The sequence below is a fragment of the Pelodiscus sinensis genome, chromosome 10 (assembly GCF_049634645.1).
Source record: "Pelodiscus sinensis isolate JC-2024 chromosome 10, ASM4963464v1, whole genome shotgun sequence".
Lineage (NCBI taxonomy): Eukaryota > Metazoa > Chordata > Testudines > Trionychidae > Pelodiscus > Pelodiscus sinensis.
In genome coordinates, this window is record NC_134720.1 from 51208312 (window position 1) to 51345804 (window position 137493).

Consider the following 137493-nt stretch of genomic DNA (forward strand, 5'->3'; position numbering starts at 1 on the left):
TCACTGGAAAGAATTTGTTCCCCTTCTTCAGCAGAAAAGTTACCTGTTCTATGAAATTCATAGGCGACTCCCAGGGTTTTGCATAAGCATTTCATTGACTGTGTTTCTCCAATCTTCCACCGACTTTCCCCAGTTCCTATATGTCTAGAAAGAGTTTACTGTGGGCTTCCTTTGTTTTATTTCTTGCCGTAGGAATCAAACACAAATTCTGAAGCATTCTGGTGTAAGAACCAGTCTATCACAAGCAAAATCATTTGCTTCATTTGGTTTTACACTAAAAAAAGTGGGTTTATTCAGCGCTAAGCTGCTAAATCAGAGCTTAATACTAAAAGGCCTCCCACAGCACCAGAAAGCTTGCTGATGTTTCAACATTTTATGTTTTACATTTCTGTAATGCTAAGTTCGTTTTTCCCTCAACAAAAAAACAAACTAGCGGCGGAGAAACCTCAATTCGTGTCTTACATTCCCTCTAGGGCTTAGTGAAGGAGAACGTGAAAGTCCGGTGCTGTAGCATGTGATTGTAAAGAGGATTAAGTTTTATAGAAAGGCATACATTCCTGCATTGGTAAAGGAGGAATTAAATAGATCTGAAGCTTGACATGTTACTCTTGAGCCAGTTTTTCTAAGCACACCCATAAAATGTACACATGAGCCTGTTAAAGACGGCTTAATTCAGCCTCCAGTTTGGTGGGAATTATTTGTCAGCGAAAAAAATAAGGCAGCATATGAAAATCAGGGCAACTGCATTTATTCATCCCAAATTAGCAGGCACAAATGTAGATGTGCACATGCAACACGGACCGGTACCCGTGAAAAGGGCGGCGTTTGCATCCAATTGCTCATTTGTGCTCACATCATCAGGGCTTGAATGGGCTCCATTTGGACTGTGGGTCCCTGATGCGCTAGCGGTAATAATTAGTTTATGGAACCAACCGATGTGGATTAGAAGTCAGCTCTTCTGGGCACATTTACACACAGAGCGCTTCCACAGACACACTCACTGTCATTGGCAGAAGGGGTTTGCCCGCCACTGCCGTTAACCTGCTTCCTGGAGAGCGGGTAGTTGTGTCAATAGAAGAATTCTTCCAACCTCCTGCTGCTGGCTACACTGGGGCTAGGTTGGCGTAGCTACCTCTTTCGGGGATGCACAGGTGCTGGAACGACAGGGGTGTAGGTGTTGGCTTGATTTAGTTTCCGTTACATCCAGAGTTTACATTATAGTTCAGTGTATCTCAGGCCCCCCCACGATCCCTCTTGGGCCAACACCCCTGAGAATATAGTGCATTTTTCAACCCCCTGCAATACATAGCTATGTTAATGTAAGGTTTCAGTGCAGACCTTCATTCTGTGTTTGTACAGCGCCTAGCACTGGGCCTCCTAGGTGTCTGCAGTAATGCCAATAAATAATAACAACAAAGATGCAATACTGCTCTTAAAAGTGTAGACGGATCCTGAAGAACTCTGGCCTCGTTTAGATGCTAGACTGGTACCGGCGAAATCAGGGTTCAGATCCTGGTTCCATCAGAGACTTTCTGTGTGACCTCAGGCAAAGCATCTGATCGCTCAGTGCCGACCTTCCCCATCTGTTAAAGGGGATAGTTACCATTCTTCCCCCTCCCCCATCCATTTTGTCTATTTCGAGTTACGGCAGGGCCTCCTGATGCCTTTGCATGAAACCTGACACGGGACCTTGATCCGGAGCGGTTTTTGTATGCCCTACTAAAATACAAATACTAATTAATAATGAGTAACTTATTTGGGCAAAATGCAGAGGTTCGCATTGATAACAGAGCTTGGGAAGTCTGAGGTTTTTCCTGAAGACCCCACATACACAACACAAGCCAACCCAACCTGAAATTTAAAAAATAACTCACTGGAGCTGCAAATTTCATTGGGGGCAACCATGCTTTCTTGTTGGGCAGTTGAGACTCAGGGACCCCTGGATGCCAGCGGGCAGAAGGCACAGGCATTCATAAGGTGCCTGCTGGGACTGGTATCTGTATTCTAGTTCTCTCAAAAATTGCCATGAAAGTTTCCTGGTGAAAAGCTACAGCAAACTGGTCCTTGTAATCATTGCAACACAGATACAGGTTGAACCTCTTTAATCCGGCACTCTGGTCTGGCAACCTCTGTGGTCCGGCATGATTTGAGTTAGCAAGATGGCCACTTATCATGGGTGTGGCCAAGTTTCCCGTGGTCCCATAATGTTTGTTACAGCCCCCAGGCCTGGCTCTCAGTGTTCTGTGCTGTGATTTAGCTCTAATTTACCCCACAAAGCTCCTCCCGCAGCCTAGCTCCTCCTCTGCGATCCCTGTCGCCAAGGCTCAGTGCCTGTGCACTCATTCTGCAGCTCCCAAGGGCACCATCCATAGGCCATGCTCGGAGACCCACAGCGCTAGAGCCTCAGCATCCCCCTTGGATTACCCAGGGGGCTCCCCATGGGCTAGATTTGCCCAGCAATGACTCAGCTCTCAAATGGGGTTGTTGGGATGATCTGCGGTTGTGAGGTACCTCGCTGCCGCCTGTCCTTAGTGTAAAACAGCCTTTCTGTACCTGTTGTGGGTCAGATGCACCACCGGCCTCTGGCAACACAAGTGCTGCCTCCCAGTTGCAGACAACGTTCCCTCGAAATGTTTCCGTCCATGTGCAGAATAAAGTTTGTTATGTTGCACCAAGGCATGGGCAGCTGTGCACCACCAATAGATACACGTGCTGGCAGCTGTGGGCACTCTGCCAATCAGCTGGGCAGCAGCTGAATCTCTCCTGGGTGGCTGCCCAAGTGCCCAGTTTACAGGGAACACTGGTTCCAGATAAAATGAAGACACCACATCATACTAGAGCCTAAACTTAACTAAGAAGCCACTGCCATATCATCAAGAGCAAAAGCTCACCCAAGATCCTTACAGCATAAAGCAGCAAGCTTGGCTGTGAGCGTCTGTTCCTGAAACAAGCGCACCGCCCTCTTGCCTCCCCAGTGGAAAGATGCCAGGGGTGTCAGTCTCAACCGTTATAGCTCAAGAATCCATCGTCTGCACTTGCACACGGATCCTGCTCTCCTCCAACTACCCCCTGCTTGTGTTTTTTAAGGCGAGGCTTTCCCGTGGAGACCCTGATCATAAGAACATGAGAATAGCCTTGTGGGATCAGATGAATGCCCCATCTAGCTCATATCCTGTCATCCGACAGTGTCGGGGGCCAGATGCATCGGAGGGAGTGAACAGAACAGGACAATTATCGAGTGTTCTGTCCAGTCCTAGTTTCTGGCAGTGAGAGGTTTAGGGACATCCAGAGCATGGAGTTTGGGCTGGCCCTCATAACATCCCCAGGCGAGGAGTTCCACAGGTTGTCGGTGTGTTATGCAAAGTACTTCCTCATGTTTGTTTTAAACCGGACACCTGGTCATTTCATAGGATCACCCTGACTCTTGTATCATGTGAACGGGGAAATAACACTTTTCTGCTCACTTTCTCCACTCTATTCATTGTACTCACGTGATTAGCATTTTGCTCCGACTGTAAGTGGGTGCCCATGGTGAACCAGACAACACTCAGTGTACATGTGACTAGACAGACAGACAAATATCTAGGGTTGCCAGGTGTCCGGTATTGAACTGGACAGCCCCGGTATTTGCGCCTTTCATCCAGTAAAAAAATTCAGAAAATACCAGAGATGTAAAATGTCTGGTATTTTCTGTTTTTCCTAGCTCAGGCGTCTGACAGAAGGGTGCTTGGGTCACGCGGTGCAACTCGGGCTGGCTGAGACTGTGGGAGGATGGAGCGGCCTGGGAATTAAAGGGGCCGTGACTGTATTTTGGCTCCGGTCAGGTTTTTTTTTGCTCAACAACTTTTGCTGGGCTTTTTATTTTTTGCTCATGTCACGTTACTGGATTTTAAGGGGAGCAGCCAGGTCACTGCTGCACCCATGGGGGGTGTTTGCCCCCAAGTCTGTACAAACGGGGCCAGGTGAGGTGTCAAATGAAAGCTTATGTTCTACTGAGTCTCTGTATGCTATTCATGTACTTGTGTGATGTCTGTGTGTGGAGTTATGAATATGGACTCCAGGCTTGTACTGGGAGGCTACGTCTACACTGGCATGATTTTCCGAAAATGCTTTTAACGGAAAACTTTTCCGTTAAAAGCATTTTCGGAAAAGCGCGTCTAGATTGGCAGGATGCTTTTCCGCAAAAGCACTTTTTGCGGAAAAGCGTCCATGGCCAATCTAGACGCGCTTTTCCGCAAGAAAGCCCCAATCACCATTTTCGTGATCGGGGCTTTTTTGCGGAAAACAAATCTCTGCTGTCTACACTGGCCCTTTTGCGCAAAAGTCTTTCGGAAAAAGACTTTTGCCCGAACGGGAGCAGCATAGTATTTCCGGAAAAGCACTGATGATTTTACAGGAGATCGTCAGTGCTTTTGCAGAAATTCAAGCGGCCAGTGTAGACAGCTAGCAAGTTTTTCTGGAAAAACTGCTGATTTTCCGGAAAAACTTGCCAGTCTAGACACAGCCGGAATGTTCTCTGCCCGAGACAGAGCAATGGGTTATATGACTCCTTCCACATTTTGAACCTCTCTAGCCCAGCACCCTCAGGATCGGAGCGGTGCCGAGGTGTGCCAGTTCCCCTTAGTTGGGGCTTCTCAGTAGGTCCCCCCTTTCTCCAGGTGGGTGGGGGTGGAGGACTTACTTGCTGCTGAGCGTGCAGGCTTTGGTTCGTGTCCTTAGGCTGCTAACTCCTGCCTCCTCGCTAGCCAGCCCCAACCTGAGCCAGGCTCCTGCCTTTTCTCCCCCCTCCAGGCCTGGCACTGGCTGCAGGTAAGGAGGGTGGGGCTAGCTGGGCCCAGAGGCTTTCTTTAGCGCCAGGGGGACCGGGCCCTCCTTTCTCCGCTCCCTCTCAGGGGCTCTGTGTTGAGCCCCTCTTGGCCGGACCAGCACAAAATGGTGCTCTAAGGGCAGGGGCAGCGTGGCGGGTCAAACCGGGGCACTTACCGGCACGCTGAAGAGCTGGCTGCAGCTAGAGTCTTTGCATGTCTCTGCCCCATATCAGCCCCTCTCAGGGACCTTCCCAGGCCTGTCTGTGCTATTAGAGAGACTGACCTTTGGCTCTAAGACGGTCCTTGGCTGGGAAGAGACATGGCCGGAGGGCGGGAGGGGGGGGGGGGCGCCCAGGAAAAGGAAACAGGCAGCAGCAAGTAAAGACTTTCTTGTTAAGCTAGGGAGGAATTGCAACGGCTCTCCCACTACCTTGAAGGAGGAGTTCCCAGGATGGGGCCCTGCAGTTCTGTGCGCTTACCAGGTTTCCAGAGCAGCCCTGTCTCCAGGCACATGAAATTAGAGTGGTTTGGAGGAAGAGCTGCTGTGGCGACCGACCCCGAGTAGGAGCCCTAATTCAGAGCCTGCATTCTGGGGTGCCCACTCTCAGCCCTGGCACGGTAAAGCAGAGATCAGACCTCCTGCAGGAGAGCGAAGGGAGGTCGGCTGCTTTAACTGGATTTCTGTACTTGCAAAGTCTGGGCTCTTGCACGTTTAACCTTAACTCTGCCCTCAGGCCCCTGCCAGGTTCGGGATCCCACTGTGTGAGGCTGGGCGCCGTGCAGACACATAGCAAGAGCTGTGTGTTTATCTCAGTTTGACCCGCATGGGACTGCGGCATGGAGCGGTTAAGTGACTTTTCCCAGGCTACACTAGAAATCGAGGATGGAGCTGGCTACGGTGCTCAGGTTTCCTTGCGCCCAGTCCAGTGACTGACCCACAGGTCTGTCCTTCCCCCCTGACGTTCTTGAACAGCTGTGATATGCTCAGCTCCCTGATCGACAGCACCCCCTTCACTCGAGTGCCCTTTGCCGCACGTGCCATAGCCCTGTGCGCACGCCTGCAAGAGGCAAGCTGGGGCCATTGGCCCGACTCATTTCTGTGCATTGATCTTCCATTCTGCCAAGGTAACACATGAATTCGTGGCCGGGCAGCGGGCGGGCCTGTGGAGGACGAGATTGCCACGCGTGTTAGCCTCTTGCCTCTGTCTTGCTGGGCAGCATCGCGTTATCTGATCGAGCGGGCTGCCGTTTTGTGCTGCTTGCATTTGTCCTGATAAAAAGGGAGCAGGGGGAATGCCTGCCTGCTGTTATCTGACAGGTCACAGTGCCGTATCTGGCTGGAGCTCTCCCGCTCATGGTGGGGGAGGGAGGCAAACTCTGTAGGACTGTAGCAGGGTTCAGAAAAGGACTAGATCCATTCATGGAGGATAGATCCGTCAATGGCTTTTAGCCAGGAGGGGAAGGAAGCGCGTCCCTAGACCACGGGTGGCCAACTCGTTAAACGAAGAGAGTCGAAACAGCAGCGGAAAAAATACGAAGAGCCGCACCAGAATTGTCGAGCAAAGAAAAAAAAAGCGACCTAACCATGGTTAGGCTTTTTTTTTTTTGCCACGCTGGATGACTCCCCTGCACCCAGTGAGCACAGGGAGCCGGGGCCTGGGGACCATTTGTACAGGCACATGGCGCAGCTTCGTGAGCTGCACTTCCAGGGCTGAGGAGCCGCATGTCACCCCAGCCCTAGCCTCTGTATGTCAGGAGATGGGAATGGGTGACGGGAGGGATCACTGGATGATTCCCAGTTCTGTTCACTCCCTCTGGGGCATTTGGCATCAACCACTGTGGGCAGACGGGACACGGGGCCACATGGACCTTTGGTCTGACCCAGTGTGGCCGTTCCGATGTTCTGTTTACAAATCTCCCTGATCATTCTGTGAAGTCAGCAAAGCAAATCGAACATCCTGGCGTCTGGAAAGGAAATAGAATCCTTGAACACTAGGACTGGAAGGGGCCGTAAGTCCAGTCCCCTGCCCTCCCGGCAGGACCAAGCCCCACCAAGACCATCCCTGACAGGTGTCTGTCCAACCTGCTCTGAAATATCTCCAGGGATGGAGATTCCACAACCCCCCTAAGCAATTTATTCCAGTGTTTCACCACCCTGACACTGAGGAAGTGTTTCCTACTGCCCAACTTACCTTGCTGCAATTGAAGCCCATTGCGTCTTGTCCTGTCCTCAGAGCTCAAGGAGAACAATTTTTCTCCCTCCTCCTTCTGACACCCTTTTAGATACTTGAAAGCTGCTCTCCTGTCCCCTCTTTTCCAAACTAATCAAACCCCGTGCTTTCAATCTTCCCTCCGAGCTCTGTGCTTTGGTGCTCATGTCTAGCTCCCCCGCCCAGATGTCTGAGTGGGTCTGAAACCAAGACAAAACAAAGATGACAGGTTCTACGGGACAGGCTGTCACGTTACTGGATTTTAAGGGGAGCAGCCAAGATCACTGCTGCACCCATGGGGGGGTGTGTGCCCCAAAAGTGTATACAAAGGGGGCCATGTGCGGTGTCGAACAAAAGCTCACCTTCTACTGATTCTGTATATGCTATTCATGTAATTGTATAATGTCTGCATGTGGAGTTATACACATGTACTCTGTATGGATGCTGGAAACTTCCCTGTCTGTGGTTGAGCAATGAGCGAGGAATGTTCAGCCAATAGATATGCTAATGAGCGCAGCTCCAAGGACAATAGATCTCTAAGTGCCAGAGACACACCCGAAGGAATGCCTGGCCACTCACCATGTGACTCTCTCCAGCTTGGAGGAGACCAGGGATGGGTATAAAATGCCATGTGGCAGCCTCCATTTTGGTCTTCAGCTCAGCTCTTGATCCCAGAGGCAGCCTTGCAGGGAATCACGAGCCGGAGAGAACCGTGGACCTATCCTGATATAGGATGTACACCAGAGACTTTTAAGATAGCAGTTTATAACATCTCTGCTAAGAGCCTGATCGAGAACTGGGAGAGTCGATGCATGTAATGGATTATCCTTCAACAGCCTTACTCTCGTGCTTTTCTTTCTTTTAGTAATAAACCTTTAGATGTTAGATGCTAAAGGATTGGCTCAGCGTGGTCTTGTGGGTAAGATCCAGAGAGTAAATTGACCTGGGAACTGTGGCTGGTTTCTTGGGACCAGGAAGAACCCGTTTGGGGTAGGTGAAATTGGGTTCTATAACCCCTCACTGGTGTGCAGGCCTGGGACTGATTGGGGTACAGGGAGAGCTGGGGTGTCTGAGGGGTTTTGCTCGTGAGGCTTCTGGCTGGCCAGGCTGGCAGCTGAAGTGTTCTGTGCGACTGGTGTGTGGCCTGTTTGGGAAGGGCCTCCAGTCCGGGGCTGTAAGGAGCCCCGAGTTTGAGCAATTTGCCCTGAGCGGACGCCTTCAGCTGTGCCCAGACCCGGCCTGGTCCGTCACACAGGCCTACCTAGGAGGCTGAGGCACGGGCGTGGCTGTGCAACAAAAGGGTTTCAAGCCTCCGAGACACTTCTCCAGCCAAGCAGGGGACTAAACGGCTTGGGATATCACTACAGAGAGGCAAGCGAGATTTTTGTCTCTGCTTCTCCGGGCCAAATCCGGCGAGGGCTCGCTGGGGCAGGTTAGTGGGTCGTGTGAAATGAAGGTGCGGTCTCAATCCGGCCCCTAGTGCAGACATCCGCCTCCCTGCCACCCACCGAGGCTTCGTCGACACGGCGATGTTTACAGCGCAGCTGCGGCAGGAGCGCCGGGAGAGAGGGAGTCGCTCCCCGCGCTGCGGCCCGGTTTACCCGGGTGCGTGACAGGCCTGGAACTCGCTGCCCTCCGGGAGGGTGTTCTTTCACACCCCTAAGCCAGAGAGCTGCAGCGCAGCCAAGCGCCCGTGTAGACGCGGCCTCCATCTCAAAGGCGCCCGACCGGCCGGACTCCGCTCTCACTCCAGAAGTGACAGAACGGGGAAGTGTGTTGCTGCAGCCCGGGCTGTAGGTGAACAGAGGGTTTCACTTTCCAGGGCTCTGCGTGCTTCAGACAGCCCCAAATCCCCGCCCTTTCCTTGCGGCCAGCTGCAGGTGCTCTTCCAGCGAGCCGGTTTCACTCCGGTTGGAACAGCCCCTTCCGCTAAGGCCTCTGCAGATGTTTAGCTCTCAGAAAGCCCCAAGCGTGTGTACATTCACTGAAAAGGAAATGAAGCTCTAGGACAGGGGTGGGCAATCATTTTTGCGGGGAGGGGGACACTGAATGAATTTTGCTAGGCAGTCACAATCCAGCTCCACCTACCGAGAAGGGGCGGAGCCTGGGCTGGAAGGGGCGGAGCCTGGGCTGGAAGGGGCGGAGCCTGGGGTTTGCCTTCCTCCAGAGGTGTCTGGAGCCGGAGGCTTGGAAGTAAAGGGCGAGCAGCTCCCATCCCCGCTTCTATTGCGTTGCCTGGCAGCCATGCGGGGTTGCTGTGGTGCTTTAAAGGGCTCACGGCTCCGGCCCCTGTCAGGGTAGTGCCACGACTGGCAGCCATGAGCCATTTAAATACGAACCTGCTGCCCGAGCCACGGCCTGGAAATTCGGTGGCCCGTAGGGTTGCCAGATAGTTTCAACAAAAATACCGGACACACGTGACATGACATCACAATCGACATTCCATCTGATTTAGAAAATACCCGACAGTTCTATTTTCTCCATTTGTTTCCCGAACAGAAAGCTCCGGCCAGATGCAGTCTGCGGGCTGGATCCCAGTGTCAGGTGAGCCGGCTCCGGCTCCCTGGATGCATCTTGCCCAGCCCTGCTCTAGGAAAACAGTCTCTGGAGGGCACGTTATAGCTCACAAGTTCCTTACGGTCACAGTGAGAAGCTGCCAATTCTCCTCTGATAATCGCAGTCCTTTGGTCCCAAGGGGAAAATTTCCGAGCAGCCCTGACATGAGTAATTTATTGATTACTGTGGTGGGAATTTTTCTTCCGATCCGGAGTGGGCCGAAGCCCAACTCGTTCACTGTGTGAACACAGCCCTTAGTGTCATTTCTGCTTGAGCTGAAGCACTGGGGAAGCCCCACCACGTTCTGGGGTGGAGGAGGCATGGAAGCGAGCTTGGGAAACGAAAAGGAAAGAAGGGGCGGCGAGCCATCATAAGCAGCACTGGGAGAGGGAGTCTTTGTGCAAAGTCACGCACTTGGGAAAACATAATCCCGGCTATCCAGATGAAATAATCCCGGCTATCCAGATGAAATAATCCCGGCTATCCAGGGGTCTAAACTAGCTGTTCCCGCTCAAGAGAGATCTTGGAGTCACTGTGCATGGTTCTCTGAACACATCCACTCAATGTGCAATGGCCATCGAAAACGTGAACAACTGTTGCATAAAAAAGCCCCCGCCTGAGCTTACTTGATTTATCTACATGGGTTTTCTAAAGCTACACCAAACTGTGAGGTCTAAGGTTTTAAACTGCAACTCATTGTGATCTTTGTCAAACTTTGTAATCTGTGTAACTCTCAGCCACCTTGCTCGTTGCTTTCTCTAAACTGCATTCTCCACTGAGTGAATGGAGAAAGAGTGGGAGAATGTGTTTGAAGAAGGCTTGGAACAATGGACCACATGGCAATGAGTCATCACAGTCTGGGCACGCTCCCTGCTGGATAAAGGGAAGTCTGGGCATGCTCCCTGATGATGAGGTGACAATCACAGGAGCCAGTCAGACACAATATAAGGAGAGGGCGCACATGTGAGACTCTCTCTTTTTGTTCTTCCCCTTGCTCCTGAGAAGTTCCTCTCCAGTGTTTCTCCTCCTGACCAGCTTCCCCAGCCATGATGAGCAGACAGACCCTCCAGGATCCACATGCCTTGGCTCCTTCTGCAACCCATGTGCATGTGTGAGAGTGTGAGTGCCTGAGGGCAGGAATGAATGGGTGTAAATGAGTGAATGAATGGAGGGGTGTGTGCTTGCCTGCTTGTGTGTGTGTGAGAGAGATAGCTATGTATCTTTACTTTCAATCTTTGGTGGCTGTTCTTCCCTCTTTAGTTTTACTTCGTGGAAATAAACTCATACTAGTGTAACCCTGGGTGGTCTCCAGTGAGAATATTTTTGGGGTAATAACAACATGTTGGGAGTGATTAAGAAAGGGACATAGATAATATCATATAGCTCCATGTAAATCCATGACATGCCCACCTTTTGAATACTCCTTGCAGATATGGCCGCTCCATTACAAAAAGATATCGTAGAACTGGAAGGTTCAGAAAAAGGCAGCAGAAATGATTCAGGCTCACATATGAGGAGAGATTAATAAAATGAACTATTCAGCTTGAATAAAAAGTGACTAAAGGGGGAGATGATAGAAAAATCTTGACTGACGTGGAGAAAGGAAGGAAGGAAGGAAGGAAGGAAGGAAGGAAGTGTTCTTGGCTCTTTCTTATAACGCAAGAACTAGGTGTCACCCAATGAAATGAATAGGCAGAAGGTTTAAAACAAAGCAAAGGAAGTTTTTCTTCACACAGTGCACAGTCAACCTGTGGAACTCCTTGCCAGAGGATGTTGTGAAGGCCAGGATTTTAACAGGTTCAAAAAAGAACTAGAACAGGAATCTTGCCTTGATCCAGCTCATGAGGTTCCCACTCCCTGCAGCAGAAAGAACCAGCGCTGGTGCTCTAGCCACATGCGAGGTGCCATGGCTGGGGTGATAGTGCCAGCTCCCTACTCTGTGTGTGGGGGAGCCTCGCGGGCCCATCCAAGGCAAGCCAGGGCTGGATCTGGCCCGTGGGCTCTGCCTGGCGTGTGGGAGGAAGCAGATTTGCACGCGGCAGTGAAGCGCTCCCTGCAGGCATTGCCCCGGCACTCCCATTGGCCAAATTGCAGCCAATAGGAGCAGCAGGGGGTGGTGCCTGCAGAGAGTGCTTCCTTGTAGCTCACGGAGCCACACAGAGCCACCTGCGCCGCCCCCACCCCCGAGCTGCACCAGCTAGGTGCCCCAATCCCTTGTCCTCTCCCGCTCAGACACCCCCATCCCCAGCCCACTGCTGCACCCTAATTCCTGCCCATCCTCTGCCCCCAGCCCATTCCTGCAACCTCACTCCCACCCAGGCCACACCCCAGCCCACTCCTGCACCCTCCCTCCCTCGCACACCCACATCCCCACCCTGCTTCTCAGCTGGGGGTCACATCTGTGAGGGCTTTTTTCCCTCCCTCCCTTGGGGGCCAGGTTAGTGAGGTGGGTTTTTTTTGTTGCTTCTCACTTGTGTGCAGCCCCCGACCCAGAAAAGGAGACTGAGGGGGGATAGGATAGAGGTCTGTAAAATTGCGACAGGTATGGAGAAAGTGATTAAGGAAAGGTTATTTACTTGCTCCCATAATGTAAGAACTAGGGGTCACCAAATGAAATTAATAGATAGCAGGGTTTAAAGAAACAAAAGGAAGTACTACGTCACACGGCGCACAGTTAACCTGTGGAACTCCTTGCCAGAGGATGGTGTGATGAATTGGATTTTAACGGGGTTCAAAGAAGAGCTAGATACATTCATGGAGGACAGGTCCATCAATGGCCATTCGCCAGGACGGGTAGGAATGGGGTCCCTAGCTTCTCTTTGTCAGAGGTTAGGAATGGGTCACAGAGATGGGATCATTTTATAAGTCCCTGTTCTGTTCACTCCCTCTGGGGCACCTGGTATTGGCAACTTTCAGCAGGCAGGATACGAGGCTGGATGGGCCTTTGGTCTGACCCACTCTGGCCGTTCTTATGTTCTCATTCCCAGAACAACTTGCTGAGGTTTGCAGCATTTCCCATGAATCTTAGGGCCTGGGCCTGCCCGACGCTGGGCTGGTTCAGGTCAGCTGAGGGCCTGGGAATCTGAACTGATTCGAGTCGTTCCGATGGGAACCCCAGTGGGGCAGTGATCCCATGGGGCCGAAATGCATGGAAATGGCCCCAGACAGCCCTGCACAGAGACAGTGGTGGTCCAGGAGCGGCTCTGCTCGGCACAACTACAACAAAAGAGCTTCATGCTGGTCAGGAAAATTCAAAAGTGAGTTTGTGTATGTGTGTGTGTGTGTGATTGTGTGTGTTTGTGTGTGTGCGCGTGCATGTATGTGTGTGCATGTGTTTGTGCATGTGCGCGTGCATGCATGTGTGTGCATGTGTGTGCATGCGTGTGCATGTGTTTGTGCATGCGTGTGCGTCTGTGTATTTGTGTGCATGCATGTGCGTGTGTTTGTGTGCGCGCGCGTGCATGTATGTGTGTGCATGTGTTTGTGCATGTGCGCGTGCATGCATGCGTGTGCATGCGTGTGCATGTGTTTGTGCATGCGTGTGCGTGTGTTTGTGTATTTGTGTTCATGTGTGTGCGTGTGTTTGTGTGTGTGCGCTTGCGTGTGTGTGCATGCATGTGTGATTGTGTGTGTTTGTGTGCGCGCGCGTGTATGTATGTGGTGCATGCATGTGTGATTGTGTGTGTTTGTGTGCATGTATGCATGTGTGCATATGTGTGCATGTGTGTGTGTGTGTGCATGCATGTGTGTGTGCAGGAGCATGTGTATTTGTGTGTGTGCATACAAGTGTGCCCACGGGTGTGTGTGCTAGGGGTATGTATATGGCCTATATTACTTGTGCCTCAGTGGTCGTGTATTTGTGAACGACGTGGTGCCTGGATTTTCGGAGGTTATCAGTGCTGGATGCAGGGCTCCTCTTGGCACAGCCCTCTGAAGACGTGGACGGGAGAGGTTCTGAGCACGCCCGGCTCCCCTGGCGTCCCCCCGGGCACTCGGCAGCTCCCACCAGCTAGCTGAGCTCCAGCCCGGGGTGGTGCAGAGGGGGCAGTGCAATGCTCCAGGGCACGCTGGGTGGCATGCACGCCGTGCCCTGCCACCTCTGCTATGGCGCCATGTGCAGCTTCTTCCCTGTCAGAGAGCTCAGAGCCAGTGCCTGCCGCGCGGGTGGGGGATGGGGTCCTGGCCTTAGCCCTTCCCTGCCAGTTTCAGGACGGTTTCTGTCTGGGGATGCATGGAAGAACAACGGCCATGGGGGGCGGAAGGGACACCTAGAGCCCACATAACTATAGGGGGCTTCAATGTTCCCTCTAATTGTTTCCATCCTTGTGCAGAATTGTTTTCCATCCACATGCGGAATAAATTTTGTGATGTGCACCCAGAGATGTGAATGTGCACCACCCACAGAAACACAAACCTAGCAGTGGGCGCTTGGCTAATCAACTGGGGGCACTGGACTCTCTCCTGAGCAGCCCCCCAATGCCTAGCTTAGAGGGAACCCTGCGGGGCTTGAGTCTGCCTCAGTGACACGCATGCCACCCCTAGGAGCCCCGGCCGGGCCTGGGTTCTCCATACCTGTGTCCACATAACCGATGCACGCAGACATGCTCGCAGGCCACCCTGGCAGGGAGCTGCCCCGTGTGAGAAGGGATCAATATGTTCAGCCAGGCTTTGGCTGGCTCGGGGGATTCTGGCGAGAGGCTGTTGGGGGAGGCTGCTCCTGGCAGGCGGCCGTCCCACGCGGACGCCAGCCCTGAGCGGCAGCTTTCATCCGCCGGAGGGTGACGGGATGCAGGTGAGCGCTGGCGTGGCGGCTTTGGATTGCACAGGCGTGGTCTCGGCGGCGGCATTACTCCCTTGACAGCACCAGCTGGGCGAATGCAGGGCAGCTGCTGGAGAGGAGGGAGAGGCACCTTGGGGGGGAGGAGGAGGGAGGTTTGTCGCTTGCTGCAGCCTCTGAGAGAGAAAACTGGAGTGACCCTTCCGGCTACGGGCCTGGCCTTGGGACCCCTTAGCAACCACCACTAGACCAGGGAACCCCAGACTTGCCTGGATCCGGACCCGAGGTGTGGGGTTCCCCCTCAGCATTGGGGAGCCCGCGCTGGTGCTCCAGCCCTCCCCCCCCCCCCACTGTTCCCCTGCAGGGCTGGGGCCCACAAAATCGACTAGCCCGGCCCCCCCAGGCTCTGGTGTGGGAGAGGAATGTGGGGAGGGTCTGTCTCCTCAGTCGGGGGCCACCTCCGTGAGGGGTTGGCTGGGTTGGGTTTTTTTTGCTTCTCACTTGTGTGTGGCCCCGACTGATTTTTCTGTGGGCCGGCGGCCCCGACCCAAAACCGGCTCCCCAGCCCTGCCCTGCACCGAAAATGTTGGGCACGTCTATGCAGCGATGAAAACCCCGGGGCCAGCTCAGTTGGGATTCAGGGCCCGGCTCTAGCACTCCACAAAGCGGGAGAGTCCCGGGGCGCAGGCTGCAGCCCGACACCACAAATACACCCCCCTTCGGCAGAGCCCCGCCGGCCCCCATCAGGCCCAAGCCAGCCGCGGGGTCATGCAGGGGAGACACACCCACTCCGCAAGCGAATGTGCCTTCATGGCCTGCTCCTTCCTACTCCTTCCTGGTGTCCTCAGCGCCATGCTTACCAGAGGGTTTTAAAAAAATACCAGACACACTTGATCTCAGATGGGGGGGAGAAGGGGGGCTGGCCGGGAGAGGGTCAGGAGGAGCGGGGCTGGCTAGGGGAGATCAGGGGAGAGCGGAGACCGGCTGGTGGGAAGCAGGGCTGGCCAGGAGGGGGTTGGGGGGAGCAAGGCTGGCCGGGGGGGAAGGAGGGGAGGGACCAGCTGCCGGGGAGCAGGGCTGGCCCGGGTGCACACAGATCCCGGCGTGCTGCCCGTCCCACGCACGGTCCCGGTGTGGCGGCCCTGGGGATTCCATCGCCCCCGCCGCCCCACGGCATAGTTGCATACTGCCTGGCTGGTAGACACTCTCGCACAGTGTGACTTGCGCAGGGTGAGCGTGTCTACCAGCCAGGCAGTACGCAACTACCCACTGATACCCCTGATAAGAATAAAACGTACTTCATGAGAAAATACCCGACATTTCTATGTCTGGGATTTTCTCCATTTGTTTCCCGGACAGAAAGCTGAAATACCGGACTGGCCAGTTCAAAACCGGACACCTGGCAACCCTTGGAAGGAAGTGGAAAGGAAAATCTACTCTGGCCCCGACCCCAGCGAATCCGTATTCGTGAGCGTAGCTTTCTGCCACCAGAAAGACCCCCCTGACTGCTCCCTTCCTCCCGAGAATCAAGTCACCGGCAAAGAGGAATGTTTGCAGGAGGGAAACACAGAGCTCGCCCCGGCCTGTCCTTCAGCTGTGTTTGTGGGGGTGAGGGGAGGATGTGACCCCCGGGCCAGCCCCGGGTGGCCAGTCGCTGCTGCCGCTTCGGTGCGAACTCCCAGAGTGGACGGAATGCAGTGTAAACGCAGAGTAAACTGCATCCGTGCAAACCACAGTGGTTTGCCCCAGGGCAGCTCCTCAGAGGGCTGAAATCCGGGCACCCCCTAGGGGGGCCCAGGCCTTAAAAGGAGCTTAAGGAATTGAAAGAAAAGGGGGGGGGGGGGTTAAAACCAGCGGCAGAGGCGGTCAGAGCAGGACAGCTGGGCATGGCCGAGATTCCTGGCAAACTTCTGCGCACAGCTGGAGACCCAGGCTCACCAGCCCAGGAGTGGGAGAAACCCTCCTGCCAGAGCAGGATAATTCAGTCAGGTGGCCCTGCAGCGAGTCACACGGAAAGTCTCCTCTTCGGGGCCGTGCCAGGCCTGGAGGGCGGCATCTCAAGGACAGGCTCCCTTGCGCTCGCGAGGGAGGGGGGCAGAGCGCCTGGAGAGATAAACGGCATTGCTCACAGCCAAGCTGCTGTCACAGAGCTGGTCTTCCAGGGCCCGAGATTCTGCCCTGCAACAGCCCATCGGTGCCAGCCCTGTCCAGCACCTGCCAGTTGTGCTGATCTGCCAAGGGAAGGCGGGTGAGGTCAGATACCCACTTGGGACTAGCCAGAGTCCTCCAAACTCGCTTTGCTTGTCACCTAGATCAAGTGTCACAGGCTCCCGGGCGGCTCTGGCAGAGCAGGGATCAGATCCCAGGTGCCCGGAGTCCCAAAATCTGCATCTTCACCCTGCAGAAGCTGTAGAAACCATTTCATATGTAGCTAGAAGCCATCTTGTGTAACAGAAACCATTCCAGCTTTTCTCTCAAGCACGTAGACCAGAGTGAACTTTCTGTCACCCCGTGAGAAGAGGCCTACAGGATGGGCTATTGGTATGTGTTAATTGGGCTGGTTGGGACAGGAGATGCACTCCCTCGTACCTGTCCGCCATCTTGTTGATAAGGCTTTGTTTTTCCACGTTTAATTGAGGATTTCTGTAATTGGATGCTCTGACGTCAGACTGTTTGGTGCAGTGGTCTCCAACCTTTTTACACCCAAGATCACTTTTTAAATGACTGACCAAGCCAAGATCTACCGCCCCACCCCTTCCTTGAAGCCTCGCCCTCTCTATTCTCCTCCTCTCCATCACTTGCTATCCCTAATCCTTATACTGCTACGTTAAAAAAAAAATCCCACCATTCCTCGCAGCTACTCATCTGTGCTGTTGCTCGGTGAGTAGCTGCTCCTCAAATGAGGAAATCTAATGTAAATGTACTGCGCAGGTGCGCAGTTCAGAGAGGGCTCAAGAGCTACTCTTAGAGCCTCCGAGATCTACCGGTAGCTCGCAATCTACTGGTTGGTGACCATGGGGTTAAGGGTATAAAGATACTAGGATTGATTGTATTAGCAGCCTTACTGGGCCTGGCTCTGCTGGGACCACGTTTGGCTCATGCTGTGCTTTATTAATTAATAAAGCTGTTTGTTAGCTGCCTAAACAGAGAGGAGCGTTTTTTTGCTTCAACAATTTGGAGGTTCCACCGAGATTCCTAACACGCCACTTGCCCATATGGACAGACCGGCACTCCACTTCCAAACCTCTCAGAGCGCTCAATAGAAGGTAAGGAGATACCTGTTATAAAATCTCCTGGCGAGGGCTTAGGATTTGGAGTGACGGCCGGCCATTGGGGTAAGGGGAGCTATGGAATTCAATTTTGTGGAGCGGCTAACATTTTTGTCTGTCTGTGTCTGTCTTTGTCTATTAGGCCTGTCTTATGTGTCACAGTTCCAAAAGGGCACACCGGTGTCTCTAGTGAGGCAGCCATGCGCTGGACCCTCTGTGTTCGGATGCTAAAAGCTGGTGTGGTGCCATTATACTTTCTCGGCACACGGAACTGTGGGAAAGCTTTGGTGCCTCTCTCTGTTATTTGTGGATGTAGTACTGACCTCTGAGGCTAACCCCAGGCCATAGTATTTCTCTTCCGCCAGGCTGTCTCCAGGCGCCAGGACGTGGTGTTCTGCCGGGCTGGGACAGGTGCCGGAAACCCCTGTGAGCCAGGTGGACTTTGAGTCCAGTGCAAACAAAAAGGGGGGGGATTAGTGTGAGCAGGTGAATTCTTAATTCGGTGACTTGCAGAAGAGAATAGTGTAAGCAGGAGGACTTTTGGTTCGGTGCCTTACAGAATCTGTTTAAGCGCGTGCAGAAAATGGGGGTAGGTCAGTCTACAGGAATTCCAGTGCCTTTATGATAAGTGCCTTCTGGTATAGGATCCTAATCAAGTTTGATATTAAGTGCCGAGTGTCTTAGGGCAGCGCCACTTAATAGAAACCCCTGCGAACTGGACTATAAATAAAGATGCATCTAAATGTGGAAACTAGGAAAAATGTGAAAAGGAGAAAAAAAAATGTGTGTGGAAAATGATGAGTATGAATGTAATGAGTGAAGAATGAATGCTGCCGCATAGGTCTGAGACTTGAGCTAATCCCAGCTGCACCAGGGCTCTCCCACGAGGGAGCTCTGAACGCAAGGGGGGAGGGGTCAGCTGAACCTCGAAACTCAGAGGATATGTGAGGGAGTGACGACTCCCCTTATTTCATGAGCTGCTAAGGTCTGACACTCTAGACCCGGCAGACTCTTTCTTTGGCGTGTGTAAAGTTAGTTTAGGTGGGGGTTAGTCTAAACACCCCCCACTCTGCCGAAAGGCACCCCTGTGTACTACATGTACGTGCATAATGGTCCAAGGACTTGTAAGCATTTAACAAATTTGAAAAGAGGAAAAATTAAAGCCCTGAGGGATAAAGTGAAGCTCAGAAAAGCAAAAATCCTTCCCGAAGGAGGATATGTAACTTAAAACTTGCTGCAGTGCCTCTGTGCCAAAACAATGCACAAGAAGTGGGGGGAAAAAAAGAGAGATTTCTCAGTTGGTACACCCGGATCAACCAAGCTTGGGGGCGAAATGTGGCCCAACATCACCCCTCTATCCCTCTTGATAACGCATACACAGATAGAGAGGAAACATGAAAAATAACTGAAAGGAATTAGCTCTTCCCTTTGAAAACACGGGCTTTTGTAACAAACTTGCCCGATCCAAAGCAAAACACAAAGTTTAAAATAAGTTTAACAGTTTAAGGAAAGTGTTCCTCCAAATCCTAAGGAAAAAACCCCACTGCTTTAAGAAATGACTCCTTGTTTCTTGTAGTCTCTTTTAATCATCTAAGCAAAGAAACAATCAAGTTAATCATTTGGCTACAGACACTTTGTTAAATCTATTAAAGGGAAAATAAGGAATTCTACTGAAACTTAATTGGTTAACCGCATAAAATAATAGAATCTATTCATTGTAAATTTGTAAAACCTGCACCCTAAGGGTTAAATGTGTCTTCCAAGGAAACTAATTATTGTTTTAAAAAATCCAAGCCCAGAAACTTCATGGTGTTTCTGTTCAAGGCTGAGTTGATAGCACTTTTGGCTTGCTTTCAGATCCAAGGTTGTGTGTGTCTGCAAACTGCCTGTCTGTTGTGGAAGGGGGGGGGGGGGGAGCACTGTCCCCCATAAGTAAGCCTGTAACATTGCATGTGATTCTTTTAAGGAAAAGAAAACCTTTTTGCTTGCTGGAATAGTAACTAGCAAGCACCTTGTTCTAAGAAAGAGTTTCTGTGGCAGTAAATCATTTGAAGCTTCACATTAAAAAAAAAAAAAGCCTGGTCTGCAGTACAAGAGGGAAACTGAGGCATGCCACTGTTGGGGAGGGCTAGCAGCTCAGAGGTAATTCAAGGGAGTGGAAGGTCACGAGTACTGATGAAGCACCCTTGTTCTCGGAAAGTTGCAGCTCACTCGCCCATGGAAGTGGTTAGGAACTAGCAGTAACCAGTTCCCCTAACAGATCTTAGGCAGTATTTTAAGTTATGATGGGCCATCCCAATGGGGGTACAAGTGTTTTCTTTGTCTTTCAGATCATCAAAAAGCGCTAATATCAGCTGAAAATTGAAAAAAAAAAAGCATGGTTCTGTGTCATGACATCATACGTTTGTGTTCTGTGTTCTGTCCAGATTTGTCTTGTGGGTCTTGATTGTGATATACGTATTTCAAACACTGGTGTGTGTACAATATTGTTGTTTTAATGAAAGAATCATTTAAGTCCCTTGAATAATCTTGACTTTGTGCTTTACACAGACGGTTCTTGCTTTTATAATTCTAGTGGAGTTTTAGTAGCAGGCTTTGCAGGTTGCACTGTCTGGCTGTGTCCAGACTCAGGGGTTTTTTCGGGAAAAGTAGCCTTTTTCCGAAAAAACTTCCCCTGCGTCCAGACTCAAGCCGCGTTCTTTCAAAATTATTTCGAAAGAACGCGGCTTTTCTTTCGATGGCGGTAAACCTCAATTTACGAGGAAGAACGCCTTCTTTCGAAAGTTCCTCTTTCGAAAGAAGGCGTTCTTCAATGTAAATAGGGCGTCTTCGAAAGAGAGCATCCAGACTCACTGGATGCTTTCTTTCGAAAAAGCAAGCCGCTTTTTCGAAATTTCTCCGTGCAGTCTAGACGCTCTCTTTCGAAAGAGGCTTGCAGTCTAGACATAGCCTCTGGGATGTAGTTGAATCTGCCCCTTTACCTGCTGTTTCTTCCGCACAGGTAGCGGAATCAATGGCTCTCACAAGAGCTTGTCACATGGCCGCAGGAGCGTCTGCTACTATCTACACTGACTCCCGGTATGCTTTTGGCGTAGTTCATGATTTTAGTATGCTCTCCCACCACCGCCAGCTCCTTTGCCATCTCTGTCAGGACTGGCCCTCCTGCAGGACCAAGCCCCAGAATCGGAAAAGCAGGAGTGGAGACTGGCAGGGTGCACCTTGCACCCAGACCACATGTGGTGCAGCTCTGATGGCCACATTGCTGCCCCAGTGGTCTTGCTACCTCACCTTGCCTCCGTGCTCCCTGAATTGTCGCACGTTGGCAAAGGGGGGATGGTAGCAATCCTTAAAACAAAATTGGTTTGCTCCCAAATTCTCCCAAGCAGCCAAAGATTACTGTCTGGCTTGCCCTGTCTGCCAAGCCCTCAACGTGGGTAAACCTGTAAAGACAGTTCCGGCAACCAGACCTCCGCCTTTGGGACCATTTCTGAGTTTACAAATGGACTTTATTCAATTGCTTAAATGTCAATCTTTTGAATAATGTGCTGGTTATTGTTTGCTTGTTTTTGAGATGAGTAGAAGCTTATCCCTGCAGGAAAGCTGATGCCATCACAGTGGCAAAGAAACTTCTAAATCATTACATCCCATCATGGGGAATACACCTTGTGATCTCCAGTGATAAAGGTACACACTTTACTGGACAAATTGTTCAAAAACTGGCAAAGTACTACTCTATCAGACAAGCACTGCACTGTGCGCGACACCTGGAGAGCGCAGAAGCAGTAGAAAGATAAAACAAGATTTTAGAGAACAAACTTGCTAAAATATGTGAGAACTCTGGCTTAACGTGAGTAGAAGCACTCCCGATTGCTCTAATGAGCATGAGAGCTACTCCTATTCAGAAAACTGGACTCAGTCCACTTGAAATTGCATGTGGCCGACATATGAGATTGTTAAGCAGCCCAGAAATTGACGTGGCTGATGCCACACTCATTAAAGGAAGCATAGTCAAGTATTGTCAGGAACTTATGAGGTGTGTACAGTCTTTTCATTCACAGGTTAAGGACGCCTTCCAGGAGGCCCCGATTGAGCTGTGCCTTAAACTACAACCAGGAAACTGGGCTTGTGTAAAGGTTCACCAGTGAAAGACTGCCCTGGAACCCAGGTGAAAGGGTCCCTACTAAGTCCGTCTGACCACCCATACTGCTGTAAAGTGCGAGGGATTGCCCACTTGGATTCATGCCTCTCACTGCAAACCGGTTCCAGCCCCTACAGAGGTTAGCCCCAACAAGGAGCACCGCAGACCTGGTACCAGAGACCCAGGTCCAGAAGCAGACGGGAATCACCGCAGACCTGGTACCAGAAACTCAGGTCCAGAAGTTGATGGGGATCAACGCAGGCTTGGTACCAGCAATCCAGGCCCAGAAGCAGACGATCCTAAGAGACTGAGGCTAAGGTACCAGCTGCGGCCCAGAAGAACCTGCCTCCGATAGGTGAAGCAAACTACGAAGTCCTGAAGAACAGCCAGCACGAGACGAGCCGTGCGGGATGGTAGACGGGCAGGTGAGGACACTGCCCAGGTGTGATGCCCCGCAGACGGGAAATTGCTTCATTTGTAGAGCCAAGCACCGGAGCGGCTGCAGTCCAGGATGTGGCGCTGCCTGGCATCCGGGCGGGAGGATGTGCGATGGGCAGAGGGTCTTTTCCTGGCCTCCAGGAAGCTGCCGCTCTTGTGGCCCTGGGGGCAGCGCCAGGCACCGAACAGAACAAAGCCGCAGCTCGGTGCAACGGGGGGAATTCGCCCTGCATATCTCCGGGGGGATTTTAGCTGCCAGGGTAGCGGTGGTGCAGCCGTGTAGACACAATCGACGCCGGCTTGACACAGCTCCGGTGCAAACCGCAGATGCAACTTGGGCCTGCGCCAGGGGGCTGCACGGGGGGGAGGGGGGGCGAATGCTCCGGAGCTGGAGAGCTACATTCCTGCGATGCCCCACCGGGTTCGCTGCTTCGGGCCTTTCTCCTGGCTGGTGAGGTGAAGGGTCTGAGGCCCCAGTGCTCCGCAGCATGAGCAGTGGCTGAGCCGGCTGTCCCGCGCCAGCCTCCTTGCTCAGTTCTCAGGGCCCCTTCGCTTTCAGCCTCAGTTTCCCCCTTGAGCGATCAATGTCCACTGTGGCAGAGGGTCTGTGATGGGCCTGCAGGTGCCACTGACTAGCCCTGCCGACCTGGGCAGGAGCTGAACCTGCAAGCACACAGCAAAATCTCAATCCCCAAGCCCCAAATTGGAAATAAAGGGGCGAGGGCCTGTTTCTTGGTCTTTGAGAGAACAGGCAGCATTCTGTAGCAGGTGGCCCCGGGGAGGTGGAGGGAGAAAGAAACTCTAAGGAAGGACATTGTATGAGGCCACAGGACCAATGTTCCCTCTAATTTTTCCCATCTGTGTGCAGAATAAATTTTGTCATGTGCACCGAGGCATGTGCCGATGTGCACCACCCATAGAAAGCCATGCTGGCGCCTGTGAGCCGCTGGGGGGTGCTCTGCTAATCAGAGAGCATTGAAATCTCTCGTGGGTGGCCGTTTACAGGGAACGCTGCTCCGGACGTCCCTGAATTCATTCTCATTTGAGGGAGAACAGGTCTCCTAAAACCACAGCCAGGCCTGGTTCGTAATTGTCAGTGACGGCAAATCCACCACTGCCCTGGGCCAGTTGTTCCGATGGTGAAGGAACGAAGGAAAATAGCTACTGTGCCTCTCAGGGTACACAGCCCCGTGCTCCCGCTGTGTCTTCTGTCACCGCCAGGGAAGGTGCGGACGGGACACGGGGGCACAGGAGCGGCTGCGGTGTGCCCTGCGGTGCATGGCTTTTTTGGTCTGCTGAGGATGAGCTTGTGACATTTTTCCAGATCCCTTTTTTGATCCGCCATACGGACTTCCTGGTCTGTGTTCCCTTTCCAAGGACGCGGTTGCTTTGGAAAACATTGCACATGTCTTCGGGATGGCAAACCCTACGCCAGATTTCCACAGGGGAGTCCAAGTCAAACGGTGGGGGGGGGGGGGGAGAGGGGGAATTATAAATCACCAACATTCCTCCCCCTGCCCCGTCTGCAGCTTCCACTGCCTCGGCTGAGCTGAGCAAGGCTGGGAGGGATGAGCATCCCTGGGAGGATGGCCGGGAGGGATGCGGTGACCGTCCTTAGCGCCAGCTTGCTTACCCACCCCCCTGCGTTGCGATCGTACGTTTGTAATGGTACACCTGCCCCCTGGACGCTTTGGTCCAGGTGTTACAACAATACAGAGCTGCCACGGGAAGCCAGACGCTTGTGGGGAGTCAGACGCGGAGGAGACGGTTAAGTGTCTGAGATCGGGCTCTGGAGGTAGAGAGGCCAAAGGTACAAGTCATCTCAACCCTCATGCTTCAGGGTAGGAGATCCCCAGCCGGGTCAGGAAGGAATTCATTCGCTTCTGGGTTGGATAGCATTGAACATTCCAGTGTTTTCTTCGGAGTGCTTTGTAGCCTTCCCTGCAGCGACTCAAGGGTGTGAGTACCAGTCTCCGGGCAGGCTGCCAAGACCACAGGGCACAACCCCACAACAGGATGTGAGCTCTACACTTCGATTTCCCCCCCAACTGTCAAGGGTAAACGCCTCAGGGATCAGACCCAGCATGGAGCCGCAGGGGGTCCCCTGGGGTGCTCCGATCTGTCTCACCACCCCGCCACCCCTGCCTTTGTGTTAAATGGCCCCTGACACCAAGAATCAGAGCAACATCCGAGTCCCAAAGGCCCAGCCACTGACTCCAAGTCAGTTGCTCCTTAGATCTTACGCCAAGGACAACACTTGCCGCCTGTAATAAACTATGTACATGCAGATTTATTAAGAAGGAAAATGAAACAAGAGGGTTGTTCACCAAAAGCAGGTGCACATAGATACACACGTGAATTGCAATCTTCAGTTGCAAAAAGTAAGAGAGGGCTCTCTTTGTGGCCTTTAGGGCTACCTGAGGCGACGCCCTGGGGGCCTCACGCTTGCGTCTAGAAATGGGATCTCCCAGACTCCAAGCAGCACAGAAATAATCAGCTCTTTTCTTTGGGGTTTTTAACCCCTCCTGCCATGTGTTCCGAGCTGCAAATTCGACTGATGCGAGGAATCCACTTGCATGACTCGTCTGTGCTGGGGGGCGGGAACAGGGCAGGACAACCAATGTGTTTTGGCCTCCTTACCATGCTACAATAGTCCATCTGGGGTCGATGGAGCTTTCCTGCTGGGCAGGACACCCCTCCAGTGGAATCTCCATCGGCTGTGAGCAGTACGGTGCTTATGGCACACAGTAGGAGAGTTCCCAGTCAATGAAGTGATATCCCCGACCACGTTTCCTCTTGTTGGTTCGGTGCATGATGGTCTTGAGTCGAGCTGAGTCAACAGAAGGCTTGACTGCAAGGCCAGGAATGTCCCGCTAACCTGGCCAGGCTAAGCATGGCACAGTGAACAAACGGGCTCAGGCAACGTTTGGACAACGGTAATAACTCACCTGGGTTCTCTGGTGTGTACCTTTGGAAACGCTGGCGTGAGAAAAAGGAGCTGGTTTTTTCTGGTTTCCTCTGATTCCTATTGCTGAGCTCTCACCTACTGCTTCCCCTCTTCCACTGGCTGCGGCAGGATTCACTCATGAAATCCTCGGTCCTTGGGGAACTCCGCTAGAAACCGACCGCCAGCCGGACATCTAGCTGTGGATCACTACCTGTTGGGCCCGACAGTCTATCCACCTTACAGTCCATTTATCCAATCCATGCTTTCTTAGCTTGCTGGCAGAATATTGTGGGAGACCGTGCCACAAGCTTTGCGAAAGTCAAGGTAGATCACATCCACCGACTTCCCCATGTCCACAGAGCCAGTCACCTCACCAGAGAAGGCAACCAGGTTGGTCAGGGAGGACTCGCCCTTGGTGAATCCATGTTGACTGTTCCTGATCACTTCCCCTCTTCCAAGTGCTTCAAAATGGATTCCTTGAGGATCCCCTCCGTGATTTTTCCGGGATGGAGGCGAGGCTGACTGGTCTGTAGTTCCCTGGATCGTCCTTCTTCCCTTTTTTAAAAAGGGGCACCACGTTGGCCTTTTCCCAGTCATCCGGGACCTCCCCCGATTGCCACGAGGTTTCAAAGACAATGACCAATGGCTCTGCAATCACATCAGCCAACTCTCGCAATTGCCCCGGCCTGGGGCTCTTTAAATCACCATGGGAGAGCCCCTCCGTGTGTTCTGCACAACTCAGACGGGTGGGGAAGGCCAGGCTGCCCCATATCACACCCCTTCCGCCCCAGGCCCTGCCCTTTCCAGGAGCATGGAGCCAGCCCCCCACACCTTGTCCTGGGGCCTGCAGAGGCCTTTGGCTGCCCTGTGCCCAATGGACATAGCAGAGGGGCATTGGTGGCATATGATGGCATAGATCACGTGATCAATTTCCTATGTTAGAGCCAAAGCACATCAGCCATACCATCCAGGGGTTATTCACCAGCACATCTACTTGGGGGACCTATGCCACCCTGTGCCAGCAATGCCTGTCTGCCATGGACATCGGACAAACCAGACGTCAAGAACGGCAACATACCAAAACTAAGGGGCTGGCGGCATTTTAACCTCGCCGGACACACAGTTGCAGACTTGAAAGTTGCCATTCTCGAGTAAAAATATGGTCAAAGCCAGACCGCAGCATGAAATGGCGCAGCTGGAATTCCCGTGCAGACTTGACACCCTCGCAATGGGTCTGAATCGGGACCGGGAATGGCTCTCTCATTCCAACAAGTAATTTTCCCCTTTAGGTTCTCTCACCTTCTGCTCGCTGTTGGAAGTGGGCTACCTCCCCCCGGACTGAACTAGCCTCATTAACATGGCTGTAACACTCCCATCTCTGCATCCCTGCCATCTGATTCTTTCACTTCAGGCACCCGACGAAGGGAGCTGCAGACCATGTAAGCTTATGCCCTGATAAATGTGTTAGTCTTTAAGGTGCAACAGGGCTCCTTGTTGTTTTTGCTGAAAAAGATGAAGGCTGTGCCTACATGGGGAAAGTTTGGCAAGGAAGGAAGTGCTGTCAACATGCAAAAGTCGTGACAGTGAAAAACCGGTCAAACTGGTTTTCCTGCCTTCGCTGTTGATATTTCATTGTCACGTCGCTAGCACCTTGTTGACAGATAGAGCAGAGCACTGTGGGTGAGCATCCCACAGTGCAGTGTGGTGGGAAGACAGAGCTGATCCCTGCATTTTTTGGGATTCCCTTGTAGCTCTGGGAGCTCTCCGTGCTGAGGAACGGCAAAGCAGCACGGCTGTCTTTCTAGCCCTCCCCTGGTAGCAGCAGCCTCCCTGTCGCTATGTACCTAGTAGCGTAGAACAGGAGCTTTCCAATGATTTGCTCTTTGTTCCCCAAAAGGACCAGTTCACTCAGCTGTCGGACACTTCACAGAGCTTTGAAAGGGGAGGGGGCACAGGCCTGCAGGGCAGCAGAGATCACAGAACACTGAGCAGAGCCAGCAGGGCCGGCATGGTGGGATCCTGGTGGAAGCCACGTCTCTTGACAAAACAAACCGCAGAGTCCACACTGGCTCTTTGTCATAATAAAGGGAGGGGAAAAGACAAAAGTCTCTCTGGGGCTGGAAGTTTTTTGTTGCCAAAGCCGGGTGTTTTCCCAACAAAAGTCTCACTGTAGTGCTTACGCTCTCACTGTTCTGTCACCAAAAGGCAGCATTTGGCGACAAAACGGGTCAGTGTAGACAAAGTCTAACACGACTTCCCCTCTCAAGCTTGTAACATCTTGCTGGCTGGGAAGTTCTGCGAATCACCTCTCCTCTGAGAGCCTTGTATTGCACTTAATACGTGGGTGGGGTGAATCAGACGTGGTGCACTTTTGGGAAGATTCTGCACACGCATGACTGTACACGAACATGATCTCAGATTGCAGCCATGCCCAGAGCATTGTGTGCTCTCTATAAGGGTGTGTCTAGACTACAGGGTTTTGTCGACAGAAGTGGACTTTTGTCGACAAACTACCTGCGTCCACACTGCCTTTGAGTTATGTCGACATAACGTCAACAAAACTCAGCAGTTTTGTCGACGTATGTAAACCTCATTCTACGAGGAATAACGCCATTTATCGACAGAGTTCTGTCGATAGAAGGCATTATTGCATCTACACTGTCCTTTGCGTCCACACTGTTATGTCGACAAAGCGTCTTGCTTTGTCGACAGAACTGGATGTCATCTAGACGCTCTTTGTCGACAGATGCTTTGTCACTGTCGACAAAACTTCTGTCGATGAAACCCTGTGGTCTAGACATACCCTTAGAGTGCCGATTAATCAATCGAATGATTCCATGCTATTTGAATCCCTCTCTTTTTACAGCTGATGGGCTACATAACCAGCTAGCGTAAATCGGTGTAGCCCCATTGATGTCAGTGGCACAATGCAGGTTTGCACCGGTGGACAACTGAGCCAGGTACTCAGAGGGAGCTGAATTTTTAGCTCTGCTATACATGAGCCATTGAAATTCTCTGAGTGGAAATGAGAAACCCACGTTGTGATGACTTTGGGGTACATTGGAGGGGGAACGTCATTCTTCTTTGCCGGTTCTCCCCCATGTGCCGGGAGCACTTTAAAAACTCTTCTGCATTTGGGGCTGAAGTCTCCTCAGAGACAGCCTGTAAAAACCAAGTGCGAACCAAACAAAACGCCCCAGCCCTCGTTCATTTTCCAGTTCCTTTTTTATTCTGTCACACGCCAGGCATAAACCCGTCCGCCCCTGAGGTATGAACGTTTGAGGTGGCAACGGACGAAAAAGACCCGTCTGTTTTTAAACAAGGCCCCTTTGAGACGGAGGCTGGAATTCATCCCACAAAATCCGAGGTGTTTAACTTGTACTGCCTCCGAGATAAACACCATCCATCGGGGGGGGGGGGGGATACTTCACATGAGAACGGCTCCAAGGGAAGGGTGGGGTGGTTGGTTTTTGGGTTTTTTACAAGTGTGAACGCAGGCACAGATGTGTGGATTTCAGCCATGTCCTCTCCCTCCTCTGGATCTCAGGAAAGGGCTTGCAATTAACCAGACTGTTTTAAGGACATGATGCCTTCGGGACAGATCGAAAGTGCGCGCTCCCGGTTCCATTTCGGAGGGAAGTAGCACAATACGGAGGAGGTGGAATCCCCATCTCTAGAGGGGTTTAAATCACGGCTTGACCAAGCCCTGGCTGGGTGGATTGAGTCGGGCTTGGTCCTGCTTTGGGCAGGGGGCTGGACTCTATGACTTCTGAGGTCTCTTCCCACCCGAGGATTCTGTGAATACAGGAAATGGTCCTTCGGAAGGGAAAGCAAAGAGAGATCATCAGGGAGGAAAAACCAAACTGCTCGGAGGGTGTGATACCCCCCGAGTCTTCTTGGGTTCACCTGCCCTGAGAAGGAAGAGAAAGGGTGGAGCAATTAGAGAGGGCACCTCTGTTAGGCCTGATGCTTGCAAGCCCCCAAGGGACTCAGTGGAGCTCTGTTACCTGCTACCTGTTATTCCCAAGCAGGTTTCATGGCTCTCACTGGCTCAGGCACAAGCAGTGTCCGCGGTGCTCTGGCTCCACTTGAAAAAGGCCCCATCATCCGCTTCCTTGACCTCCCTCCCTCCCTCCCTCCCTCCCCGGCGTGCGGGTCAGGGAGGATGGGCCCAGCGTGAACGCCGTGCCGGCTGTGCGGAGGGCCAAAGGTATTCGCCTCGCCTGTTGCCATGAGGCTTTGGGATCAGGCCCAGCGTGGTCAGCTGTAAGAAGAGCCATTCGAAAGCCGTTGGAGTCTGCTGCCCGGGCGGCTGTGAGCATTCGTGGTTCTGTACGTAGGATTGCCAGATGGTTTAACAAAACATCCCGAACACCCTCCCCCCCCCCAAAAAAAAAACCACAGGCAGAAAATTCTGTTGAGGAAAAAAAAGGGGGAGACCAAAGTTGTTGAGTAAAAAAAAAACCAAAAAAGGGCGCTGCACCTTTAAGTGGCCTCGTGCTCCTCACTCCCCTATCCCCTCCAGAAGCATCAAGGGGAAATTGTCCCCACCGGGTTTGCATCCGAGAGAAACAGGAAATACTGGACATTTCACACGTCTGGTATTTTCTGGTTTTTTTTACCGGATGGGGGACCCGAATAACGGACAGTCCGAGCAAAAACAGGACACCTGGCAACTCTATCCTCACAGGGTAGCTCTACATCCCCCTCCCGGTACCACTGGCGCACGGCTCGGTGGCATGCAGATGAGAACAGCCACGCAGGGACGGTCACCCCGGGACCCGGCTGCCTCTGGACTCAGCATGTGCCGACGTCTGGCCATCGCTCCATCGCTCCCAGGATTCCCCGCACCAGCTAGTGGGAAAACACCGGGCGAGGGAGACTTGCCCGCAGACAAATAAAATAGACGGGCTGGCGGCGCAGATCCCCCCTCGTGCCCGCTTTCCCCCGGGCGTAACTCGAAGGACGGGCGTTGGCCCAGGCATTTCAACGTGAGGCCTCCTCGCGGCCGGCTTCTGGGTCAATCAGAATGCGCTTGCAGGATCGGGGCCTTCGCCGAGGCGATGAGCCAAGGAAAGAGGGAGAGGAAGGGAAACAGGAAAGACCGGGGCGGGGAGAGACTTCCCACTAGCGAGGGCTTAGCCACAGCCAGGAAATGTCCCCTCTGGTTGGTCTCCGTTCGGCACTGCCCCGCTGCTGTCTGCGGACGGACCCAGATGGAGGAGAGAGGAGAAACCTTCCGGGGGTGAAAAGGTGCAACCCAGAGGCCCCGGTACTGGTGCTCTCAGATGAGCAAAGAGCTTTGTGTTGATGGGCAGTCCCGTGGGCCAGACTGTACCCCCGTCGCACGGCAGGGCCAGGGGATGAGAGACAGATCCGGGGCTGGCTCAGTGTCGGGGTTCTCCGCCTTTCCCACACGGGCTCCCCCAGCAGTGCTCAGGCAGGGACGGTGGGAGGGAGGCGGGGGCCTGGGCTGAGAAGCTGCTGTCACAAGAAGTTTTAGCAGCAGGCATCTGCTAAGACAACTCTTAGAATCCTAGAACACTCGAACTGGAAGGGCCCTCGCGAGGTCGTCGAGTCCAGTCCCCTGCCCTCATGGCAGGACCAAGCACCATCTAGTCCATCCCTGACAGGTGTCTGTCCAACCTGCTCTTACATATCTCCAGGGATGGAGATTCCACAACCTCCCTGGGCAATTTATTCCAGTGTTTCACCACCCTGACAGGTAGGAACTTTTTCCTAATGTCCAACCTAAACCTCCCTTGCTGCAATTTGAGCCCATTGTTCCTTGTCCTGTCCTCAGAGGCCAAGACAAACAATTTTTCTCCCTCCTCCTTGTCACACCCTTTTGAAACTTGAAAACTGCTCTCCTGTCCCCTCAGTCTTCTCTTTTCCAAACTGAACAAGCCCAAGTCTTTCAGTTTTCCCTCATGGCTCATGTTCTCTAGACCTTTCATCATTCTTGTTGCTCTTCTCTGGACCCTCTCCAATTTCTCCACATCTTTCTTGAAATGCGGTGCCCAGAACTGGACACAATGCTCCAGCTGAGGCCTAACCAGCGCAGAGCAGAGCGGAAGAACGACTTCTCGGGTCTTGCTCACCACACTCCTGTTAATACCTCCCAGAATCCTGTTGGCTTTTTTTGCAACAGGGTCCTCTGGTGACTCCTATTTAGCTTGTGGTCCACTCTGGCCCCTAGATCCCTTTCTGCAGGGCTCCTCCCTAGACAGCCACTTCCCATTCTGTATGTGAGAAACAGATGGCTCCTTCCTAAGGAGAGCGCTTTGCATTTGTCCTTATTAAATGTCATCCTAGTTACCTCCGACCACTTCTCCAGTTTGTCCAGATCACTTTGAATTTTGACCCTCCCCTCCAGAGCACCTGCCACCCCTCCCAGCTTGGGATCATCTGCAAAGGTTCATCGTAGAAGTTTCCTGCCGAAACCTATTTGTTGCAGTTTCACTTCTCCTTGGCACGTCCCGGGCAGGACTCCAGCATGTGCCAGCCGCAGAGCTGGGCTTGTCATAGCGCCAGGCCGCGAGGGCAAACAGAGATCTCCGGCCAGCTGCCTTGCTCCCCCCGCAGCCTTTGGGCCCTGGGCCCTGCGGGAAGAGACACAAGGGCGGTTTGCAGAAGTCAGGACTATAGACCCCGCCTGGCCTTCGTGGGGCCTCAAACCCCCCATTGTGGGGGGCGGCTGGCTGGCTCCTGGATCTGCAGCCAGCCACCCCCTACCGCTGACGTTTGGGGCCTTCCTAAGCTGGCAGGTCGGGCACCTTGGTGATGCCAGAGCTAAGCCGGAGCCAAGGACTTCTGGGCTGGCTCGGGACCTGCCCCTCCCCCAGGGTTCTGCGGTGCTCAGGGCCGGGGGTTCAGGGCCGCCCTGTCTCACCCCCCTGTGCCTGTGACGAGGGGCCGGGCTGCTGCGGGCAGCTCTTCCCCGAAGTGAAGCACTAGTTCGGTTAGCGAAAATCCCCTGCTTAGCGGGCTCCCGGCCTCTGCCCCGGGGGAGGGGGGCGCTGACTCAGCGCTGCTGGAGGGCACCACCGATCTAGACCAGAGCTTCCCCGTGTAACCCTGAGCGAAAGCCGCAGGGCTGCACCCCCGCGGCGATTTGCCCCCAGGAAGCAGCAGGCGCTGGAGCCGAGCGGAGCTGGCCCAGCAGGAAGCCTTGCTACGCGCAGGGGAAGTCCCAGCCTCTGGCAGCCCCGTTCACACTGCACCAAGACCTGAACCTAAAGCCAGGCACAGTCCCACTGGCGGCCGCCTTGGAGCTCAGAGCTGGCCCCCTCTAGCCCCTTCCAGCGGGTCGGCATTACCCCTGCGTTACCCCCGGGGAAACTGAGGCAAGGGGAGCTGGGGCGAGATGGGCCTTTGCTCTGACCCCCTGCAGCCGTGCATGCCCCGGTGGGCTGCCATGTCCTTCCCTGCGCCGGTGCTGAGGGCGGGTTAAACCCGGCACCTCTGAGCAGAAACCTGCATGCGCCGGTGGCCTGGCTCCAGGAGGGCCAGGCAGCTGCGGGGTGACGGGAACCGGGCGCTCAATGCGTCTCGGCGCACGTGGAGCCGCCCGCCCGCACTTCCTCTCCAGCGCCGTATCTGGGGGGAGCAGCTGCTCAGCCTCCCGCCCCGGTCCCGAGAAGGCCATCGGTGGGCAACACATGGGCCCCGGAGCGCTCCGCCGGGCGTGGCGCTCGGCTCGCAGCTGGGCTGGGCTCCTTATCGGCCAGAGCGCACGGCTGGATCCCGCGGGTCTAGGAAACGCACCGCTGGTCCCTGGAAGGCAGCACACGGCCCCCACCCGGCCTGCGGCTCGAGGAGGCTGGGGGGAGGAGGCCTGCAGCCACATCACACTGATCAGAGGGCGGTATGGCCCGGCAGAATTCCCTCCCCCCGTCCCAAGCAGGGAGGGGCACAGCAGGGTCTGGGTGCAGGGCTCAGACCCCAGGCTGCGGCGTTGCCAGAAAACGACCCGAGGGGCACCCAGAAGCTCCGCTTTTGGGCCAAGTGCCAGGAGTGGGAAGGGGAGGAGGGGGACAGGGCAGGAACCGTCTCGTGCTGGGGGGCTGTAACGGGGGGGCCTCACTGCCACGGGCGCCTCCTGCTGGACACGCGGGGAAGTAGCGTCTCAGCTCTGGGGCGCCCCCTTTGGGCTGGCGTCTCCCCCGCTGGTACCTCGTTTCCTCCACCTCTGTGTGAGGACCCACGTCCCTCCCGGCCCTCTGGGGACTGCCCTGCCACAGGGCCCCACACTCCGGGTCCTCCCCCTCAGGGAACCCCCAGCCCTAGGCCAGTGGTCACCCACCAGTCGATCGGGATCTACCGGTAGATCACGGAACCTCTGACAGGTGAGCCAGACTGGTTTGGCCAGGAAGCTCTCAGATACTGACACTTCAATTGCCCCCCTTCACCCCCAGTGTCCTGCTGCTACTGCCCTCCGCCTCAGAGCTGCCCCCGGGAGCCTCCGGCTTCCTGTGCAAGGTGTGGGAGGGAGAAGCGGGGGCGCTGATGTCAGGGTGTCCCTCCCCCCACTTCTGTATCCTATCTCCACAAAGAAGGGGAGGGGGTGGGAGCTTGGCAGTGCAAATCGTTGTCACTCTTACACGCTGTGTCTGTTACTCTCACCAACACACACTGGCCATCGCTCTCGTCTCAGCCCCATGCACGCGTGGGGAGCGGTTACCCCTGTCCCTGCTTGCAAAGTGGATGATTTGGGGTTTTCGAGTGTCTGTGCCTTTCATACTTGTCCTTTCTCTCTTATGCTACATGTAATTCTGTGAGCAGCGGGTGCTAAAATGCCGAACCTGTGGTGGTAATTCCCTAACCTCTGGTAATTGCTCCTCCTGGACGTGGCTGGCACGTCCCTCAGCCCCCGAGAGAGGCAGAGCGGGTTCTCCACATGCCGTCCTGGCCTGCAGACACCCTCCCGCAGCTCCCATCGATTAATAACCAGGAACCGGGGCGGTAGGAGCTGTGGGCTCAGTGCTGGTGGATATGGGGCAGCACATGGTGCCTTGAGCTACTGCTGTATGTGCCAGCTGCTTTCAGGGGTGGGGCAGCCTGCCTGAACCCTGCTGCCCCACCACCCGGAAGCTGTCTCAGTTAAAAGGTGGCCAGCCAGAGCCTGCCTCCGGAACCCGTCCCAGCTCTGAACCTCCTCCGCCTGCCCCAGATGTGAGTCCCCCTGCACCCAAACAACTCCCCAGGGCTTGCACCATGAATGCCTCCTGGACCCCAATCCCCCACCCTGGGCTAAGCCCGGAGCCCCTCCCACAGGCCAGCCCCCGCTTCCTTCCTGCCCCTTCTGCGAGGCCCGGCCCTGCCCCACCCTTTCTCCAAGGCCTCCCCTGCACCCCACCCCCTCCCCCGGCCTGTCTTAGGGTGAGGGTGTGGGAGGAAAAGGGGTGGGGTGAGCAGGGGAGGCCTTGGAGAAAGGGTGGGGCAGGGCCGGGCCTCGCAGAAGGGGCAGGAAGGAAGCAGGGGCAGGGTATTTGGGTCTGAGGTGGATCTCACATTGCACGTCCATTGAAAAGGTGACCTTGTGGTTAAAAAGGTCGGGGCCCACCGCCCCCGGCCCCCGGCCCACCTCGCCCAGCGACTCACGGCCAGTCGCCAACCAGCCCTGCCTCAGGGGCACACGCCAGCCTGACGCGGCCGCGCCCCACTGGCCAGGGGTGGGGACCTGCTGCCTTCTCCTGCCTCCCCACAGCCCCAGTCCCCTCAGGCCTTGCCTCAGGCCCTGCAGCCTGGGAGCTTGCCTGGCCAGAGCTCCCCAGCCCTGCCTGCCTGCCCCAGCCCTGCTCTAAGGCAGGAGGCCTCCAGCTCCCCTGGCAGCCAGGTCCCTCCTGATCCCCACCCAGCCCGAGAGTGAGTCAGTGACTTCGCGCCCCGCCAGGAGCCTCTATTTATACCGCCCCCGCTGGGCCCTGATTGGCTGCCACCTGCCTCCACCTCTCCAGCCCTCTCCCAGGCTGGGTTTTGACCCTTCAAGGGCCAGTGCGGGGCAGATGCCCCATCACTGCTGCCCGTCCTGCCTCCCAGCCGAAACAGGATGGTGTTAGCAGTGCCTGTCCGGCACGGAGCCCCCCGACCGGGTGTGCAGCTGGCACGGTGTTAGCAGTGCCCGTCTGGCACGGAGCCCCCCGACCGGGTGTGCAGCTGGCACGGTGTTAGCAGTGCCCGTCTGGCACGGAGCCCCCCGACCGGGTGTGCAGCTGGCACGGTGTTAGCAGTGCCCGTCCGGCACGGAGCCCCCCGACCGGGTGTGCAGCTGGCACAGTGTTAGCAGTGCCCGTCTGGCACGGAGCCCCCCGACCGGGTGTGCAGCTGGCACAGTGTTAGCAGTGCCCGTCTGCCACGGAGCCCCCCGACCGGGTGTGCAGCTGGCACGGTGTTAGCAGTGCCTGTCCGGCACGGAGCCCCCCGACCGGGTGTGCAGCTGGCACAGTGTTAGCAGTGCCCGTCTGCCACGGAGCCCCCCGACCGGGTGTGCAGCTGGCACGGTGTTAGCAGTGCCCGTCTGGCACGGAGCCCCCCGACCGGGTGTGCAGCTGGCACGGTGTTAGCAGTGCCCGTCTGGCACGGAGCCCCCCGACCGGGTGTGCAGCTGGCACGGTGTTAGCAGTGCCCGTCCGGCACGGAGCCCCCCGACCGGGTGTGCAGCTGGCACAGTGTTAGCAGTGCCCGTCTGGCACGGAGCCCCCCGACCGGGTGTGCAGCTGGCACGGTGTTAGCAGTGCCCGTCTGGCACGGAGCCCCCCGACCGGGTGTGCAGCTGGCACGGTGTTAGCAGTGCCCGTCCGGCACGGAGCCCCCCGACCGGGTGTGCAGCTGGCACGGTGTTAGCAGTGCCCGTCCGGCACGGAGCCCCCCGACCGGGTGTGCAGCTGGCACAGTGTTAGCAGTGCCCATCTGGCACGGAGCCCCCCGACCGGGTGTGCAGCTGGCACGGTGTTAGCAGTGCCCGTCTGGCACGGAGCCCCCCGACCGGGTGTGCAGCTGGCACGGTGTTAGCAGTGCCCGTCCGGCACGGAGCCCCCCGACCGGGTGTGCAGCTGGCACGGTGTTACCAGTGCCCGTCTGGCACGGAGCCCCCCGACCGGGTGTGCTGCTGGCACGGTGTTAGCAGTGCCCGTCCGGCACGGAGCCCCCTGACCGGGTGTGCAGCTGGCACGGTGTTAGCAGCGCCCGTCCGGCACGGAGCCCCCCGACCGGGTGTGCAGCTGGCACGGTGTTAGCAGTGCCTGTCCGGCACGGAGCCCCCCGACCGGGTGTGCAGCTGGCACGGTGTTAGCAGTGCCCGTCTGGCACGGAGCCCCCCGACCGGGTGTGCAGCTGGCACGGTGTTAGCAGTGCCCGTCTGGCACGGAGCCCCCCGACCGGGTGTGCAGCTGGCACGGTGTTAGCAGTGCCCGTCCGGCACGGAGCCCCCCGACCGGGTGTGCAGCTGGCACAGTGTTAGCAGTGCCCGTCTGGCACGGAGCCCCCCGACCGGGTGTGCAGCTGGCACAGTGTTAGCAGTGCCCGTCTGGCACGGAGCCCCCCGACCGGGTGTGCAGCTGGCACGGTGTTAGCAGTGCCTGTCCGGCACGGAGCCCCCCGACCGGGTGTGCAGCTGGCACAGTGTTAGCAGTGCCCGTCTGCCACGGAGCCCCCCGACCGGGTGTGCAGCTGGCACGGTGTTAGCAGTGCCCGTCTGGCACGGAGCCCCCCGACCGGGTGTGCAGCTGGCACGGTGTTAGCAGTGCCCGTCTGGCACGGAGCCCCCCGACCGGGTGTGCAGCTGGCACGGTGTTAGCAGTGCCCGTCCGGCACGGAGCCCCCCGACCGGGTGTGCAGCTGGCACGGTGTTAGCAGTGCCCGTCTGGCACGGAGCCCCCCGACCGGGTGTGCAGCTGGCACGGTGTTAGCAGTGCCCGTCTGGCACGGAGCCCCCCGACCGGGTGTGCAGCTGGCACGGTGTTAGCAGTGCCCGTCTGGCACGGAGCCCCCCGACCGGGTGTGCAGCTGGCACGGTGTTAGCAGTGCCCGTCCGGCACGGAGCCCCCCGACCGGGTGTGCAGCTGGCACAGTGTTAGCAGTGCCCATCTGGCACGGAGCCCCCCGACCGGGTGTGCAGCTGGCACGGTGTTAGCAGTGCCCGTCTGGCACGGAGCCCCCCGACCGGGTGTGCAGCTGGCACGGTGTTAGCAGTGCCCGTCCGGCACGGAGCCCCCCGACCGGGTGTGCAGCTGGCACGGTGTTAGCAGTGCCCGTCTGGCACGGAGCCCCCCGACCGGGTGTGCTGCTGGCACGGTGTTAGCAGTGCCCGTCCGGCACGGAGCCCCCTGACCGGGTGTGCAGCTGGCACGGTGTTAGCAGCGCCCGTCCGGCACGGAGCCCCCCGACCGGGTGTGCAGCTGGCACGGTGTTAGCAGTGCCTGTCCGGCACGGAGCCCCCCGACCGGGTGTGCAGCTGGCACGGTGTTAGCAGTGCCCGTCCGGCACGGAGCCCCCCGACCGGGTGTGCAGCTGGCACGGTGTTAGCATTGCCCGTCCGGCACGGAGCCTCCCGACCGGGTGTGCAGCTGGCACGGTGTTAGCAGTGCCCATCTGGCACGGAGCCCCCCGACTGGGTGTGCAGCTGGCACGGTGTTAGCAGTGCCCGTCTGGCACGGAGCCCCCCGACTGGGTGTGCAGCTGGCACGGTGTTAGCAGTGTCCATCTGGCACGGAGCCCCCCGACCGGGTGTGCAGCTGGCACGGTGTTAGCAGTGCCTGTCTGGCACAGAGTCCCTGGGCCGGGTGTGCAGTTGGCACGGTGTTAGCAGTGCCCGTCTGGCACGGAGCCCCCCGACCGGGTGTGCAGCTGGCACGGTGTTAGCAGTGCCCGTCTGGCACGGAGCCCCCCGACCGGGTGTGCAGCTGGCACGGTGTTAGCAGTGCCCATCTGGCACGGAGCCCCCCGACTGGGTGTGCAGCTGGCACGGTGTTAGCAGTGTCCGTCTGGCACGGAGCCCCCCGACCGGGTGTGCAGCTGGCACGGTGTTAGCAGTGCCTGTCTGGCACAGAGTCCCTGGGCCGGGTGTGCAGTTGGCACGGTGTTAGCAGTGCCCGTCCGGCACGGAGCCCCCCGACCGGGTGTACAGCTGGCACGGTGTTAGCAGTGCCCGTCCGGCACGGAGCCCCCCGACCGGGTGTGCAGCTGGCACGGTGTTAGCAGTGCCCGTCTGGCACGGAGCCCCCCGACCGGGTGTGCAGCTGGCACGGTGTTAGCAGTGCCCGTCTGGCACGGAGCCCCCCGACCGGGTGTGCTGCTGGCACGGTGTTAGCAGTGCCCGTCCGGCACGGAGCCCCCCGACCGGGTGTGCAGCTGGCACGGTGTTAGTGCCCGTCTGGCATGGAGCCCCTGGCCCGGGTGTGCAGGGGGTCTCTGATCTGCAATGCCAGATGGACTCCAGGGCCAAGTGCCCCCTGGTGTCACAGTGAGGTGACACTGGGCCGTGGTGGGGGGACTTTGCCATCAACCCCGTCGCTCCTGCTCTTCCCGACACTGGCGCTCACCCTGGCCGCCACCGCCTGTTTCTTCACCCCCTTCCACATGCGTGAGCCGTCTGCCAGCCTCCCCCCCAGCCTTCAACCGCACCGGCTTGTGGCTGGCACCCCGCCCTGGCGGCTGCCTGTGGCGTTGGTGCTGCCCCACACTGGGTCCCGTCGGACCGCGGGGCAGGCGCCCGTCTCCTCGGCGCGGGGGGCACCTGTCACGACTTGGGCGCCCTCGAAGACCAATTGGTTCCGCCCAAACAAGCCCCCCGGGCCTTGTGCTCGTACTCAGCCTTGGCCCCGGTGTCACCAACTCCAGGTGTTGGCTCGTGGCTGCCAGCTCTGCTCATGGCAGGGGTGCCCTGGCGCGTGGGCAAAGCCCTCGCCAGCCGGCTGCAGGGGGAGGGCCGGTGGTTTTGCCCGTTAACGTCTCTGCGTCGCTGATGGACAAGCGGGCCCCACGGTGGCCTGGTGTGAGCCGGTTCCTCTGCCCGAAGGCAGGCTCCTGGCCAGCCCATTCCCCAGCCATGGTGCAGTCTCGGGTAGGAGACTCCCACCTGCCACTGGGCAGTTCAGCCCTACGGCTAGAAGGCTCCCGGACGCCTGGCTGGCACGTAGCCGCACCGGCGAATAAGGCCCTCTGCTAGGCTAGGACACGCCGTCCCATTGGAGGGGAGAAAGACCTGGCCTTGGTTAGACACGCCTGCCTCGACTCGCAGCAGCAACGCGCTTCATCTGGGCTAGTCCCCAGTGCTGCAGGTTCACGCCTTACCAATCTTCCCTCTAATTTTTTTCATCCATGTGCAGAATAAATTTTGTTTGGTGCACCAAGGCATGGGCAGATGTGCACCACCGGTAGAAACATGCAGCTGGCTGCGGGTGGCTGTGGATGCTCTGCTAATCAGCTAGGTGGCATTTGATATTCTCCTGTGCTGCTGCCCGGGCGCTCAGCGTACAGGAATTCTGGTCTCTACTGGCGACTGAAGTTCAAGGCCTCGGTTCCTAGATTCACCGAGGCCCGGGGTGCCTAATGGAGCCACTGAAGAGTGGGGATGGCAACTTCCCGCTCTCTGGAGACATTTACCCAGCTGGGGACAGAACTTCCCAGACCCCGGCCGTGGAACGAACTCCCCCGGGAATGAAGGTCCATCACAAACCTTCTCTCCGTCAGTGCTGGGCGAGCTGGGGTGAAAATCCCCCTGGGCACAGCGACGGGGCACCCCATTCGTCCTTCCTGCACCCCACAGGCGACCGGCGAGGCTGAGGGAGCGTACGGTGGGTACGTCACTGAATTCCTTCTCACAAGCCACAACCGGGGTGCGCCGTGCCGCGCCGGAGAGGCGCACGGGTGCTAGAGGGGCCTGTTCCCCACACACCACGCCAGGCTCAGAACCGGCCAACTCACTGCAGAGGTAGGTTGCTTCCGGGGTGTTTGTCCACCAAGGCTAGGATGCGAGGTCTCCATGGGCAGTGAGCGGCTTATCCAGGTGCCGGATCCTGGGGTGATCCCGGCATGTAGGGTCAGACCAAAGGTCCATCCAGCCCAGTGTCCTGTCTGCCCACAGTGGCCAATGCCAGGTGCCCCAGAGGGAGTGAACAGAACAGGGAATCATCCAGTGATCCCTCCCCTGTCACCCATTCCCAGCCTCTGACAAACAGAGGCCAGGGACACCATTCCCACCCATCCTGGCGAATAGCCATTGATGGACCTGTACTCCATGAATGTATCTCTTTTTTGAATCCTGTTAAAGTCCTGGTCTTCACAACATCCTCTGGCAGGGAGTTCCACAGGTTAACTGTGCGCCGCATGAAGGAAAATCTCCCTTTTGGTTGTTTTAAACCTGCTACCTATTCATTTCATTTGGTGACCCCATCCCTGCCCCGCCTGGCTAAGAGCCATCGAGGGACCTGCCCTTCGGGTCAGCCCGTGAGGTAATACACAGCTCAGTTATCTCCTCGTCCCCGTCCCGGACCAGCCCAGGGCAAACCCTCGAAGCTGGCAGCCCAAGAGCCAAACCTCCCAGAGGCGGAAAGGGACCCTTGTACCCGAGGGGGGTCCCCTTGCCTGTGCGCGGAGGCAAACGCCTGTTTCCGCAGCGCTGAGGGGGCCCTGCTCATCCGCAAACAGCCCTGGGTGGGTTTCACTCCAAGGGGGGAGGGTGGGCTGAGGTATAACTGGGGCCTGCTGGGATTTCAGCGACCGGCTGGGGGCAGGGGTGGAATAGCTCAGGCCAGGGGGCTCGGGGAGTCGATTGCAGCCGTGGTTAACCTGCCGGCACAGCTGGGCTGGCCTAGCCGGGGGCTGAAAGGCGGGCGGTGTCGGGGAGCTCCGGCCGGCAAGGCGCCCTCAGGCTGAACCACGGGCCGGGGCGGGGGGGCAGGGCCACTCAGTCCTGGGTACCCCCAGCTCCCTCACACTCCCTGTGTGCTGCCCAGCGGCTCTCCGGGCTCGGGGAAGGCTGCGCACCACGGGCAGGAGCAGCCTGGTGAAACCAGCGTCACCACAGACCTACTGCTGGGAGCCAGGCCCAGCAAGCCGCCCCCCCACCCCCGGCCACGCTGTCCAGGGGCAGGGGGAGGGGTGGCTGCCTGCCCAGCACAGCGGGGCTGGAAAGCGGGGCCGGTGCCCGAGGGGCCTCTCCCCTGCCAGCCCCGCCTGCCCGCCCGCCGGCCACGGCAGATAAAGGCAGCTGCTCGCTATCGGCTCGCAGGGCGTGTGGGGAGCGCAGGGGCTGGCCTCGGTTCTGTGTGTGCACGGCCGGAGGGGGGAGGGGGTCATGCCACCGGCTGCACCCTCCTGAGCCCGCAGACCTGAATGGGAACCCGCTCCCGGCTGCCTGGCACCGGCTGGCAAAGGGCCAGGTGTGCCGAGCTCCTGTCACCACGGGCACACCCCCTTTGTGGGTCCGGCCCCACACCCCTGGCCCCCCTCCGATGGTGCCGCACTCTCTGTGCAGTGTGGCCCCGTGGAACGCGCCCGCGGTACCCAGGGATCGCCAGGGGCACGCGCAGGGTGCGGCTGGCACCCACCCCCACAATCGGGCCCCTCCTCGGCTAGCTGTCCTTCCTGTGCCGGGCGACGCGGAGGGGAGGAAGATTTGCCTCCTTCCAGCCCACGCGGGGTTAACGGGCAGCCAGGTTCTGGGTCGTTCCCATGTGGGTCCCTCCGTGGCGCAGTCTCCGCCCCTGCCTGCAGAACGGCCCCGACTCGCCGCAGGCTCGGGGGCGCGGCACCAGCTGCTGCTAGATCCGCCGCCCGGCGCTGGTGCCCCCGCTCCCGCCAACGCGGCGCCGGTTTAACGAGAACCCCGCGGGGAGGAAACGGAACCCGGAGCCGCACCGTTCTGCCAAAGGCGTGGGCGCCGCGCAAGCTGCAGCCTGCTCCCCACTGCGACTCCGCCACTGGGTCGCCCCGGGCCTCGCCGCGCCTGCTCCAGCTGCCCCGCCCCCCGCCGCCCTGCATGGTCACTGGCTCCATCTCCCCGTCGGCGCCCCAGCGACCCCACCCCCGCCCAGCCAGGGGGGCTGGATTGTGCAGCTTAAATCCGTGACATTTCAAAGGGATTCCCAGTGCAGCTTCTCCCCTCACTCCCTAGCGTCGCCCACCCCCAACCAGCGCTCCCATTCACATCAGGGGGTCCTAGGCAGGGCAGGGCACCAGCAGAGGGCAGCTGCCCCCCAGGGCGGCACAAAATGCCCGTCATTGGGGGGGTGAGCTGCCGGACACCATGGACCGAGCGCGCTTGGGGACACGCCCTTTATTGATCCGTTGGCCCAGCCTGGGTAGCTGGCATAAAGCAGGCGCTGCCGTCGGGTCCCTTTAAATATCCGACACTGAGAGGAGCGCGGCCGTGGGCGAGACCGTCCTGCCGCCGATGTGAATTTGGGATTTCCAGTGGGAGCCGCCCCCTTCTCCATTGGCCATCGCCGGCCACGCAGCCACGCCTGGGCAGGAGAAAGCGGAAAATGTCTCCTAGGGTCTGTCTACACTAGCCACTCTAGTTCGAACTAGGGTGGCTAATGTAGTCATTCGAACTTGCAAATGAAGCCTGGGATTAAAATATCCCGGGCTTTATTTGCATGTTCCCGGGCGCCGTCATTTTTAAATGCCCGGTGGTTCGAACTCCCTGCCCGGCTACACGCGGCACGGGCTGGGTAGTTCGAACTACAGCTCCTAATTCGAACTACCGTTAAACCCCCTTGCAGGAGGAGTAACAGTCGTCCGAATTAGGGGCTTTAGTTCGAGCTACCCAGCCCGTGCCGCGTGTAGCCGGGCAGGGAGTTCGAACCACCAGGCATTTAAAAATGGCGGCGCCCGGGAACATGCAAATAAAGCCCGGGATATTTTAATCCCAGGCTTCATTTGTAAGTTCGAATGACTACATTAGCCACCCTAGTTCGAACTAGAGTGGCTAGTGTAGACAGACCCCTACTGATTTGTAGCGCCCAAAGGTCCCCTGGCAAGGCTGGTTCATCAGCAGGAGGCCTGGATTCTGGTCCCTGCCCTGCCACCCGGCCCCTCTCTGGCCTTTCCAAGTTCTTTCCGGCCCGGTTTTTCCCACAGTTCGAGCAGGTTCCCAAGGGCTCAGAGCACCTTGGAAAATCAGGCCCCGTTTCCATGCTGAATTAGGAGCTAGGCCTTTGAAAACCTGCCCTGCAGGGCCTGCTTCCCAGCTCTGCTGAGGGCCAGCAGCGCTACTGGGGGCTGGGTGGCCATGGGGCGGGGGCAGCTCCGTTCACACTCCTAGCACGGCCCTTCACCAGCCGGGCCCGCAAGCCCCAGAACCCTTCAGAACTCTGGCGGGGCCAGCTGTGCTCAGCATTCCACCCGCGCCCTGTCCTGATCATCGGTCCAGGCTGTCGTTTTGGGGACTGTCAGGGCGGTTCAAGGCAACGTCGTTGTCTTTGCTTGGGGACTGGAGGAGCCCAGCGCTGGGAGAGGTTCCAGGGAAGCCTGAACTAACTAGGACCCTCGTTTGCCGTGACTCAAACAAAAACGTCTCTAATAAAAACCATACCAATCGACGTTTCCCCTGCCCTTTAGCTTCCCTAGCAATGCAGAGAGGGATCAGTAGAACACACTATTTTATTGCAATACGCTAGAACCCCGGTTAGCTGAGCCCCTATTATCGGGCTCTCTGTGTTAACCTAATCAGGACTGACGGTCCTAGTTGGGTCACTACAGAGAGATGGATGATGGAAGCATGGATACATGGGGTTTTCCTCCAGGTCTGTATTTTTTCACACAATGTACAAATTAAAGGTGCCCTGTAGGTTAAATTCGCTGCATAACTGCACAAAAATTACCTTTCCTTTTATACTTGTGGGGTAGCTACGTTATATTGTTCATTTCTGTCCATAAATATTGGGATATCTCTACTTACCTCTTTGGCCAGCCTGGTGGGCGATAGTGAAATCCATGCTATCAATGGAGCCGTATCCATTGTCCTAGGCACAAATACTTAGGGGCTCAGAGGCCATCTGGCTTCTGACATCTATTCATGTCCTTTGTTTGGCAATAAACCTGCCTTTGTATGTTATCTGAGTCTGTGATCTTTGGGGGCTCTCGTTAAGTCTGTTACGCTAGCTACCTGTGCTGAGCTGACATGAAACACTGAGGGTATGTCTACACTACCCTCCTATTTCGAAATAGGAGGGTAATGTAGGGATACCGCAATTGCAAATGAAGCCCGGGATTTGAATTTCCCGGGCTTCATTTGCATAAGCGGGGAGCCGCCATTTTTAAATCCCCGCTCGTTCGAACCCTGTGCCGCACGGCTACACGCGGCACGAACTAGGTAGTTTGAACTAGGCTTCCTAGTTGGAACTACCGTTACTCCTCATTCCACGAGGAGTAACGGTAGTTCGAACTAGGAAGCCTAGTTCGAACTACCTAGTCCGTGCCGCGTGTAGCCACGTGGCACGGGGTTCGAACGAGCGGGAATTTAAAAATGGCAGCGCCCCGCTTATGCAAATGAAGCCCGGGAAATTCAAATCCCGGGCTTCATTTGCAAGTGCGGTATGCCTACATTACCACCCTAGTTCGAACTAGCGGGGTAGTGTAGACATACCCTGAGGGAGCCTATGAACACGCCCACAGCCGAACGTTTAGCATCACTGACGGAGGAGGAGATGTGTCAGGACACCCCACCATTAAATCCTAAATAATATTGCATTGCTGTCCTGAACTATTACAATGCAGGTTCCATGTTTTTCTGCCACAAAGGGAATTGTCAGGCTTCCTGTCCATTAGGAATGTCTCCAGATGAGACATTCTCCCCAGGAATGTAATGTCAATGCAAAATGTATGTTGGTGTTTTGCCGTCTTTAAATGCTTTCCAAGTGACGTCACCTTTCAAGTGACGTCAGCTTAACAGTCACCTTTCTCTACACATTTTCCTTCTGTCCCTTGCTTCCCAGAACCCCTGCAGGTGACCAGAATTACTCTAAAGAGAACAAACTAGTTCTCGCTCTTTCCTCGGTATGTCAGTTTCACCACTTCCCTTTTCTATGGTGTATTGAGTTAGGTTTCTCTGCTGAATGTGTGAGTCTTTCGCACAGCCACAGAGGAGCAGAACCAACTAAATATAGCCCCCCTGTGATTATAACGTCCCTCTCCAAAAAGGCAGGAAACATAGGTGGGCGGGTGAGGGTCTGAATGAATTCTAAATGCGTTCTTGTTAGACTAGATTGCTGTTCTGCATTTTTCAGGCCTGGCCTATGCAGGATGTCACATTAGATGAACACAATTGTCCCTTCCGGCCTCTGAGTCGGTGTGTTGGAGCCGGTAGAAGAACCCAGCCGACATTTCTGTATGGCCTGGGATGGACTGTGTTGGCTCGTGCCAGTGGTGTGTTTACATGACATTTTTCATCTGCTTGCTGGCATTCCAACAATTACCACAAGAAATTAAAAGGAGGCAAACCAGCCCGGACGTGCACAGAGCTGACGAACCTTCCTCCAAAGCTCATGCCAGCTCCTCACACGTGCCCGGGGAAAAGAGACGCCGCGAGGCCTGCGACGCGCCTGGAGAGTCTTTTCTTTTTAAAACATGACCATTGGCCTCGGGGTGTTGGCTCCCGCCAGCCGTCCTGCCCGCGGAGGGGCCGAATGGTGGAGGAAAAGCCGCAGGCTGCAACAGGCGAGTCCCCGTGGCCTAGTAGATGGACTAGGAGACTAGGGTTCTATACCACTAGCCCGCTGGGTAACCTTGCATATGTCACGTTCCCGCTCTGTGCCTCAGTTTCCCTGCTGTGCCATGGGGATGACGATTCTGGCCTCCTCTGCTGGCAGGAAGTGCCAGACGAACACGAGGGTGAACCGGCTACCCCGGGAGCATCGCACGCGTTGTAAGATCTTGGGGACGGGGAGCTGAGGGATCACTCTGACCCCCACCGACGTCAGCAGGAGTTTTGCTGCTGATTTCATAGTGTGGGAGGGCAGGGTTTTCCCGTTGGGCTTTGGGCCCGTGTGTGACGCCCCGGCGCTAAGGCAGCAGGGCTCCGGGGAGGGGGGGAGAGGGCTGTGCTGGATGAGAACGGGGAGCGAGCGAGGGGGTGCTGCTCACCTGTGATGGCCACGTTCGCCTCCGTCTCTGGGTGCACCGGCCTGCAGGTCCCCTCGGCGCCAGCCTGCAGGGAGACGCACTGAGCCATCAAGCGCAAGGTGCAGACAGACTGGAACATGCCCAACTCCACTGGCCTTGGCACCTCCCCGTGTCCCCGCCTGCCCGGCAGCTTCAATGGGTCCTAAGGGCACCCCACCCTGGCGGAATCCCACCCTGGAGGGGACGGTCGCTGCTGATGCAGGCCCTGTGTCTGTGGGGCCGGCCAGAGAGCCAGGCGTGAGAGGATGTTCCGGGGGGGCTAAGCCAAGCCGCCCTCGCTCCGGGCAGGGAAAGGGGAAATGGAGCCATTGAAGAGAGGGTCCTGTGGTCACTGGTAACCCCAGCTGAGCCCTCCCCTCCAGAGCAGTCTGCTCTTCAGACATGGCTCCCCGAGATCCGGCCCTCAAGAAGCTTCCCACGGTGGAGAACACGTCACTATGCACCTTGGCTGCTCTCCCCTGGCCAGGCACATCTTGGTGGCAGCGGTGGGATGAGAATCCAGGAAGTGTCACGTTCCGGCGAGACAGCAGGGGAAGGAGCTGGAGCACAGACACCTTCCTGCTTCCGCAGGTCGCTGCCTTTGGTTCAGAGGCTCTGACCATATACCTGGAGGGGCAGAAGGCGGCTGCTACCACTGGGGGCGGCTCTGAGCCGAGACGCCCTGTTGCGGTTCCCCTGCTGTTCTGGGAATGGTGGCAAACTGGCTGCGCCCAGACCCAGAGCAGACCTCGCGGTTCCGACGCATGGTGCGGGCCCACCCCAGGTGTAGGGCTGCGATTTCTAGCAAGGCCAGCTGGCTGCCCTTCCCTGCAGAAATCCCCCCCTTGGAGGAGTCACCGGTCACGCTCAGTGCTCGGCGCGGCGTGGAAGATGGATCGCTGAGAAAACCCCTCAGCCCGGCTCCAGTCCAGGGACTTTCCGTGTGGCGTGCGCACCTCGATCACTCTTACGTCCTGGCCCAGAGGGGCGGGTGGGGGGGCGTTTGTCTGCTGAAGCTCTTTGGGGTGGCAGGGACCAATCGCTCACATATGTTTAGGCAGCGCCTAGCGCGACAGGGCCGCCAGCCTGATGGGGGCCCCGAGCACTAATGCCAGAGAATCCGTATCAGATTCCAGGGTTGTCCCTCGGGCTGGGTCTCTCTGAAGCCTCAAGGGTCTGCTGAGTCAGGGAGAAGCAACAGGCTGAGCAACCAACCCGGCTGGGGGTCCGGTCGGCCCTGGCCTCCCGGCCGGTTACCGTCCCGTTTTTATCTCCGCCGCCATTGACAAATGACCCCATTCGCCAGCACAGGCTGCCCTCTCCAGCGTGCCAGAGGCCCAGCCCTCTGTGACATCACTGGCAGCTCCACCAATCACCACCTTTACTCCGCAGCCAATGTGCACGCACCGTTTTCATTGGTCGCACGAGGAAGGCGGTGCCGATGGCCGATTGCTCGGCCCCGCCGCCGCCGTTCTTGGCGTGGTCTCTTCCCGTGGCTGGGCTGCCCAGGGCGGTGATGCCCGGCCATGGGCGGAGGCCGGGGAGAGCAGCCAGTCGCCTGGTGTTCCCAGCTGGCCCCGACGGCCCCAGCCAGGGGCTTGTGAAAGGGCAAGCGGGGGCTAGCACTCACTTGGGTCCCCGCGGGGCGCACAGGGCCGCGTACCAGTTCCTGGCCCATCCCAGGTCGAAGGGATTCCCTCTGCCCATCTCGCGAAGCTGGGGACAGAAGGACACACAGGCCGTGAGCTGGGGAGCTAGACCAGGGCTTCCCCCGGGGGACGGGCCTCGGGGGCAGGAGGGGGAGAGGGTGCCCTCCGCGCGCCACTTTTGCCCCCTGTGCCTGCTCTGGTTCAAAGGCAGGGGGCCTGCCTCTCCTGGGCAGGCGCCGACCCCCTTCCCCTGCCCCCCGGGGCTGGAGACTCCGCTGCTCCCAGGGCCGAGGGGGCACTGTGTGCCGGCTGCAAAACACACACCAGCTGCTTGGCGTGGCGGGGGTGCCTCTGCCCCGGCCAGACGCCCATGCCGGCAGCACGCGCCGGGCACAGCCAGGGCCAGCAGGCTGAGCCGGAGCCCCGGCCTCGGGCACACGAGCCTTTGACGCGGGCCTGAGCGGGCGAGCAGCCCCGCGATGGGTAAGGGCCGGGGCAGGGAAGGAATCAGGCCCCCTGGCAGGCATGTGCCCCCCACTTACATGTATGCAGGCATCGCCACACATGTATGTACATACACATGGGAACGCCATATATGCTGGCACCTCCACTCACATGTATGCGCACACACATGGGAAGCTCATGTATGCAGGCACATTATAGCCGTATGCACACGCACATGGGAACCCCATGTATACACAGGTACCTCCACACACATGTATGCGCACACACACGGGAAGCCCATGTGTGCAGGCACATGGACATGTGTATGCGCACACATATGAACTCTACTCATGCATGCACCTTACACCCGTATGTGCAGACACACACACAGCGTTTTCTCAGGCAGATTTCCCAGGGCGAAGGCCGGGAGCAGCCTCGCTGAGCCGCACTGCCCTCTGGTGCCGCGTGCCCGCCTGGCGGAGCGATCGACGCCCTGAGGCCAGGCTGGCGCCCTCGCCCCGTACCTTGAGCTCGTAGGTGCGCTGAGCCAGTGTGATGAAGCTGGCCTGGGATCCCACCAGGATGAGGAGGGGCAGCAGGTACAGTGCGGCCGGGATGGTCACCACGATGCTGGGGCAGGCGAGTCAGGGAAGACACAAAGCCAGGGCTGGGCAGGGTTGTGCTGCTCCCAAAGGACACGTCGGCTGCCCTGCCACGGAGTGTGGGACGCAGCCTGTGCGTGTGCGCACACGTGTGTGTGTGCATGTGTGTGTGCACGTGTGTGTGATCCTCAAGGACCACAAAGATCAGACCCAGCTCCCTGGAGCAACAGAACCCTGAGCTGTGTGGGGTGACGTTCGGTGTGTGCATCATGCCAGGGCAGGGTGCTCAGGACCAGCCACACCTGGGCCGGGTGCTCAGGACCAGCCACACCCCTGGGCCGGGTGCTCAGGACCAGCCACACCCCTGGGCCGGGTGCTCAGGACCAGCCACACCCCTGGGCCGGGTGCTCAGGAGCAGCCGCACACCTGGGCCGGGTGCTCAGGAGCAGCCGCACACCTGGGCCGGGTGCTCAGGAGCAGCCGCACACCTGGGCCGGGTGCTCAGGACCAGTCACACCCCTGGGCCGGGTGCTCAGGAGCAGCCACACACCTGGGCCAGGTGCTCAGGAGCAGCCACACACCTGGGCCGGGTGCTCAGGACCAGCCACCCCTGGGCCGGGTGCTCAGGACCAGCCATACACCTGGGCCGGGTGCTCAGGACCAGTCACACCCCTGGGCCGGGTGCTCAGGAGCAGCCACACACCTGGGCCGGGTGCTCAGGACCAGCCGCACCCCTGGGCCGGGTGCTCAGGACCAGCCGCACCCCTGGGCCGGGTGCTCAGGACCAGCCACACACCTGGGCCGGGTGCTCAGGACCAGCCACCCCTGGGCCGGGTGCTCAGGAGCAGCCACACACCTGGGCCGGGTGCTCAGGACCAGCCACCCCTGGGCCGGGTGCTCAGGACCAGCCATACACCTGGGCCGGGTGCTCAGGACCAGCCACACACCTGGGCCAGGTGCTCAGGAGCAGCCACACACCTGGGCCGGGTGCTCAGGACCAGCCACCCCTGGGCCGGGTGCTCAGGAGCAGCCACACACCTGGGCCGGGTGCTCAGGACCAGCCACCCCTGGGCCGGGTGCTCAGGACCAGCCATACACCTGGGCCGGGTGCTCAGGACCAGCCACACACCTGGGCCAGGTGCTCAGGAGCAGCCACACACCTGGGCCGGGTGCTCAGGACCAGCCACCCCTGGGCCGGGTGCTCAGGACCAGCCATACACCTGGGCCGGGTGCTCAGGACCAGTCACACCCCTGGGCCGGGTGCTCAGGAGCAGCCACACACCTGGGCCGGGTGCTCAGGACCAGCCGCACCCCTGGGCCGGGTGCTCAGGACCAGCCGCACCCCTGGGCCGGGTGCTCAGGACCAGCCACACACCTGGGCCGGGTGCTCAGGACCAGCCACCCCTGGGCCGGGTGCTCAGGACCAGCCATACACCTGGGCCGGGTGCTCAGGACCAGTCACACCCCTGGGCCGGGTGCTCAGGAGCAGCCACACACCTGGGCCGGGTGCTCAGGAGCAGCCACACACCTGGGCCGGGTGCTCAGAACCAGCCACACCTGGGCCGGGTGCTCAGCAGCAGCCACACCCCTGGGCCGGGTGCTCAGGACCAGCCACCCCTGGGCCGGGTGCTCAGGACCAGTCACACCCCTGGGCCGGGTGCTCAGGACCAGCCACCCCTGGGCCGGGTGCTCAGGACCAGCCACCCCTGGGCCGGGTGCTCAGGACCAGCCACACACCTGGGCCAGGTGCTCAGGAGCAGCCACACACCTGGGCCGGGTGCTCAGGACCAGCCACCCCTGGGCCGGGTGCTCAGGACCAGCCATACACCTGGGCCGGGTGCTCAGGACCAGTCACACCCCTGGGCCGGGTGCTCAGGAGCAGCCACACACCTGGGCCGGGTGCTCAGGACCAGCCACACCTGGGCCGGGTGCTCAGGAGCAGCCACACACCTTGGCCGGGTGCTCAGGACCAGCCGCACACCTGGGCCGGGTGCTCAGCAGCAGCCGCACCCCTGGGCCGGGTGCTCAGGACCAGCCGCACCCCTGGGCCGGGTGCTCAGGACCAGCCACACCCCTGGGCCGGGTGCTCAGGACCAGCCACACCCCTGGGCCGGGTGCTCAGGACCAGCCGCACCCCTGGGCCGGGTGCTCAGGACCAGTCACACCCCTGGGCCGGGTGCTCAGGACCAGCCGCACCCCTGGGCCGGGTGCTCAGGACCAGTCACACCCCTGGGCCGGGTGCTCAGGACCAGTCACACCCCTGGGCCGGGTGCTCAGGACCAGCCACACACCTGGGCCGGGTGCTCAGGAGCAGCCACACACCTTGGCCGGGTGCTCAGGACCAGCCGCACCTGGGCCGGGTGCTCAGGACCAGCCACACCCCTGGGCCGGGTGCTCCGTGCCGGCCGCCTGCCCAGGGCCGGTGCCAGGCCCGGTTGCGCTCCTAAGGATACGCGCAGATCTTCTCGGGGCCGTAGGCCTGGCGGGCGTTGAGCGCCAGGTACGTCAGGCAGGACGCCAGCACCAGCAGGTCGTAGGCGCACAGGAAGGCCACGAAGAGGAAGAAGAAGCGGAAGTTGCGGCAGCCGATGCAGTTGTTCAGGCACTTGCAGTGATGGTCGAACTCCTGGGGGGCAGGGAGCGCGCACAGGGGCTGGGCTGCCACGTCCCGGCCCCTCCGGGCCAACTGCAGCCGTTGGCCCAGTGCCCGAGAGCCAGCCTGGCCCAGGGCGAATGGGGAAGTGGGAACCGGAGGGGGAGGGCCCCCAGGGTGGCGTACGTGACTGTGAGGCTACGGATGAGGTACGGATCCGTGTGTGTAGGTGGTGCCAGAGTGTGCACAGGGCGTGTAGGCGGGGTGCAGAGCTGCATGGCTGGGTCTGTGCTGGCGTGTGCATACGTATGCACAGGGCGTGTGGGTGGGGTGTAGAGCTGCATGGCTGGGTCTGTGCTGGCGTGTGCATACGTGTGCTTGGGGGCGTGTGGGTGGGGTACAGATCTGCATGGCTGGGTCTGTGCTGGCGTGTGCATACGTATGCACAGGGCGTGTGGGTGGGGTGCAGATCTGCAGGGCTAAGTCTGTGCCGGCGTGTGCATACGTATGCACAGGGCGTGTGGGTGGGGTACAGATCTGCATGGCTGGGTCTGTGCCGGCGTGTGCATACGTATGCACAGGGCGTGTGGGTGGGGTGTAGAGCTGCATGGCTGGGTCTGTGCCGGCGTGTGCATACGTATGCACAGGGCGTGTGGGTGGGGTGTAGAGCTGCATGGCTGGGTCTGTGCCGGCGTGTGCATACGTATGCACAGGGCGTGTGGGTGGGGTGTAGAGCTGCATGGCTGGGTCTGTGCCGGCGTGTGCATACGTATGCACAGGGCGTGTGGGTGGGGTGTAGAGCTGCATGGCTGGGTCTGTGCCGGCGTGTGCATACGTATGCACAGGGCGTGTGGGTGGGGTGCAGATCTGCAGGGCTAAGTCTGTGCCGGCGTGTGCATACGTGTGCACAGGGCCATGTGGGTGGGGTACAGATCTGCAGGGCTAAGTCTGTGCCGGCGTGTGCACACGTGTGCACAGGGCCATGTGGACGGGCAAGCAGGCTGCTCACCTCCACGCAGACGTTGCAGCGGGCGCAGTGGACGGTCCGTGGCGGGCAGTAGTACTGGCATGTCTGGCACCAGTGCAGGTCAAAGCGTCTCTCCTTGACATGAAGTGCCTGGATCACTAACCCGGCCCGGCCCTCGGCCCCTGGCGCAGGGAGACACGGTGTGGGGCGAGCCTGGCTCTCAGCCTCAGGAGCTGGGCAGGGAGATCAGAACCCGGGAACACAATGGCCCTGCCCTCATGTCAGCTGCAAGGGCAAGGGAGGTGGCGGATTGTCCCTGGACCTGCTGCCCAGCACCCAGGAAAACAAAGCCAGCTTGGGACGAGCCATTCCAGGCCTCCCAGGCCCCAGAGCTCCCTCCCGGCCAGGATGTGTCTAGACCTGCCCGCCCTAGAGCACAGACGGGCAGCTGCGCTGGGTTGCCTGGGCTGGCTCCGTGCCTGGCGCTCCGTCCAGCTCAGAGCTGTGAGCCTCAGAGGGGACTTTACTTTGGTTCTTTCTTGCTTTGGATTTGCCCACCTGGGATGGCTCTTGGGGCTCCCTCGACCCAGAGCAGGCCACGCTGCACCACACGGTGACAGTGGCTCCTGATCCCGAAGGGAACGCTAGAACGAGCCTGTTCCCTCTGTCCTGGTAGATGCAACTGTCACAGCTCCACCGACTGTCATAGCCCCTATACTGATAACCGCTACTGAAGAGCCTCCCAGGGCCAGTGGCTGGGACTGCGCTTTGACGACTTACGGGCCTGACAGTCGTGGGGCAGGCAACAGGGACAATTTCCCAGGGGTCTGGGTGATTTTAGAAAGGCCCGGGGGTCCCCTGCTGGCGGCGCTGAGGCACTAAGGCAGCTCCTGCCTGCCCTGGCTCCACACAGCCCCGGACGCGGCTGGCACGTGCCAAGGGGCATCTCCTGGCGGCCGGCCCTCAGCGCCGACTGGCGGGCACGGTGGCCAATGGGAGCTGCGGGGGCAGGGCCTACAGGACGCGGCCTCCGGAGACCCACCTGGGGAGCTGCTGCCGGGGGTAGGGGCAGGGAGCTTTCGGGAGCTGCCCCCCTGTATCCCCCAGTGCCCCCCAGTGCCCCAGCCCAGAATCTGCACCCGATCCCTCACCCCGCCCACACCCAAACTCCCCCCCAGAGCCCTTCCCCTCCCCCATCCTGCACCCAAACTCCCCCCCAGAGCCCTTCCCCTCCCCCATCCTGCACCCAAACTGCCCCCCCGAGCCCTCCCTCTCCCCCATCCTGCACCCAAACTCCCCCCCAGAGCCCTTCCCCTCCCCCATCCTGCACCCAAACTCCCCCCCCAGAGCCCTTCCCCTCCCCCATCCTGCACCCAAACTGCCCCCCAGAGCCCTTCCCCTCCCCCATCCTGCACCCAAACTCCCCCCCAGAGCCCTCCCTTTCCCCCTCCCACAACCAAAATCCCCCCCCCCAGCCCAACTCCTCACCCCTCCCTCAGCCAAACTCCCCCAGAGCCCGGGCCCTCACCCGTCTCACACCCAATCTCCCTGCCAGAGCCCGACCCCTCCCCCCTCCCGCACCCAAACTCCCCCAGAGCCCTCCCCCTCCCCCCTCCCGCACCCAAACTCCCCCAGAGCCCTCCCCCTCCCCCCTCCCGCACCCAAACTCCCCCAGAGCCCTCCCCCTCCGCCCTCTCACACCCAAACTCCCCCAGAGCCCTCCCCCTCCGCCCTCTCACACCCAAACTCCCCCAGAGCCCGACCCCTCCCCCCTCCCGCACCCAAACTCCCCCAGAGCCCGACCCCTCCCCCCTCCCGCACCCAAACTCCCCCAGAGCCCGACCCCTCCCCCCTCTCACACCCAAACTCCCCTCAAGAGCCCGACCCCTCCCCCCCGCACCCAAACTCCCCCAGAGCCCGACCCCTCCCCCCTCTCACACCCAAACTCCCCTCGAGAGCCCGACCCCTCCCCCCCGCACCCAAACTCCCCCAGAGCCCGACCCCTCCCCCCTCTCACACCCAAACTCCCCTCGAGAGCCCGACCCCTCCCCCCCCGCACCCAAACTCCCCCAGAGCCCGACCCCTCCCCCCTCTCACACCCAAACTCCCCTCGAGAGCCCGACCCCTCCCCCCCGCACCCAAACTCCCCCAGAGCCCGACCCCTCCCCCCTCTCACACCCAAACTCCCCTCGAGAGCCCGACCCCTCCCCCCCCGCACCCAAACTCCCCCAGAGCCCGACCCCTCCCCCCCACACCCAAACTCCCCCAGAGCCCGACCCCTCCCCCCTCCTGCACCCAAACTCCCCTCGAGAGCCCGACCCCTCCCCCCTCCCGCACCCAAACTCCCCCAGAGCCCGACCCCTCCCCCCTTGCACCCAAACTCCCCCAGAGCCCGCACTGCCCAGCGGTCTGGCAGCTTGCTCGTGGGGGGGGGGAGGGGCCCTTTGACTGCTCTGCCCAGGGGCCCGGAATGGCCGTCGGGGGCTGGGATCAGAGCCCCCCCGTCCCTGACGACCAGGGATTTCCAGCAGGCCGATGGGCCGGTCGGCGTGGCCGGGTGATGGGCTGCGCTGCGGGCTCAGCCAGGTGCCCGTCCCTGCCCTGCTCCCCGGCGAGGGCCCAGGGGACGCCCGGTGACCCGCGGTGCAGCCCGGGAGCAGAGGGCTCAGGCCCGACAGTCTCCCCCTTCTCCGGGGCCCACCTGCCCGCGCGGCTCCCGGTACCTCGGTGGAGGATCCCAGGGTCCGTGAAGCTGGCCAGCAGGAGGTTGGCCACGGCCGGGATGAACAGGCCGCCGGCGAGCAGGGGGAACGCCGGGGACACGTGGACGGCCAGCCAGCTGCATCTGAAAGGGAGGGCGGGGGGGTGGGCGCCTCGCCGGGGGCACCGCTCAGGGCTCGGAGGCAGAGACAGGCCCCAGCGGGAGGGGACGGGCAGCAGACCTGGGGGCAGGGGGCAGGGGACAGAGGCCCCAGGCCCCTGCAGACCTTGAAGTTCCACACGAGGGCAAGGGGGTGGCTAAGGCTGGCGTCCCGCGTAGACGTGCCCGGTGACAACCCCCCAGGGAAAGAAGCCCGGCCGGCTCCGACCCCCCCGGGAGGGCCGGTTTGGATTTGGGCACCAGGGTGGGCGGCCTTTCTGCTGCTGTCCGTCCCTGGCAGGAGCGGGCGGCTCTGTGGGCAAGACGGGCTTTCTAACGCAGCCCTGGGTCCTGAGCCTGTGAGCCCCTGACCGCACGCTGGTCCCGTGCCTCAGTTTCCCCATCTGTGAAATCTGTGAAATGGGGCCAACCCGCCCAGCCGTGCTGGTGTCCGAGAGCTGATTCCTGGGGCACGTGATGATCAGTTGGTGAAGTCCGGTGACAGCTGACCCAGGCATGGCTCTAGGCTCAGACACTCTCCCCATGCCATGCAACCAAGGGACCCCGGCCAGTTCCTGGTCTCTTGCCACCTCGGGGGGCCCAGACCCAGGGGCTGTCTGCTAAATTCCTCAGGCCCATCCCAGCCCTCGCGCCCTGCCCGGCCTCACCCCCCTCTCTGCAGCCAGATGCTCTCTGCCCACCTGTGACTCATCTCGGAGGGGGGCACTGTCCCAGCCAGGCCGGACCACCCGCCGTCCCCTCCTATCCCGCACCCACTGAGCCCTGGGCGGAGCTGGCTTCTGCCAGGAACCGTAGGTCAAGACCTCGCAGGGGCTGGGTGGCAGGTGACTCCTGCAGCGGGGGTCCCGGCTGCCCCCGGCCAGCACTCAGGAGCAGTAACTTCTGCATGGGGCAGCCCCCGCATGCCACCCCGGCGGGGGTTCGAACCGGCGGCCCTGCTTACGGGAAGGAGAAGAACAGGCCACTCAAGGCCAGCAGGGAGCTGAAGTGAAAGGAAGCGAAGAGGCTGGGCAGGACCCAGTGCGGCGCCTCCCTGGCAGGGCTCATGGCGGGGGCCGGGTGAGCGCCCCCCGGTGCCTGCCCCGCAGAATGTCCACGCCCCGTTGCCTCGGCGACACGCGGCCCTGGCAGGGAGCTCCGCAGCGCGGCGGGACATCACAATGGTGGAGGGACATGGGGCTTAGTGGTTAGAGCAAGGGGAGCTGTGAGCCAGGATTCCTGGGTTTGCCCCCCCCGATTCACTGTGTGAGCTTGGGCAGGCCTCAGTTTCCCCCGCTGTAATAGGTGGGGTGACAGGAGCATCGGGGGATGATGGTGTGGCCTTGAGAGGAGACACACAAAGGCCCAGAGCTGCTGGCGGCTTTATTGGAACGGCGCCCCGACATTGCTGCCCCCCAGAGACACCCCCGCCCAGCGCATCGCTCCAGAAAAGAGGAGGAAGGGGCGTTATTAGGCACCCTTTGCACGGGGAAACTGAGTCACGGAGTGTGGCGTAGTGGGGGGGCTGTCTGCTCTGTAACCCGGGGTCCCCCTGCGCTGGGATGTGTGATAGCCACTGCCTCACCCAAATGTGGATTAACCCAGACACCTGGGCTCCGCCTGAGGCGATAACGGGATTCCCAGGGGGGAGACAAAGGGAGAGAGGCGGAGCCCAACACCAGATTTCAGGGAAGGGGCAGTGGCCGGCTGGGGAACATGCAGCCTTAGCTGAGGGCTGAGGGTCTAGTGATGACAACGGCCCCCCTAGCCAGCCCCGGGCACCAGCATTCGGGGCTCCGACCTAGGATCCAGCAGGGTGAGCATTCGGGGCTCACGCAGGGGCTCTGGACCGACCTAGATACAGGGGGACGGAGCGCAGCGGTGGGGGGGTTGGGCACGCATCAGCCCCCATGGGGGGGAGGGGTGCGTTCGCTTTGTGCTCTCTGAGCGGCAGGGCCCCGCGATGGCCGGGGGCTTCGCCCAGTCGTGGCAGGACTAGGGACGTAAAATGGTTTTAAATCTCCCGCTGCACGTGTAGCCGATTGAATTGCGACCGGTTACATGGTTAAATGCTCCCGGACCAGCAGGTGCCCAGGGGCTGCCGGCCCCGCGGGCTTGCTCCGATGGCCTGGAGTTTACCGGCAAGGTTAACAGACACGCTACGGCTCATCGGCTCACCGGTTCTACTCTCACCTCGGCTGACGACTGGCTCCGAGTCCCAGCCGGTGAGACCCCGGGAAGAGGGATTCCAATGGAAGGGGACATGGAGCTGCAGGGGCAGGCGGCTGGGGGCAGGGAGAGCTGGGGGCCCCAGACACAAGGGGGCTGGGAACTTGAGGAGGGCTTGGGTCAGACCTCACCCGTGTTGGGTTCCCTGTTTCTCGTGTTTGCACTGCAGAAGGCTCAAAGGACCCGCGTGGCTTCCTGGTTTGTCCCCAAGACCCCTGCGACTCCAGGGGCTTTTCCACGGTGCTGGCACCAGGGAGCCAAGCCCCGCCACTTGGTAACACGGCCGGTCGGAGGCAGAGGCGTAGCGAGGGTGTTATGCGCCCAGGGGCAAAAGCAAAATTTGCTCCTCCCATGACAGGGCCCCGCACCTGGTGCACAGCTGAGCCCGACGGGGGTGGGGGAGCTTGTACCCTGTCTTCCCTCACCCCCTCCAGTTTGGGGGGGCACTATCCCACTGTTGAAGAGGGAGGAGGCTTCAGCAGGCGGTGGAGGATGGAGGAGGGGCAGGCGAGCAGAGGTACGATGGGGGAGCAGAAGGGCAATCCCCCCCCCCCCCACACACACACCTCCTTTGCTATGTCAGTGAACGTAAGAGATTCACTTACCTGTTCAAATAACACTCCGAAAATTTTTTAAAATAAAACTAACACACAGCATGAGCCTCGCCCGCGCTTTCTTGAACCCTAAGGCTGAGGATACCCTGCGAGCGCGGCTTTCTGTCTGCCACGAGGACTTTTCCTTCCGGCTGCTGGGAGATCCTACCCTTAAGTAAAGGAGACAGGTCTCTGAGCGGCTCTTCACACAAGCCATTCGACTGACGCCATCGATACCAAGATTCAAGGCCAGCCCGGCCTTTGGCAGCCTGCCTCGCCAGGTGGTCACAATCACAACGTCCGAACATGGCTAAGACTTTTAGCTGAGAAAGTCACGTTAATCCCAAGTCTCTGCTCAGAATGGGAGAGGTGGGTGACCTATAGAAAACACCAGCATTTTCATTGGAAAATCCACAACAAAACGTGGGAGAATGGCTCACCTCGGTAACGCCAACTCCTTTAGAACTGAGGCGCTGATTATCCAGCACCAGCTGAGGCAGAAGGGCGCTGTGTACACATGTCTGATGTATTTTTACCAAAACTGCTACCTGCCCAACTTGTCAAAGGAGAAAGGAAACAGGGAGGCCAAAAGGAATGGTTTAGAGCCGTGTTTCTCAACCTTTTTTTAAATAAAGTACCCCTTTAAAAATGTATAAGTACCCCCAGTACCTACAGTTTTCAGACACACAATTTTTTTCGACCATTGCAACATATTTGTTTAAACAACTTCACGTATCCCCATCACGCCTTACAAGGTACAGGCAGTCCCCAGGTTACGTACAAGATAGGGACTGTAGGTTTGTTCTTAAGTTGAATTTGTATGTAAGTCGGAACTGGTACATATTGTAGGGGAAACTCTAGCCAAACATTTCTCCAGAGCTCAGCTTTATTCTCCCACACCTCACTTCCCTCAGTCCTTTATTCTTGAGCTGAGGTGTCTGCTGAGAAAAGCCGCTCCGCGTCTCCCTGGTCTGCTGGGAGGGGGCGCTAGCTCCGCGTCTCCCTGGTCTGCTGGGAGGGGGCGCTAGCTTCGCGTCTCCCTGGTCTGCTGGGGGGAAGCAGCTAGTGCAGGGTTGCCTCACCCCGTTTGTAAGTAGGGATCCGATGTAAGTGGGATCCATGTAACCCGGGGACTGCCTGTACATTGCCCATGGAGGTCAATGGGGCTGGGCTATTTTATATGTAAAGGTACTGAGAAATGTATATGTCAATACCAAGATGGCAATGTGTATATTATGTAAATAATACCGAATAATAATTGCCCAATGAGACCTCTTCCCAACCTGCTTACAAAGGGCCTGATACAATTTACATTTTAATCTAGGATTGAGCCCCAAACAATCTGTTGACATGACCCAAAAGATCCAGATAACAGTTAGTCGCCCTTCAAACATATAAGGGATGAATCAGTAAAAGCCGCACTGCCCGGTAGAGGTGATCTTTGAAGAAAATCGGAGAGTTTGAATTTCCTTTTTCTGACAGCAGTGTTTTCTCACTGAATGTGGGGTCTTCAGCACAGGTTTCACTTTGTGTCAGAATAACCCAGAAATGCGTCGTCACAGCGAACTCCATTCAGGTCAAAGCACCGTGCACCCCAAAGACAAAAGAGCAAATCCCTTGACGCTGGAAGTCAAAACGTCTCCCCTCTTCACAGAGCTCACAAAGGGTCTTGTTCCCCCAGGGACACACGTCATGACAACGCTCTCTGGAGAGAGACAAAACGCCCTGCCTCTCGGTGGTGGACGTAGCAAGTGTTTTCACGTGGCATCTTACCGTGCTGTTTAAATCGACTGTTTGGATGAGGGGTTCATTGTGTGTGAGAGGGCTGCCAATGAGCGGGATAGGGAGGGGGTGCAGGAGCTGGGAGGGAGGTGGGGGGCGGAAGGGGGCAAGGTCTGGGTAGTAGGTAGGGTGCAGAAGCAGACTGGGGGTAGGGTGTCTGGCCAGGGGGAGGGTGCAGAAGCAGACTGGGGGTAGGGTGTCTGGCCAGGGGGAGGGTGCAGAAGCAGACTGGGGGTAGGGTGTCTGGCCAGGGGGAGGGAGCAGAAGCAGACTGGGGGTAGGGTGTCTGGCCAGGGGGAGGGAGCAGAAGCAGGCTGGGGGGTAGGGTGTCTGGCCAGGGGGAGGGTGCAGAAGCAGACTGGGGGTAGGGTGTCTGGCCAGGGGGAGGGAGCAGAAGCAGACTGGGGGTAGGGTGTCTGGCCAGGGGGAGGGAGCAGAAGCAGACTGGGGGTAGGGTGTCTGGCCAGGGGGAGGGAGCAGAAGCAGACTGGGGGGTAGGGTGTCTGGCCAGGGGGAGGGTGCAGAAGCAGACTGGGGGTAGGGTGTCTGGCCAGGGGGAGGGAGCAGAAGCAGACTGGGGGTAGGGTGTCTGGCCAGGGGGAGGGAGCAGAAGCAGACTGGGGGTAGGGTGTCTGGCCAGGGGGAGGGAGCAGAAGCAGACTGGGGGTAGGGTGTCTGGCCAGGGGGAGGGAGCAGAAGCAGGCTGGGGGGGAGGGTGTCTGGCTAGGAGGGAGGGTGCAAGGAGGGGACTTGGGTAGCAGTTGGACCTTCCTGGTCTGGCACCCTCTGGACCTGATTGGTCCCAGATGAGGGACTTTGTGCACCAGGGGTCATGTCAGGGCTCCGGGTCCCCCCGCACTAGGCTTCTTTGCACCTCCCTCCCCTGCAACCCAACTGAGCTGCCCACCCCTGCTGGTTCCCTGCACCCCCCGAAAACCATCCCCCACAATCCAAGGGAGCACAGCACCAGTTCCCTGCAGCCCCTCTCAGCCCAGCTGAGCTGCCCGTCTGTTCCGTATGCCTCCCCCATCCACCTCAGCCCAGCTGAGCCCTGCACTGGTTCCCTGCAGGCCTCCCCACAGCCCAGCTGAGCCCCGTTTCCCTGCACCTCCCCCCCAAACCCCTCAAAACTGCTGATTTCCTGCCTCTCCCTCCCCTGGAGCCTAGCTCCGGGTTCCCGCACCTCCCCCCGCCTCCTGCCCACAGCCCAGCCCGGCGCCTGGGGGCAACTCCTGCCCCCCGCTCTCCCCTCACTACGCCTCTGGTTGGGGGGAGCAACCCCACAGCCGCAGCTGCTCTGTGCCTACCTCAGGCTTGCGGTGAGGGGTCAGGGCCTCCCCCTGCTGCAAACGTCCCATTGGCCCCCCAGTTCTGGCACCAGTGTCCCCCCAGGTTCCACAGCGGGCTCTCGGGGGCGAGGCTGCCGGGGGCTGTCGCTGCGCCGGCGGCCGGTTCCGCCCCTGTGCCCTGGCTGTCTCCACCTGCTCTCCTGCGCTGGCGCGGGGGCTGCGCGCACGCTGGGGCAGTGACCGGCTCTCTCTCTCTTCGGACAGCGCCAAGCACCACGGGGGCAACGCCCTAGGAACAGAACAGCAGCTAATTCCCGTCTCTTGTCTCCTTGCCCCCCATCACTTCCTGCCCCTGCCCTTCTCATCCAGGCTTTGCCTCTCGCCCTGTCCTGACACCCCCCCCACCCTCGGGCACCGAACATTGTGCCTTGTCAGCTCCCTTTTTCGTGGAGACGAACCTGCTGCCACCCAGGCTGTCATCTCAGCCGCCCCGCGCGGTCGATTCCAAATGTTACCCAACTCAACCTGTGGAACTCCTTGCCACAGGATGGCAGAGGATGTTGTGCACATCAGGAGTTTAACAGGGTTCAAAAAAGACCTAGATCCATTCATGGAGGTTGGGTCCTCAATACTTATCAGCCAGGCTGGGTAGGGACGGTGTCCCTGGCCTCTGTCAGAGCGGGAGACAGGGGAGGGATCGCTTGATGACTCCTGGTTCTGTTCACTCCCTCTGGGGCACCTGGCATTGGGCCCTGTGGGCAGACAGGACACAGGGCTGGATGGACCTTTGGTCTGACCCAGTGTGGCTGCTCTGATGCTCTTCTGTTCAAGTCCATGGGCTGGGGGCAGTCGGCCTTTGGGTTTCTGCCCCTGGGGCGTGTTTTCCCAACCAGGGGGAGTTAGTGGAGGCGGAATCTTGCATGGGGCTGGAAGGGGAGATGCAAGGTGGCAGGTTGCTAACAGAACCCAGGCTGGGTGTGAGGACACAGACAGCGCGGCGAGGCGGCCTGCCCTCCAGCGGGTAACTCCTGCTTCAGCAGAGCACGACTTGGAAAATTGCCAGGGCTGGCGCTTGCAGAAATGGTTACCAGGAGAAGGGGGCTGGGTGGCAGATCTTCCTGGAAAGCTTGCGCCCCCGCCCCGCGCCACCCTCCCCTGGGGTAAGCACATCCCCGCAGCTGGGACGCCGAAGGACGGCGTGTTCCCAGCGCTTCGGGCCTGATTCCCAGCCGTGCTGAGCGCTCACAACCCCCGGGGTCCGGGGAGCTGCAGCCGGCCTGGGCCGAGCACGGGGGTAACCGAGGAAGGGCCTGGCCGCGCCGGGTCTGTCTGCGCTGCACAGCCCCGCGCCTGGCCCATGCTGGCTGGCTCTGGAGCCGTGTAGACACACCGGGTGCACTGCAGCGGGTCAGCTCCGCCCCCTAGTGGTGAAGGAAAATGTGTGGCTCCGAGCCCCGGCCCCTGCCCAGTGGGTCTGGGGAGCGTCAGTCTCCCAGGGGGTCCCCAGCCGGAGGGGGGACGCCAGGTGCGATGGACACGCCGGGGCGGGGGGGAAGCCCTTTTCTCCGAAGCGCTCTGCCCCGGGGGGAAGCAAACAGCTCTGGCTGGAGAAGGCTGGTTCTGGCCAGGCCGGTCGCACGCGGGGGCCCGTCGCAGCGCGAGGGAATGGAGGGCGCAGGCCTGAGCCCCGCGGGGCGCTCAGAGGGGGCCCAGCGTGCAGCCAGCCTGCCCCCCGGCCGAGTGGCGCGAAGGACGCAGAAGGGAAGTGGCCGGTCCCGTGCCGGCATGAGTCCTGCTCTCCTCGTCATGGGAGCCAAACCAGCTTCTCCAGCCCTGCCCCGGGGCTGCGTGGGGCCGGCCCCTCTGACGGTGCATGCTGAGTATCGTTACCACAGGGCCGGGGACCTTTCCCCAGCCGGGGGCTGCTGACCCACGGGAAAATCAGCCGGGGGCTGCACACAAGGGAGTAGCAAAACCAACCCCCCCCACGGATGTGCCCCCCGACCGAGAAGGGGAAAGACCCTCCCCCGCCAGAGCCTACCCTGAGGGGAGGGCAGGCTAGTAGATTGTGTGCTCCAGCCCCGTGGGGGATACCCCGAGGGGGGGGGCTGGAGTGCCAGTGCAGGCACCCCAGTGCTGGGGAGGAACCCCAAGCCTCCGGGGCCAGATCCAAGCCAGACGGGCCCCCCCCCCCCCCCGCTTTGGCAGAACAAAAGGGCCCAGCCAGCACAGAACGAAACCATCAAAAGGCCAGTTTCCTGCGTCCCGCTTGCAGCCAAAGATTCACGCTCCGACGGGCCCCGTGTGCGACCGGCCCAGCCCGGCAGCTGCGGCTCGTCCCTCCGCGAGCTGCGCCCTGGGCTACCGCCGGCCCGAACCCGCCGGAGCTGTTTGCTTCCCCCCCGGGGCAGAGCGCTTTGGAGAAAACGACTCCCCCCCCCCCCCGGCGTGTCCGTCACACCAGGAGTCCCCCCTCACCCTCCCAGCTGGTGACCCCCCGGGAGGCTGACGCTCCCCAGACCCACTGGGCAGGGGCCGGGGCCGGGGCCGGGGCTCAGAGGCACACAAGTATCTAGCCTCCTCTCTCGGCGTGAGTGGGGGACGTGGGCCTCTCCATCCCTGCTCACTTCCAGGGGGACTGCGGGTCCCAGGGCTGAGATGTAACTCTTGGGGGAGGGGCACCCTTTCACGAGTCGGGGGAGCACGTGGGCCCCCCCCCTCGAACCCAGCTGGGCCTCAGCTCCAGCCCTGGCCTGGCGGTTGGGCCCCCTCAGGCCTGTAATCTCCCCCCCCGAGCCATGGCGCAGCTGGTTCAGCACGTGCGGCTTTTCCGTTTCCCCTTCTCAGGTGCTCGCCCCACCAGGGCTCGGGGAGCAGGGCCCCCACACGCTCCCCGCTGCACTACCCAGAGCTGAACGGGCCTCCGGCCCAATTTAAAGGGATAGGGGGCAGGACACGAACCCCCCTGCCTTACCGAACCCAGCTGGGTCCCATGGCAAACTCCTGTCTGTTTTGCCCTTCAGTCATCCCCAGCGCCCTCGGAAGGACCCCATCGCCCTCCCGCTGAGCACGGGGCCAGTCTGCCACACAAAACACATGTATGTACACACACGCCCACCCCGTGCACACCCACCCTGTGCACGCACGCCGCCCACCCATGCACACACACGCGCCCGCCTGTACACACACACACACGGCATTAACGCCACTTTCTCCTGGGCGGGGGGAAGCCGCCCCCACCGTGCTGCGGATACAGAGTCTCCTGATCCAGCCTGGGGAGCGCTGTGGGGGCCCAGGTGAATAACCGGGCAGCTAATAGCCCGCACGGCTCCTCTCTGCAGATCCAGGATGAGCCGCTTTCAGCAGATCCGGCACCAGCCGCTTTCTCCCCCGCAGCCTGAGGAGCCGGGCCGAGAAGGCAGGAGAGGCGAGTTCTTCGCAGCCTGCAAGCCGAGCTCTGCGCCAACCCTTGAATTTGATCTGTGCGCTGGAGCGCCCGGGTCCCTCGCCCGGCCACAGCCAGGGAGCTGCAGGGGCTGTCAGGGCTGATCCCCTCCCCCCGAGGGGGAGTTACAGATGCACCAGGCCCCGCAGGAGCCCCGCCAGCAGGCACTGACCTTTGGGACGCTGCCCCCGCCGGGCAGATGCTGCCGGAGCCTCTCGCCAGCGAGCAGCAGGACGTGCCGTGTGCGTGCGGAGCCAGCCCGAGCCCCGGGGAACGGCCGGAATGGAGTCCGCCCCAGAGCGCTTACCCGACCCCAGGTACGGGGCGGCCAGGCCGGGGGCAGCGCTGGTCTGGCATGGGGCGGGGGCGGGCAGAAGACTGTAGCGGATCAGGGCGAATCCCCCTTCCCCGTGTCCCAGGGCAGGGCCCGTGTGTCCGGGGAGGGCTGACTATTCCCAGAAGCAAGACGGGTCCTCCCGCGAACTTCCCCAGGACAGCCCCCCGCACAGCCCCTGGGGCGCCCCCCGCCAGGCCTCGCCAGAAACTCACCTTCAAACCAGCGATGGGCCCCCTGCTCCAGGGGAACTTGGCTGAGACCTGCCACGCTCATTTCACCGGGGTCCCTGGCCCCGGTCGGTTGCGGCTGCCCCGGGGAGGGGGGATGAATCAGGGCTGCTTGTCAGTCGCCCGGGGAGGCCGGCAGCGCTGCTGGCAGCCACAGGAGTGCTGCACCGTTAGCCCTCGTGTCCCTGGCGGGGTGAGCCTGGCCCAGGACAAGTGACGGGTTGAGAAGAGCTGGGGAAGCAACTCTCCCCTGGGATCCCTCCCCCCCGGTGTAGCCAGCCCCCAGCCCCAGTGCGGAGCTCACTGGGGCCTTGTGTTCCTGCAGGTTCCCCCCTCAGGTGATCGAGCTGCTGATTAAGAATTACAGCCTTCCCCTGGCCTGCGTCTCCAAGCCGCCCACCTCGCTGCAGCTGCTGTACCGTACGTGGGGAGCCGGGGCGGGGGGGGGGTCACAGAGCAGCCCTGCCCTCTGGCGGCGGGTCCCTGACTCTCAGCCCCTGGCTCCTGGTTGTGGGTGAGAGCAAGGAGGGGGAGGCACCCGGCCCAGAGGACAGGGCAGAAAAGGCACTGTGTGCAGAATAAATGTGGTTCCTTGCACCGTGGCATGTGGGGATGTGCACCACCCAAAGAAACACGCTGCCGGCTGTGAGGAGCTGGGGGGCTCTGCCAATCAGCTGGGCATCTGAATCTCTCCTGGGTGGCCGGCCAAGCGCTCAGGGGACACTGCCCAGGGTTGAGCTAGGGGGCCCAGGCCTGGGTTTGCCCCCCGCGGTACGGGAGGGCTCAGGCGCTGGAAGGGAGGGTCGGCTGGGGGGTCTCTCTGATGCCCTCCTTCCCCTGCAGAGCTGGACCCCATCGAGCTGTCCATCCAGGCCCTCATGACCTTGCTGACGCTGCTGGCGGTCGCCATCTTCCTGGAAGAAGCCATCTACCTGTCCAAGAAGATCCGCTGCCTGGTCAAGATGAGAACCCTCCTCTGGAGCAGCTCAGCCCCCACGGTGAGCCCCGGCGCCCGGCGTGCAGGGAGGGGAAGGCACCGGGGTGCTGGCGGGCACCGGCAGCCTCCCGCAGGGTCCCCGCTGCGCTGCTGGATGGGGAGGAGCCGGAGCTGGGTTGCGCAGGAGCCAAGGGCGAGGCCGGGCAATTCCGTTCACGTTAGAGAAGGCCCTGAGCTGCCCACGTGGCTCCAGCGCAGGGCCGGGTGAACGCATCCGTGGGCCCCCGTCGTGTAGTCGTCACCCCTCCGAGTGGGGCCGAGACCCTAGGAGGCCAGCGGGGTTACCCCGTCGGCACGCAGGTCCGCCCAAGCCCGCTGCAGTGCGTCTTTGCATCGACGCAAAAGACCATTCTAGGCGCTAGGAGCCAGAGGCTAAAGGAGGCGGGTGCGCCGTGGTGAGCCGCAGGGAGCTTTCACGAGCCGGCAGGGACCCGGGTTGCAACAGGACAGCACCCGTAAGGAAAGCGACGTTCATTTCACCGCGGCGAGGAGCAAAGTGCGTTCTAGGCGGCCCTGGTTTCTACTGTACCAGGAGAGCCTCGCGCTACCTAGTGAATCAGCCTGTTTCTGGACGGCCTCCCTCCATTACGAAACATAAAACGGCTCAGCTCACCCGGGCCGTGACCCTTGGGCCCCAGGATTACACAAGGCAGGCGCTGCCGCGTTCAGGAAGGACTTTGGAAGCGAGCAGGGCTGGCTCCTGCCTAGCCGCGGACCTGCAGTGAGGCAGGAGAGTTTTCTGTGGGGGGGACCGGGGGCTCTCTAGCATCGGGCTGCCCCACACAAATGAGAAAAAGTGGAGGGGCTTGTGTTGTTCGCCTCACCCGTTGTGCCTGGAGGGGGGGAGGATCCAACGTTACTGGCTTCTTTTTAGAAGAACGAAGCAAAAAAACTAAGCAAAAGCCCCCCCCCCCCCCAAACGGGCCGTGGCGCTTGGAAATAGCACCGCCAGGCCCAGCGAGCCCTGGGAAGAAGCCAGCGTTTGTGGCTCACTTTAGCCGACTTTTCCGACAAGAGATGACGGCGGGTCAGCGGTTGGTTCTGGGGAACGCGGTAGCGGCCGCCCACACGGACCGGGAGCGTGCCTGCTCCAAGCGGCAAGGCCGGGGCTCGGCTCCCTGCCTGAGTCCGAGAACTCGGGAAAGGCAAAGCCCGTGGCTGTGGAAACGGAGTCCCGTTCTCCGGGGTGCCTGGGATTGTGCCGGAGCTGCCTGGGCCTGCTAGCAGAACCTGCCCTCCCCTACCGAGCATGTTAACCTCTCGGTGGGGTCCCCACACCTCCCTTGCTCGGCTGTCCACTCAGGCCACCCAATTCCTTCTCAGGGAGGGGGCGCAAACGGAGGCCCCCAGCATCCCTAACCCGGCCTGGCGGAGGCTTCTGGGGGCGAGATCTGGGCCATGCTGCCGACTCCCGGCGCGCGCACGTTCCCCATTCATAGCACCAGCCCCTTCTAGCAGCCAGCTCTGCATTCACAGCTTTCCCCCTCCCTCCGCTGTGGCTAGCAGCCACGGGAATGCTGGGAAATGTAGTCTCTTCCCTGCTCCAAGACCAGCTCTCTAGGCAGGGAGCCGGCCAAGGAGCTACAGCTCCCGGGGTACCGGGGGCTCCCCCTCCTGCCCGGCAGAGTCTCACTGCATAGTACAGCGGGGAGCGTGTCTACACTGCAGTGTTTTTCCAGAACAATGGCCATTTTTCTGGAAAAACAATATTGCGTCCACACAGGGCCGGCTCAAGCCATTCCTGCGCCCCGGGCAGCGGGCGTGCAACGCATACGTGGCTCTGCCCCCAGGCGCATGCGTGGCCCCGCCCCCCAGCATGCTGCGCACCTTAAAGCTGCAATTGGGCACCTGATTGAAGCTCTAAGGGGCACGGCCCCTGGCCCCGGGCGCGCGGCGCCTGATGGCAGCTGTAAGAGGTGCCATGCGGCCAGGCACATGGCGCCCCTTACAGCTGCCATCAGGTGCCCCGGGCAGCTGCCCAGGTAGCCCGCCCCTTAATCTGGCCCTGCGTCCACACTGCCCTTGAGTTCTTTCGACAGAAAGTCGAAAAACAGAGGGGGTTTTCCAACGGCGGTAAACCTCATTCCACAAGGAAGACGCCTTTTTCCAAAAAAGCTTTTTGGAAAAAGGCGTGTGGGGATAGGGTTGCCAGGTGTCCAGTTTTCACCGGACCGTTCCTGATTCCCCGTCTATGAAATGTCCGCTATTTTCTGTTTCCCTCAGATGGAAGCCGGGCGGGGACAATTTTCCCCTGGTGCATCTGGCAGGGACGGGAGAGTGAGATGTGCGGGGCCATTTAAAGGCACAGCACCTTTTTTTGGGGGGGGCTCATCAACTTTGTTTTTTTTGGGGGGGGAGCTGGTGTTGTTGTTCAGTATTTTTTGTCAAACCATCTGGCAGCCCTATGTGTGGATGTACAAGAGGGAATTCTTTCAAAAGAAGAGGCCTCAAGGAAATCACACAGGTGCCCTGATGGCCATTCTGTCCAGACTAATCACAAGTGAAATGCGAGACAGCATCCAGTCAATGTGGACGCTATCTTTCGAAAAGGCACATCGCTTTCTCGTTGCGCTTTTGCGGTGTGGACGCTCTCTTTCGAAAGAAGCTTTTCTGGTGGATCTCTTCTAGACATAGGTGGGACAGATACGGGGCCCTTCCGAGTTTGGCCTTGGTGCCAGGGAACAATTGGCTCGGTGGTAAAACCACTCGCGACCCAGAGTTCGGGGCACTGCCCGTGTCCAGGGAGCTGGGAGCTGTGTGGGGGATGGGCTGCTGAGACCTCTCTAGAGCAAAATGCAGCGCCCCAGAGCTTGGATTGTAACGGTCGTGGTCCAGGGAGATCCAGGGTTTGGGTGCGGGCCCAGCGGTGCGGTTCGCTTCGCCGCCAGCCCCAGGGCCTGCGAGGGACCCGGGCTGGAGCATGCTCTGTGCCTCCCGTTCAGCGGCCCCTCCTCTCTCTCAGATGATCTCCGTGTTCTGCTGCTTTGGGCTCTGGATCCCACGCGCCATGATGCTGGTGGAGATGGCTATTGGCACGTGAGTATCGCTAGCACCCGGCGGGCTTGGATTGAACCAGCCACTCCCTGCCTAGCCAAAGGATTAAGATGTGTGAGGGCCCGAGGCACGAAGACCGTGTGGGCCCCCACCCCGTGAAAAGCAGGGACCTACCTGATTGCATTCATAGAACCACTCCGCTCAGTGTTTGCACGCCGCACGAGTAACAAAGCAGGGCATCTTGTGCCTTTGGGAATGGCTCAGTTTTCCCACATGGAAAATAAACCAGGTTAGATGTCATCCGTACCATGTCACTGCCAAGCTGGAGTCACACGGATCAGTTGTTCAGAGACCCCCAAGTGGGTCTTTCATCTCCCCCGACTTTCTGAAACGGGACCATTATGCCCCCTAACCCCCGGAGATCACGTTACAGTCCCGTTTTTCTACCGGGGAAGCAAAGCTGTCTGAACGCCCACAGGCACCGTTCCAGACAGCAACAAGTAAAGGAAAGAACCCTAACCCGAGAGAACATTATTCTGCATAGCCAGCCGGGAGAACTGATCTGAAACAGTTTGTCCCGGATCACGTAAGCTCTGAAAAAACGTTGCAAGGACCCCGATGCATGCCAGTGTCCGCCAAAGGTAAGGCTGTCAAAGCAGGAGAAAGACGCCGTTTTACCGAACACCTGAAATCGTTAGTCCCTAAAGCTTAATCTGAGTGTACAGCATCACGGTCGGTTATGAAGCCCAACGAGAACATCGTTTTTCCAAAAATCCTGCAGGGAGAGTGAATATCTATCACTTCATTCTACCACTGCCCTTCGTCATCAGGGCCCGACCAAATTCACGGGCATGCAAAACGTGCCCCGGACTGTACACTCCGGTGTCCTCCCGTGAAGTCTGGCCTTTTGTGGGCTTTTCCCCTACACTCTACAGATTTCCTGGGGGAGAGCAGCGGTTCTCAAACTGGGGATCCGGGCCCAAAAGGGAGCGGCAGGGGGTTATTTTAGGCAGGTCACGGTGTGCTGTGCTGACTTCTGTGCTGCCTTAGGAGCCAGGCAGCTGGTGAGCGGTGGTTGGAATGCGGGCGGGGTGCCCCGCTCTGTAAGCAGCATCCGGCCAGCAGCGGTGCAGAGGTGAGGGTGACAATACTATAACCCCCATACATTACCCTTGCAATACCCCCCCGGCCACACACAACTCATTTTGAGGTCAGGATCCCTACAATCACACCACCACCACATTTCAGATTTAAAAAGCCTGAAATGTGCCAATTTTTAAAATCCTAGGACCACAACGTTGACCTAAAAGGACCATGGATTTGGCAGAGCCTGACTCCTCATGGCTGTGTCTACACTGGCACCCCTTTCCGGAAAAGGGATGCTAATGAGACCAGTCAGAATTGCAAATGCCCCGGGGATTTAAATATCCCCCGCGGCATTTGCATGAACATGGCTGCCGCTTTTTTCCAGCTCGGGGTTTTGCTGGAGAAAAGCGCCAGTCTAGATGGGATCTTGCGGAAAATAAGCCCTTTTCCGCAAGATCCCTTATTCCTACTTTCAAGTAGGAATAAGCGATCTTCCGGAAAAGGGCTTATTTTCCGGAGAATCACGTCTAGACTGGCGCTTTTCTCTGGCAAAACCCCGAGCCGGAAAAAAGCGGCAGCCATGTTCATGCAAATGCCACGGGGGATATTTAAATCCCCCGCGGCATTTGCAATTCCGACTGGTCTCATTAGCATCCCTTTTCTGGAAAGGGGTGCCAATGTAGACACAGCCCTCCTGGGTGTAATGGAGGGGAAAAACAAGTCTCTGGAACTGAAAGGCCTCTGAAGCTAAATCTCTCCCACTTCTATAGCTCTCTGGGCTTGGCTCTGTTTTATCCCCCATCTTGGCTTGGGTGTTCAAGGTCCATTAGCCCAGGACAGCAGTGGAGTCCACGTAGGCTGCAATTCACTGGTGACATTCATAGTTGAGTTTGCTGGGGCTGGCAGCTGCAGCCCCGTGTGAACAGAGCCACATCAGTCTATGCCAGGGGAGGGGGGAAACACGCAGTCTGGGGTAAATAGCTGATGGGCTTTCAGCCAGTGCTAAGGTGGGTGGGGGGGGGGGGGGAGACCTCTGTTAGAAAGGCCTTTTATCAGCTGAGCAGGGGTAAAGAATCCCTGATCCCAGTAGACCGGCAAGAGCTCACACTAAGATCCCAAGGCTGGAATGGGGAGGTAGGTTCCACCAAGGGCTCGGGTGGGGGGAAGAGGGCTGCAGTCTGGCACGCTGGGATGGGGGTAAATAATGCTGCATGAGAGGGAGGGCGAGGGGCACCAACGGCCTTGACCTGGTGGATGGATGGAGGCGTAACCCGCCCCCCCCGAGCCTCGCGCTCCCCTTGTGTTTTGCAATCACCAAATGACGCAGGAAAAAACAGGAAGAGGAGGGGGGAGAACAGGTCAGGCAGGAGGGGAGGGGAGAAGCCCTAAGCCCGGCTAGCCCAGCAGAGAAAGCAGCAACTGAAACCTGCTGCCCAAGCCCCAGGAGAATTTTCCAGCCCCCAAATTGGCCAGGGCCCCTCTGCTGCTCTGCCAGGCTGGCGTGCTGCAGGGCGGTGGGGTTTGCCTCTCCTCCAGCTGAATTCCCTGCTCCCCGGGCTGCCCACAGGTACTTCGGCATCTGCTTCTACCTGCTCATGCTGGTCATGGTGGAAGGCTTCGGCGGGAAGGAGGCCCTGCTCGCCGCGCTGAAGGACACGCCCATGGCGATCAGCACCGGGCCCTGCTGCTGCTGCTGCCCCTGCTGCCCACGCATCACCATGACCAAGTGAGGCAACCGGGCAGGGCCTGGGGCGGGGCTGGCTGGGAGGAAAGCTGGTTCCACAGCCCCTTCCCTGGACGAGAAGCCAGGCGCTGGCTAGAGCAGCTTCCCCAAGAGGTGCCCCGAACCCCTCTCCCGCTCTGGAGGCGCACGGCCCGCTGCCTGCACGTGGCTGGGCTCTGCTGGCTCGGCCCCCAAAGGAGGGAAGGGGCGACCGACGGCTCCAATCCACCCGTGCGCGCCCGCTCTGCTGGCTGGATCCCAGGGCAGGCGGGGGGTTAGCCACGGCCACGCCTCGCCAGTGCACAGGGACTGCCTGCCCATGTCCCTTCTGCCTGCCCAAGCGGACCCAGTTGTCACCCCGGGAACCCCCTTAGAGCAGGGGGCGCCCCTGGGGCCCAGTCCAGCCATCATGCAGCCCACGTGCCACAACCCCAGACACTCGACTGACTGAGGCACCAAGGAGAGCAGGGACCAGCCTGCTGCCCAGCTAGTGCCACGGCTGGATCCCGCAGGCCTGTGAGTCTCTACCTCCAGCCCCTGCCCCAAAACGGTCACTGTCTGCCACCGCTGCACACACCTTGTTCCCAGGCTGTTTCCCTACCTTCCATTTCCAGCCGGGGGCCATGGGGGACGTCTCTCGGCGAGCCGCGCAGCTGAGATCCGTCCCCCACGGAGACCACATGGACCAGGCTGGCCCAACTTTCTGGCCCCCTGAGCCATATACGACAAACCTACGGGCGTTCGAGAGCTGGGACCTGCCTGCTGGGGCTCAGGGCTTCTGCCCCATTTGTGCTGAATCCCCAAGCCCAGCCGGGGGGCTGCGGGGCAGAAGCCCCTACCCCAGCACCAGGCTGCAAGGCTGAGCTCTCCCTCCGCCAGGCAGATAGGTGGAGAGTGCAGGCAGCGGGCGGGGTAGGAGCTACCCGTTTGGCTGGCCCTGGGCGTGACTGTGCTGGTGCTGAGCCCAGCCTGCTTCTGCCATTTACCAGCCGCCTCTTTGGGCTCCCGCCCCGGCTGCCATGCGGATTGGGAGGAGCCCCCATAAACCCCTGCATTCTCCTCCGCCATCGGGCCCCTCCCTCCTACTCGCCTTCGCTGCGATACCTACAAAAAGCGTGAGCCGTCTTGGCTCAGTTTCCTTTCTCCCCTCCGTCGGTCTGTACCTAGCCGTTGTCTGGCCTCGTACGGAAACTGTCCGCGCTCTGGCGCAGGGGCCGGCTTTTGGTCTGGGGTTTGTCCAGCACCTAGCACCACGGGGTGCAGCCTAGGACGAGGGCTGCCAGGTACCCCCCCAAGTCAAACGCAAGGTGTAGGACGATTCACAAGGCAAGGTCCCTGCCCCGAGAGGCTGCCAGCCAAGTCCCTGCGTGGCCAGTGCCAGGGAAGGGCTGTTACAGGATGGGGTTTGCATTTCCGGGAGGTAAGAAGCAGGCCCGGGAGGCTGGGATCAGCAGTTTTGGGCTCCGGCTTGCAGGGCACTCCAGTGTCATTTGACAGTCTGTTCTGCTGTCCTCGCCGGGGACAGAGGGCAGGGCCAGGTGGCAAGGGGAGACAGGCCGGGTAAAACACAAACACACAAGGAAGACACTCTGGGGCCTGGCGCTGTCACGGACGTCTTGCTCTGTTGTCGTCGTAGGAGGAAACTTAAACTCTTTCTTCTGGGCACTTTCCAATTCGCCTTCCTCAAGACGGCCAGCGTCTTCGTGGGGCTGGCCCTGGCTGCAGATGGGAACTATGATCCGGCCGATGTAAGTCCAGACCCTTCCCCCAGCAAAGCGGCTGCTCTGTTGATGAGGGACTTGCCCTGGTTGGGCTCGCTGGGCTGCAAGAGTAGCTGTGTCCCTGAAGGCAGGGGGCCCTGGGTCGAGGGGGCGCGGAAAGCAGGGCACACGAGGGGCAGTGAGGCCAAGGAGGCCGGCGGGGGAGAAAAGCCAACCTGGCATAGCTTCCACCTGGCAGCAGGGGGTAGGAGAGAGGAGTTGGGTGCCAGCTGAGCCCTACCCCTGTCTCGGGGCCACCGTCACAGCTACAGCAGGGTGACGGGGTCCCTGGCTGAGCATGGCAGGTGGTGGGACAGCAAGTTGAGGGGACGGCTGTCTCACTCCAAGTCTCCATCTTGCCCATGCCCAAGGGTTTCAAGGCAGCATGTGTGTGCCCCACCCTGGACACAGCACAGCCCTCCTAGTCTGGCCTGGAAATCCCACCCACGCTGCTTTCGCTTCTGTCTCGCCCAGATCTCAGCTCAGAGCGTGGCCCTCTGGATTAACACCTGCCTGGGGTTCTCCACCATCTTTGCGCTGTGGGCCCTTGGGATCCTGTTCCGCCAGGCGAGGGTGCATCTGAAAGAGCAGAACATGGGGGCCAAGTTCGTTTGTTTCCAGGTAACGTTGCTTGGGGGGCGGGGAAGAGAGCACCGTTAGCAGTTTCCTGGCTGCAAAGGGGGCTTCTGTTTGGTGTTGTGAACCGGGGCCTTCCAAGTTTCCTTTACCCCACACGTGCAGCCTGCCACGTCCTGGCAGGTGGCTACCCCACAGCTGGCTGCCTCTCGCTTCTCCTGTCTTGAAACTACCGCCTCATCTCAAGAACATGAGTCTTCAGGTGCAGAACGAGGACAGGACTGGCTCAATGTCTTCTCCACAAGTAGCCCTGCCACCAGCAATGTGAGCAAGCAGCAGCAGGACAGAGGGGGGTGGATTGAGACAGATACATCTGCCATGGGGTCCTTCACCTGCTTGGCTAGAATCACAGAACACGAGCCCTGGAAGGGCCCCCGAGAGGTCATCGAGGCCAGTCCCTGCCCTCACCTGGCACAGAAAAGGCAGACACGGAAAAGGAACAGGATATAAAAATGGAGAAACTGAGAGATTCCTTTGAGCAAGCAGGGATTTAATAAAAAAAAAAAAAAGATACAAGAAGGGCAAGAATGGTGGATGGAGAAGAAATGGGGAAGAAGATTCTATGAAGTCTCTGGCAAGGGCAGAGGATAAGGCGCTACTCGAAAGTTACAGCAGGCTCAGTGAGGGACTCGTCTTCCGACTTAACTCCTCGCTGTAGTTTGAATAATAATTTCTAGCTAGCGACTACTCTCAAAGCTGGGCAGTGTAACACCTGCAGGGCGCAAGAAACAGTTCCTCACCTGAGATGGGGATGTAAGGCGCATGCCTGGGAAAGACTGTATCAGGACAGTAGGCTAACAGTACGAGTCCCTCTGCTCCTTGAGCTAGGGAGGCCAAGCGTATGGAGGCAAGTGACTAGGTAAAACGAGAAAGTTACCATTGATAAGGATGGGGCGAGACACTGGATACTGGCAGGACCAAGGCAGAAGGGGAGGAGAAAGGGATGGGGTTAAAATCAGTGTGTCCCATGGAGACGAGACAGGGTAGGGCTTGTCTACATTGGGAAACCGACCTGCAGATTTACACCTCCGCAGGTAGGCCACTCTGTGTGGAGACACTGCTCCAGTCTAAGTGACTACTGTCACGTCAAACCGCTCTGATGGCTTTCTTTGATAGGATAACAAACCCTGTGGACAAGGGCAGCGGGGAAGCGGTAGATGTGGTATATCTGGACTTTAGGAAGGCATTTGATACAGTCTCACATGAACTTTTCATTAAACTAAGGAAATAGAAGCTAGATGGGGCTACTATAAGGTGGGTGCATAATTGGCTGGATAACCGTTCCCAGAGAGTAGTTCTCAATGGTTCACAATCATGCTGGAAGGGCATAACAAGTGGGGTTCTGCAGGGATCTGTTTTGGGTCTGGTTCTGCTCAATATCTTCATCAACGATTTAGATAAAGACTTTGGGTGTGTCTAGACTACAGGGTCTTTAAAAAAAAAAAGTGGCCTTTTTTCAAAAAAACTTCCCCTGTATCTAGACTGCTGCCACATTCTTTCAAAAGTAAATTGAAAGAACGCGGCAGTTTTTTTCAACCACAGAAAACCTCGTTTTACGACGAAGAACGCCTTTTTTCAAAAGTGCTCTTTCGAAAAAAGGCGCTATGTAATGCAAACTGTACTTTTTGAAAGAGCATCCAGCCTGCCTGGGTGCTCTCTCGAAAAAGCGGCTTGCTTTTTCAAAAGTACTGGTTGTAGTCTAGATGCTCTTTTTCAAAAGAGGCTTTTTCAAAAGTATCTTTCAAAAAAGCTTCTTTCAAAAGAGGCTTGCAGTCTAGACATAGCCATAGAGAGTACAATTATAGAGTTTGCGGATGATCCCAAGCTGGGAGGAGTTGCAAGTGCTGTGGAGGAAGGGCCATAATTCAAAATGATCAGGACAAACTGGAGAAATGGTCTGAGGTAAATAGGATGATGTTTAATAAGGACAAATGCAAAGTGCTCCACTTAGGAAGGAACAATCCGTTTCACACATACAGAATGGGAAGCGACTAGAAAGGAACACTACAGAAAGGGATCTAGGGGTCAGAGTGGACCACAAGCTAAATAGGAATCAACAGTGTGACGCTGATGCAAAACCAAACAAACATGATTCTGGGATGCATTAACAGCAGTGCTGTAAACAAGACACAAGAAGGCCTCAACTGGATTATTGTGTCTAGTTCTGGGTGACATTTCAGGAACAATGTGAAGAAATTGCAGAAGATCCACAGAAGAGCAACAAAAATGATTCAAGCTCTAGAAAACATGACCTAGGAGGAATGATTGAAAGAACCAGGCTTGTTTAGTTTAGAAAAGAGAAGTCTGAGAGGGGACATAACAGCTTTCAAGTATCTAAAAGAGTGTCACAAGGAGGAAGGAGAAAAATTGTTCTTCTTGGCCTCTGAGGATCGGACAAGAAGCAACGGGCTTAAATTGCAACAAGGGAAGTTGAAGTTAAAAACTGGAATAAATTGCCTAGGGAGGTTGTGGAATCTCCATCATGGGAGATAACGAGCAGGTTAGACGGACATCTCTCACGGATGGTCTAGACAGTGCTTGGTCCTGCCATGAGGGCAGGGGACTGGACTCGATGACCTCTGAGGTTCATTCCAGGTCTATGATTCTATTCCAGTAGGATTGCTGCGCTGGTCTAGGGCTGCTGCTTGACTTGCACATACAGAAAAGGCCTAAGTCACAGTAAAGCTGGCAGGGATTGCAGAGGTGGGGTGTTTGAACAGAATGGGTGGAGGAGGCACGAGGTTTGTCTAGTTTTTCCAGGTGTAAATGGAAACCATTGAACTTCCCACTCTTTGTCCCCCATTTGCCTCAACCCCAACCCATGAGCTGTTTGGGGATCCCTCATGTTTGCTGTCAGCTCTCTCATCCCTACTGCTTCTGGTCCCAGATGCTCCTCATCCTGTCTACGGTGCAGCCAGCCATCCTCAGCATCCTGGGCAACGGCGGACAGATCGCCTGCTCCCCGCCACTGTCCTCCAAGACGAGGTCACAGCGTGAGTACCAAACAGCTCTGGTCCCACTTAGCAGAGACAATTGAAGGAAGAAAACGGGCCCAGGACAGCACTCGGCCCCTCTCTGCACAGCCCAGATGGGCCAAACATATTTTCACCCACCGCCTTTCTTTAAAATAGGAGATGCTCCTTTTATGGGCATTCGGTGCAGGGATGTAGAATTGCCGTCTTCCCATTGCGACACAGCAAAGACCACGGTCCATTGTACCGCCGTGACGCAGCACACTCGGCATACGTCCACGCGGCATACGTACCTTTGCTCACCAACAAAAACCAGCCTTTTGACGTACTGCATCCAGTTCTAAGCCCCCCACCACCACAGAAAGGATGTGGACGCATTGGAGAGAGTCCAGTAGAGGGAAACCAAAATGATGAGGGGGCTGGAACACATGATCTATGAGGAGAGGCTGAGGGATTTGGGCTTGTTTAGTCTGCAGAAGAGAAGAGTGAGGGGGGATTTGAGAGCAGCCTTCAACTCCCTGAAGGGAGGTTCCAAAGAGGATGGAGAGAGGCTGTTCTCAGTGGGGGCAGGTGGCAGAAGGAGGAGCGATGGTCTCAAGTTGCAGTGGGGGAGGTCTAGATTGGATATTGGAAAAAACTATTTCCCTAGGCGGGTGGGGAAGCACTGGGATGGGTTCCCTAGGGAGGGGGTGGAATCTCCATCTCTAGAGGTTAAGTCCTGGCTTGACCAAGCCCTGGCTGGGATGATTGAGTTGGGTTGGTCCTGCTTTGGGCAGTGGGGCTGGACTCGATGACTCCTGAGGTCTCTGCCAGCCCCGGGATTTTATGATTCTAAGTGGAAATGGTCAGTTGAGTCAGTCCAATGGCCGGTGTGTTTTCCCTCCTCTGGTGAATTTCTTAAGCCAGCTTCTCTTCAGCAGTCTTGTAAAAGCAGGACTGCATTGCCTGCGGGACTTGGTCCCTGCCTTGGGTGAGCGACAAGGCAGTAACTAGGCCTTCCTCCCTAGCTAGGCATAGTCTCTGCTCACTTGAAGGGAAGTGAAATTCTACGTCCGTAAACAGCAAATTAACCCCAGAATCAGATATTTTGACCCCTCATTTGGCAACTGCTGGGAGCTAGTGAATGCTGATAACATGCCGCTTGAAACCCCACCATTGTCCTGGCTGTGAGCAACTGGGAAACACGCTCAGGAAAGGCGCATCAACTAACTCCTCCCCCTCGTGATGTATATTCCAGACATGAACATGCAGCTGCTCATCTTGGAGACCTTCATCCTCACGGTGGTGACCCGGATGTACTACCGAAAGAAGGACGACAAGGCAGGCTACCAAGCTTTCAGCCCGCAGAATGGGAACATGGAAATCAAAGCTTAGAGAGGAAGCAGCGCTGCCAGAAAGGAGTTTCTGGCACAAGGAGCTTTTCCCCCATTGCCAAAACACGTTTCCTCTGCAACTTCAAGAGGATAGAATATTTCCCTAGGTAGCTTGAAGCTTCATTTGGCAAGTCGCCTATAGGAGTTGACATCCAGATGGTAGATGGGTCTGAAATCCAAAGGATACCTACCAGAGTTTCTGTAAATTAGCCGCTTAGTGCAGGGACATGGTCTGTACAGTGCCTAGCGCACCTCAGGTGCTGGATAAATACAGAATAAACGATTCAGGCACTTCGGCTCGGCTCACTGCTGTGAAGACAAATACTGCTGTTTCCTTTAAGCCTCCCTTTGAGGACAAACGTGGGCCAAAACGTTGCCTCCTCTGGTCTCCAAAAGAGCTGAGGGGGTCGGAGCTTGGCTGCCACTTCCCTTGTTTAGCTGAAGAGGGATATTCCAACACTGGGGCGCACAAATGCACCAACGCCCTCAGGAGACGTGCAGCCCTCTGTACAAACGAGTCGCCCCACCTGTTCGCTTCAAGTGTGGAAACATCAGGACTTGTCACCGTTAGAGCACTGCTCATTGGAGGTCTTCAGAGAGAGGGGTCTTACTACCCCAGTTTGTGGGAAAGCAAACACTCCGATGGCCTGAGTGAGTTGTCCAGGTCTCGGGATGTTAGAAAGCGGGTAAGAGAATAGACAAGTAACCACATGCATTTCTACTGGTTAGTCGACTATTCTATAGTCCCTGGGGGCGGGGCCGACTGCCAGTGCGCGCCAGCCCCATTCCCGAGGAGCCCCCTGCTGCCACCTCTGTATTAAAGGCAGCAGCACGGGGTGCCAAGCGGAAGCCTATCTGCTAGGGGAGTCAGTTTAAAAAACCAGCTTTTCACGCAGACTATCTGCTGCTGTCCTGCACTTCCACCTCGAATACAGAGGCAGCAGCATGGGGTTGCAACAGCCCCTGTCCTCGGGTTGGTTTGAGATCCCCACGGGCAGATAGCAGCCTCTGCCCATGGCAAGCCTGGGGCCCTGGCTCGCCGCAGGCAGACGCTGCTCTGCAGGAGGCGGAGAAGCCTCTGTCTTCAGGGAGCTAGGAACCTGCAGCTGACAGGGGCTGCTGCCGCGAAGCAGTTTCTGCCTGCACCAGGCCCAGGCTCGCTGTGAGCAGAGGCTGCTTCGTGGCAGCCTCCCCTGGCATCCCTCCATCCTCCCCTGGCATCCCTCCATCCACCTGCTGCCTCTGATAGAGGCAGCAGCATGTGGGAGAGGGGGCAGGAGGCCCAGCAGATCTGGTGCTGGGAAGAACCGGCTTTTAAGGGAAGCTTTTAAGCCAGCACAGGCTCCTGCTTCCCTCTCCTTGCTGCCTCTGATAAAGAGGCAGCAAGGGGGAGGGGGAATGCAAGTAGGCGAGAAGATGAACCAATAAGCCTAGGCTTATTGGTTAATCGTACATTCGACTACTCGTTTACATCCCTATCAGACACAGAACAGAGAACCCAGGTGTCCTGACTCCAAGGCAGGTCTGTGTTCCCTTGGCTGCTGCTGCCACTTTTCTGACTGCAAAGCAAACAAGGCATAGACTGTATGTCCCCTCTGCTAGTAGGGAACAGAGCAGCTGCCAGGCTGGAATTAAAGAGCAGCTTTGCCCTAGCTGAGCTGTAGAATACAGTCTTAAGTAACTGGTAAAGCAAAGTGGCATGAACGAGAGCAATACATGGCACATTTGGTCAGTAGCTTTGTGCCAGTTTCGCATATCAAAGGGGAACTGGTGGGAAATCGATGAAGAAAGGCCGTGACTTCAGGAGTTTTCTGGGCATGGTTTTACCTTGGATCTTTTCAATATGGGACGGCAGAACTGGAAATCTAGGGAGATTAAACCCACTCAAATTAAGGAGAGAAAATATCTGGCACTGTTTGACAAGGGTTGGGTAAAATTTCTTTGCATTTATTTGGCTAAACATAAAAGCCAAAAACCAACTTGGAACAAGCCAGTAACACATGTACACAGAGAAACCGATACAGTTAACATTGATTGAGGGGAGACGCACCCTAATGAGAGGAGTGAAGCACCACACCGGTGTGTTTCATGTTCGACAGCACACGTCCCTGCTAAGACAACAAAATCTGAGAGTCCCATCTTGGTGCTCTAGAATGTCAGACAACTTGGGGTAGGATTTGAAAGTCCCATGTTCAGCCCTAAAATCTGATCCACCACCCCAGAGCTCAGTTTACAATCGTAAAACCTTATCCGGCGACACTTTCATAACAAGGTAAGTGACGTTTCAGTGAACAGAAAAAACTAACTTTTTAAAAAAAAATCAGGAATTTAAAATGAATTCCAAACCCCACATTGTTCCATCTTCTGTGTGTTTCGGAAAATCTAAGCATTGATCTCATCCCAAGACACCCTCCCTCCCCCCAAAAAAACAACTCTTCTGGTCGAATTTCATTCCAGTGGCAGCATTTTAGAACATTAAATTGCCATGAGTTACAAAACGGCCAAGTTTCACACAGTTGGCTATGCTCTTGTGACAGATGATGCATTACGGAGAACTAACTCTCTATGGCTTTCTAGGAGTCAAGCAGCAGTCGTGGCAACCACATGTTCGATGTACAGACCACGTGCAATCATAGGATTCTGTCCCTGCACTGGATAGGCTGTCCCCCATTCTATATAGGAAAGGCAGGCAGGGGATCTGAACACCATTAAAAAGTCCCAAGAAACAGCCCCTACGGTGGGGTTGCATACAAGCTTCCGGCACCAGGTGCCCACCCCAGCATGTTCCATGTAGAGTTACAAAGAGGAGGGAAAGAACGTTAGACACATTAACTGTGCTAGCCTCAAGTTACAGATGGACCCGACCACACTTTCTACGGAGGGCTGGGTTTAAATCATTTTGTTAGAGAGTTTAGTCCCATAAAACCTTGAGAGACGGGTTCCACTTTTCTGCCATGAGCTCCCGAAACTGTCTGGGGAAGCCCCAACTCAGATGCTATTGAACGTCAGTATCACAGCTTCTTAGAGTCCACGCAATCGTAACAGAAGCAGGGCACCGCACCTTTCAGCGTCACTGCACTGCCCCTCTGCCCCACACGGCCTTCGTAATGGCTTGCCTTCAAAGCCAGCTGCCGCACGCATCAGACTGGAGGTTGTTCGAAGCCGCGTCTCATACCGTCTGGCAGAAATTGACCCACCTGCTCAAGTAGCTCCAGGTTCCTCTTACTGCAGCAAATTCTCCATGGAGATTGTTCTCTTAACGTGGGAAAAGCTGGGGTTTCTCTTACGCATCTACTCCGCCACTTCCTCGGGAGGGCTTGAGTGCAAGCAGCCCTCTTCTGACACTCATTAGCAGCTGTACCAATGGAGGAGGGGTGCCTTTAGGTCAGGCTCAGCAGAGAAGCACAGAATGATTATGTCAAGTGATTATGGTGAGGTAAAACCCTGGGAAACCATCCTGTCCCTTCTGCCCCCCCATCGCCATGGGGAACTTTGCTATGCTGAGGGTACATTATGCTGTGCGGATGAAGGGCTTCTGGCACTCAGCCACATGCAGCAATGTGCGCTAGATGTGAGCTACAGACACCGATGCCGTCTCTCTAAAAGCCTTGACCAACACCCTGATTTGGGATGGGCGTGTCCCCTTTAATTTGCCAAGTGCAAGGAGGAAGCAGGGCTTGTGGGGTACAAGGAGGAAGCAGGGCTTGTGGGGTACAAGGAGGAAGCAGGGCTTGTGGGGTACAAGAAATGGCTTCGATATTCCTAGTTAAAGGCAATCAACATGCCCTGGCTGCACAAGGGACCCCATCTGTGTACAGAAACCACGCAGTAGCTTCCCTGTGCAGGATCGCCCACCGGAATGACTGGGCATCGCAAATGCTGCCGTCACCCAACGTGAGGGAGTGCCGTTCACTCCCCGTGTTTAATGTGACCATCAATCCCCCGTGCTGCCCAGTCTAAAGGTTGTGAGCAGGTAAGGAAATAGACCATTTGTGGAAGTAGGGGGTGTCGACGGATACATCATCACGTAAGCGGGAGAGTTACGTGTGTGTCTTCTACCATTCAGATGCCAAGACATTAAGAATGGTTTGGATCTCACCATTCTCGGGCTGCCTCAGAACAAAACCGAGCGCTCCCTAAAGCTCATCTACGCAGGATCAAACCTTCCCAGGGCTCGCCCTGCAGGGCGGAATCGCTCACACTGGGGCAAAGGGAAACCAAAGCCTTCCTTCCTTTTGACCAGCTCTGGCCTTACTGGGAATACAAGGGTGGGCGAAGAATCAGTGCCACCGAGCCTGGTGGAGGACGAGAGTCTCTGCCAAGCCGTGCAGGTGGCATGTCAAAGAAGAGCTGGACAAAAGCCATCCCTTTTATGTACAGGACGGCCTTGTTCTATAGAAGCGTATTAGGATGCCTCTAGCGCCTTCCTCTTAGTCTCCACAGAATCCTTGGTTCTCAGTTCATCTATCACGGACTTTAAGACTTGCAGGCCTGGCCCACGGGACTCAACCTGACCTCACTCACTGCAGCATTCAAGGAAGCTCTTTCCAAACAGGAGATGGTGGCAAGCAAGCTCGGGCACAAAGCAACTTTGGGAGTTTCGTGGCTGTGGAGATGACAGCTCCTCCCCCCGACGGCTGGCTTCTAGGATAGAGTGTCTTCCAACAAGACCCCCCCCCCACCTGCCCGCCCAAATGACGTCCCTTGGGCACACGCAGTGCATGGCACTCAATGCCTGACACGAGGCCACAGATCTTACCAAAGCACAACAAACATTCGTTACATAGTTCACAGCACAGCGTCATTGGACCACAATTTCAAACACAGTTAAAAATAGTGGCAGTTTCCTTTGATGCTATTTCTGCGCTCCCAAGAAACAGCTAACGGAGAGAGGCACCAGCATTTACTGCACAAATGATTTGACATCACTGTTTGCTGGGGTAACGTACGCCCAGCAGCTATCCCACTGCACACATCAAAACGAGGACAGACTTGGCCACAAACATTCTGAAAAGCTCTCTTTGCCCGAGCGAGGTCACAGCTCTCCCTCCCTCAGCGCCCAATCATGTAAACAAATATATGGACACGTGCAAGGCAGAGCACCCAGAGCGGATGTTTCGACAGACAGTCCTACGTGCAGAACCCCAGAGACCAGGGGGAGGTGTGAAGGCGGGAGGACTTTTTGGAAGGAGCTGGCATATTTGTTATTGCCTGGCTGCGTGTATGTGCACACAAAGACACAACGCACGTCTGGAAAGAAGAGACGATAGTCTTTCCTCAAACACCAACTGATGAGCAAAACAAGGTTCTTAGCCTGAGATTTAGTGATTCTTGTAGAGGCCCGAATGGCTGATGGAATATTCTAAGACAGCAATTTCCTTGCAGAGTCAGGTGAGAGTTGTCTGCAGGGTGCAGGGATACCGGACATTACTGAATAGCCTGTGACCAATTCTACGGTGGTGTGGCTTCTCATATGGTGAATTTTCTGTGCAAAGAACATGTGGCATGTTTCCACTATGGCACACTGGGAGCCTCAGCAAAAAGAAGCAAGATCAAGATGCAGACAGCTCGGTAGGTTCTTATTGGTTCCAGTACAGCACGGACGTCTCTTTAGAATTAAAAAATAGCTCGTCGATGCTACCACTTCCCGCACAGTCTCAAAGTTCACACCATTCGAGGGCCTGGCATATGCATCATTCAAGAGATTCAGCAGCAATGAAGAATCCTGCCTCGGGGTAATAAAAGGCAGCCGTGGGCCAAAGCAGCAGACAGACGAAAGGGTCCGATGAACTCTTCTCCCCACACCGACCTTACCCTGCCTGGCTGAGGCATAACAAGGCAAAGCCTTCAGGGCCACTCTCTTTAAAATACTTTTTTTTTTTTTTTAAAAGAAGAAAATAAAACCCACTTTTCTCTTGGAAACCATTGGAACGTAAACACTAAAAAGGGGCCGGGGGCAGGGAGAACGTTTGACTGTGCTTCCCAGACAGCAGCCCTTGCTTGGAGCAGACGGTGCCTCTTGGAGGGGCGTCTGCAGCCACGCGACTATTGCTCTCTCGTTTAATGTTCCCCTTGGGGTAGGAGCTTGAATTCGGCTCTCAGCAATTCAGTGCCTCCAGCTGGCTGCCTAGTCCTCCTCGTCCTCGCTGATGTCGTAGGCAACGGCGCACTGGTTCCTGGAGCGGTTGGCTGGAGAGGAGGGAGGGGTCTTGGTGGAGAAGGGCCAGCGGAAGGAAGGAGAGGGGGAGCGCTCGTGCGTCGGGCTGCTGCTGGGGCTCTGCTTCGGGCTGATCGCTTGCAACATCCGGCCTTTGCCCTCCTTCAGCATGTGCTTCTAGCGCAGGGAGGGAGAGAGGAGAGAGATTAACCACATGGCTGGTGACACGTCAGGTGATGGGAATGGGCGCCGGAGCCAGCATATGGCTGCTCCGGCCCATGGCACCTACAGCTTTGTGGTAGCTGTACCAGCCCAACGTCCATCAGTGCAAGCACTGACAGTTGTAGGTCACAGGACGCGTCACAGAACGGGGAGCGCGCCAGTTCAGAACAGCGATGGAAAGTTTCCGCTCCCCATGGCCACTCGGTGACTAGTGTAAAACGAGTTGGAGGGGTCAGGCCGACTCCCAGGGAATCGGTGCTCGGAAATAAAGTCACCGTGGCCACCAAGACTAAGTGGCATCCACGTTGGTCATCCCAGACAGGCCAACGGCATCCTCAAAGACTGAGCAACTGTCTAGGCCTCTAGCAAGGCCCCCACATGGCGCATGCTGGTGGAGAAGGGCTGGGAGGGAAGCCGGCAGTGTGGTAGTGCTGTCCTTAGCTAGGGGGCTTCCCTCTGGAAAGCTATCACAACTGCACCTTCCAGAAGCAGGAAAGTTTACCAGGACGATCCCTTGCCCACCCCACCTTTGCTCCCCCTCTCCAGGGTGAATTTGTTACCAGTGCTCCTTCGGGTCCAAACATCTCCAGGAAGTTGCCGATGAATTCCCGGGATTTCTCCTCCCATTTCTGAATGAGGTCAATGCTCTTTTCCTCCACTTTCTGGACAAACTCCTTCGATTTCTCCTCCACGTCCTTCACCCTCTTTTTCACTTTGTCCACACGTTCCTGCAGGTGATATTTCTTCTCCTGTAGAAGCAAACGCCACAGGGGGAAGGGTTAGGACAAGGGGCATTTCGATTTTCACCTGTCCCACAGGCAGGTAACTTCCACTTTTTAGGATTTAAAAGTGTGAAGATAATTTTCTGGTACTAATACAAACTTCATTGGGCCTACAGCTGAGCAGCCAGAGTTTCCTGGACACTCAACAGCTACAGCTGGGAACGGATGACGTTTCAATCAAAAATACCAATTCCCCTCTGCAAGCCGCATCTCCCGCTTTCACAGCGCAATACGACTGGCAGAAACAGACAATCTAGCAAAGATCTGCATTGCAATTTCCTAGCTCTGAGTCTTCTATGAAGAATTTAAAGGGGAAAATGAGCTGACAAGACTGTGCGTGGGACCACTGAGCCCTGCAAATGTATTATTAGTTATTTGTATTGCAGACTTTCCCAGAGGCCTTGGTCAGGGTCAGGCTCCCACTGTCCTGGGTGACGCACATGCCCACGGTACAGACACGGTCCTTGCCTTGGAGCGTTAACAGTCTAACACATCGAGACTCACGTTTATGAAGCTGACGTTCAACTCCTTGGCTGTGTACCCCCTCTGCAGGTTCCGTCTGGCATAGACATCATAGTCCCGTACAATCCGGGTGATTATATCGGATGTAGAGATCCCTTCGGTCCTCTGAGTTGGTGCAAACATGCCTACGACCAGGGGAATGGAACCCAGCGCAGTTGTCAGTCGGATGGAAGGTGAGGAGCTGCTCCTGACTCAGCACAGAGGCTGGAGCATTTCACAGGCGCTCAAAGCTCATCCCCTGCTTCCTGTAGGTTTATTCGTATCCCAATTGGCCCCGTGTTCTGTATTTTGATCCTTGAAAGCTGCCCCGTTCTGGTGCCCCCAATTCACAAAGGGTCAAAAGCCGGGAGGGTTGAGAGGAGCCAGGAGAAGGAGAGACGGAAGGAGCTCAGCTACGTAGCTTATCAAAGAGCAACTTCAGGAGTGATTTGATTAAGTACCTGGCTGGGGAACAGCAATATGACTGCAGACGGCTCTTTAGTCTAGCAGACAAGAGTCAATGGCTGGAAGGCGAAGCTAGAGCCATACAGACTAGAAATCAAGTGCAATTTTTTTTTAGACAGTGAGTTAAATGACTCTCGCTGTAATTAACCGCTGGAGCTGTTCATCAAGGCATGGGGCAGGAGAGGGGAAGAGAAGGGGGGATTTTCCATCCCTGGCCATTTTTTCAAATCAAGAAAGGAGGTTTCTCTAAAGGATCTGCTTTTGTTTAACCATTGCGATGGGGTTTGCAGCAGGAATTAATTCAGGAGAGTCCTCTGGCCTGTGTTCTGGACAAATCCAGGCGAGGTGATCACAACGTCTGGGCCTAGGGTCTATGCAAACAGCTCAGCAAGCGTAACAGGCCTGAAGCCCACACTCAGAGGCACCTGCGCCATGAATCAGGGCGGCACAGGAGTGTGAGATCAGCTAGCTACAGCGGCAGGACCAAGGCAGCAGAGCACAAGTCAAGGTACAATTCCATGGGCTTCTGTTACCTGGCTTGCCCAAAGGGACTGAGTCCATAAAGGACGTAGGGAGACACAAGCAAGCCCCCAACACACCTCACACTTCATGTGCCCCCCAAAACGTGACCTTCAGCCTTGGAGAACTGAACACGCCTTATAGAGGGCAGGGTGGTGGCAGCAAAAACTTTCTTTTCCTTCCCACGAAAAAGGCCCAAAGTGTATGGCGTAGCCAGCTGACTGGATGGGAATCTGGGTTTGTCAGACTGAGTGAGCCATGAGGGCCAAGTATTGTGCTGGAAGGTGGGCTCCGATTCTCCACCCACACCTCCTTTGCTGGATCACTACAGTTATCTGCTATTTCAGAGAGCGGATGCGTCTGCCTGCATGGCTGTTTGTTCAAGAACTTATCAACGGGAAGAGCCAGGACCTCCAAATGTGTGAGGCAGCTCCCTCTTATCCTAACTTACAGCGAGGTCGGGGTCTGGTTGTGCCAGGACAATGGGATGTGCCTGGAATAAAATTGTTTTGCATCAAACGGAAAGGGAGGGGTGTGATAGCAGGGACAGTTACGCTCACGAATGACCACAGGAGGAGCAGCTGCTGGTGGGCAGCACAGCCCTGCCACCCCAACCTGCCTTAGGGAGCAGCTGCCACATGTCCTCTGTCACACCGGGCCACCGCTGAGCGCAGCTCCTGCAGTTCTGGGCCAGCTCTGGGGAGATGCCAATGGGCAGCATGCATGGCTCCCACAGACCCTGGGGAGAAGCTGGTGGGTAGCCTGCATTCCCCTGCTGCCAGCTGTCCTGGGAAGAAGCCACTGGGTGGGATGTGCAGCCCCCAGACCCGGGAAACACCATAAGCCTTCTACTTTAGTATAAAATGGAGGGGGTGGGAAGCTGACCAAAAGCTGGGTTCTAAATGAAGAGGCGCTCTGCTCCTGAGCTATGGGGATGAATGAATAGACCAGCCAGACTAGTAAACAGTAGCCATGGGTCTCAAAGGCTGCTGATCCAGCACCCATAATACCAAGGTCACTCTTTAAAAAAGAAAATAAAAATTGTAGTTCAGGAGTCTTGGTGTGACGGATCTGCTCTTTCCTGATATCCCTTTGATAAGTCTCTGTTACTGGGCTATGAGGAGGAGTGAATCGACTACAGAGGAACCGTCGCTCGGAAGAGAGAATGTTTTTAAGAAATGTACCTGCCTAGTTAGTTTGTACTTAATTCTCTTGGCTGTTGTCAGAGACAGCAGAGACCACTCCACTCTGTGCTGCTTAGGCCTCAGTTGGAGGATTGTGTCCAGTTCTGGGCCCCACATTTCAAGAAAGGTGTGGAGAAATGGGAGAAGGTCCAGAGAAGAGCAACAAAAAACGATGGAAGGTCTAGAAAACATGACCTAGGAGGGAAGACCGAAAAAAACTGGGCTTGTTTACTTTAGTAAAGAGAAGACTGAGAGGGGACAGGATAGCAGTTTTCAAGCACCTAAAAGGGTGTTACAAGGAGGGAGAAAAATGGTTCTTGGCCTCTGAGGACAGGACAAGCAGCAATGGGGTCAAATTGCAGCAAGGGAGGTTTAGGTTAGACATTAGGAAAAACTTCCTACCTGCCAGGGTGGTGACACACTGGAATAAATTGCCCAGGGAGGTTGTGGAATCTCCATCACTGGAGATATTGAAGAGCAGGTCAGACAGACACCTGTCAGGGATGGTCTAGACAGTGCTTGGTCCTGCCGTGAGGGCAGGGGATGGACTCTATGACCTCGCGAGGGCCCTTCCAGTTCTATGATTCTGTGTGTTTTAATAAGGGACTTCCCAGCACTGAATTTATGATACTGAGCTTAGGCATCAGCCCAAGCCACGGAATGGACCAGGACACAAAGGAAGAGACACAGAGATGACGTTGCCTTGGTGTGAATACACACAGCACTGGTAGCCGTGTTTATGGCTAGCTGTCTATTACGGCAGGACAGGAAGCAAGGGGAGTAGGATTTTCCCATTTGTCCATGACTTCTCTTTTCACCTTAATGTTGCAGGTCCTTTTCTTGTGGGGCTGGGCCCAGTGCCCTGAGATGGGTGTTGAAACCTGGCACACAGGGTGGCAGTGCCGCTCCAGTCTGGCCCCTCCAACCCTGCTCCCCCAACAGGGTACTGGCCCCAGTACTGCAGGACTGGAGTTTAGGGTAGAGTCCCCGCAGGAGCTTGGGGGGAGGGGAGGGCGCTCTCTCTGGGCTTCCTCTCCTCCCCAAGCCAGGATCCTGGGGTTGCTCTGGGTGGCTGGTGCCCTGGGGCAGGACAAGGAGAGAGGAACTTTCTCAAACAGGTCCAACCTAGCCTGAGATGAGATGAGTCTCCCTAGACACTCAATCCTTGCTGGCACCACCTAGAACCACAGTTTTGCTCTACAACACCTGTCCCACTCGGAACTGGACCGAGACCCACCAGCTGGCGCTAGATAGCGAAGGTTACAGGTCACCCCCACAACTTATGCCTCACCTGCTTCTTTTATGTGCTTGTAAACATCGTCACTCCCAGCAGAAGAATATGGGATGTCATCGTGGGCAACAAAATCAATCTGGGAGTTGGGAGGAAAACAAAACAAAAAAAAGGCTGAATAAATCTTTCCTTGACTCCACAGACAGTACCTTGTTCTGCAGTGACCAAGGAACAGTTCATTACTTAATGCTCAGCCGCCGTGTGCTGGTAGGTGGGGAGCAAAGCTACGAGGAGCGGCCGTGTGCTTTGCTTTCCAAACAAGGCTCACCCTTGGCAGCCAGCCCCCTGAGCACGCTTAGACAAGCCTGAGAGTGCGCGCCAAGGAGGAGACAACGTGAGTAAGATGCAAACGGCAGCTGCAAGCTTCAGACTGTTTGTTCTAAGCACGGCGAATTGCTGGCCGTGCGTAGCAGCCTGGTGCCAGCAGAGGGCAACATCTGATGCTTCGGAGGAAGGCGAGAAAGCTCTTGTGCGTCTGGCCACAAATTGCTTCCTGACCCTTGCAGCAGCGCCCTGATGCAGGAGATGTGACGCATCTGATCTCAAGCTACACAACCCAACTGTTACTAGTAGCATTGAAACTACCAGCCCTTCTCAAAGCCACCCACGGTAGCTGCCTCTCCAATGCCTGCTAGGAGAACTTCACCACAGGCCTGCTGCTTGTTTTGCGTCGACCTGCTGCTAAGGTTCAGCGACCCCTTGTTCTCACTACAGGGACCAGCAAAAAGGAGCCTTGCTGTGTCTGCCAGAATCGGCCCCACCACTGATCCGGCCTCCTCTCCAAGCGGAGTACCTCTCAGATTGAAAAGCTAGTTGGGCCTCCCTAGTCCGGTGCCTCGAGACCTCACTGGTCCTGGATGAGGGATTTTGTCAGACCAGGAAAGATCATATCTGTGTCCCCCTTGCCACCGGCCCCCCAGCCATGGCCTTGCTGCCAGGCTCCCAGCTGGCTTCCCTCTGTTGCTGGCTCCTCCGCGTTCCGCGCCTTACCCGGTGCTCAGCCAGGAACTCCGGGGTGAGGGTCCACGGCGCGTTTCTCACCACTTCGTCCACATAGCGGCAGTGCTGCACCGCGTCGTAGCGCTCGCTTTCGTTCATCACCGTGAAGCCCTTCAAGTTGTGGGTCAGCTCATCGCTGCAGACTGCAGAGCCGGGCACAGAGCAGGGAAGAGTTCTGTCAGCCCTCTGCGACCCACCCGGGCCCCCGCCCCTGCCAGAACCCACGGTCCGACCCCTGCAGCGTGGGAGAACCCCGCACCAAGACCCGGGCAGGTCTCCCAAGCTACGCAGGCTCAGCTGTTACAGCCAAGTGCTATGGGAGGCTCTGGTAATTCAGGAAGAGAACCCAGTTTTCAACTCCCTCTCTAGAGCACTGGTGTGAAAGGTTTGGAGGCCCAGGGGGAAATAGAGCAGTCCGGAGAAATGAAACTGCTCTGAACAATTCCACTGACTGCCACAGATTGTGACGACAGCATTACTATGCAAATCTGGTCAGCTTTGGGGTTGACTGGCTGGTAGACATCCTTCACCCCAGGCCCTCTGCTGCTTGGTGAAAGAAAGGATGGATTCAGAAAGTCAACTGTCCCTCAGAAGCCAGCAGTGTTCTTGCCCTTTGGGCACCAGTACTGGAAACACAGGGCAGCCCTACAGACCACCCCGAGGCGGGGCACAGAATGCCTCATTTACCCTGGAGTTGACCTGATCCCTCACAAAGAAACATCAGAACCAAACAAGTTTCCAAAAGTAGAAACTAAGCCAAACCCCACTGGAGCGAACCCGACTAGAATGGAACGGGTTCCTAGCAAATCGTCAGATTCATTCAATCGTCAGGCCATGTAATAAATCAACGGCTCTCTATCAGCTCTACGGAATCATTTGGGAAGGGCCCGAAAGCAGATGGGCCATTATCAATCTCAATTGAGACACTGCTGCTGCTCCAGCCAAAGAGAGATACAGTGAGGGTGAAAGCTCTCCCGGGTTGGCGCCAGCATTGAGACTCCGCACACCAAGGGACGGTTTCTTAGTTGTCAGTTCAAATGGCTGCGCCGAATGTCCCCTTTTCCATGTCCCCTTTTCCAGCTTTGAACCGCATTTCTGGATGCACAACATTTCGTTTGACTATAAAAAGCTCTTCCCGGCTTTACGAAACAACCCATTTCTGGGAGTTTCATTTTTACAGGCTGGGCCATTTGTCCCCGACACTGCGCTATATCCGTTTTAGTGCTACAGGGGACGAGATTACAACGTGGTCGCCCTTTGAGCTGCAACAAGTGCCAGGCACAGGGTAAGCCGCTGAAGGTGGGAGAGTGCAAAGCTGCTCCTGCCTTAGGAAAAGTTAATTACTCTTGTAAGGCTGCCAAAGTCAACAGAGACCTCTCCTTACCTCCCACAATGAGATACGTGTTCGGGAAGAGGTTCTTTGCCTGCATCAAGGCCCGGGCATGTCCAGAGTGAAATAAGTCAAATATCCCGTCAGCATAAACCCTGACCGGTCGGTCCACTGAGCACAAAAACACAGACGTTATTCGTGGAGAACCATTCCTGGGGAAAGCAGTTGCTGGCCGGGCCTTACTGGGTGCTTCCGAAGACCTAAGAAGCCTTGTGTTCCTTGTGGGAGGAAGCTGGTTGTATGCGTTGTTAGGGAAACAATTATCAGAATGCAGAGCTGTAGCCAAAAAAGATTTGAGAAGGAAAACTGCTGGTTTGTTCCCTCTTCTGCCAGGAGTCAGGGGACGGGAGTGCCAGACTAAGCATGGAACGATCTTTAGAGACAAAACTTAACACCCAAAATGCCATGCGTAGTGTTCTCATGGGGCTAAGTGCAGCTGCCCTGGGACGCGGTGCACACAGCGCGAAAGGAAACCTGGGGAAAATGGAAACATCCAACACCTTCATCTCCAGGAACATGCAACGTGCCAACATTCTGGACAGCAACTGACTACTCCTGGGTGACTTGCCAAAGACTGCACGGGTTTGCGTTATGTTTGCCCAGCAGGCTCCTGGAGGAAATCCTGACATCCTCCCCGTTTCCACCATTAGTTTACTCCTGCCCCACCACCCCATGCTTGAACCTCGCTGCTATAGCTACTGTCCTCTGGTTCTGCGAGCCAATGAGAATTCCTGCTTAGCATGACCTCCAAAAATTGACCAGGCAGGGCACTATTGAGCCAATTGTTATGTTCCTGCTTCCAAGCTAGGGATGTTACATTTCGATTGATCTAATTTCCATCAACTACTCAATTAGTAGATAAGGGGGGAGCTCGCTATCCCGCTGCGCCTCTCCCTTTGAAATGTCGAAGAGAGAGGCACAGCAGTAGGGATGCCTCTGCCTTCCCTACCCCCTGTGGAGACAGTGATGGGGAAAGCAGCTGCTAAACCGGCTCCTGCTCCCCTGCCTTGTAGCATCCCTCTGATAGAGGCAGCAAGGTGCGTGTGTGTGAAGCAAGTAGTCGAGCAACTACTTGACTGTCTGATAAACGTATGCCTATGTGGCTTTGACGTGACTCAGGAACGTGGCTAGAAGCAATGCTACTACTGAGGAAAGCATAAGGGGCTCTCATTATATGAAGCTCCCAGAACAAAGAGGCTCCAAACTCAGCTGCAGCCTCCGGGCAAACATGATACCAAGTTAGTCACCAGAGTGGAGCTACGGACCTAGTTAGCAAAGCAGGGCTCTGACACAAGGGAGGCTGGAGCTATGTAACTGAGCCAGGAGAAATCCCAGAGCCAAGTGCATGGCTAGGTAAATGCTCTCTCATTTGGTTTTACAGTACTTACAGGGGGTGCCCCTGGTCGCCTCTTCGAACGTGACTCTGGCGTACGGCTTACTGTAGTCCTCTTCAATTTCATCTGAAAAGGGAGCTGGCTCCCTCAAGCCCTGCGTAAGCAACGAGAGAGAAGAACAGCTTGCAAACCCCTCATGGTTCAGCCTATTCCACAGCCACAGCACAAGCCGACAGAGAGGGCAGGGGAATTGGACAGCTGGGAAATCGCATGGCAGCCATACTGTGCTAGGAGAGCCTGGTCAGAAGGCACTAATGAGATTTTCTACAGCTAAGCCCCCGTGCCGTCCCCGTGCTTAGGGATGGAGAGAACTGAGGTGAGCCGAGGTCACAGCGACACATGGAATCAAGGGAAACACTCAGCACAGCCCAAGGCGCAGACACCCAGCTGGCGTGAACGCTGATACCTCTCTGGGCTTCAGTGAAGCTAGGACCTTCCTGTCGGCTAAGGATCCCCCTTCCCCCGCATGAGTCCTTTACTCCTGAGTTTTGAGATCTAGCCACTGGACAGAACTGCCTCAGCTGGACCATACCATGGAACAAATCTCCCCGGGCATAGTGTATAAATGGTCACAGCTATCAGGACACACAAGCCATTACAACTCCGCAAAGCTGGTCTGACTCTCCAGGGAAAGTGTTTAGAAGTACCCATCTGGAAGCCCTAGAAGGTGGGAAACCAGTCGCGTTCTGTGGCCTGATAGAACCTTACAGACCCTCACCGGTCCCTTTGACACTACCAGCAAGAGCAGCGCATCGGCAGAGTTCGGAGGGAGGAGGAGGATGCAGATGCAGGAAGTCCAGTGACAGCTGCTGGGGGGCTGATCGTGTCTGGCAGAATGAAGCACCCGGGCCTCCAATGAGCTGCCGGCTCGGTGTCAGTTTAATGACGCGGCAGGGCCTGTGACAGTTCGAGAGTCGCTCCCCTTTTCGCAGGGAGGTGTGTCCGCGCAGCCGATCACCCTTTCCCACGCCGGATGACTAGGCATTGACCTTGCTACCCACGTCATGACAAGCCAAACTGCAGCTGCAAGAGGGTCCTCGGCAGTTTCCTCCTGCCCTACTGCAGCGCCCTGCTGTGAGCCCTGGCAGCCTTTCTGCAAGCACTGCCGCGGTCTCTCCCAACGGGGATCCTGTGCTGACACAGATCTCCTCGTGCAGCACGTGGGAAGGCGGCAACCAGGCCGCTCTGCTGCGGTGAGCGGATGCCCTCTGAGACCTTCTTTAACAAGAGCATCGTACCGAGCCTCTGGCCTCTTCTGTGCTGTCTCGTCCATTACGGTCAGAGGCCTTGGGGCTTCTGGACCTCACGGAGGCAGAAGCAGCATCATTCCTAGCTCTAAATGTGGAGCCCTGGGCATGCATCTCCTCATGGCAGGGGTTCTATATTAAACGCTGACATTTAATGAGGCCAAAGTCCATTCACCCACACTGCCTTCAGCTTTCCTTCTTAGCCCTCAATCCCCCTGTGAGCAAGGCTTTGATTTTTTGATACTTCCGTGCTTGCCTCTGTAATTACTGTGCATTAGTTCAGGCTTCCTAAACCAGGGAAGAGTGCGTGTAGGGGGTATTGTGTGCATATACGTGACACAGAAACAAACCGAATGCTTGCAATTTCACAATCACACACACGGCAATTAGAACAGTACAGAAATGTAAGTGCCTCCTGCAACTAATATAACGGATCACACAACCCCCTCAAAGCTGCCTGTCTAGATAAAAAGGCCTGTCTTCTCTCCTGTAAGAAGGTTGGGATATGCACCCTGAAATAGTGAATACAACAGATGATGAGAGCAGGGCTATAAATCAATCGGCGTTTCATTCCTGTCTGCTGGGGGACTCTGGCACTGCTAAATGAGCAATCAGATCTTCTGTGATGAGTATGTGCCAAGAGAGCATAAAGTATCTCGGTGACACTTTTGCCCTTGCAGAAACAGGGAGCCCTGCCAAACTCCTAGGAATAAAACTTTTCATGACAGCGAAGGAGCGAACGCGTCAAGAGATTCACAGGGAGCCTGCACCTCCAAGAGGCGGAGGAGTTCTGCAGAGGACAGATCAGAGGGAGTGGAAGGAAGAAGTGTAAGCACAGCTCGCTTTGTGCCATCTGTGGTCAGGCGCTCTGTCAGGGCCATGAGTGTAGCACTAAAGAAGGTGGGGGCACGTTACAAGGTCTGCTGGTTGAAGCACAGGCATGGAAGTCAAGGAGATCAGGGTCCTACACCCAATGAGAAGTAACCTTTAGCAAGTCACCGCACCCTTCTGTGCCTCAGTTTCCCCATCTGCAAAAAGAAGATACTAATTCTTACCCATTCCAGTTTGGGAGGAACTTTGAGACATTCTAATGGGAGATGCTGTTAAAGGGCAAAGCACTGTTCATATATTTGGGGAGGTAAAGACTGATGCACATCGCAGGTATATTTATAAATGATTCTGACCCCTCAGCGATGGGGGAAAGGATGATGGCCAACTCTGACAAAGATCAGGAAGGAACAACAAGGGGGTAGGGTGGTCAGGGAGGGAGGGAGAGTACAGGAGTGGGAGGGGGTATGGCGTCTGGAAGAGAAGGCGATTGGCAGTGCTTACCTGGCTCCGTGCCTCCCACCGCTCTCAGGTACCTCCCCACCGCTGCTCTCATTGGCCAGGATTCCGGCCAATGGGAGCAGCCAGGAAAGCCTCCAGGCAAGTAGTTTCCCATTCCCCCAGCTAGGGTGGGGAGAGGGAACACTTGCTTCCCTCAAACCGGATCCGGCCCACGAGGCTCCCCACCCTCACGGTGCTCCAACCTCGCGGAGGAGCCCACAGGGCTGGAGCGCCAGCACAGGCTCCCCACCGCAGGGGTGAGGGGTGCAAGCCCGTCACAGTTCTCAACATGGGTCCCACTTTGAGAACCACTGCAATAAAACCACCCCTCGGGTCTGCCTGGGAGGAGGAAGGAGAAAGCAGATTGGGGCCTGGCTCTTCCAGGGAGTGAAACTTTTTAAAGTAAAAGCAGCTGAGTTATAGCCCTAGCAGCATTAATGATTTACAGATTCATGAGTCAGCTGGAGAGACACTCCTCCCCTAGGGCCACGCTTTTGTTCTGTTTTCCTCAGGCTCAGAGTGCGTTTACACAGGCAGCACTTGCATTTCGGATGAGAGGAGTCAACTGCAGTCCCTCTCACACTGCTCTGGCAGGTGAGAGAGAGAGAGACACCCCAACCTCGCCCCCGCCTCCCTCCCTCTGCACAGCACATTCGCCTCTGTTCACAGAGCAGTGGCAGCTGTCAGAATGGAGCGAAAGGGAAAAGGCACATACCTCCAGGCACGACTGCTGAGTTTCTGGATGCAGAGTGGGAGTGGCCACTCTGAGTACGCTCAAGAGGGCAATTAGACCAGTAAAAGCAATCAAGAGTCTTTACTGGCACATCACATGAAACTCAGCAGTTTCAGTGCAAAATGTGGATTGCACAAAACCCTGACTTTTTTGTGCTAAAATCTTAAACGTAGCCTTTTAGAGAGGCCCAGCATTTCTGTTTTGGAAAACAAGGCTGCACTGAGCCCAGCACGGGCATGAAACATTTTCTTGGGTTATCTAAAAGCTTTCCTGCAGTGCTGGAAACACTAATGCAGCTTCCTGCTAAATGCATGAGAACCAGAAAGTGAAGCCCATTGAACACACAATGAAACTAGTCAGTCTACTATCACGGCAGATGACAAAACAAGGTGTATAAAAATAGATTAATAAATCTGATTATATTCAGAAGAAATTAAAAAAAACAATTTAAAATTAAATTTGAAATGACTACCTATATTAAAGCCTAAACTTAACTGTATTCTATTAACATCATTTAATTTAAATAAAAATAGAATATGCAAGCAGTACATAATTTCTGCACAAGTTTTAAAGCAAGTCAAACCAGTAAACAGGTGGGAGTCATTGGCTAAGCACCTAGAACTAGAGTTTGCTGAAATGCAAAACCAGCTTTTGACTGATGGGAGCTTCTTCTGCAGGTGCAGAGAATATTTGTTTTGCTTCATTCACCTAGTTCAGTTCAACAACTAGATTCACTCAAAGCTGAGAAACCAACTGGAAGTTTAACGAGCAGTAAAAGCTCATTTTCGTTTTCCAATCTGTGAATAAAAATGGAGGCGTGAGCAGATGAGCTCTACTAGTTCTAAAACTTTGAAGGACATGGTAAACAGCCATTTTGGCTAGCACGGCCTTTGTTTAATAAATCAGTTTTAAATGTGAACCACATGTGGATATATTTTCATAGGTATCCAGCACATTTCAGGTAGTTTTATTTAACTAATTAAAAAATTGTAAATGTTATTTTTTTGAATTCTTAGCTCAATTCCAATTCCCATCCAAATGCAGCCTGACACAAATCATACACTACATACAAATAATTAAGCTGGTAAATTTGAAAAAAAAAATCTTAATTTTTTACATTTTTATGATGTTAGAAAATAGTGAAACTGAGTAGTGTGCAAAGCTATATAATTGCTCAAATAAATGTGTATAGATATAGCATCTTCCTAGTTAGTAAAAAGTTGTACCAAATTTACTTTAAAGGCTACATTTAGTTGCAAATCAATGTCTTAGCTAGTTATGTGAATGTTTAACTGGTTAACCAGTGGGAGCCAGAGCAGTTCTCTGCCTGCTGTGGGCAGGGGGCTGCTCCAGCCCGGAGGGGGGGACGGGGGGGGGGACATCATGGACAGGAGCTGCTCCAGGCCCTGCCTGTGTGGGGCACTCAGCCCAACAGCAGCCAGGAAGGCCGCTTCAGCCACGGCCTTCCCCCTCCCCCTTAATTGCTTAACCAGTTAAACAATATGTTAACCAATTGGTTAACAAATTAAACAGGATTGTCATCTCTAGTCTTAACGATTACCAACCAATAAGACTCAACCTCACTTTAGGAAAAAAACTAAAATGTTGAAATGTGAAAGAAGATAGTTTCTGCTTGCTGATGTAAATCGATCCACCTCAAAGCAAGATATTAATTACAATTATTTTGGTTTTAATAATTTAGCCGCCAGTTCTGCAAGCACTCATATGTCTTACTCCACATGCAGTTTCACTGATTTCAGTGTCATTATTCGTGTGCTTAAAGTTAGCCACATGAGTAGCTGTAGGAACACTGCCAGAAATGGGTCTAGGGAGCCAATATCGATTTTGTTTAAAATCTTGCCTATGTCACTAAAGAAATGAGACCAGTGAAAAGGTGACTTATCTCAAGTCTGTACACATCCACGCCTAGAACCAACATCCGCATTCACCACTAAACAGCTTTCCTCACCTTGCTTGGGACTCCATTTTTGTACGTAGGTACACCCGCATGAGCAAAGGAGGATTTTGACTCAGCTTTGCAAGAAGCAAACTGCACTTGCCAGGCTGCAGAACTCTGCCCCTTTCCCTGGGCACAGAGGGCATTTTACTCTGCTCCAATCAATGTTGCAACATCAGTGTCATTCAGCGGCTTTTCAAAAGGGAAAGCTTTCTGATCAGCCCTGCTTACTTACAAACGAGTGACGAGGCATTTTCAGGGGAATTCCATCTGGCTCTGTTGCCCCATTGGGTCCGGACCCATCTTTTCTTCTCTTCCGGGGATTCAGCCTTGATGAGCTGGGGGGCTCCATCACAGGAGATGGGGTAGGTAAGGCGTTTCCAGCAGACTATAAGAATGAAATGAAGGAGAAATGTAAGAGGATGTTCCCGGCAGAAGGGCTGAGAAACCAGCCAACGAGGAGCACTGCATACAAATGATCAGTCCAAAGCCACCTATACAGGGCCCTACCCAGTGGAATGTGGCAGGAGATGCCAAAACTTCTTGACAAACAGTGCCAATGGGAACTCTGAATAAGTTCTCTCTGCAGAGTAGCTCCTAGTCACAGGAATGAGGAGAGGGATATAATCAGCTGGCTGGAGAGAAACTCCCTCACTCAGGAGTTGACGTATGAGTTATGGTATCATGAGCTTGGAACTAGTTACGGTATTTTAGTATCTGAGGCAGGCCAAAGATTAAAACATGCCCAGTCCACATGACTAAAGGGTGACTGTGTATAATTTCCTAGCTTTCATTTCAGTGACAAACTGGATGCACAAAACGAACCTCCACACAACAACAATCCATCACTGGAGATATTAAGAGCAGGTTAGATTGACACCTGCCAGGGAAGGTAACTGGACTTGATGTTTTCTCGAGGTCCCTTCCAGTTCTAGCATGCTACGATTCTAAGACAGATGATGGGCAAAGCTGTATTTCCATTAGGGATGTGAATGATTAACAAGTTAATGGGTGAGGCTTACTGGCTACGGTAAACTGGTGGGGGCTGGCACAGCCCGATGGGGTCTTCCATGAGCAAGGAGTGCTCTAGCCTGGCTGCAGCAGATGGAGGCGGAGGACCACTCCAGCCCAGTCTGACTGGAGTGCCCCCTACCTGCTCCGTTTAATTGGTTAAAAAGAACCTTTACCTGGTTAGCTAAATAAATGGGATTTTACATCCCCTGTTTCCATTGGGGTGGGTGCCCATGAACTAAATCGTGAATAGGCTATTTGCAGTGAGAGCTCAGCTGTTAACTTTCCCTACGCCAGGAATGCAAGGAAGCCCTGCACGGCTTGCTGGGGAGGTGAAACTAGGAGTTTACATGAATGGCTAACATGGGAAAATCCCAACCCAACGGCCAAAAGGGTTAAAAGTAGAGGCTGGATTTGAAAATTTGTGGCTAACAACTGAGTTGAAGTTTTTCCCCTTTACTAAACAAGCTATCTGACCCCCTTGTGGTCATTTGCACTTCTGTATCACCTTTCATCAGCCAAGACGGGCAGGCCTGGGAAATGCAGTTTACATCTGAGTCTAGAAGCTGTGGATTTAAGACTCTTTCCCACTCATACGCAGAGTGTACCCTGGAAGTGGCTGGGGTTTCTAGATTGAGAGCAAACCTATTGCAGGGAGAGGAAGCTACAGCACATGAATGCTGCCCCCATGCCGCTTGAGGCATGTGATTGTGTATTATCAATCATGGCTGGAAATCACTGCTCAGTGATGCCTAATAGATAATGTAAAGTGGAGTGGTGTTGGATGAAGCTCCATTAGCCAGATCCTCCAAAGGTTTCTGAAAACTGGGCTTTTAAAGGGACAATACTGGCAGGCATGTTAGGAGCACAGCTCACTCTGTTTGGGAGAGTTCCTATGTCATGAGGCAAGCAAAGATAAAGACTGCTTGGGACATGGAGACTATATGGTGTCCAATTTAGACTCAAGATGACCTGTGGTTTTGGGCAGAGCTGACCGGAGGACAAGGATGTTTTGTGGCAACTTGGAAATCTCTTGTTATTCCATGATGAAACAAAACCATAACCCTTCTCACGCTCTGGGGAAAGTGTGCAAGTGGGAGCAACAGTGCAGTAGCCAGGCAGTTGGCACTGATGTGGATGTGGGATACGCAGGTTCATGTCCTAGCTCTTCCTGATTCCGAGTGCTCTGGGATGAAAATCGCTGCTCCGAATCAGGGTTTCCCTCATCCCATGTCAGCGTACCAGCCATTAGACTACAATGTGACACAGTCTCTGTCTAAAAGATTTTTGGTTTTGGAAGGAGCGAGATTGAGACTAAATCTTCACTGGCAATGTTCTGACCAGCTTTAGTTTTGGACTGAAAGCACAGTGCAGGGGTCTCCACCCTTTTAACCACAAGGTCACTTTTTCAACTGAAGTGCAATGTAAGATCTACCTCAAACCCAAATATCCTTGCCCCACTTCCTTCCTGCCCCTTCTTTGAGGCCCTGCCCCTGCTCCACCCCTTCTCTGAGGCTTCATCCTGCTCACTCTAGCGCCCTTCCTCACTCACTTGCAACAGGCTGGGGTAGGGAGTTCGGGTGCAAACTCTGGTCTTGGGCCAAGGGGTTTGGCCTGTGGGAAGGGCTCCAGGCTTAGCCCAGGGTGGGGGACTGGGGTCCAGGAGGGGTTTCAGGGTGCAAGCTCTGGGAAGAAGTTTGGGTGCAGGGGGACTCACGTCTGGGACAGGAGGAGGTTCAGGGCTGGGACAGGGGTTCAGGAAGCAGGTTCTGGCTGGGCACTGTTTAACTAAGACAGTTTCCGGCTGGTGGAGCAGTGGGGTTAAGGAGGCTTATTCCTGCGCTGGCTCTGCACCACTCCTGAAAGCAGCTGGCATGGACAGCAATGGTTCCAAGATGCCATGTGCTGCCCCTCACCAACAGGCATTGAACCTACAGTTTCTACTGGCCACGGTTTCCCAGTTTTGATCAATGGGAGCTGCAGGAGGGTGTCTGCAGGCAAGGACGGCATGTGGTAACCCGACATGCCAGCCACTTCCAGGAGCAGCAATTACTACAGAGATAATGACTCCAGTCATGACAGGTTCGGCATTTTAGAACTCACTCCTCAAAATTAAATTTAGGCATATGAGAGAAATGAAAATTATGAAATGCACAGATCAGTCAGAAACAAACGCTAACCCACTTTAAAAGCAGTAAAAGAAATAACAACAACTCCCGTATGTGTTGGGTCGGGAGATGAGAGCGAAGGACAGTGTGTGTTTGAGAGACTGACAGATTTGAATTGCCAAGCTCCCTCCATCCCCTTCTCTCTGTGTGGAGATTGGGTACAGGAGTCGGGGGAGGAGGGACACCCTGACATCAGCACTTCCCCCTCCCACATACTTCAAAGCAAGCAGGAGGCTCCCTGGAGAGGGCAGGGGGCTCCAAGGCAGAGGGCAGGGGCAGCATGACAGTGGGTGGGGGGGTGTAACAAGTGCCAGCACTTAAAAGCTTCCTGGCCAAACCAGTCAGGATCACCTGTCAGAAGCGTGAAGATTTACCGGTAGATCCCGATCGACTGGTTGGTGAGCACTGGCATAGTGGCATGTATTAGGCAGACTAACATCTTCCTTGGGTTTGCACATGGACTACTTGTTCAGCTCTAGGCAGCTCAGTAGCAGAAAGGGAGTTCAGAGAAAAGAACCTGCAATATCAGGGGACTGGAGGAATTAAATGATGGCTAACGGGGAACAGAACAGGCTGCAAATACAGGAGGGAGAGAAAATACCAAGCAGGGACAGAAATAATTTAGAGCAGCACAAGGGGGTACAGCACGGAGCAGTGAAATCGAACGAGCGAGAGGAAATCTAAGAACATCAAAGGAAAAAGTCTCGACAGTGGGATTATAATAGTATAGAACTGGCTCTAGGAAGCGATGGAAGCTCTGGCATGGGGGACTGGCTGAGGCACTTGACAGTGTGTGGTAAGGACATCCACAGCAAACTGATCAAATGAGCTAAGACCTGAATCTGCATGTGCCTAACCTGAAGTAGGCTGGTGGTGCCAGCTCTTAAAGAGTTGGTGAGGAGGCTCATGCACTTAGGGATACTACACAGTACCCTAACCGACGGTCACTGGAAACACAAGCAGCGTGAAACACAGGGAAGCGTGTACTTCATAAGGCATCACCAGCTGAGGAGGCCCTTTACATTAGCTATTCACTTCAGCGGTTCAGCAATCAGCGCCCAGCTCATGAGAAACAAAGTGACCTGGGTCTGTTTTTCACATAACATGAACGTTCATTAACATGACTGGAGAACCAACGTCACACTTTCTTTTATGGCTTCGGGCAGAACAATCTGACACTATACTTAATCATCCCATTCGCTGGCCTGTCACTTTCTCCATCGCCAACCGCGGATACAATAGACCCTATTGAGTACATGGACAGTCCGCAGAGTTGGCCAGTGCTGCGTTAGCTCATTAAGATCAGGCTGTATCTAATCAAAGGAATTATTAACCCACACAATTTCTGAACAGAATGTGCCCTCAATGTCACAGCCTGCCCAGGAGTGATGTCAGAGTGACTCAGATGTCCAGTCACAGTATTTAAATGAGTGCATGGAGGAGTTGCATGTTGCTGTCAGATGTAAAGGCGATCACAAGTCAGAGAATTGTAAGTTCCTCCAATGGGCAATGCTGGGTATTTCTGTGTATGGAGCAAGGGACTGCCTGTGTTCAAGGCTCTCTCTCGGCACCTCTTCACTACTCACTCTCCCTTCTAGGTTTCCTCCTCACATACTCTCTTCCAGTGTCCACTTCACTCATCTCTTTATGCCAGGGGTGGGCAAAAGGGCCTCCGCAGGCCGGATCCAGCCCGCCAAGCGAGTTGATCCAACCCGCGGAGGCCCTGCTGCTCCTCCTGACTCCAAGCCCTAATTGACCTAGAGCTGAGGGGGGAGCATGAGAAGTCTCCTCCCACCACCAGGCGCACAGGTACTTGAGGGAACCACCAGCTGTTCTGAACAGCTGGCGGTTTTCTGAGGGGGGCGGGGGGGGGGGAGAGCAAAGACTTTGTGCACTCTCCCAGACCAATCAGGGTCTGTTGATGGGAAAGCGCAGAAGTGACCTGGCCCCACCCCTTCTGCTTGAGGCTCTGCCCCTTCCAGGGGGAAGTTGCTCCCGGGCAAAAATTATTGCCCACCCCTGCTTTAGGTGCACGTTCTTCTCCTTCCACTTTGAATAAGTGTGTTTGGTGAAGTGCAGCACCCCTGGGCGATGGCTACTTTCCCTGATGACCCATTCCATCTCTGCATGCAGCACCGGGGAAACCCTGCTTTAGGGTATGCCTACAGTACAATTAAAAACCCACGGCTGGACCAGGTCAGCTTACTCAGGCTAAGGGAATGTAGTTATTCTGGCCTGCGCTGGAGCCTGGGCTTTAGGACCCTACAAGCCCATCTGGCTACACTTCAATTAAACAGCCCCTTAGCCTGAGTCAGCTGGCATGGGACAGCTGTACAGTAGACATGTCCTACGTGAGCTTACAGTGGCATGGCTCTGCAGCTGCACGATCGCTTGTGTAGCTGCTCTATGCTGATGGGAACGAGCTCTCCTGTCGACAAAAATAATACAGCTCAATGTGCAGCAATAGCTTTGTCAATGGGAGAAGCTCACCTCACTGATGCTGCCATTTATGCTGGTGAAACTTACATCTCTCAGGGAGGTGGGCTTTTTCACACTCCTGAGTGACAGACATGTTGCCAGCATAAACAGTAGCACAGACATGGCCTGAGACAATGATTCAAATAGGCATGAGCTGTTCCCTTGCACCAGACACAACTCTCACTGAAATCAGAGGCAGCTTTTCCAGGACTTCCAGACCAGCAGACTGCACACTCAAAGAGCCAACATAAGTCGGTGGACAGGAACATGAATGCAGCTATCGACCAAAGCAAATATTTCTATATTCCAGAAGTCAGAGCGCAAGAACCTTCCCCAGTGAGAGAGAGCTTTTAGCGGCTAATTCCCACCGAATTTAAGCTGCCATTGATAAAGCAAGTTCTCACTCAAAGCCTCCAAATGGGAATGCACTGTCTATATATCGTGGGTCAGGACCAGTGGATGTAGTACAATGTCTCTGGCCCTGCAGCTGAAAGCAGGTTTCCAGTCACTTCACAGGTAACATGAGGCAGAGTATTACAGCAGTTTAATGAAGATCTGCTTCCTCTTGGCACCCTTCATCCATCTGCTAGAAAGGGGTAGGAATTTCAGATGGTGAGATATTGGCTAGATGCTGATGGGGTCCCCCAAATGGGGTTCAGACACACCAGCACCCTTGCAGAAGCCCTGGCAGCTGCTTTCTCCCTCAACAGCTGGGTTTGCTGTATAGCTTTACTTTGGATCCTGCTGCGTCTCCCTTCTTCATCTCTATCTCTGGCTAGCAGATTTATGGTGACTCTTCAAGCTTTGTACTAGTCATTGTTAAGAACTGGGAAGATCTTGCACTAAAAGGAACCACTGCGATGCAGCTACTAATCTTTCAGGACTTAGTTAGACAAGAAGGACTAAAATAGCACCATATCCCATCAGTTAAAGCCAATGGGATCCAACATCCGTATCATAGCTTAGCACACACTATCTCATTCCCCTGTCTGCTTGGAATGCTTCAATGTTCTAGTTAATTTCACGCACAGTGGATTGAGGCTTTGCTTTCAAAGCTTCATTTTAAATTCTTTCAGAATCAAACCTGGTATGCTCAAAAGTAAAAATCCTTTTGAAGTTTTAACACTGGTCTGTTTTTTGCATCATTTCTCCACAGTAGACAAGAGGACCTGCACACTGGAAGGGAGGCTAGAAATAGGGATGTAAGCAACTAGTCGACTACCCAATAACCATACGCTTATCAGGTAATCAAGTAGTAACTCGACTAGTTGCTCCTGGAGTTATTGTGGACAGTTCTCTGAAAACTTCCACACACTGTGCTGAGGCGGTCAAAAAGGCATATAGAATATTAGGAATTATTAAGAAAGGGATATAAAAGAAGACACAGAATATCTTACTGCCTCTGAAAACTATGGTACGCCCACATCTTGAATACTGTGTACAGATGGGGTCTCCTCACCTCAAAAAATATATTTTGGCCTTGGAAAGGGTTCAGTAAAGGGCAACTAAAATGATTAGGGGTTTGGAACAGGTCCCATATGAAGAGAGGCTAAAGGGACTGGGACTTTTCAGTTTAGAAAAGAGGAGACTGAGGGGGATATGATAGAGGTCTATAAAATCATGAGTGTGGAGAAGGTGAATAAAGAAAAGTTATTCATTAGTTCCCATAATATAAGGACTAGAGGACACCAAATGAAATTAATGGGTAGCAGGTTTAAAACTAATAAGCGAAAGTTCTTCTTCACACAGCGTGTAGTCAACCTGTGGAACTCCTTGCCAGAGGAGGCTGTGAAGGCTAGAACTATAACAGAGTTTAAAGAGAAGCTAGATAAATTCATGGAGGTTAGATTCATAAAAGGCTATTAGCCAGGGGGTAGGAATGGTGTCCCTGGCCTCTGTTTGTCAGAGGTTGGAGATGGATGGCAGGAGACAAATTGCTTGATCGTTGTCTTTGATCCACCCCCTCCAGGGCACCTGGTGTTGGCCACTGTCAGCAGACAGGATACTGGGCTAGATGGACCTTCGGTCTGACCCAGTATGGCCGTTTTTATGATCTTGCATTAATTTTCAACAAGCTCTCCACCGGCAGAATAGTTGGATGGGATCTATAAAAAGTTGAATATCTAATGGTAGGACATTCAACCCTTGTTAGACAACAAAAGCACTGCATTGTGAGTTTTGAGTAGACAGATCAGAAAAAAAGAATTTGTATTAAACTGTTGAAAACTCCCTTCCAGAACCCCCAAATACTTTACTGATACAAATGCTACAGAGCTCAAGTCACCCACTCTTGAAAAAGCATTCCACAGTACAGAGGAACTCTACATGAACATTTGAGGATAGGAGTGAAGAAACAATGCAGCCAACTGAGAGCAGAGAGCACATTTAGCAAGTTGTAATTTGGCTAGGCTATGAGGATTAACACCCCCAATTAAAAGAAGAGGCCTGTAAAATCTTTAGAAACCGCAAATACCATTCTTGTTGCTAAACTGATGGCTAGTCTCAATGGAGAGACAAGGGTATTAATGTTCTCCTACCCTTTTCACCCTTTTCAAAAAGAACTACATAAATTCATGGAGGGGAGGTCCATCAATGGCTATTAGCTAGGATGGGCTGAGATGGTGTCCCTAGGGATGTAAAGGACTAGTCAACTATCTGATAAGCAAATGCTTATCGGATAGTCGACAGAATAGACACTAGTTGCTCCCCCCGCCCCTGCTGCCTCTACCAGATAGAGGCAGCAAGGGAGGGGGAGGAGAAGGGGATACTTAAAAGCAGCAGCACCTCATGGAGCCCGGGGTCAGCTGGAGAGTCTCCAGCTGATCCCGGGCTCCAAGCTGCTCTGAAATGCCAGGTGGAGCCTGAATCAGTTGGGGTCTCCTTAGCTGACCCCAGGCTCCCTGCAGCGTGCCAGGTTTGAAATGTACAAGAGTCCCCAGTGGGGCTCTTGTGCATTTCAAAGAGGAAGCGCAGCATGGAACCTGGGGCCAGTGTGGGACTCTGAGTCCCCTGCTGATTCCAGGCTCCATGCTGGCACTTCCGCTTTGAAATGCACAAGAGTCTTCACTGGAGCTCTTGTGCATTTCAAAGCAGAAGCGCCCACGTAGAGCCTGGAGTCGGCAGGACTTCCCGCTGGCCCTGGGCTCCAAACTTTGAAAAGCACATAATGACGCACATTTCAAAGGCAGAATGTGGAAATGCTTATCGACTAGTCAAGTAGTCGATGGAAATTCCATCAACTACTCGACTAGTAAATTAATCACTAGTTAACATCCATAGGTGTCCTTAGCCTCTGTTAGCTAGAAGCTGGGAATGAAGACAGGGGAGGGATCACTTGAGGATTCCCTGTTTTGTCCATTCCGTCTGAAGCACCTGGCATCAGAAGACAAAATACTGAGTAGACAGATCTGTGGTTTGACCGCTTTATGTTCTTGTATCTGTTTAATGTTAGAGAGCTAAACATTGTGGTACTCTTAAATATTCAAATTATAGGGACAGTCAGCAGCAGCTTTGTTTTCTGCCCATAACAGTCCCTATAATTTGAATATTTCCATTAAACACAGCAATGGAATGAGGAACAGACCCAACTGCATTCCACCAGAAGAGTTTCATGAAGAGAATAATTTTGCTTGCAGATGAACAGGGAGGGGCAGAGAATAAATTCTACTGCTTCATCATGAGGCCTGCACAAAGCAGGAACCTACGTGAGAATACTTTCATTTAGTGTCGCTCTGTAACTTTCCTTAAACTCTGGTCTGAAATCACCATGATTTTACTGAGACAGGAGTGAAAGGAATTAAATGCTGGACCATCAAGGCTTCCTTGCACATGCTGTCTGCTTTCCTCTGTGCCATCTCTAAAATTTGGAAGCGTTTGCTGGCATCTGACTGTGCTGTCATGTGTCACCCTGCCTACAAGATTATTCCAAACACACAGAAGTCTGCAATTTCTCCTCTGGTGACTCATATGCAAACAACTTAAGGTTTGCATTTGACCAGCCACCCAGTAGGGAGACTGACCCTCAGAGAGAAAATATAGCGAGAGCTACAGAGAAGTACTGTACCAAAGACACTAAAAGCTAGACTGGGAAAATTACTACAGGTTGGATCTCTCTGGTCCAGCACTCTCGGGACCTAACCGGTCCCGAATGAGGGAATTTTCTAGACCAGGGGAGGTCCCCTGCTACTGGCCCCACAGCCTACTGCCAGCCCCTGCTACCCTCCTCCCGGGCTGCTGCGACCCACCTCTCTTGCCAGGCTATTGAGGCTGCCACATCCCTGGCCCCTCTACCAGGGCTGCCATGTCCCTAGCCCTGCTAAATTACATCTTCAATCCATCACTGATTTGTCATTCTATAACAATTTCTTGGTTTTAGTCCAACAGTGACTATATTAAAGTCCAGACATCAGATCAGTTTTAAATCCCCAAATTCAACAATCTGATGATACACTGCACACATCTGCTAGTATTTAGGGTGGCCTTGTGGGGCCAGATTTGACAAGTAAACATGGTACCCACATTAGGCAAGAAGAAGTTAAAAAAAAAAATCTAAACCTCTCCCTACCACATAACTGTAGATAAAATAACTCATCTGCGTGCTTCAGTTCATCCAACGCTAATCTGTGTCGCAAGCCACAGGGAAGTGGAGCGCATGAGGGTGGAAGATATGGGGGAGGGTGTGGACTCTGATTCTGTCATTACTATCAGAGGTAAGGGAACCCAACACAAGGAAAGACAAGCAAAAGCAAATAATGGCGGGTGTGTGTGCGTGTGGGGGGGGGGGGCCCTCTGTAATTAGCAGTTATGTCTGGACACGGTGTTGGGCACTGAGATGAGACAGGGTAGAGAGGAAACCATGTTAGATTATTCCAGTGCAGAGACTAAACTAAGGGTGGAAGTCAAGCCTCATTATACCATCCCAGTGCCCCATACGTACCCAGCAGGTGCCCCGCCAGTCAGCCACCCAGGGCTACGTGCCCCCTGCTCTCACACGAGCCAGGGTCCTCGCAAAGCCCCCGCTGTCGAGCTCCCCCTGCCCAGCACCAAGTGCCCCCAAAACTATGCAAGCCAGGGCCCCCCCCACCCCTCACAGCCAAGTGCCCACAGCCAGCCCCCTCCACCCACCAGAGCAGGGTGCCCCCAGCCAGCCCCCCGCCCCTCAGAGTCAGGTGCCCCCAGCCAGCCCCCCGCCCCTCAGAGCTGGGTGCCCCCAGCCAGCCCCCCCTCAGAGCCGGGTGCCCCCCCCCAGAGTCAGGTGCCCCCAGCCAGCCCCCCCCTCAGAGTCAGGTGCCCCCCCCAGAGTCAGGTGCCCCCAGCCAGCCCCCCCCTCAGAGTCAGGTGCCCCCAGCCAGCCCCCCCCTCAGAGCCAGGTGCCCCCCCCAGAGTCAGGTGCCCCCAGCCAGCCCCCCCCTCAGAGCCGGGTGCCCCCAGCCAGCCCCCCCCTCAGAGCCGGGTGCCCCCCCCAGAGTCAGGTGCCCCCAGCCAGCCCCCCCCTCAGAGCCAGGTGCCCCCCCAGAGTCAGGTGCCCCCCCCAGAGTCAGGTGCCCCCAGCCAGCCCCCCCCAGAGCCGGGTGCCCCCCCCGCCCCTCAGAGTCAGGTGCCCCCAGCCAGCCCCCCCCTCAGAGCCAGGTGCCCCCCCCAGAGTCAGGTGCCCCCCCCCCCGAGTCAGGTGCCCCCAGCCAGCCCCCCCCAGAGCCGGGTGCCCCCCCCCGCCCCTCAGAGTCAGGTGCCCCCAGCCAGCCCCCCCCTCAGAGCCAGGTGCCCCCCCCAGAGTCAGGTGCCCCCAGCCAGCCCCCCCAGAGCCGGGTGCCCCCCCCCGCCCCTCAGAGTCAGGTGCCCCCAGCCAGCCCCCCCCAGAGCCGGGTGCCCCCCCGCCCCTCAGAGTCAGGTGCCCCCAGCCAGCCCCCCCCAGAGCCGGGTGCCCCCCCCGCTCTGACCTGCCGGCCGGGCCGCTGTCGGGGCGGGGCGGGGCCCGGACGCTGCGTGTCAGGCCGGAGCGCGCGGGAAGGGACCAGGCGCGCGCGGCGGCTCTGGCGGGCCCCGGGAAACCGCGGCCGGCTCCGGCGTTCCGGGCGGGGCGGGGCGCTCGGCTTGTTATTGTAGGGTCGCCAGAGGGCCCGGCCGCAGCCTTGCCCCGGGGGCTGCTGCAGGGTCGCCAGAGGGCGCCGGGCTCGGTCCGTGGGCGGAGCCTGCCCGGCCGGCTGCTGGGTCCCGGGCATGGCAGTGAGAGTTGACCAAGGGCTTCCGGGGTAGCCGAGTCTGTTAGGGAAAAACCCACAAATGGTCTGGTAGCACTCGATAGACTTAATGCTTCAAACGGAACAGTTTTCCGTTATACGTATTTCTGGAAAAAGCGCGTCTACATTGGCAGGATGCTTTTCCAGAAAAGCACTTTTTCCGGAAAAGCGTCCGTGGCCAATGTAGACGCGCTTTTCCGGAAAAAAGCCCCGATCGTCATTTTCGCGATCGGGGCTTTTTTGGCGGAAAAGACTACTGTGCTGTCTACACTGGCTCTTTTCTGGAATAGTTTTTCCAGAAAAGGACTTTTGCCCAAACGGGAGCAGCATAGTTTTTCCGGAAAAACACTGACAATTTTACAGTAGATCGTCAGTGCTTTTCCGGAAAAGCAAGCGGCCAGTGTAGACAGCTGGCAAGTTATTCTGGAAAAGCGGCTGCTTTTCCGGAATAAGTGGCCCAGTGTAGACACAGCCTTTGCGTATTTCATTTCAGCATGGGGCTGCATGGACAAGAATGCATTTCAGGCTCTGCACCCACCAGCCGCGATACAAACACAGGTCCTGCATTCTAATCCGGTTCTGAGAATTAGCCGCTGCAGCACGTTACACCTAGAAGAAGCGTGGCAGGTATCAGTTACTCACAATAACTGTCAAGGCCCTGAGGATGTAGGCTGTTGGCAAACGCATCATCTTTGAAGTGGATGGAAAATCTTGGTGAACAGACATGAGGGTGTTGAGACCAGGGAGAAAAGCACCAGCCAGAGGAGCTGGGGTAGGCGCCTATGAAACTCCTTCCCTTCATAATAGAAGGCTTTGCTATACTCACCCAACGTAGCGATGGTGGAGGAGCTTCCTCCTCCTGCGAGTCCCATGGCTCTCTAGTGGAGTCCTGGCTATGTGCAGGAGCTGTGGCCCCATCACACCACTGTGGCTCAAAGCCCAGCCCCATGACAGAGAAAGGGGGGGCAGGCTGGCAGCACACAGGGCACAGTTCTCCCTCGGACGTTCCTGAAAAGGGGGCCTCACATGCGGAGCACCGTTTGGATTTGCTGCGGTGCTTCTGCGGCGGATCTGCCATTCCCAGGTGGGGCCGTGCCGGCCGGAAGGGTGAAAGGGAGGAAAACCTCCGTGAGCCAGTGGAAGGGAAGGAGACACAATTTAAAACAAAGGCAGCTGCAGTAGTTTCCTCGCTGGAAGCAGAAGATGGTTGGAAGTGAGGGGCGGGGCAAGTTCCTAGGCAATAGAGCTGCGGGGCCTCTGAGATCCACAAGGGGGCGACACTGCCCATATGTGGATTCCTGCCAGGAAGTAACAGGTTCATACCATTGCCTGGTCAGCACTAGAGGGAGACGGTTGCATGCACCATGTCTCCTATTACACCCAAATATCTGCCGTGGGGTTGGAAACACCTTGTTTTGCCTGAAGGCCTGAGAGACCTTTTGCATATTATTAAAGTCCATGAGCAAACAAAACCAAACTTAAAATGCAAGGGTGGCGCCTCACAACACGTATGTTACTGGAGGCTCCCTTTTACTATAGGAGCCTGTGACTTTTACTGGGACTTTGTGCTGCAGTCTAGCCTTAGAGAATCATAGAATCACAGACTTATAGACTCCTAGGCTGGAAGAGATCTCAGGAGTCATTGAGTCCAGCCCCCTGCCCAAGGCAGGACCAGCCCCAATTAAATCATCCCAGCCAGGGCTTTGTCGACACTTAAAAACCTCTAGGGATGGAGATTTCAACCCCGCCCTAGGTAACCCATCCCAGTGCTTCACCACCCGCCTAGGGAAATAGTTTTTCCTCATCTCCAACCTAGACCTCCCCCACTGTAACTTGAGACCATTGCTCCTCCTTCTGCCATCTGCCCCCACTGTGAACAGCCTCTCTCCATCCTCTTTGGAACCCCCCTTCAGGAAGTTGGAGGCTTCTCTCAAATGCCCCTTCCCTCTTCTCTTCTGCAGATTAAACAACCCAAATTCCTTAGCTTCTCCTTGTAGGTCATGTGCTCCAGCCCCCTAATCATTTTGGTTGCCCTCCACTGCACTCTCTCCAATGTGTCCACATCCTTTCTATAGAGAGGGGGCCCAGAACTGGACACAATACTCCAGATATGGCCTCACCAGTGCCGAATAAAGGGGAATAATCACTTTTCTAGATCTGCTGGCAATTCTCCCACTAATGCACCCTAATATGCCATTAGCCTTGTTGGCTACAAGGTACATTATTGACTCACATCCAGCTTCTCATCCACTTTAATCCCCAGTCCTTTTCTGCTGAACTGCTGCCTAGCTAGTCGGTTTCCAACCTGTAACAATGTTTGCGATTCCTCCATCACAAGTGCAGGTCCTTTTTGAACCTCATCAGATTTCTTTTGGCCAAATCCTCCAATCCTCCTGCCCTCCAAAGTATCTACCTCTCCCCCTAGCTTACTGTCATCCACAAACTTGCTGAGGGTGCAACCCATCCCCTCATCCAGGTCATTCATAAAGATGTTGAACAAAACCGGTCCTAGAACCGATCCTGGGAGCACTCCACTTGAAACTGACCGCTAACCAGACATCGAGCCATTGATCTCTACCCGTGAGCTACAACTCCCATGAGCTCTTGGGAAAAAGGAGGGAACGGTGGCTCTACCAGACAGGGAGAGAGAGAGTTTGTGAGCTGCATTTTGGAGAGAACAGCCAGATTGCTGGTGGGGAGCCTTTTTCTAGTCCAGGCGCTGCTGCTGGAAGCTAGAGCCTGCTACTGAGAGCCTGCTGGGGCTTGGAGCTAGTGGGTTGCTTCAGGGGCTGTTGGCGTGATTGTCCCTGGAGAGGAGAGATTTTGGCTGTGCCTGTGAAGGGCCTACATAACTGTGCATAGAAGGTACTTTGAGTACTTGTGACTGTTTGGAAAAGTGACTCTGGGTCTAAAGAGAGGCAGAGTGACTAGCTCAGTGAACTGCTGGCATTTGATGGGGCCTGCTCCAGTGGCAGAGGGATTTTGCAGCTGGGTGCTCATCTTAGACTGACACACAGAGAACCTGCACAGGGCTGTCTCCACTCCAGCTGCAGACCTTTAAGTGCACCCACACAAGCAAGTGAATCTAGAGGAGTGAACACTTGGGTGAGATAAGTGGTGGCAGTGTAAATGCCAGTTAGAGAAGTTCCCTTTATTTTGGTGAACTTTGCTAATTGACTTTATTCACTTTTCATCTGTTAAACTGTTTCTTTACATTGTTAAGTAAAGGTGCAATAATTCTAATTTAATCACTTAGATGTATATTATTTATAATTGTTTTTGGAGTTAGATCCAGATTATAGCTGGAATAAGTTTATTTCTGGAGGCTCCCAAGGTACACCATTAAGTGTGTACAGGGCCAGCCAGGTGGAGGCACCATCCTTGTATATTACTTTAGGAGCAAGGGACTGCTGCAATGGGGTGGATAGGGAATCCCCAACTATATAACATTACCACTGGGGAACTCAGGATCTCTTTTTATGTTAAAAACATCAGGCCCTCAAGCGAACCTGGCCTGCTCCCCAGTAACCCAGGGAGGAAAGAGGGAGTTTACATTACTTATCTAAGCAGCTAACATAATTGGGACAAAGAACTGTGTGGCAATGTTTTGTGATAGTACAAGTCCTTACAGCATAAGCTGTTAATTTCTTATTGAAAAAGAGGGAAGATACGGTTGGTTGTGTAGAGTATAGTTTTGTTAGAGTTCAATTTAAGAGGAGCTTTTAATCTTTCTTTTGTGAAAATCTCATTTTCACGAGAACTCTCATTTTTCACAGTAGTCTGGTGAACAATGAATTGGTAGAGGAAGAATAAGAATTTAAAGAAATCACCATTTCTGGTGACTTTTCACTGGAGTGTCTCACTTTTCTTTAGCAAAATGCAGGACAATGTAGCACTTTAAAGACTAACAAGATGGTTTATTAGATGATGAGCTTTCGTGGGCCAGACCCGTGCCTCAATTTCATCCAACTTGTATGTTAAAGCAAAATACATTCTCACATGCACGAGTGGGTGACCTCAAGGTGTTGAAGCAGAGTTCAAGTTGGATGAAGCCAGGATCTGTACTGCTTTTGGGCAGCTGCTGGAGATGGGAGTGAAGCATTATAGCCCACTAGAGTGTACGAGCTCTACTGTTGTAGCCAAGATGAAGATGTGTGCAATTCCTTTAATCTTCCCCCTATTTCCTTAGTTTAAGCTTTTGGACGGTGGGAAGTGCCTTGCTGCAAACTTAAACTGTCACTAACTATAGTTTGTATTTACTAATTTATACTGTGGTAGCATCCAGCGATCCCACACTGTCTTGGCATCCTTCTGGGATGGGTTCTGCATGGACAAGTAAGGAGAGTTGGTCCCTGACACACAGTGCTTAGGAGCTGAGGCTACTTAAGCAGATGCTTAGTTTGGCAATGAGAGAATTTACATGCTAAAGTTAAGTATGTGTGTCAGTGCTTGCAGGATCTGGCTGAGTTGAGCATATGACAAGAAGGAAGGATGAGGCTAACGGTAACAGAATCATTAGTCACAAAGGCTAATAGGGAGTCTGACTTCCGGATCATTTTAATTGTGTGTTTTTTTTTCAAAATATGAGCTCTCGCAGACTGATATTAGTGTTAGGTAGGTTGAACAGCAGTATCTTGTAGGCATCACAGACATAGGTGATCTGGAGGAGGAATTTACAACAGGACAGAATACTAGTTTTCTGGCCTTGCACAGGAAGGGCATTCTACCCACAGCAGGAAACATGGAGACATTTTGTGGGAGAAGAAGCTATATCAACAGTCAAGGCTGGCATATTTGATGGAGTGGAGAGAGCAGATACTAACACTCGAAAAGACAAAAGCACATCCATAGGGAGGAACAGAGATGGGAAAATGTAAAATAGATACATCTGTATTGATTATATTACATTGCTCATAAATATTTTTTACATTATGGAAACAAGTCACCACTAATAAAAGCAGTCTAGTCCTTCTGAGGCACGATATCTGGCTCCTTGGAATTAATACATTCATTTTGCACAAAGCAAAAAGGATGATTAAAAGGACAACCGAACAACAACATGGCACAGAGCTATATTTATACAAGCAGGGAAGAGGAGGAAGCTCTGGATACGTTAGTGTAGCAGAGAGGTACAGAGAGCATGCTTTGTACAGCTGTAAGTTTGCTACACCGAGAAACCAGGACTACATGGCTCCTTAGGATTAATTACAAAAGAAAACCAACCAAACTAAAAATCTTCTCTAAAATTCCTCTGGTTCTTTTTTGCAGTCTTCTCTGGGATCAGTAATAGAAACAGCCAAATGCAGCTACCACACAGAACAGACTGTCCTGAGAAAACAAGAGAGAAGCATATTAGTCTTAACAAAAGTGCGCACCTCTCACTAAACAAGTGGCCATGGTGAAGCCCAGCTAAAAGTTATATTAAAGGAACCGTTTGCTATGCAAGTACAGCCTGTTTTCGGCAGAGGAACCGGTCTGCTGAAAGATTACATTTTTGTTATGGCTTAATTTGGCATAAAGAAAATGTGGTATGAATATATTTTAAAAGGCCAAAACCACTTGACCACCAAGATTTTGCCTTTTATTTTAAAAGTCAACGTGTTATGCACTAAAAACTGAGAAATCCTAGTGCTGCAGCTTTAGGGTGTGTCTGCACTAGGAAACTTTTGAAATTATTTAAACTCGCCTAATAACTCCAGATTTAACAAATTCAAAAGAGCATGTCCTCACTACAGGGAAGCCTCAAATTGAGTCCAAGGCGGGCTCTGTGAATGTGGATGCGCTACCTTGGACTCAGAGCCCCAGGAAGCTCTGGGGAGTCATTAGTTCGAATTACTCTGGGGAGTTATTTCGACTACACTACCGCTATTTCAAAATTAGTGTTATTCCTCGAGGAAAGCAGGAGAACAGATTTTGATATAACCAGCCCGTTATTTCGAAATCATGCTCTTGGGAGTGTGGATGCTCCACTTATTAATTCGACCTAAGGGGGGTTATTTCGAAATAAAGCCCTATTGTAGACCAGGGCACACTGTGTAACAGACAAGACTTCATATGAAGGCCAAAGTCTGCCTTTGGATGCTTGCATGCTGCTAATGAAAACCTGTATGCTGCTAATTTAGTCTCACTAAATGGTTAACAAAAGATAAACAACACAGGTTCAAATATTGCAGGGCACATCCTTAGAGTACCAGATTCCCTTTCACCCATTTAAAACACTTAGCTTTACAAACACAGTGCTTTACAAACGTTCATTCTTAGCACACCGACATTATCTTCATTTTACAGAGGGGTTCAGTGACTAGTTCAAGATCAGAGGACAGACAGTGGCAAAGCTCAGGATATCCTGGTTTCCAGTCCTATTCTCAAAACCTGGCCTCAGGTAACTTTAACTCTCTGAGCTTTCCAAGGATACTTAACGCCTGTGTAACATGATATGAGATGTTGGATGAAAAGCACTGTATAAGTTCTAAGTATTATACAGGTTGAACCTCTGCAAACTGGGACTCTCCACTCCGGCAATGCCCATAGTCAAGCTGACCACGGATGTTCCAGGACCAGAGAGTCCTGGTGGAGGTGTGGTGGGTAGGAGTCCTGTGGGGTGGCAGGGCTGTGTACTGCTGCCAGCAAGTTGCCAGCGGGGCTGGGAGCTCGACTCCCTGCAGTGGGGCTGCCCAGTGTGCCACAGTGGGGCTGCTTGGTGGGGCTAGGAGCCTGACATGCTGGGAGCTAGGCTGCATAGTGTGGCAGGCAGGGACCTGCAGCCGATCCAGGGCTGAGGGGGAAGACAGTAGCAGGGGGGGTCAGATATGACCTGCCCTGGTCCAGCAACATCCATGGTCCGACATGGACCACAGATGTTCTTGGAACACAGAGCCCAGGAAGAGGGGTCTGGTGGTGGGGCAGGAGCGCTGTGAGGGGCGCAGGTGAGTCATCCGGGAGCCCAGAGTGTGTGTGGTGGGCTGGGGTGGGGGGAGAGGAGGGACGGCACAGCGGGAAGTTCTGGCCCCAGCAGAGTTCCCTGGCCCCAGCAGCCGGGGAGCTCTAGCCTGGCTGTGGCCTCTGGCCCCGGCTAGGGAGCTCTAAGCCTACCAGCAGCCAGGGAGTTCTGGCCCCATCCCCGGCTGTGGAGCTCCAGCCGCATTCTGGCTCCAGTGGCCAGGGAACTCCAGCCCCAGGCTCAGCGGCAGCCAGAAGACTCCAACCCCAGTTGCAGAGCCAAGTGGCTGCAGAGCTCTGCCCCAGCTGCGCGGCTCTGGCCGTGGTGCTCTGGCCCTGGCTGTGGAGGGGCTGAGGCAGCAGCAGGGGCAGGCTGGAACCCTAGCCCAGCATGGCCATGAGGGGAGGACCTTCCCTGGTCCGGCAAATCCCCTCATTCGGGCTCAATCAGACCCAGAGAGTGCCGGACCAGTGAGGTCCAACTTGTATTGGTTTTTGTTTTCAATATTGTGTTGGTGCTTAGTACTGATAAATGGCCAGCAGGTGAATGTATCAAATCCACGTCCTATGATCAGAATCTCTACACAAAAAAACACAGAATAGTTTCACTCGATTTTCCCCTGGAAAAATGGCAAATACTCACATTCATAAAAACATCCTGTGCATAGTTGTCCGTGTCAGCATCCCAGAAACATCGGGCAGCCATGCTAAACAAATGAATTGGGACAAAACCATTAACACAGTACACCTGGGGGATAAATGGAGCTATTCATATCTGATCACTGCTGACTCTCCTTGAAAGCTAAGTATTTTCCTGTCAAGAATGCAACCAGGTCTTTTGGATTTGGGAATGTGACTTTCTGCTGGGTGAAGTTGATTTTTTTTCAGAGAGGTAGGAACAGTATTACTTGCATTTCCCCCACCTCAAACGCTATTTGAGTCAAAGCTCAGGGTGGGTAAACTGGATACCGCATGGCAAAGAACTTAAGGTCACAGGTTTTAAGACAAGAAGGAACCATTATGATAATGTAGTCCACCCTCCCGCACAACAAGCTCAAGAATTTTCTCCCGTGTCTTATTCACCAAGTCAAGGTGCTGGAACCTTTGTAGAAGTGAGGGGGTGGATACTCGAGTTGGAAAGGGGGGGATAGGCAAGAAGCCCCACACTGCACTTTTTAGCATGGCTGTAGTTTGGAGGGCAGGGTGTGGGATCCCCCCACCCCCTCATCCACAACTGGAAACCTTGGACAGTTGTGGAACAGCGCTGGGAGGGGCTGTGCTTTGCAATGTTGCTGCTCACACCCAAACTGCAAACCTCCGACCAGTGCCAGCCCCTCAGTTTTGGTGCTGTTGTATCCAGCTCCACAGCACAGACGTCATCAGATTGGATTACATCATCGGTCCATCCAGTCTGCCTCAGACAGTGGCCAGCACAGACGTGTTTCAGAGACGAGAACCACCACACACTCATACCTCACCACATGTACAAGGCGGGGGAGAGACACTTGTCCCTGACCACTAATCAGCTCTTACAAAGAGGCATGAGTTCTGATTACCCTTATCTATTGCGTTTATCTCCTTCTGGAGCACACAGATCCTGGAGATAGCCTACTTTCTGGGTTGTTCGACATCAGTTCTTTCCTTTTGCTCAGCAATAGTGGAAGCCACAATCTTTCTATGTCAGCAAGTAAGAATTCTTCTCTGATCACCAACCTCTGGGGCCATATTTTCAAGTGCTCAGCTCCCACAACTGAGGCGAGATTTTTAAGAGAATTCTACCAGTTGGGTGCTGAGCTCTTGGGGGCTTAAAAGGGAGCTGGGCACTTTTGAAAATCTGGCCGTTAGTACATTGCTACCTAACAAGAGGACATAAACTGCCTTGCTTTGCTAACTACAGCAGAGAGAACCCTGGGAAGCGAGCTATTTTTATATATTTTAAGCCCAGAAGGGACCATGGTAAATTATTTAGTCTAACCTCTTGCATAACACTTGCCCGCCTGGGATAGTAAAGAGCAAGGAGCATTAACTCTTGATGAGAGTGACAAAAGCAAGACATTTGAAATGCACAAAACTTACTTCACTCCTTCACCTCTCTGTTCTCCAATCACAACCTGGACCACCATTTTATATCGGTGAAATCCCTCTTCTGCAGAGTAAGAGGGAGACAAATGAACAGTTAAATATGAAAGAGTATAGAACTGCATTACAGTCACACAGGACAGAGGGACAGAGATATTTTATTTTGTAACTAGAAACTCTTAGTTTCCAGTGGATAGTGAAATGAAGTCTCACTTCCATAAGTGCTAAGCATCACAATCCTGTTCAAACACAGGCCCGGGAGAAGAAAGACTGTCACACAGCCAGAAAAGATTTTATTAAAGCTAATGTTTCGAATAAAGTTGATAGAATACAAGTTAAAAAGGAAGGCGCTGTTGTATATCTGGAATCAAGCTGGGGTTACGAGGAAATACAAGTATCGGTGTATGCAGTTAACGAGATACATAGTGTGCATAATCAGCACTGTCCCAGATTAAGGTGCAATGGGTTTTTGAAGCATCGGTAAATAAGTATCCTTGGTACCAACCCTGCCAATCAGACAACTTTCCAGGATTCAAATACACATTACAACAAAAGTGTAAGGGCAGAAGTTTCCTAGGGAAAGGGTGGAATCTCCATCCCTAGAGGTGTTTAAGTCTCGGCTTGACAAAGCCCTGGCTGGGTTGATTGAGTTGGGATTGGTCCTGCCTTGGGCAGGGGGTGGACTTGATGACTCCTGAGGTCTCTTCCAGCTCTATGATTCTGAGTGAGGCTATTACATGAAACACAGAAGTTTCAGGTAATCTGAATTATTTTGAAATTGTTCTAATCTTTGTTAGAACGTTATTGCTGTTTCTGCCATGCGTTACTAGTATCTTAAAGGTTACTAGTATCTTTAAGTATTAGAGGCTCTCCAGGGCATGCATAGATAAGTTCGGAGATACGTGACTACAAATGTCTCTGGTTCCATTCCAAAAGCACAGTAAAGGAGTAACTCAAAGCATGGATGATTCCCAGTTTGGCAGAGGGGGTGAAACTGGCAATTTGCCAGAAATGCAAGAGCCAAAACAAATTTGCTTCAAACAGAGCAAAAATGCCAGCACGCTACAATCCGTTTGCATCTCAGCTGCAAGATGGAGCGTGGCAAGCTAGATCTGATCTAGTCAATGTCACCTGGAATAAAGAAAGACAACAGACAATCCTGGGGGTGGGACCATTCCTGCCTCAGGGCACCACGCATGTAATTAGGTCCTGGGTCTATTAACTCAACATCCAAAAGTGCTTGGACTACATACTTTATGTAATCTATTTTAAAATTAGTAATTCCGTAAAGGATGTTTAATAACTCACTGCTAATGCAGGAACTCATGATCGTTTGGTTCTCTTGCTGCAAAAGCAGGCAGCAGAGGGAGCACAACCCTATGCCAGAATGATGCTGAAGTCATTGATAATGCTGACTTTCATCTGGACATGGGAAATGTTTCATGCGTCCTGAAATAACTTCTGGAATCCAAAGTATGCAAAGCAGCGTTCTGAAACAACACTGCCATGCTGCAGCATGCCAGCGGTACCTCACAGCGTCATGACCCACCGCTTCTTGCTTCATGTTCCCTCTTACTCCCGGTTCTGTTACTGGTCCTCTCCCTCGGCTGTTCCCATTGAGTCTGATTCCCAATGTGCTCCCTTTGGAATGGAGTCTGATCTTATTTACATCAGGCTAAACCAAGCATGATTCCATTTATGGAAGTGAAGTCAGAATCGGTTTCTTTTCTCTTTCCAGCTCTCAGTTACGCACCTTCTTCCATGCTACCCATGTTCCATGCACTCTACTCCTTCCATGATACTTCCTAAGCTGATCTCTCTCACCAGGTTGCATCTGACGAAGTGGGTCTTTGCCCACGAAAGCTTATGCTCCTACACTTCAGTTAGTCTATAAGGTGCCACAGGACTCCTCGTCGCTAGTGGGTCTATATGTAATCATATTTGTCTGAATTAAATGTTAAGGTCCTCAGGATGAGACCAAGTCTGTAAAGCACCTGGTTTATTAAATGATATTGGATTAGGGTTAGTGAATAAGGAGGTTTTTTTTTTTTTAAAAAAGAGGAGGGAATCGATGCTAGCAAACAGAAACGAATAAATTCAGTAAAGAAAGCGGCAGTTTCCCCACCAAGCCTCATTACCTTTCAGTCTATCTTTAATTGCGTCTGATAAGGACCGTGTGAGCTGCGGCGTTTCCTCTGGGTTGTACTGAACATTGGCTAGATTCTCTTTCAGTATCGCATGGATGCACTCTTTTACAATGGAAGATCGGAATCTACGGGGGGAAAAAAATCCTAAATCTCAGAAAGTTCACAGGATAGGTTGAAATGTGTAGAGCTGTGTTGGAAAAATTCACCTTTTATTCTTGGCAGGTGGAAATGTATGAAAGTACAGGAAAAGTAGAAGCTAGTTAACCAATCTTGCAAAACTGCCCACAATCCACCTATGTTCCAGTCAGGTGATTGGGCAAATAACGTCTATTATTGGATTGTGCCCTTCTAATCTATGTTTGGCAATCACTGTCCACACATACCTTTGCTTCCCCAGACAGTACTGAGGGAACAGTCCTCTGGGGCAATGTCTACCTCCACTTTTCTCTGGACCGTACAAAAAAGGTGTTCAGGGAGCCAGATGGGGGAAGGGGCAGGGCTGAAGATTTATGAGCCAGAATCTTGATTTCTTTGTCAGGGAGAAGAAAAACACTGTCCTCTTCTCGTAAAGGGAAGAGCCAGGAAAAAAAATGCAGAAGGGGGCTGTCTCAGAATTTACTGGCTCCCACCTGGCTGGTTTTGGTTTTTTTTTTACTTGATGTGCATGTCTGGGCCAGTAAATGCTTGTGGGGATTGTATCAGGCTGGTTGTAGCCTGTGACAGTCAGAAAAAACAGATCAGACCCTTGCCACTTCTTGTGTATGCTGAAAGGCTCCCTTCCCTGTACTGGGACGTGTCATCCCCAGCAGACCCCAGCTCACCTCGCCTCACTGCTACACCACATCTCTAGTGTGTTGGGCATCTTTCACCCGAAGACACCTCAATTCCCTAACCCAGCAGTTCCCAACCTGCGGTCGATGGACCCCTGGTGGTCTGCAACGGTACTGCAGGGGGTCCACAGAAAATTTAAAAGGATCGGGCCCACTTTTCTTTTCACCCCCAGGGTGGGGTGTCCGTGAAATGTTAATAAACCGAAAAGGGGTCTGTGTGCTCGAAAAGGTTGGGAACCACTGCCCCATCACCCTGTACTTCTTACCGTATCCCAGCGCTTCCCTATCCCCCCCAACCTCCCTACAGCTCCTCATCTCCCACCCCACCTGTGCGCTGGACTATTTACCCCAGGCTCCTAGAACCCCCAACTGTCCCCTGTACTTCTTCCCACCCCATCCATCCCCCAGCAGCTTCCCATTCCTCAGAGCCCCCAGCCCCCACAGCATCCCCCTCTAGGTCCCTCCAACCCTCACCCCCAACAGCGTCCCACCCCCCCCGGATCCCCACCCCCCCAACAGCGTCCCAACCCCCCCCCCAGGATCCCAACCCCCCCCAACAGCGTCCCACCCTCCCCCGGATCCCCACCCCCCCAACAGCGTCCCAACCCCCCCCCCAGGATCCCAACCCCCCCCAACAGCGTCCCACCCTCCCCCGGATCCCCACCCCCCCAACAGCGTCCCACCCCCCCCCCAGGATCCCAACCCCCCCCAACAGCGTCCCACCCCCCCCCAGGATCCCAACCCCCCCAACAGCGTCCCACCCCCCCCCCAGGATCCCAACCCCCCCCAACAGCGTCCCACCCCCCCCCAGGATCCCCACCCCCCCAACAGCGTCCCACCCCCCCCCAGGATCCCCACCCCCCCAACAGCATCCCACCCCCCCCGGATCCCCACCCCCCCAACAGCGTCCCCCTCCCCCCGGATCCCCACCCCCCCAACAGCGTCCCCCTCCCCCCGGATCCCCACCCCCCCAACAGCGCCCCCCCCCGCTCACCTGTGCCGGAAGGCCGGCCGCAGGCTGTACGTGTCCCCGGGGCTCGCCAGGCCCAGCGGCTCCTCCATGGCCTCGGCCCCGCAGCGCGCCCCGTTACCACAGCAACCGGCCCCGCCCCTGCCGCTACTCACTTCCGCTTCCGGACTCGGAGTCTGCCGCCGCTCTGGCGCGCGACCCGCCCCCTGCCGGACGCGCTTTGCTCCTCTGCCGGCCGGGAGGGGGCGCTGGCGTCTGGGCGGGGGGCACGTGGCCAGGGCATGGGAGAGGATGCACATCTGGGCGGCGGGCACGTGGCCAGGGCATGGGAGAGGATGCACATCTGGACTGGGGGAGCACGTGGCCAGGGCATGGGAGAGGATGCACATCTGGGCGGGGGGCACGTGGCCAGGGCATGGGAGAGGATGCACATCTGGACTGGGGGCACGTGGGCAGGGCATGGGAGAGGATGCACATCTGGACTGGGGGAGCACGTGGCCAGGGCATGGGAGAGGATGCACATCTGGGCGGGGGGCACGTGGCCAGGGCATGGGAGAGGATGCACATCTGGGCGGGGGGCACGTGGCCAGGGCATGGGAGAGGATACACATCTGGACTGGGGGGCACGTGGCCAGGGCATGGGAGAGGATGCACATCTGGACGGGGGGCACGTGGCCAGGGCATGGGAGAGGATGCACATCTGGGCGGGGGGCACGTGGCCAGGGCATGGGAGAGGATGCACATCTGGACTGGGGGAGCACGTGGCCAGGGCATAGGAGAGGATGCACATCTGTACTGGGGGGCACGTGGCCAGGGCATGGGAGAGGATACACATCTGGACGGGGGGGCACGTGGCCAGGGCATGGGAGAGGGTTCACAGCTGGACTAGATGGGAGGGTACGTGTCCAGGGCATGGAGGAGGCTGTATGTCTGGATAAGAGATGTACCTGGATCCTGGGTTGGGATGCACATCTGGACAGGGGACTAGGGACCTTCATGTGCAGGTTGTAGGAAGATGCCTTTTACCAACAGGGTTTCATTTTTGGGTTTCTCTCCTGCATGGTAGCCTGCAGTGAGCTGGAAAGATGATGTGACCAACAAACGTTTCGCTGGCCTAGGCCCACGCAAAGGCTGGCAGCTTTCAGTGAACAGCAACAAAATGCACAGGACTGAAAGGGACACATGTTGCATACATGCTGGGATACATGGGGAAGCGAGGACATTCATTCCAAAGACGATATTAGGGGTAAAGAGTTGAAGGGCCCACATGCGAACAAATGTCAAGCGGGGTTGGTGACCATTAAACAACCCAAGTTGCTATTGGCAAAAGTAAGAGCGCGAACTCTGTTTTAGCAAAATTCCAGGTCAGCCTTTTGCCTATTTATTTTCTTCCTGCCATTTCAAGTAGGTGAGTTATTTACTTCCTGCCCTATATAGCTGTGTTCTGTGAAACAGCTGCCCCTGTTCCATCCCGGGAGGGGCTGTACCTCAGGAGCTGACCAGGTGAGCCCTCTGCTACGGGATGGGGTGGGGTGAAAGACGCTAGGGAAATGTAGGAACAGAACAATGCCAGGAGCCTTTGCGTGGCTGTACCCGTGAACTATGGTGAAGAATCAGAAATCGTGCCTGGAGATACGATATCATAGCCAAGTGGGTTGCAGTTTCGATGCACAACCGACTCACATGCAAAACACCCACTCAGCCTTTTTCCCCTCTCGCTACAGTGCGAAGTATCACCTGGAAATGATAAACTGGCAGATGAGAAATCTGCATCTTGTCTCCTCTCGAGGAGGAGTCACTGTGCGGCTTGCTGTGGGTACATCAGCATATCTTCCTCTTTGTCGCATCACATTGGTCGGGGGTGGCGAGTGAGGAGGAGGAGGCGGAGGAGGGAAGGCAGCGTGTCCCACTGGACTGTGCCCAGGGCTGTAAATCAGGACTCCTACGTTCCATTCCCAGCTCTCCCGTTGACTGACTGCTTGGTCTTCCCAAACCCCATCCTCCCGCTATGCTTTGCGTTTCGCCATCTGGGAAGTGGGTCTAAGATTCCCTTTTCCCTGCTTCATACGGGGGCTGGGAGCATATGTGGGAAGTACCTTGGAAGTGCATAGGGAAGGCAGTGTTGCCTAGTAGATAAAGAATCGACCCAGGAGTCAGGGTACTATGAAGTAGAGAGAGGGGAATTTCTCTGCTTTCCCTCAACACACCAAACGTGGGGTAGGAGAATTACAAAATCTTAAACGAGACAGGTCCACCAAAGCCAGGTGGGAGACATGGCAGGATGTCAGGCCATGCCCTATGCAGAGGGCCTAGAAAGAGAGAGCCCTTGGGGCCTAATCCCCATAGTGATGAGCATTTTAGCTCCCACTTACTTCCATAGGAATTCACAGTGCTCAGCACCTTGTGCGATTAGACTCGTAAGAAAAAACCCATTAGCCGTCATCTGGTAGAAATATTCTAGAATGAGTTTGTCTGGGAACCAGCACCCCTGGGGCACAGCTTTGAAAGGGTACTCCCTGGAACGGAGGCAGGCAAGATATGGTCCATGGGCTGGATCCAGCCTGCCAAGCCACTAGATCCAGCTCACAGGCTGCCTGATCTGGCCTGCAGGCCACCCTGCCAGGAACCTCCAGCACAGAGCACCCAGCTGCTTCACAGCAGCCCCGTGCCACTTTAAGTAGCTGGCTGCTCCCTGTGGCTCTCTGCTCTGGGCACTGGGGAGGGGAGGGGAGGGGACGGCTTCATGGAAACTGGCCAATGAGAGCTGAGATATTTTGCTGGGGGTGGGGGCAGACAGCCCCAGCACTGGACCGTCCGAGGGGCCTTAGTGCCGGGACAGGCGGCCCAGCCCCCAAGGTGCCTGCCCCAGCCTATGACATCACAGCCACAGAGGGGAGAGTGGGTCTGGGGACTCCAATGGAGCATGCGCAGGGCCAGGTGGGGCAGCACCTTCCCGTCTACTCCACCTGCCGCCCCATGAGGGAGACATATTGACTTGTGGTTCCGGAACCTATGGAGGAAACCGGATTCTCTAACTTCCTACCGGGGCCGTAACAAGGGCGAGGCGAGTGAGGTGCTTGCCTCGCGCGCAGAAAAATAATATAGACAACTAAATAGACAACACCGCTTCCCTCCCCTGCCCATGAGCATCGTCCGGCCCGCGGTTTCCATGTCAGGCTGCACGTTGCTGCTCTGCGATCCAACTGTCACCAGCGTCAGCTGCTTCCGAGCGTTGCGGGAGGCTGGGCGCTGGCTCAGCCACGCCAAGCGCCGCCTTAAGGTGCCCTAGTGCAGTTTCCAGGTGCGGGGCTGGGGGAGAAGGGGCTCAGATTGCCCTGCACAGGGGCAGAGGTGCAGGGCATGAGATAGGGGTGTCAGGCTGGGAGCTGGGATTCCTGGGTCTTGTCTCATCTCTGCCAGGAGAGTGGCTCTAGGTCATAGGGGTGTGTGATTAGAGCTGGGGGTCTAGGCGCTACAATCCCTGGATTCTATGGGTCAGGGTCCTTAGCCTGTTGGAGTCATGGCGTTCCCTCCAAAAACTGGAGCCCATGCTGCTGTGTCAACTGGGCCAAGTGCTTTGAATGCGCTACACAAACCACGGGGACCAGGCAGTGACTGTGGCTTCTTGGGAAAGAAGTTTTAGTAAACGAAAATTCATTAAAAACGACCTTCGCGCATCCACGGGTCAGGAGAGATGATCAAATACGTCCCTCTTATCGCTAGAACACGAGGTAGCAAATAATACTCATTTCAACACAATTATTGACGAGTTTGCCTCATTAAAAGCGCACAAAGTACAATTATAAACAAATACCTGAGAGCACCTGACATGGTGATATTTTATAATGATATGTATATATGTATTAATTGATTGTTTATGCAGATCTCATAACGATAATAAATAAATGTTGTGTTATTATTATTATTATTAATAATAATAAATAATGTATTTTCCCTTTTTCTATGAAATAGCTACTATGAATATACACATGAGGGGGCCACAATTTTATATTCTTGCCTCAGGTGCAAAATTAGCTCGTTACGGCACTGCTTCCTATTAGAAGCTTTTCAGTCTGTTCTCCACCTTTGCTCACCAGCCTCTCTGCTCTTTCCCTCTGACCCCCGACCTCTCACGTTTATTTCTCGGGGTTTTATTCTGAGCCTTTTGTTCATCGCAGCTGCTTTTCCAGCCCCCTTCTGACTGGCAGGCACAGCCAGGCATGGGAGGAAGAGGCGAGAGCTCCATTTGTCAGGGCTGGGGAGGCTTCAAAGGGTGAGAGGAAGCCTGCTAAGAAGTCGTGTGGAAATGAAGTAACGAACCATGATAACGAATACCCACTTTTCCATTGCACCTCCTCCTCCCAGCACATACCCAGGTCTGTTTTACTGGAAATGCAGGGCCGGATTCTATCTTATCGGAACCTGTTTAGTTGTTTTTGTTTTTTAGCAGCTCCACATGACTTTCTTTTTTCAAAAAAGTGAATCATTTGATTATTTTTATACGAGGGGAAGTGAATGTGACAGAAGTGATGATAGTGCGAGATAGGACGCCTTGCTGAGGAGGCAGTCAGGAAGAGGAGATACTCAGCGGCCTTTATATTTCCCCATCTGCAGAACTTAATGCAGGACCTCTGGGGAGCATGAGCGTCAGTGGTTTACACTAACCTAAAGAAGCACCTACGCACATCACTGACCTCTGTAAGCTGGGCACGTGTGCAGCTGCTCAGGAGAAATTCGAACGCCACCCAGCTGATTCGCAGAGCACTCGCAGCCAGGTTTGTGTTTCTCCTGGTGGTGCACATTCACACACACACATCGGCGCACATAACAAAATTTAATCTGCCCACCAATTGGAAAAAAATTTGCCCTGGATGGAAATGATTAGCGGGAACATTAAGACACATGCAAAATGCATTTGCAAACAAGAGGAACAGCTGATGGAATGAGAGGAGCAGAGAAAGAGATTTATTAGCTCCTTTCCCAGTGTCCCACCCTCTCCAGATAGTACGTCCCCCCGTGGGCTGCCCTGTTTAATTTGAACTGCTTCCAAAAGACGTTCAGCTTCCATGGAAGATTAGAGTGGGGAGAATGGGAGGTGGGGGGAGAAGGCCTGGGGCAACCAAAGTAGTAGTCGGGTGAATCTGTCAGCGGTGGGAACAGCTGCTGCACGCACCATCCTGCCGTGCCAGTGGCTGTCAGAAGGAGCAGGTAGACCCAGATTTGCAGTGCACCGTGTCACCATGGGGCCGTATCTGCCTGCCCTCTCAGATGGTCTTGTCTCTAACCGGGCCATATCCTGCCTCCTGCATGCAGACTCCATCAGGGGAGGCACACGATGGTCCAGGGTGTGGCGGCGTAGCCAAGCCTATGGCCACCTCACACCTTACTCCTCTCTGCATGGCAGAGGGGAGTACGTCTGCATCCAGGCCCCTTCCACAGATACTTTCCATGCCACCCCCACACTAAAGAGGTCCGAGTCAGAGGCAGGATTTGCCTGCTGGGTTTCTTCCTAGCCCTCTCCCATGACAGCGACGCCTCACAGCTCCCAATTTTCTCCGGCCCGGCTTATTGTGCGGGAATGTTTCCTTTCTTGTGCCCGCGGCTGCTTTTGATCAGCGGCTCCTTACAGGGGTCCCACAGGAGGCTGGTACCCTGCTGGGCTTCTGCTGAGACGCTGACGTCCTCTTCCCTTGGTCTTGTGACCCCCGGCATCGTGACAACGTCTCACGGGGACGGCGCGTGGCACCTTGCCTCCAGCGGGGTCTGTCGGGTTTAGTAACTGCTGACATGCAGCCAGCTCTGGGCGGGGGAGCACCGCACCAGTGCTAAACGGCAGCTGAAGTGATACGGCAGAGCCCACAGCGTGGATAAGCGCTCGGATTTTTAGCGGGTACACGGTTCCTTGTTTAACGATTTTTTACATGGCTACTAGGAGGTGAACATGATTGCCTCCAGCTGATGCTGCTGAGGGATTTCAAATATACTACGCAGACTGGAGTTTGGCCAGGTCGTTGGGACATTCATACCATGATCAGGAATGGACGAGGGATGTGAAAGGTTAACCAATAAGTATCACCCTTAACAGTGATAGAAATGTAGCTGTGTTAGTCTGGTGTAGCTGAAACAAAAAACAGGACTATGTAGCACTTTTAAAGACTAACAAGATGGTTTATTAGGTGATGAGCTTTCGTGGGCCAGACCCACTTCCTCGGATCAAATAGTGGAAGAAAATTGTCACAACCATATATACCAAAGGATACAATCAAAAAAATGAACACACATGAGAAGGACAAATCAAATTTCAGAACAGAAGGAGGATGGGGGGAGGGGAGGTAAATGTCTGTGAGCTAAGGATATTAGAGGTGATAATTGGGGAAGCTGTCTTTGTAATGGGTAAGATAATTAGCATCTTTATTCAAACTTAGGTGTAAAGTGTCGAATTTAAGCATGAATGACAGTTCAGAGGATTCTCTTTCAAGTGTAGTCTTAAAAGGCCTTTGAAGCAGGATGCAGGTAATCAAGTCGTTGAGACAATGTCCTTTCTGGTTGAAATGTCCACTTGAAAGAGAATCCTCTGAACTGTCATTTATGCTTAAATTCGACACTTTACACCTAAGTTTGAATAAAGACGCTAATTATCTTACCCATTACAAAGATAGCTTCCTCAATTGTCACCTCTAATATCATTAGCTCACAGACATTTACTCCCCCCCCATCCTCCTTCTGTTCTGAAATTTGATTCATCTTTTTCATATGTGTTCATTTTTTTAATTGTATCCTTTGGTACGTATGGTTGTGACAATTTTCTTCCACTATTTGATCTGAGGAAGTGGGTCTGGCCCTTATCAGGTAATACTTACCAGTTCTGGTTCACTGTTACCTGGTGGGGGCTGGAGCAGTTCTCCACTTGCTGTGGGAAAGGATCCTGCCGTGGACAGGGGTGACGCTGGTCATCCAGAGCTGCCCCTGTCCGTGGCAGGCCTGGACACCTCGCAGGCAGGGGCTTTCTTTGGCGTCCGGAGCAGTGTCTGACTGTGGTGGGCCAAGGTGCCCCACAGGTAGGAGGGCCCTCCACCTGCCCCACTTTACTTGGTTAAGTGGTTAACATACCGGTTAACTGATGAAATGGGATTTTACATGCCTGGAATAGACAAGGCCTTGGCGTCGCGTCAAAAGCAGAAGCCCTGAGTGCATAGGCCATGCAGGAGCAGCCTGAGGCCGGCTGCGACAGCTGGCGCCACAGGTGGAAGGCGCGATCGGCGCCCCCGCCTGCACGGCCATCAATGGCCATGACGTCATCACGGGGCGTCCCGTGACGTCATCATCTGGCACCCGGGCCGGCGGCGCCCTAGGCAACTGCTCACAGGCCGCCCCTAAGGCCATACCTTCCATTTTTCTGCAAACGACGTGTACTTTCCAAAGGCAGGGGAGCCATTTGCCGTGGGAAGTTCCCTGGAACAGTTCAGGCTGATTGGCTGGGAGGGTTTGGTGTTTCCAGTGTCTTGCGGTGCATGGCTGATGTGACTTGTGTGTGCCGGGCAGCCTCTGCTTGACATCTGCCTGTGCAATCGCCTGTTTCCCATTCAAACCCACACCTTTCCCTTTTGAACCGTGACTAACTGGCTTTTTTCTCTCGCCGCAAAAAATGGAAACATCCCATCCTCTTGTGAAAGCTCAGCTCCTTCCGCCGGGGTGAGCCTTTTGCATGCCATGGTAATGAAATGACTTACCAAAGCACTACAGTAGGCTACCAAAGACACTACAGTAGGCTACCAAAGAATCCCGTATCACGGGAGACTTTTAAGAACAGGCTGGACAAACACCTATCGGGGATGGTCTAGATTTAGTTGGGTTCTGGGAGTTGGACCTTTCGGGGTACCTTCCAGCCCACCATTTCTGTTGTTCTGTGTCTGAAAACATATTGGCGATGTCTACACAGCTACACTGACGTTATTCCAAAATAACAAAGAGCGCGTCTGCATAGCGAGCCCGTTATTTCAAAATAATTTCAAAATAACGGGCTTCTTACTCCGACTCCTGTACCCTCATTTCACGAGGGGTAAGGGAGGTCGGAGGAGTGTTCTTCCTTCAGCTTCCTGCTGTGCAGACAGCACCAAAAGCTGAATTAAGCTATTTCGGCTCCAGTTGCGTAGCTTCATTCGCCTTTGGCCTTGCTGTGAAGTCATGCCCCTTGTGATAAACTGGCTAGTGTGCACCAGAGCTCCCTACTGCATAGACTCAGAACTGCTCCTTTCTAGGCTACAGGTCTTCTGTCCCGACCCGTATCTGGGCAGCTATTCGCGGATTCGCCTATTCGCGGTGCACTGCGCCGCACCAGCCCAAGCACACGATGCAGGGTGTTGATGCTTTTTCAGGGCGCTCTACTGTAAAAAAAAAAAAGTCACGTTCACTAAATTGCAGTCGTATTTCAGTCTTCACAGTGTGATCCCTCCATGGAAGGGAGCCTGACGGTTACAAGGGAAATCGAAGCTGCCATGACGCTGTACTGAGCAATTTTTTAAGGCATTAAAGAAAAAGTTGAAAGAGCTTCTTAACGCAATGTTCATTTACCAACCCACCCCTCCTAACTCCCCCCATCCAAAATATTTTGGCCACCCTCTTTGTTGATTAGACACCAGTCAGATAGGCAGGGAGCAAGTTGGAGGAATGGTTTAGGGAGCTCGGCATTCAGTTAAGGGTTTTATTAGTTTTGTGTTTGAGTTTTGTTGGAAACTTAGTCGTTTGAAGGGTAAAGAGCAGAGAAGAATCCGCTAGTTAGCATTTTATTGGACTCACTGTCTCCAGTCTGGTTTTACTCCCACCATGCCATCAGCGTAATCCACCTCACTACCATCCATGTCTTCTCCGTGATGGTCTCCACCATTAAATGCAAGTCCAGTACCAGGCGGTTTTGTTTATTTGAGGTGTTGCATGATTACATCCACTGCATCATGGCATCGGTTTATACGGAAAATGTGGTTGCTTTGCGTTGGGAACACCCCTGCTTCCAGTGTTTGTGGATTTCGCCATTTCTGGTGGCCTCAAGTAGATATCCCCTGGGAATGGCAAGGGAATCCAGGAGATATTTTTCCTCTGGCTCATGAGATGGGATATATAGTGGAGCTAAGCAGAGAGTGTTTCTTGCAGCACAGAATCTGATTTCTGTTACTACCGGCCTGTTCCCTCTGTGTGGTCGTGATTTGCACCTTTACAGCCTTCACGCTCCTCCTGGCCCACAGATGGTTTTCAAGTCGATTCCTCCAAAAATGCCCACCCAGACTGTTATCATTCTTTTCAGAAATGCTGGTTAGGGCTAAGCACGAGCCGGAGCTAGTTCAGCCCAAAGGAATGATTTTGGAGTTTGTCTAGATCAGTCTGAAATGCCCCAGGTGACAGAATGAGCTACAGCTTCTCTAACAGAGAAACAGAGTTTGCTGCTCACCAGTGCCAGCACGGTTCTCACCTCCAGAGGGGTAACAAACAGATTATTGTGGTTGTGCCTTTAAGCCCTGGTCCATGGCTGTGACCCAATGTTCCCTCTATTTTTTTCCACCCATGTGCGGAATACATTTATTTATGTGCACCGGTGCAAGTGCTAAATGCACCACTAGTAGAAACAAAACCTAGATGTGGGCTGTCTGTTGATGAGCTGGGCAGCTCTTCGATTTCTTCTTAGCAGCCACACAAGCACACAGCTTACAGGGAACACTGCTGTCCCCATTGTGGTAGATCAGTGGTTCTCAATCGGGGTAAACATACACCTGAGGTACCCAGAGGTCTTCCAGGAGAGTACATCCACTCATCTAGATAGCTGCCTAGTTTTACAACAGGCTCCATAAAAAGCACAGACGCAAGTCAGCACAGACGCAGGTTTCATGCAATGACTGATGGATCCTACTTTATACTCTGCCCGCTGAAGTGGAAGTACAATATTGACATTCCAAATGGATTTGTTTTATGATTATGAGGTAAAAAGGAGACAGCGAGCCATTTTTCAGTACTCGTGTGCTGTGACCCTTGTTCATTTCTACGTCTCGTTCCGCACGCAAGCCGTTGCTAAGTGCGGTGAAACCCGGGGAACGCGAGACCAATCAGACACCCGTCGCCAGGAAAGGTTGAGCGTCCAAACGCCTCACCACCCAGCACTTGTCCCAAAGAGCCCAGCCTCCAGCCTGGAGCAATGACACCGTTACTGAGAAGCACTGCGAAGTTTCTGAGCACAGGCCAAGAAAATTGCGTGTGGCAATTTCAGGCAATGCTACGATGAAACCCCCTGAGCCTGCCGTGCTAGGTCTGTTCTGGCGGCTAGGCCAGCCTGCCTTTTGCATGCAGACCACACATTATGCATCTGAAACCCGCTGATCACCACAAACCCAAGAGAGGAAGCAGCCTGCCCGGCGCCTACACTCATCCAAACCTCACAATCATTCGCTTGGCAGGAGGGATTGGACAGTTGTAACCTCAATCGAGCTCTCGTTAGGGCCCAGTATGACACCCTTGCTTGCGCAAGTGGGACGTACAGGAGTGGTCTGATGAATTGCCTAATTAAAGTTTCCAGGGAAGGCCCCTGTTCTGCAGCATATGTTAGGTGTAACTAAAGGATGCCCAGCACTTGTGAATAACCTTGGCTGATAGGAGAGGGCTGTCAAGCTAGATCTGGCCTGCAGTGATGGTGAAGATCCCCATGTAATTTTTAAAGGATAAAGTTTGCCTCGCTCTCCCCTCCCTTATCACACTGTGCACTGTGTTCTGACCGAGTGCCCAGCGGTGGCTCTCTCTCCTCCAGTGCTGGCTGCATTTCAGTGGGGCAGTGATCCCAGAAGCTAAATCCTGATCATTTTACCCCCCCCAAGCAGCCCCCCGACATCCACAGGAGGGCTGTCGGAGATGGGAAGAAGAAGCAGGCCTGCAGAGTGCATGCATTGCCGTAGAATCATACCATCCTAAGACTAGGGTTGCCAGGTGTCCGGTATTCACCCAGACAGTCCGGTATTTTCGCCTCCTGTCCAGTAAAAAATTTCAGAAAATACTGGACACCTACGATGTCTGGGATTTTCTGACTTTTCCCTGGCCAGGAGGCAAAAATGCCGGGCACCTGGCAACCCTACAAACACTCACGCCTGACCTCCCCCCAGCCCAGACCCCATGCTTACCTGGTTCTGCAAGTCTGCTGGCACAAAATGGCTGCTGGCAAAAAGACCAAGGGGAAGCAATGACTCCCCTGGGTCTTAGTGCTCAACTTCTCCCCTGTTCCTATCCCTGCACTCACTCTTAAAGGGGACATGCTGTTTTAATGCTGTTTTATTTTAATTTTTTTTTTGCTTAATAAGTCTTGGAGTCCTTTTTTTTTTTTTGGCTCAACAACTTTGGTCCCCCCCACCTTTTTTTTCCCGTTTTTTTTGGGGGGGAGGAGAGGGCGGCGGGTGTTTGCTATTTTTGTTTCAACCATCTGGCAACCCTACCTAAGGCTGGAAGAGACCTCAGGAGGTCATCAAGTCCAGCCCCCTGCCCAAAGCAGGACCAGGCCAGAGAAAGGTAGAAAAGGGCTTGGTTTGGGGGTTAACACACTGGATAAGGATTAAGGAGGGTTGGGACTCTGCCACAGACACCCGTTGTGAACCTTGGGTATGTCACTTAAAGTATGAGAGAGTCTCCCAACCCAGGTAGACTTGCTAAAAATGGCAGGGTGAACATTGCAGTTCCGGCAGGGACTCAGACTAGCTGCCGAAGCTCAGACTCTGAGGGTCTGTGTTCTCTCTAAATTTTTCCATCCATGTGCACATTTTTCCCATTCATGTGCGATTTTGTGTGCACTGAGGCAGGTGCAGATGTGCACCACCAGGCGAAACTCAAATCCGGTGGTCGGCATTCTGCTCTCGAGCATTGGGATCTCTCTTGAGTGGGCCACACAAGTGCTCAGCTTATAGGGAACAATAGTCCTGGGGCTACCCTGAGGCGCTGTGCAAGCCGCCACGTCCACACAACTATTTTTGGCACTGTAGCCCGAACCCCTCTAGTCGGTCTGTCGCACCGGGTAGGGAAAGTCGCTCCCGGCTGCAGTGGACATACCCAGCATGTCTTAGGGATGGGCCTCTGTCAAATGGAGCTAACAGTCTCTTCTTTGGCTTGTCAGTGTAAATTGCAAGCTGTCTCTGATGTGCAGTCCCCTGCCTATTAGAACTCAGTCTTGGCTGTCACCTCTAGATGCAATTACAGATTATTTCTAACTTCTACTTTTGCTGTCCTGCGGCTTCGCTGCTGGGCGCAGACAGTAACCAGCTTAACTGGCACCCGCCTGCTCTTTATCACGCCAAATCGCTCTGTGCATTGGGTGCTTGTGCCTTTCAAATATAAACACGCCCCTGGCTCCTGCCGCTCCTTTGCTCCGAGCCGCCTGACCCTCGTTCCCAGCAGGGTCGGCTCTGCCTCATGCAAATCAGCTGCACCAACCCTCCGAACTTCTGAGAAGTAGCTGAAAGCGCCCGAGCATGCTGTGCCTTTATTTGCAAACACTATTAACCATTTCCTGTTCCTGCCCCAGCCACGGCAGCTCCCATCCGATCTGGCGCGCATTAAAGTGGCTCCAGTTTAAATGAAAAAAAAAAAGGGCTGCAGCTTTTTATTCCTGACACTTACAGCCTCCGAATCCCTCCCTGCCCTGCATGGCAGCTAAAAGGCTGTTGCCACGGGGACTATTCTGGACCCCGAGGCCTCAGGGCCCACTCAAATGCTCAGTGTATTGCATCTTGGAGACAAGCACCAGAGGTGCTACCCTGGTGGGCCCTGTCGTGAGGCCTGAGGCCTAGTCAGCAATGGTCAAAATGTTCCTAATATAAAGCAGTTAAACTGTGAGCTGGTAATCATAGAATCATAGAATCATAGGACTGGAAGGGACCTCGAGAGGTCATCGAGTCCAGCCCCCTGCCCTCAAGGCAGGATCAAGCTCCGTCTACACCATCCCTGACAGATGTCTATCTAACCTGTTCTTAAATATCTCCAGAGAGGGAGATTCCACCACCTCCCTTGGCAATTTATTCCAATATTTGACCACCCTGACAGTTAGGAATTTTTTCCTAATGTCCAATCTAAACCTCCCCTGCTGCACTTTAAGCCCATTACTCCTTGTCCTGTCCTCAGAAACCAAGAGGAACAAATTTTCTCCTTCCTCCTTGTGACACCCTTTTAGATATTTGAAAGCCGCTATCATGTCCCCCCTTAATCTTCTTTTTTCCAAACTAAACAAGCCCAGTTCATGAAGCCTGGCTTCATAGGTCATGTTCTCTAAACCTTTAATCATTCTTGTCGCTCTTCTCTGTACCCTTTCCAATTTCTCCACATCTTTCTTGAAATGTGGCGCCCAGAACTGGACACAGTACTCCAGCTGAGGCCTAACTAGTGCAGAGTAGAGCGGCAGAATGACTTCACGAGTTTTGCTTACAACACACCTGTTAATACAACCTAGAATCATATTTGCTTTTTTTGCAACAGCATCACACTGTTGACTCATATTCAACTTGTGGTCCACTATGACCCCTAGATCCCTTTCTGCCATGCTCCTTCCTAGACAGTCGCTTCCCATCTTGTATGTATGGAACTGATTGTTCCTTCCTAAGTGGAGCACTTTGCATTTCTCTCTATTAAACCTCATCCTGTTTACCT

The 137493-nt window shown here is 55.1% G+C and overlaps 4 protein-coding genes and 1 long non-coding RNA gene across 15 annotated transcripts; 2 read left to right on the top strand and 3 right to left on the bottom strand.

The window, feature by feature from the left end:
- Window positions 1–42406: 42406 nt before the first annotated feature.
- Window positions 42407–56460, bottom strand: LOC112547423 (palmitoyltransferase ZDHHC19). 8 transcript variants are annotated; one of them, XM_075938214.1, is made up of 9 exons: window positions 56328–56460; window positions 55227–55348; window positions 52546–52685; window positions 51397–51569; window positions 48866–48971; window positions 47879–47964; window positions 46713–46875; window positions 46231–46294; window positions 42407–42608 (listed from the first exon to the last, which is right to left on the bottom strand). In XM_075938214.1, the coding sequence occupies exons 1-9, from the start codon at window positions 56429–56431 to the stop codon at window positions 42484–42486; spliced, it is 1083 nt and encodes a 360-aa protein (XP_075794329.1). In that variant the 5' UTR covers window positions 56432–56460; the 3' UTR covers window positions 42407–42483. The 8 variants fall into 8 exon arrangements, with proteins under 8 accessions (XP_075794329.1, XP_075794327.1, XP_075794323.1 ...); XM_075938212.1 differs by having other exon boundaries at window positions 52546–52736; XM_075938208.1 differs by lacking the exon at window positions 42407–42608 and adding an exon at window positions 44760–45831 and having other exon boundaries at window positions 47912–47964; window positions 52546–52736.
- Window positions 56461–64729: 8269 nt separating this feature from the next.
- SLC51A (solute carrier family 51 member A) lies at window positions 64730–79102 on the top strand. The gene is made up of 9 exons (XM_075938219.1): window positions 64730–65018; window positions 65591–65685; window positions 66109–66263; window positions 69225–69298; window positions 71910–72068; window positions 73702–73813; window positions 74300–74446; window positions 77349–77454; window positions 78671–79102. The coding sequence occupies exons 1-9, from the start codon at window positions 64984–64986 to the stop codon at window positions 78805–78807; spliced, it is 1020 nt and encodes a 339-aa protein (XP_075794334.1). The 5' UTR covers window positions 64730–64983; the 3' UTR covers window positions 78808–79102.
- Window positions 79103–80732: 1630 nt separating this feature from the next.
- PCYT1A (phosphate cytidylyltransferase 1A, choline) lies at window positions 80733–110712 on the bottom strand. Of its 4 annotated transcripts, XM_075938216.1 has the most exons (10): window positions 110702–110712; window positions 110570–110588; window positions 99212–99364; window positions 93705–93804; window positions 92311–92592; window positions 90918–91069; window positions 89928–90006; window positions 86472–86614; window positions 85746–85934; window positions 80733–85140 (listed from the first exon to the last, which is right to left on the bottom strand). In XM_075938216.1, the coding sequence occupies exons 3-10, from the start codon at window positions 99326–99328 to the stop codon at window positions 84934–84936; spliced, it is 1269 nt and encodes a 422-aa protein (XP_075794331.1). In that variant the 5' UTR covers window positions 99329–99364; window positions 110570–110588; window positions 110702–110712; the 3' UTR covers window positions 80733–84933. The 4 variants fall into 4 exon arrangements, with proteins under 4 accessions (XP_075794331.1, XP_075794333.1, XP_014433889.2 ...); XM_075938218.1 differs by lacking the exon at window positions 110702–110712 and having other exon boundaries at window positions 92311–92427; window positions 110570–110701; XM_014578403.3 differs by lacking the exons at window positions 110570–110588; window positions 110702–110712 and adding an exon at window positions 109570–109588.
- Window positions 110713–115401: 4689 nt separating this feature from the next.
- Window positions 115402–124019, bottom strand: DYNLT2B (dynein light chain Tctex-type 2B). The gene is made up of 5 exons (XM_075938221.1): window positions 123859–124019; window positions 122026–122159; window positions 119885–119954; window positions 118452–118515; window positions 115402–116197 (listed from the first exon to the last, which is right to left on the bottom strand). The coding sequence occupies exons 1-5, from the start codon at window positions 123924–123926 to the stop codon at window positions 116150–116152; spliced, it is 384 nt and encodes a 127-aa protein (XP_075794336.1). The 5' UTR covers window positions 123927–124019; the 3' UTR covers window positions 115402–116149.
- LOC142830818 (uncharacterized) lies at window positions 121575–121936 on the top strand. The gene is made up of 2 exons (XR_012906328.1): window positions 121575–121714; window positions 121808–121936. It is a non-coding gene; the product is annotated as an uncharacterized LOC142830818 (long non-coding RNA).
- Window positions 124020–137493: the final 13474 nt, after the last annotated feature.

What these genes read in the sequence shown, in the direction of transcription:
- DYNLT2B (XM_075938221.1), bottom strand. Translation starts at nt 123,926, where the DNA reads ATGGAGGAGCCGCTGGGCCTGGCGAGCCCCGGGGACACGTACAGCCTG. An exon ending in AATTAAAGATAGACTGAAAG is followed by an intron (nt 119,955 to 122,025) that starts GTAATGAGGCTT and finishes CTTACTCTGCAG; the next exon opens with AAGAGGGATTTCACCGATAT. An exon ending in CAGAGAGGTGAAGGAGTGAA is followed by an intron (nt 118,516 to 119,884) that starts GTAAGTTTTGTG and finishes TCATTTGTTTAG; the next exon opens with CATGGCTGCCCGATGTTTCT.
- PCYT1A (XM_075938216.1), bottom strand. Translation starts at nt 99,328, where the DNA reads ATGGAGCCCCCCAGCTCATCAAGGCTGAATCCCCGGAAGAGAAGAAAA. An exon ending in AAATGCCTCGTCACTCGTTT is followed by an intron (nt 93,805 to 99,211) that starts GTAAGTAAGCAG and finishes TTGCTTACGCAG; the next exon opens with GGCTTGAGGGAGCCAGCTCC. An exon ending in CAAGCACATAAAAGAAGCAG is followed by an intron (nt 86,615 to 89,927) that starts GTGAGGCATAAG and finishes CCCTGGTCGTAG; the next exon opens with GCATGTTTGCACCAACTCAG.
- SLC51A (XM_075938219.1), top strand. Translation starts at nt 64,984, where the DNA reads ATGGAGTCCGCCCCAGAGCGCTTACCCGACCCCAG. An exon ending in GTGGAGATGGCTATTGGCAC is followed by an intron (nt 69,299 to 71,909) that starts GTGAGTATCGCT and finishes GGCTGCCCACAG; the next exon opens with GTACTTCGGCATCTGCTTCT. An exon ending in CCAAGTTCGTTTGTTTCCAG is followed by an intron (nt 74,447 to 77,348) that starts GTAACGTTGCTT and finishes TTCTGGTCCCAG; the next exon opens with ATGCTCCTCATCCTGTCTAC.
- LOC112547423 (XM_075938207.1), bottom strand. Translation starts at nt 56,431, where the DNA reads ATGAGCCCTGCCAGGGAGGCGCCGCACTGGGTCCTGCCCAGCCTCTTC. An exon ending in GGCCCCGAGAAGATCTGCGC is followed by an intron (nt 48,972 to 51,396) that starts GTATCCTTAGGA and finishes CGCCTGCCCCAG; the next exon opens with CATCGTGGTGACCATCCCGG. An exon ending in GGCGAACGTGGCCATCACAG is followed by an intron (nt 45,832 to 46,230) that starts GTGAGCAGCACC and finishes CTAGTCTCCTAG; the next exon opens with TCCATCTACTAGGCCACGGG.